The sequence below is a fragment of the Nerophis ophidion genome, linkage group LG26, assembly GCF_033978795.1.
Source record: "Nerophis ophidion isolate RoL-2023_Sa linkage group LG26, RoL_Noph_v1.0, whole genome shotgun sequence".
Taxonomy (NCBI): domain Eukaryota; kingdom Metazoa; phylum Chordata; class Actinopteri; order Syngnathiformes; family Syngnathidae; genus Nerophis; species Nerophis ophidion.
The window spans coordinates 8,881,680-9,010,101 of NC_084636.1; the positions used below are offsets into that span (position 1 = coordinate 8,881,680).

Sequence of the window (128,422 nt, forward strand, 5' to 3'; positions counted from 1 at the left end):
TATGAGAAACCTTGGAGAGGACCCCCCCACCCCCCCTCTAGGGGAGACCGGATGCAGTGGGTGTCGAGTGGGTCTAACATAATATTGTGAAAGTCCAGTCCATAGTGGATCTAACATAACAGTGAGAGTCCAGTCCATAATGAGGCCAGCAGGAGATCATCCCGAGCGGAGACGGGTCAGCAGCGCAGAGACGTCCCCAACCGCTCGGGATGGTCTCCTGCTGGCCCCAATGTGGACTGGACTCTCACTATTATGTTAGATCCACTATGGACTGGACTTTCACAATATTATGTTAGACCCACTCGACATCCATTGCATCCGGTCTCCCCTAGAGGGGGGGCGTCACCTACATCTGCGGTCCTCCCCAAGGTTTCTCATAGTCATTCACATTGACATCCCACTGGGTTGCGAGTTTTTCCTTGCCCCTATGTGAGCCCCGAACCGAGGATGTCGTTGTGGCTTGTGCAGCCCTTTGAGACACTTGTGATTTCGGGCTATATACATGAACATTGATTGATTGACCAGGAAGATACACTGCAGCTGATACCTGAAGAGTTGAGCTGGACAATGATCTGACAAGTCGGGCTTTTGGCTTGTTTCACATTTTATAGATCCTCCCTTTTGGCCTCACCCTTTTTTATTAAAAAAACCCCTTAATGTCCACTGTGAAGGACATTCTGAAGTCAATTGCGGCAAATCCTGGAGAACAGGCAGGATTACAAAGCAGCGACAGGAATACCTTTGTTTTGCCCGTCACATTTGACAGAACCGGACTGTGTCAAGCCTGCAAGTCCTCCCAGGAGGGCTCAAATGTTACAGAACACGAGCAGCGGGCTTGTTTTGTTGGCTGGCTGCTGCCCGGTTTATCAATCCTCAGGAAAACTGGAGCCAGGCTCTGTCTGGGGGAAATATCTTGTGTGAGATAAGGGGAGTTTGGTGGAGGAGACCCAGCCTGTTACTGCGTGCATACCATAACAATGTAAAAGGTTACTACATTGATTGATTGATTGAGACTTTTATTAGTAGATTGCACAGTTCAGTACATATTCCGTACAATTGACCACTAAATGGTAACACCCGGATAAGTTTTTCAACTTATTTAAGTCGGGGTCCACGTTCTTCAATTCATGGTACATACCTGGTGTGTAGCTGGTATTTGGCTTTGGGTGTTGTATTATATTACCCACACTAGTGTTGGAAAGTACATAGCCAGGAGGGTGAGGGACAAACATGAGAGGATGGTGGCTTATATGTTGTCTGACACCCAAAAGCACTTCTCAGACTATTGTTATGGTTGTGGTATTCGAGAAATGCATCTGAGCAGTGTTGTCTAATCACTTAATGCTGGACTGAAAATTGTTTGACACGTGCCAAGGATTTAACATTTTATTTCTAGAAACGTCTCTAATTTTAAGAGCGACTTATTTGTTTTTCATCACCGACTTTACATCATGATCTTAGATTTAACATGAATTATTATATTCTAGTAAACATCTTACGGCCCAAGCTGTTTGTTTACATGCTTTTTCCAGCCATCCATCTTCTTCCGCTTATCCGAGGTCGGGTCGCGGGGGTAGCAGCCTAAGCAGGGAAGCCCAGACTTCCCTCTTCCCGGGGGATCCCGAGGCGTTCCCAGGCCAGCCGGGAGACATAGTCTTCCCAACGTGTCCTGGGTCTTCCCCGTGGCCTCCTACCGGTTGGACGTGCCCTAAACACCTCCCTCAGGAGGCGTTTGGGTGGCATCCTGACCAGATGCCCGAACCACCTCAGCTGGCTCCTCTCGAGTTCCTCCTGAATGGCAGAGCTTCTCACCCTATCTCTAAGGGAGAGCCCCGTCACACGGCGGAGGAAACTCATTTCGGCCGCTTGTACCCGTGATCTTATCCTTTCGGTCATGACCCAAAGCTCATGACCATAGGTGAGGATGGGAACGTAGATCGACCGGTAAATTGAGAGCTTTGCCTTCCGGCTCAGCTCCTTCTTCACCACAACGGATCGATACAACGTCCGCATTACTGAAGACGCCGCACCGATCCGCCTGTCGATCTCACGATCCACTCTTCCCTCACTCGTGAACAAGACTCCTAGGTACTTGAACTCCTCCACTTGGGGCAGGGTCTCCTCCCCGACCCGGAGATGGAACTCCACCCTTTTCCGGGCGAGAACCATGGACTCGGACTTGGAGGTGCTGATTCTCATTCCGGTCGCTTCACACTCGGCTGCGAACCGATCCAGTGAGAGCTGAAGATCCCGGCCAGATGAAGCCATCAGGACCACATCATCTGCAAAAAGCAGAGACCCAATCCTGCGGTCACCAAACCGGAACCCCTCAACGCCTTGACTGCGCCTAGAAATTCTGTCCATAAAAGTTATGAACAGAATCGGTGACAAAGAACAGCCTTGGCGGAGTCCAACCCTCACTGGAAATGTGCATGCTTTTTTAAAATGTATTATTTCTCTTTGCTATTTGGGCTTATTGGACCCTAATTAGAAAAAAAACTAAGAAATATATTTTGATATGATGTAAATAGTCCATAAGTACACAAACGTGTACTTTATGTTTAGTGACATCCATCCATCCATTTTTTTTACCGCATATCCCTTTCGGGGTTGCCGGAGGCTATCTCAGCTACAATCGGCGGAAGGCGTCGTACACCCTGGACAAGACGCCACCTCATTGCAGGGCTGTTTAGTGACATGTTATTTCTTATTTTTACACTTTTTTTTCCCCAAATTCCATTGTATGTTGTACTCTTCTGACACCACCAGATGGCAGTATAAGTGTCCACATAAGTGGCCATTAGACCCCAATTCAGTAGTGTACACAGTTTTGGAAATAAGAGCTAAAAGGTGCTGTCCACGCATGTGGCCAACTAAGCCTTTTAAAAATGATAACATTTAAGAAATAAATATTGTGGTCTTCCCCTCATCGAAAATTGTGAAGTGAAGTGAATTATATTTATATAGCGCTTTTCTCCAGTGACTCAAAGCGCTTTACATAGTGACACCCAATATCTAAGTTACATTTAAACCAGTGTGGGTGGCACTGGGAGCAGGTGGGTAAAGTGTCTTGCCCAAAGACACAAAGGCAGTAACTAGGATGGCGCAAGCGGGAATCGAACCTGCAACCCTCAAGTTGCTGGCACGGCCACTCTACCAACCGAGCTATAAATTGTGTTTAAAGAGTCTGCAACATCCCGAGGATGCCTAATTGAAGGGGATACTGGGTGACACATGGCACACTGACAAAGCTTAACCTATTTTTACTATAACAATCTACAAGGTTAATACCGTTCGCTTCTCTTTCTTCTCCTCCATTTATCTGCTTTCTCTTGTATTTAAAGTTATGATTACATATAAGTATTGTTGCATTTCAAACAACAATATTGTTGATAATAGAGGTTAATATTGTTATTATTCATGATCAATAGTGCTATTTCTATTGCTCCATTTGTAGTGTAATAATGCTCATTATCATTTCTGTGTCATTAACTACTAACTACTTATTTGCTGATGTTGTTGTTGTTATTTTTATTGTTGTTGTCGTCTCTTTGTCTTCTCCCCCTCTTGTCCTTGCAATTTCCCCCTCTGTGTTCCTGTTTTCCTCTTTCTATCCCCCTCCTGCTCCGGCCCGGCTGCACCAAATAATAATATAAATACATTTAATAAAGTCAAAATAAGGCGACAAGAGAAGTGTCCCACACTTGTCTTTTGTAAAACAAATGTGTACAGCCTTGATAAGGGCATCTACATCAACTATATGATTTGCCTGAGAAGCTAGACAGGACAAAAAATAAATAAAAAATTGCAATTTGAATAATGCGCGTTTTTCAGAATAAAATTGAATTTCTATCTTAAAAGTCCTGCTTGTTTCTACATTTAAAAATTATAATTTAGGACAGTGGTCCCCAACCACCTGGCAGCGGCTCGATTGGTACCTGGCCGCAGAAGAATGTTTTATTAATTTTTTTATTATTTTTATTTATTTTTTTTATTTTTTATTAAATCAACATAAAAAACACAAGATACAATTACAATTAGAGCACTAACCCCAAAAAACTCCCTTTTTCATAACAAAAAATAAAATAATAAAAAAAAAAAAAATAAGCAAAATAAAATAAATAAAATCTTCCACCCCCCCGCTGGGCCGCGGGACAAATTATAAAGCGTTGACCGGTCCGCCACTAAAAAAAGGTTGTGGACCTCTGATTTAAGATGTCTTATCAAGTAAAATCAACTGCATGGCCAAGTCATTTCACTAGTTTTTAGAAAATGTTGTCCTAAAATCTTGTCTTTTTATATAAATGTTGTCAGCTCTTCTTTGCAGTGTGCATTCAAAACTATAACAATTCCTGTGGAAATTTTTCGATGAGCTTTTTATCTGTGTTGTGGTTCAAGAACGACTCGCTGCCTTTTAGGTCGTTATTTTTCAAGACAAATGGTCACCACGATAAATGCCAGCATGCAAACAGCTAATATGTGAACCAAAAGCACCAAACATCCAAGGGAAGTTCAATATTGTCTCTAAATTATGCGATTTTACTGTATATATTTGCACAGTGATTCTCAAACTGTACCAGTAGTACACAGGCTCCATCTAGTGGTACACCAAATAATCACTGTAGAGAGGCGGAGCCGGCGAACGAGCAGCGGTGCCCTGCCCAAGATGGCGGCAAGGAGGCGCAGAATGCGGCTGAGCAGAGAGGCGGGGCGTGCCGGGAGCGACGGTACGAACAAGATCAGGTGCGTGGCTCACACACCGGCACACAATTAACACATCTTCTCACACTGTATAAAAGGGGAGAAGGAGGAGAGATCAAGGAAGGAGGAGGAGAGCAAGAACGACAGATCACGAGAGACGGAGACGCGGCCGACTGAAGAGCGAGCAGCGGGAGCGGCGACGGCACAAAAGACATCCTGTATTGAAAAATAAACAAGAGTAAAACCTGCTCAAAAAGATGTCCTTCCTTGGTGGTCAGTGGAACCCGAGCGACGACGGCAAAAGTCGTTCACAATCACTTTATTAAAGTACAGTGTTTTATTTTCCTTTATTCAAACACATTGTTACTGTTCAAACTGTAATGTTACAGTGGCCAAAAATAATAAATATAATTGTTAAATAAAACCTCTGCCTTTTTTTTTTATGAATACTTAGGCTTACTGCGCTACTGCACTTTAATGTTTGTCATTATGGTGGCACTTCTAAAGCCAAGTTTTTTTTATGTTTTAGCATTTTATCAACCTAGTAACTCAAATAAAGTAGTTGTTGTAGAAATGGACTTAAATAACTTAGGTCTAAATACAGAATTTGGCTTGCTCAGATTGCTTAACAGGCTTAGAATGGTAATTTTAAATTGCCCCTTTCAACCAATCCTTCAATTTTTCTGTACAAAGTCCTTTGGTAAAAAAAAAAAATTGGACACCTCAGACATAAACAAAGAAAGTTGTGTAGTCTTTTTTGACCTCGGTGTGGTTCCTTTGTAACCTTTCCTTATTTACATTCCTCTCTCAGTATGCCATCCATCCATCCATTTTCTACTGCTTATTCCCTTTCATTTAAATGTATGTGAGCTACTTAAAACATAATACTTAAACTCAGCACTTACTTCAAGTTGGTCAAGCTGCTAGAATAATATTAGTAATTATAATATTAATAATCAGTATTATTAGTAACTATTAATGAATAAAATAATTTAATAACTATTATAAATGGCAACACCACCAACCTGTTTGTATGTGAAATAGTGACATCCAGTGGCGATAGCGTTGAACTGCAGCAAGAGCATTGTTGTTCAGTATGAGGTCATTTGGCGACATCTGGTGGCAAAACAGAAGTACGGCAGACAAAACAAGCGTTTCTGTGTTAAGTTTATTATGAGATGGTGTTACAAAAGGCACTATTTCATGATAACCCTGCATTATTGTTGGAGCTAGTAATAAATGTGCGGATTTACGGACTTCCAATCTATTTTGGGTCGTTCTATTTTCGACACATTTTCTACGTGTAGTCTTCAGATCTTAGTGTAGCGCAGGTATTTCTTCCCGGACGGGACTTCTTTAGTGGTCACGCCGTTAGGGAACAGTTTAGCCGCTTCAGCGTCCGAGACGTTCGGAAGGACCATGACTTTGTCACCGGGCTGGAAGACACAAGCAATCACACAGTAACAATAACAAACTTGATTATGGATTAATCACTTTTTTTTTTAAACAGCGCTGACTAGTGGTGACTGTAAGGATAGGCAAAGGGGAGTTTCAGACAAACAGTACAGACAACTTGTGTAAAAAGACAGCTAATGGAGGGTTCCCGCTTCACACACATCTAAATACACTAACAATTTTTATTTATTTTTTTTACACACACGCCCACTCATTCTTGGGTATGACTTGTGAAAATGTTTGGACTTTTAACTCCTTTTTTACTTTTCTTCCCCGCCTTCCTGTGCGTCTTTTCTGGGTGTTTTTTGGACATTTTGCGCATTATGGCTGTCCCGCGGGACTTATGGAACTCCAACCCGGGGAAATATTTGAAACAGTGTTGGGATTTTTTTTACGCCCATCACGATGTATAATATATATACTTTATTATTTTTTTTTTTTACACGGACAAATCATAATACGGACAAACAGATTTTTTACATACATGCCAATCAAAAATGGGACATATATATATATATATATATATATATATATATATATATATAATCTGTCTGTATTATGATTTGTCTGTAAAAATATGTCTGTCCGCAATATTTGTCCGTGTAAAATAAAATATGTATGTCCGTATTATTTCTGTGTAAAAAAAAAAAAAAAGTGTGTATATATATATATATATATATATATATATATATATAAATGATAAATGGGTTGTACTTGTATAGCGCTTTTCTACCTTCAAGGTACTCAAAGCGCTTTGACATTACTTCCACATTCACCCATTCACACACACATTCACACACTGATGGAGGGAGCTGCCATGCAAGGCGCTAACCAGCAAACATCAGGAGCAAAGGTGAAGTGTCTTGCTCAGGACACAATGGAACGTGACGAGGTTGGTACTAGGTGGGGATTGAACCAGGGACCCTCGGTTGCGCACGGCCACTCTATCACTGCGCCACACCGTCACTAATAAATATATATTAACAGACAAATCATAATACGGACACCAATAGATTTTTTTTAATTTCGACAGAAAAAATATATCTACTGCTTGAAATTGCATACCTTTTAAACATTACTAGTATCCTATATTGCAGGGGTCGGCAACCCGCGGCTCTTCGGCTCTAAAACCTGTTAATCACCGACCCCCCAGATTGTTGCGGGGAGATTCCGGAATTCAATGCCTCTCCCGGACATCACCCGGAGTCAACGTTCTCCAATTTTCACTCGGACTACAATATTAAGGGCGTGTCGTGATGATATTACTCTTAATGTCCTCTTGAACGTCATCGCGCCTGCCATTCACGGAATGCTATTTACCTGCCGACCGGACACATGCATTTCGCTGCTTCTATCGGCACATGTATGAGATTGCAAGGCATACTGGGTGACACAGAGTTCACTGACTGTTGTGATATAAACAACTTTAACACTCCTACTAATATGCGCCACATTGTGAACCCACACAGAAGAAGAATGACAAACACATTTAGGGAGAAAATCCTCACAGTAACACAACATAAACGCAACACAACAAATACCCAGAATCCTTTGCATCCATGACACATCCTGACTATGTTATACACCCCACAAACACCAAAAGAAAAGATAGATATAGATAGGTGGATAGATAGATTCGATCAATCGATCGATTGATCGATAGATAGATAGATTATTGATTCCTTCAGGAGAGTTCCTTCAAGAAAATTAAAATATCGACCAATACCGATATATACAGTCGTGGAATTAACACATTATTATGCATAATTTTGTTGTGATGCCCCGCTGGATGCATTAAACAATGTAACAAGTTTTTTCCAAAATAAATCAACTCAAGTTATGGAAAAAAAAAAGGGCCTGCATTGCACTGCCATATTTATTATTGAAGTCACAAACTGCATTATTTTTTTTTAACATGCCTCAAAACAGCAGCTTGGAATTTGGGACATGCTCTCCCTAGAGCATGAGGAGGTTGAGGTGGGCGGGGTAAGGGATAGCGGGGGGTGTATATTGTAGCGTCCCGGAAGAGTTAGTGCTGCAAGGGATTCTGGGTATTTGTTCTGTTGTGTTGCGGTGCGGATGTTCTCCCGAAATGTGTTTGTCATTCTTGTTTGGTGTGGGTTCACAGTGTGGTGCATATTTGTAACAGTGTTCAAGTTGTTTATACAGCCAACCTCAGTGTTACCTGTATGGCTGTTGACTAAGTATGCCCTGCATTCACTTGTGTGTGTGAAAAGCCGTAGATATTATGTGCCTTTAAAGTTTATTGGCGCTCTGTACTTCTCCCTACGTCCATGTACCACTCCGTACAGCGGCGTTTTAAAAAGTCACGCATTTTACTTTTTGAAACCAATACCGATAATCTCCGATATCACATTTTAAAGCATTTAACGGCCGATAATATCGGCACTCCGATATCATTGGACATCTCTATTGATTATGAATCGACAATCCATTTTGAATCCAATTTTGAACCCCAAGAATCGAATCGAGCCGTCCCAAACATTCACACCCCTCGTTCTAGAACAGGGGTCGGCAACCCAAAACGTTGAAAGAGCCATAGTGGACCAAAAATACAAAAACAAATCTGTCTGGAGCCGCAAAACAAATTTAAAAGCCATATTACATACAGATAGTGTGTCATTAGATATAAATTCAATTAAGAGGACTTAAAGGAAACTAGATAAGCTCCAATATAGCTACAAATGAGGCATAATGATGCAATGTGTACATATAGCTAGGCTAAATAGCATGTTAGCATCGATTAGCTTGCAGTCATGCAGTGACCAAATATGCCTGATTATCACTTAATAACGTTCACAAAACTCACCTTCGTGCATTCATGCGCAACTGTAAAAGTTTGGTGGACAAAATAAGACAGAAAAAAAAGTGGCATAAAACACGTCTTAAAAAGTCGGAGAAAGTTGTATATGTAAACAAACCATGGTGCGTTCAAGGACCGCCAAAATTAGTAGGACAAAACGGCGCTCGCCAAATACTCGAATCAGTGAAGCATGTTTAATGTAAACAGTGTGCTTTATAACAACTGGGGAGGTTTGTGTCGTGTTTGTTCTCCTACAGAAACCATATTAAAACCAAAAATGTTTTTTTCTTTCATTTTTTTCAGTATTTCATACCATCCATCCATCCATTTTCTACCGCTTATTCCCTTTCGGGGTCGCGGGGGGCGCTGGCGCCTATCTCAGCTACAATCGGGCGGAAGGCGGGGTACACCCTGGACAAGTCGCCACCTCATCGCAGGGCCAACACACATAGACAGACAACATTCACACTCACATTCACACACTATTTTTTTAAAAGCTCCAGAGAGCCACTAGGACGGCGTTAAAGAGCCGTGGGTTGCCGACGCCCGTTCTAGAAGGAAATGAACACCAGGTGCGTGTTTACCTTCCAGTCGGCAGGTGTGGCCACCTTCTTCTGCGCCGTCAGCTGCAGGGAGTCGATAACTCGCAGCAGCTCGTCAAAGTTCCTCCCGGTGGTGGCAGGATAGAGGATGGACAGCTTCAGTCGCTTATCCGGCCCCACCACAAACACCTGACCCAGACAGGAACATCAGCCCGTGTTTTACTGCATATTTCTCTGTGTGGGATTTCATTCTCACGCAGCGAGCGGTGAGCGGAATGCCGTCCTTGTCGATCTCGTCGGGGTCCAACATGCCCAGCTGGGTGGCCAGCTCCCTCTTGCCGTCGGCAATGATGGGGAAGGGGAGAGGAGTGGCGGCCTGGCTGTTGAACGCCATCACGTCCTGTGAACACACGGAGATAATAAATATAGATACTGTATACCAGGGGTCACCAACGCGGGGCCCGTAAGGACCAGATGAGTCGCCCGCTGGCCTGTTCTAAAAATAGCTCAAATAGCAGCACTTACCAGTGAGCTGCCTCTATTTTTTAAATTGTATTTATTTACTAGCAAGCTGGTCTCACTTTGCTCATCATTTTTAATTCTAAGAGAGACAAAACTCAAATAGAATTTGAAAATCCAAGAAAATATTTTAAAGACTTGGTCTTCACTCGTTTAAATAAATGTATTTATTGTTTTACTTTGCTTCTTGTAACTTTCTGAAAGACAATTTTAGAGAAAAAAATACAACCTTAAAAATTATTTTAGGATTTTTAAACATATACGTTTTTACCTTTTAAATTCCTTCCTCTTCTTTCCTGACAATTTAAATCAATGTTCAAGTACATTTTATTTCTTATTGTAAAGAATAATAAATACATTTTAATTTAATTCTTCATTTTAGCTTCTGTTTTTTCGACAAAGAATATGTGTGAAATATTTCTTCAAACGTATTATGATTAAAATTCAAAAAAATTATTCTGGCAAATCTAGAAAATCTGTAGAATCAAATTTGAATCTTATTTCAAAGTCTTTTGAATTTCTATTAAAATTTTTGTTCTGGAAAATCCAGAAGAAATAATGATTTGTCTTTGTTAGAAATATAGCTTGGTCCAATTTGTTATATATTCTAACAAAGTGCAGATTTGATTTTAACCTATTCAAAACATGTCATCAAAATTCTAAAATTAATCTTAATCAGGAAAAATTACTAATGATGTTCCATAAATAATTTTTTTAATTTTTTCCAAAAGATTCGAATTAGATAGTTTTTCTCTTCATTTTTTTCGGTTGAATTTTGAATTTTAAAGAGTCGAAATTGAAGATAAACTATGTTTCAAAATAAAATTTGCATTTTTTTTCGTGTTTATTTTTTTAAACCGTTCAATTAAGTGTTTTATTTTCTACAAAAAAACTTCCGTAAAAGGAAAAAAAATGTACGACAGAATGACAGACAGAAATACCCATTTTTTAAATATATATATATAGATTTATTTATTAAAAGTAAATTGAGCAAATTGGCTATTTCTAGCAATTTATTTGAGTTTGTATCAAACTGGTAGCACTTCGCAATAATCAGTACCCCAGAAGTAGCTCTTGGTTTCAAAAAGGTTGGTGACCCCTGCTGTATACAGTATGGACATAAAGATTACCGTATTTTCCGGACCATAGGGCAGACTGCCGATTCAGGTCTTTTTTCATACATAAAGGCACATTAAAGGGGTCATATTATGTTTTTTTTCTAAATGTAAAACACTTCCTTGTGGTCTACATAATATGTGATGGAGGTTGTGGAGGGGGGCGTGGTCTGCGGGCAGGGGAGTAGATTGCCCAGCTGGAACTTATATATCAACCACCTATCTTTAATGCTTCATGGTTGAATTAATGTATGTATGTATGTATATGTATGCTTGCTTTAATACTATTATCTTGTGTTTTTCATATAGCGTTGTTTTTGTTGTTGTTGTGCTTGCTACCATGTTTCATCATTCCATATATATATATACTGCCCTCTGGACCCCCTGTCAAAAACTTCTTCTAGCTTATTTGGGGGACCCTTTCACGTACCAACTTCTTTAATTGATGATATTCACTACTATTGAAATTGTTTTAAGAAATAGTGAATAAACTAAAGCTTGAAACGTACTTGACGGACTTACGTACTTGACGGACGGATGTACGGACGGACGAACGTACAACCCAGATGTAGAAGCTAACTCTTAATGGCCACTATAGTCTTAGTAGCGTAGTGTATTTGTTCATCCTATGGTCACATATGGGACGCGGGTTGTCTTACGTCAGCACCGGAAGTAGTAAAATCAGCTGTTCACCTGGCGGGTTTTTTCGCGGATGAATAGGGAAGTCCTTCTTTAGCTGCCGTCTTGTTTTATCACATATTGCTGCCTTTGCATCTGTCAGTGTTTAGTTTTGTATGCACAGTAAATCAACAAAACATCCTGACTTTGGAGCAATGTTCTCAGACTGTAGTATTTGGCTCTCTAGTACAGTGTTTTTCAACTTCTTATGAGCCAAGGTACATTTTTTTGCGTTGAAAAAATCCGGAGGCACAGCACCAGCAGAAATCATAAACTCAGTTGACAGTTAAAAGTCGTTGTCGCAATTGTTGGATATGACTTTAAAGCATAACCGAGCATGCATCAATATAGCTCTTGTCTCAAAGTAGGTGTACTGTCATGACCTGTCACATCACGCCATGACTTTTTTTGAGTTTTTTGCTGTTTTCCGGTGTGTAGTGTTTTAGTTCTTGTCTTACGCTCCTTTTTTTGGTGGCTTTTTCTCTTTTTTTGGTATTTTCCTGTAGCAGTTTCATGTCTTCCTTTGCATAGCCTTCCCTAAGCTTCAATGCTCTTAAGGGCACTCACCTTTTGTTTATTTTTGGTTCAAGCATAAGACTACCTTTTTACCTGCATTTACAAAGCAATGAACTACCAACTGCCACCTACTGCTATGGAAGAGTATTACACGGTTACTTTGCCGAGCTCTAGACAACAACAACACATAAATTGCTGACTATAATTAATGGTTTGCAAAAAATGTTTTTCACCCAAATATGTGAAATTAGATCATCTCCCCAGGCACACCAGACTGTATCTCACGACACAGTGGTTGAAAAACACTGCTCTATTAGATGCAATGTATTGGGACCCTGATTTATGTCTTAACATGGTCACACCTCCTCTAAATGGAAGCTACTTTTCCCTGTTTGTGTCTCAAGATTGGTAAAAATACAAGCACACACACACACACACACACCGAGGGTTATGTCTCTTGCTGGATAGAATAAACTTAGTCTTCTCCACGGTAGCTTTAAAAAGACACCAAAGTCCCATAACCTGCACAGCTATTAAACTGTGATCGTCTTCAATCTTTACGACCTGCACATAAAACGCATTTTTGTGCTTACTTTGAAAAAGATGACTGGGGGTTTTTGTCCTATTCATTGAACGGTAACACAAACACCCTGCATTAAGTAACCTATTCTTACATAGCTCTGTTGTTCATTGACCCACGGTAACGTTTTTACTGCTGCTTGCGTAATTTCAACACGCAAACGTGTGTTTTTTATGACAAAGGAGGAATTGATGTAATAAAAGATACATACACTCTGTACTGTTACTTGATTGTATTTCTAATTTAAATTGATGGCGTGGCGCGGTTTTGAGAGCGGCCGTGCCAGCAACCCGAGGGTTCCTGGTTCGATCCCCAGCTTCTGCCAACCTGTGTCCTTGAGCAAGAAACTTCACCCTTGCTCCTGGTGGGTCGTGGTCCCACCATCAGTGTGTGAATGTGTATGTGAATGGGTGAATGTTGTAATTCGTTGTGCAGATAACAACCTCAAAGTGCCAAAGTGTGAAAAAATAGTAATAATAATAATAAAAAGATAAAAAATAAATAAAATACAAACTAGGAACAACCCAATAGCTATAACCAGCATGTATGTCTACAAAAAGTTTTTTTTTTAAAAAAGATGGGTTTTTAAGCGTTTTTTAAAAGCATCTACGTCAAATATTGACGTTAAAGATTTCTTTTTTTGTGAAGAAATGTTTAGAATGAAGTTCATGAATCCAGATGGATCTCTATTACAATCCCCAAAGAGGGCACTTTAAGTTGATGATTACTTATGTGTAGGAATCTTTATTTATAATTGAATGACTTGTATATTTTTCAAAAAGTTTTTAGTTATTTTTATATATTTTTTTCCAACTAGTTCAAGAAAGGTTGATTGGCAACACTAAATTGGCCCTAGTGTGTGAATGTGAGTGTGAATGTTGTCTGTCTATCTGTGTTGGCCCTGCGATGAGGTGGCGACTTGTCCAGGGTGTACCCCGCCTTCCGCCCGATTGTAGCTGAGATAGGCGCCAGCGCCCCCCGCGACCCCGAAAGGGAATAAGCGGTAGAAAATGGATGGATGGATAGTTCAAGAAAGACCACTACAAATGAGCAAAATTTTGGACTGTTATACAATTTAATAAATCAGAAACTGATGACATAGTGCTGTATTTTACTTCTTTATCTCTTTTTTTCAACCCAAAATGCTTTGTTCTGATTAGGGGGTACTTGAATTAAAAAAATGTTCACAAGGGGTACATCACTGAAAAAATGTTGAGAACCACTGTTCTATTCTACATGGTAGTGTGATAGAGGGGCAGTACATCTAAGAAGGACAGCACCAGACTGGAGAAACTGACAGGTGGGCCGCTTCTACAATCGGAATAAAACTGGGCTCACTGGTGACGCTGGCAGAGAAGAGGACTGCGGAAAAAACTAATGAGCATCATGCCCAAAAAAAGTCTGCGGGCTATAGAGCGTTTTCCGTTCGGGCTCCAGTACTCTGGAATGCCCTTCCGGTAACAGTTTGAGATGCTACCTCAGTAGAAGCATTTAAGTCTCACCTTAAAACTCATTTGTATACTCTAGCCTTTAAATAGACCTCCTTTTTAGACCAGTTGATCTGCCGCTTCTTTTCTTTTTCTCCTCTGACCCCCCCTCCCTTGTGAAGGGGGTTTGGTCCGATGATTATGGATGAAGTACTGGCTGTCCAGAGTCGAGACCCAGGATGGACCGCTCGCCTGTGTATCGGTTGGGGGTATCTCTACGCTGCTGAGCCGACTCCGCTTGGGAGGGTTTCTTGTGGACGGGACTCTCGCTGCTGTCTTGGATCCGCTTTGAACTGAACTCTCGCGGCTGTGTTGGAGCCACAATGGATTGAACTTTCACAGTATCATGTTAGACCCGCTCGACATCCATTGCTTTCGGTGCCCTAGAAGGGGGGGGGGGGGGGGGTTGCCCACTTCTGAGGTCCTCTCCAAGGTTTCTCATAGTCAGCATTGTCACTGGTGTCCCACTGGATGTGAATTCTCCCTGCCCACTGGGTATGAGTTTTCCTTGCCCTTTTGTGGGTTCTTCCGAGCATGTCGTAGTCGTAATGGTTTGTACAGTCCTTTGAGACATTTGTGATTTAGGGCTATATAAATAAACATTGATTGATTGATGTAACCCTGCTAGAATTTTACTTTTCCTGAGGGAACTCTCCTGAAGGAATCAATAAATTTATTTCTATATATACAATTTATTAATTTCTATCTTGTCCGTCTGTCCGTTCGTCCGTGTGCTGAGTTTTGTTCCTAGGGGGCGCTAGAGCCCAATTTTAAGTTTTTTTTTTTTTTTTTTTTTTATTAGATCGCAATTTTCGCCAGTCCTGATGTGTGTGTCCAGTTTGGTGAGTTTTGAAGCATTTTAATGGGGTCAAATTACAAATGACATATTTTAGGAAACTTTTTTTGAAGGGGTGTTTGCCAACTTCCTGTTGATTTTTGCGGAAGGATGTCACTTTATGAAATGTAGGTCTAAGTCATAGAGGTTTTTGTTTCATGTATATGCTCAGGTTGAAATATTGAATCTTTGTTACCTACCTCTAGTGTTCAAAACACTATATGCTCAGATTGAAATATTGAATCTTTGTTACCTACCTCTAGTGTTCAAAACACTATATGCTCAGATTGAAATATTGAATCTTTGTTACCTACCTCTAGTGTTCAAAACACTATATGCTCAGGTTGAAATATTACATCTTTGTTACCTACCTCTAGTGTTCAAAACACTATATGCTCATGTTGAAATATTGAATCTTTGTTACCTACCTCTAGTGTTCAAAACACTATATGCTCAGGTTGAAATATTACATCTTTGTTACCTACCTCTAGTGTTCAAAACACTATATGCTCAGGTTGAAATATTGAATCTTTGTTGCCTACCTCTAGTGTCCAAAACACTATATGCTCAGGTTGAAATATTGAATCTTTGTTGCCTACCTCTAGTGTCCAAAACACTATATGCTCAGGCTGAAATATTGAATCTTTTTTACCTACCTCTAGTTTCAAAACACTATATGCTCAGGTTGAAATATTGAATCTTTGTTACCTACCTCTAGTGTTCAAAACACTATATGCTCAGGCTGAAATATTGAATCTTTGTTACCTACCTCTATTGTTCAAAACACTATAAGCTCAGGCTGAAATATTGAATCTTTGTTACCTACCTCTAGTGTTCAAAACACTATAAGCTCAGGCTGAAATATTGAGTCTTTGTTACCAACCTCTAGTGTTTAAAACACTATAAGCTCAGGCTGAAATATTGAATCTTTGTTACCTACCTCTAGTGCTCAAAACACTATATGCTCAGATTGAAATATTGAATCTTTGTTACCTACCTATAGGGTTCAAAACACTATATGCTCAGGCTGAAATATTGAATCTTTGTTACCTACCTCTAGTGTTCAAAACACTATATGCTCAGGCTGAAATATTGAATCTTTGTTACCTACCTCTATTGTTCAAAACACTATAAGCTCAGGCTGAAATATTGAATCTTTGTTACCTACCTCTAGTGTTCAAAACACTATAAGCTCAGGCTGAAATATTGAGTCTTTGTTACCAACCTCTAGTGTTTAAAACACTATAAGCTCAGGCTGAAATATTGAATCTTTGTTACCTACCTCTAGTGCTCAAAACACTATATGCTCAGATTGAAATATTGAATCTTTGTTACCTACCTATAGGGTTCAAAACACTATATGCTCAGGCTGAAATATTGAATCTTTGTTACCTACCTCTAGTGTTCAAAACACTATATGCTCAGATTGAAATATTCAATCTTTGTTACCTACCTCTGATGTCCAAAACACTGTATGCTCGGATTGAAATATTCAATCTTTGTTACCTACCTCTAGTGTTCAAAACACTATATGCTCATGTTGAAATATTGAATCTTTGTTACCTACCTCTAGTGTTCAAAACACTATATGCTCAGGCTGAAATATTGAATCTTTGTTACCTACCTCTAGTGTTCAAAACACTATATGCTCAGATTGAAATATTGAATCTTTGTTACCTACCTCTAGTGTTCAAAACACTATATGCTCAGGTTGAAATATTGAATCTTTGTTACCTACCTCTAGTGTTCAAAACACTATATGCTCATGTTCAAATATTTAATCTTTGTTACCTACCTCTAGTGTTCAAAACACAATATGCTCTGATTGAAATATTGAATCTTTGTTACCTACCTCTAGTGTTCAAAACACAATATGCTCTGATTGAAATATTACATCTTTGTTACCTACCTCTAGTGTTCAAAACACTATATGCTCAGGTTGAAATATTGAATCCTTGTTACTTACCTCTAGTGTTCAAAACACTATATGCTCAGGCTGAAATATCGAATCTTTGTTGCCTACCTTTAATGTTCAAAACACTATATGCTCAGGTTGAAATATTGAATCTTTGTTACCTACCTCTATTGTTCAAATTACTATATGCTCAGGCTGAAATATTGAGTCTTTGTTACCAACCTCTAGTGTTTAAAACACTATAAGCTCAGGCTGAAATATCGAATCTTTGTTGCCTACCTTTAGTGTTCAAAACACTATATGCTCAGGTTGAAATATTGAATCTTTGTTACCTACCTCTAGTGTTCAAAACACTATATGCTCAGGTTGAAATATTGAATCTTTGTTACCTACCTCTAGTGTTCAAAACACTATATGCTCAGGTTGAAATATTGAATCTTTGTTACCTACCTCTAGTGTTCAAAACACTATATGCTCTGGTTGAAATATTGAATCTTTGTTACCTACCTCTAGGGTTCAAAACACTACATGCTCAGATTGAAATATTGAATCTTTGTTACCTACCTCTAGTGTTCAAAACACTATATGCTCAGGTTGAAATATTGAATCTTTGTTACCTACCTCTAGTGTTCAAAACACTATATGCTCAGGTTGAAATATTGAATCTTTGTTACCTACCTCTAGGGTTCAAAACACTATATGCTCAGATTGAAATATTGAATCTTTGTTACCTACCTCTACTGTTCAAAACACTATATGCTCAGGCTGAAATATTGAATCTTTGTTACCTACCTCTAGGGTTCAAAACACTATATGCTCAGATTGAAATATTGAATCTTTGTTACCTACCTCTAGTGTTCAAAACACTATATGCTCTGGTTGAAATATTGAATCTTTGTTACCTACCTCTAGGGTTCAAAACACTACATGCTCAGATTGAAATATTGAATCTTTGTTACCTACCTCTAGTGTTCAAAACACTATATGCTCAGGTTGAAATATTGAATCTTTGTTACCTACCTCTAGTGTTCAAAACACTATATGCTCAGGTTGAAATATTGAATCTTTGTTGCCTACCTCTAGGGTTCAAAACACTATATGCTCAGATTGAAATATTGAATCTTTGTTACCTACCTCTACTGTTCAAAACACTATATGCTCAGGCTGAAATATTGAATCTTTGTTACCTACCTCTAGGGTTCAAAACACTATATGCTCAGATTGAAATATTGAATCTTTGTTACCTACCTCTAGGGTTCAAAACACTATATGCTCGGATTGAAATATTGAATCTTTGTTACCTACCTCTAGTGTTCAAAACACTATATGCTCAGGCTGAAATATTGAATCTTTGTTACCTACCTCTAGTGTTCAAAACACTATATGCTCAGGCTGAAATATTGAATCTTTGTTACCTACCTCTAGTGTTCAAAACACTATATGCTCAGGTTGAAATATTGAATCTTTGTTGCCTACCTCTAGGGTTCAAAACACTATATGCTCAGATTGAAATATTGAATCTTTGTTACCTACCTCTACTGTTCAAAACACTATATGCTCAGGCTGAAATATTGAATCTTTGTTACCTACCTCTAGGGTTCAAAACACTATATGCTCAGATTGAAATATTGAATCTTTGTTACCTACCTCTAGGGTTCAAAACACTATATGCTCGGATTGAAATATTGAATCTTTGTTACCTACCTCTAGTGTTCAAAACACTATATGCTCAGGCTGAAATATTGAATCTTTGTTACCTACCTCTAGGGTTCAAAACACTATATGCTCAGGTTGAAATATTGAATCTTTGTTACCTACTTCTAGGGTTCAAAACACTATATGCTCGGATTGAAATATTGAATCTTTGTTACCTACCTCTAGTGTCCAAAACACCATATGCTCAGGCTGAAATATTGAATCTTTGTTACCTACCTCTAGTGTTCAAAACTATGCTCAAGCTGAAATATTGCACTTTGTAGTTACTATTCTGTGCTACTTTTACCTCTGGAGTTCCCATCCTACAATTCAGCTAGACTTTTTTTTGGTCCATGTCTAAAAACAAATACATTGACATGAGATTTTGTTGTTCTGTTTTTTTTGCCAGTGCCATAAAGCCACAATGCTTGGGGATTTGGAGTCTTGAATATTAACCGTCAAATCGAATAAAAGGATATCGTTTTTGAATCGAATCTGAACCTGTGTATCTAGACGCATATCGAATCGTTTATCAGAGAGAGATGTGTGTGTTGTGTGTGTGTTTCACCTTGCTCCAGTTGCGGTGGTCCTCCACGTTGTCAACGGACAAGGCGATCATCTTCACGCCGCGCTTGGTGAACTTGTCGCTGATGTTGGCGGCGCAGGCCAGCTCGGTGGTGCAGACGGGCGTGAAGTCCTTCGGGTGGGAGAACAGCATGCCCCACCTGCCCGTTCAGAGAGGAGAGCCTGACGTCATCATCAGCAAGACCTTCTCTGAACACGGTTACGACGAAAAATCCCCACTTTTGAGCCGACCTGATAACTACAATAATTACATACAAAACTCAAAACCAGTGAAGTTGGCACGTTGTGTAAATGCTAAATAAAAACCAAATACAATGATTTGCTAATCCTTTTCAATTTATATTCAATTGAATAGACGGCAAAGACAAGATACTTCACATTCAAACTGGTAAACTTTGTTATTTTTTTGCAAATATTAGTTTATTTGGAATTTGATGCCTGCCACGTGTTGCAAAAAAGCTGGCACAAATGGAAAAAAAAGACTGAGAAAGTTGAGAAATGCTCATCAAACACTTATTTGGAACATACCACTGGTGAACGGGCTAATTGGGAACAGGTGGGTGCCATGATTGGGTATTAACACAGATGCCATTATATGCTCAGTCATTCACAAACAAGGATAGGGCAAGGGTAACCACTTTGTCAACATATGCCTGAGCAAATTGTCCAACAGTTTAAGAACAACATTTCTCAACTAGCTATTGTGAGGAATTTAGATTTTTCACCATCTACTGTCCGTAACATCATCGAAAGGTTCAGAGAATCTGGAGATATCACTGCACGTAAGCGACAAGGCCAAAAAAACAACTTTGAAAGCCTGTGACCTTCGATTTCTCAGGCGGCATCCAAAAGCGACATCAGTGTGCAAATGATATCATCCCATGGGCTCAGGAACACTTCAGAAAACCACTGTCAGTAACTACAGTTTGTCGCTACATCTGTAAGTGCAAGTTAAAACTCTACTATGCAAATATAAAACCATTCATCAACAACACCCAGAAACGCCGCCGGTTTCGCTGGCCCCCGAGCTCATCTAAGATGGATCGATGCAAAGTTTACTGAGTGTTGTTAAAAGGAAAGGCCATGTGACACAGTGGTAAAAATTAAAAGCCTTATATAACTGTTACAACGAAGGCAACACATGATGTAAGTGTCTATATTAGCTTACTATCAAAGGCTGACACAAATCTTTGTTGACAGAAATGTTGTATTTTAATTTTTATTCTACACATTTTTGCAACATTGGAAATCATTAGTAAAATGGAGGCTTCTCACAGGATGAGATAACTTCTGGAAATTACTGGCTCAGAATGGCCAAAGGTATAGATGTGTGTGTCCAAGTTAAAGGAAACAGCAGGTTTTCTTCTTCTAATGGATTTATGACAATCTTTGCAAGCTGGGTAACCTTTGATGTGGAGATAATGAGGAGATAATGTTTGAAAAAAGGTGACGGGTTTTTACAAAACATTTGCTTTGAAGGGGTAATTGCCAACTTCCTGTTGATTTTTGCTTAAGATGTAAATGAATGAAATGTAAGGTCTAAGTGAGACCTACATAGAGGTTTTTGTTTCATGTCTCTACGACATTCCTACCGGAAGTTACAAGCAGTTGTGTCTGTTTTTCTTCCTAGGAGCAGTTTTGTCTGTGTTTTATTCCTAGGGGGCGCTAGAGCGCAATTTTGAGGGGTTTTTTTTAAATTATTATTAAATCGCAATTTATGTCAGTCCTGATGTGTGTGTCCAGTTTGGTGAGTTTTGAAGCATTTTAAGGGGGTCAAATTACAGCTCAGGGCGGCAAAAATGACATTTTTTAGAAAACGTTTGTTTTGAAGGAGTTTTTGCCAACTTCCTGTTGAGTTTTGCTGAAGGAAGTCCATGTATGAAATCTAGGTCTAAGTCAGACCTACATAGTGGTTTTAGTTTTATATCTCTACGACATTCCTAACGGAAGTTACAAGCAGTTTTGTCTGTGTTTTCTTCCTAGGAGCAGGTTTGTCTGTGTTTTATTCCTAGGGGTCGCTAGAGCGCAATTTTGAGTTTTGGGGTTTGGTTTTTTATTAGATCGCAATTTTTGCCAGTCCTGATGTCTGTGTCCAGTTTGGTGAGTTTTGAAGCATTTTAAGGGGGTCAAATTACAGCTCAAAGCAGCAAAAATTACATTTTTTAGAAAACTTTTGTTTTGAAGGAGTTTTTGCCAACTTCTTGTTGATTTTTACTGAAGGAAGTCCGTGTATGATATCTAGGTCTAAGTCAGACCTACATAGAAGTTTTTGTTTCATGTCTCTACGACATTCCTAATGGAAATTACAATCAGTTTTGTCTTTGTTTTTTTATAGGGGGCGCTAGAGCGCAATTTTGAGTTTTTTTTTTTTTTATTAGATGGCAATTTTCGCCAGTCCTGATGTGGGTATTAGATTTGGTGAGTTTTGAAGCATGTTAAGGGGGTCAAATTACATCTCAAAGAGGCGGCGGTATAATAATAATAAAACCTTTGAAATACAATAGGGTCCTCTGTCCCAAAGGGACATTTGGTCCCTAAATAAAGCACGACAACCTGGTGGAATTTCATTTTTTAACCTTTTTAATAAAAATAAAAAAATGTGCCTTGGCTCAAAATTTTTTGAAAAACATTGCTCTAGAGCCAGGGGCTGGTGACCCCTGAACTGGTTGAAAACTAAACGCATTCCAATGACTAAAACTACTACAGAACTGCTGGCAAAATCACCACACCTTGAAAGCGCCACTAAATCCTCTGTCGGTACAGATCTGAGTTAGAATGACTAATCCTTTAGAAGATAATTGCTCCGTGGAGTCACAAGCGTGTGCAGCCTTGCAAATTTCACAAAAGTCACCCAACACATGATTCATCATGCTTGTTGTTCACATGACTAAGCAATTCAGTGGAATAATCTTCCTGTCTCTAAGCGCAGGTACAAATGAAAAAATAATTTTAAGTATTTTTTTCTATGAAAATCTAATAAATATGAAGAAAATGGTTTATCGGGATATAATGATTTAATGTCGGCCATTTACCATCTTGGAATGGCAACTGCATACTTGCAAATGAGACTCAGAAGGTTAAGAAATCAAGAATTAACTACACAACACAGTTATTATATATCATATAATATTATTATTATTATTATATATCAGGGGTCACCAACCTTTTTAAAACCAAGAGCTACTTCTTGGGTACTGATTAATGCGAAGGGCTACCAGTTTGATACACACTTAAACAAATTGCCAGAAATAGCCAATTTGCTCAATTTATCTTTAATAAGTAAATCTATATATATTTAAAAAAAGGTTATTTCTGTCTGTCATTCCGTCGTACATTTTTTTTCCTTTTACGGGAGGTTTTTTGTAGAGAATAAATGATGGAAAAAACACTTAATTGAACGGTTAAAAGAGGAGAAAACACGAAAAAAAAATTTAAACATAGTTTTTTTTTTAATTTCGACTCTTTAAAATTCAAAATTCAACCGAAAAGAAATGAAGAGAAAAACTAGCTAAATCGAATATTTTTGAAAAAATTTAAAAAATAATTGGTAATTTTTCCTGCTTAAGAATAATTTTATAATTTTGATGACATGTTTTAAATAGGTTAAAATCCAATCTGCACTTTGTTAGAATATATAACAAATTGGACCGAGCTATATTCCTAACAAAGACAAATCATTATTTCTTCTAGATTTTCCAGAACAAAAATTTTAAACGAAATTCAAAAGACTTTGAAATAAGATTTAAATTTGATTTTAAAGATTTTCTAGATTTTCCAGAATATTTTTTTTGAATTTTAATCACAATAAGTTTGAAGAAATATTTCACAAATATTTTCCGTCGAAAAAACAGAAGCTAAAATAAAGAATTAAATTAAAATGTATTTATTATTCTTCACAATAATACAAATTAAAAAAAAATCCTCAAACATTGATTTAAATTGTCAGGAAAGAAGAGGAAGGAATTTAAAAGGTAAAAAGGTATATGTGTTTAAAAATCCTAAACTAATTTTTAAGGTGTATTTTTTTCTCTAAAATTGTCTTTCTGAAAGTTATAAGAAGCAAAGTAAAAAAAATTTATGAATTTATTTAAACAAGTGAAGACCAAGTCTTTCAAATATTTTCTTGGATTTTCAAATTCTATTTGAGTTTTGTCTCTCTTAGAATTAAAATGTCGAGCAAAGCGAGACCAGCTTGCTAGTAAATAAATACAATTTAAAAAATAGAGGCAGTTCACTGGTAAGTGCTGCTATTTGAGCTATTTTTAGAACAGGACAGCGTGCTACTCATCTGGTCCTTACGGGCTACCTTGTGCCCACGGGCACCGCGTTGGTGACCCCTATTATATTTTATATGGGAGAGTGGCCGTGCCAGCAACCTGAGGCTTTGTGGTTCGATCCCCACCTACTACTAACCTCGTCATGTCCCTTGTGTCCTTGAGCGAGACACTTCACCCTTGCTCCTGATGAGGGCCTTGCACGGCAGCGCCCGCCATCAGTGTGTGAATGTGTGTGTGAATGGGTGAATGTGGAAATAAGTGTCAAAGCGCTTTAAGTACCTTGAAGTTAGAAAAGCGCGATACAAGTATAACCTATTTACCATTAATATCCATCCATCCATCCTTTTTCGACCGCTTGTCCCTTTTGGGGACGCTGGAGCCTATCTCAGCTGCATTCGGACGCAAGGTGTCGTACACCCTGGACAAGTCGCCACCTCATCGCAGGGCCAACACAGATAGACAGACAACATTCCCACACTAGGGACCATTTAGTGCAGGGGTGTCCAAAGTGTGGCCATTTGCAGCCCGCAGGTATTTTTTTAACGACCCCACGGTACATTTCAAAAATACGATTGTACGTTTTAAAATTTTTTCAAAGTGATATAAAGGAACAAACGGGTGAAATGTAATAGGAAAATGTTGCAATGTTTACTCTAATAACACAAAGCTGCCATGCAGGCTGTTTCTTTCTTTAAAAAAAAAATAATGAATCAAAATCAATGTCATTATGAATTATTGACCTATTCAAGGCTCCATACGTCACATAAAATTTTCCACTTTGAGATATTTTTGGGGGAAAATATTGTGTTTGCCATGTAAAAAACTGAACTGTTTTTTTAGGGCCTAAAATGAACAAACAAACAAAATAAACAACAATAAAATGTATAATTGACGGATAGATTTGAAGTTGATCTCGAGATTATTGTGTTAAAAGTAAACAGTAAAAAAAGATATATAATTTATTTAACACTTTAATGAGTAGGACCCTTTTGATCCCCAATAATTTTAGTGTGATTTGTTTTTAAGTGTCATTAATCAAAAAATAATAATGAATTAAATCAATTGTGTTATTAGTTATTGACTTTTTTAAGGCTCCAATTATTATATAATCTCAAATATTCCACTTAAAAAAATATTGGGTGATAATATTGCATATTTTGTGTTTTTTTCCATCAAAAAACAGGGTTTTCTTTGACAAAAAGAACATACAACTTAAATCTTTAAAATCATTATATCGACAGATGGACCTAATGTTGATCTGGAGATTTGAAACTTGAATAATAATAAAACAAAATAATACTCTTTAAAATACGCTGTAAATAAATGCATATCCTCTGAAAGTATGTCTTTAAATAGCCATGAACTGGAAGATGCACTTTTTAATCAAGATACATTTAAGAAATTAATTAAACTATTTTTTGGAATAATAAATGAACACCACACTAGAAATGCAAATGATGCATGTCTTCAGAAATGGATGATGGATTAAACATTTTTGATGGATGACGGATTAAACATTTTTGATGGATGGTGGATTAAGCATTTTTCCAAATGCTTATTAGCATTTGGAAAAATGCCAATAAGCCCTTTAGAAACATTAAAGATAAGCTGACTCAATTTAAGATATTGAATAGATTGTATTTTAAATCTTCTCAGCTGTTTAAAATTGGTGTAGTCAATAGCAAGTTATGTGCCAAGTGTCGGGCAGCTGAGGGAACTCTTGTTCATTTATTGTGGGAATATAAGAGAATAAAAGAGTTATGGTTGAAAACAACAAAAGAAGCAATCACATTCCTTAATATAATCATCCCCATGACATTGCAAACTTGTATTCTTGGGGATCTCCATCAATTTAGTAACGTGTCATCAAAGAGTAAAAATGCATTTCTTTCAATACGGATAATAACAAAACGCGTAATATTAAAAAAATGGATAGATGATAGTCCAACTCGTACTGACTGGTATACACAAGATATGGAGATGATATCAGTAGAAAAAAATGCATTTAGTTTAGTTTGGATAATAATGAGTCATATGTTGGAATATGGGATCCATTACTGAAATTTGTTTTAAGTATTAAATGAACCAAAATATGACTTATTATATCTGTGTGTAAAATATTGGACACACTTTGTCATCAAACTTATTAGATGCTATGCATTGTTCATTTTTTTTTTGTATTAACTTTAATGATATTTTTCAATGAGGGATTTTTTTAATCACTGCTATTTTGAAATTGTTACTAATATTGATAATATTCATTTTTGTTTAACTACTTTTAGATTATACCGTGTCATGTTTGTGTGTCCTCAATTGCTCTGTTTATTGCTATTCTGAATGTTGCTGGGTCGGGTTTGGTTTTTGGAATTTGATTGCATTATTATGTATAGTTTTGTTGGATGGATTAATAAATTCATTTAAAAAAAAAAAAATAATAATAATACTGAATAATGACACATTTTTAATATTATTTTTTTGACCAAAACCCTTTGGGGTCCCCGGGATCAAGCCTGAGTGGAGGCCAAAATGTTTATTGGTTATACATCAATCAATCAATCAATGTTTACTTATATAGCCCTAAATCACTAGTGTCTCAAAGGGCTGCACAAACCACCACGACATCCTCGGTAGGCCCACATAAGGGCAAGAAAAACTCACACCCAGTGGGACATTGGTGACAATAATGACCCAGTGGGACATCAGTGACAATGATGACTATGAGAACCTTAGAGAGGAGGAAAGCAATGGATGTCGAGCGGGTCTAACATGATACTGTGAAAGTTCAATCCACAATGGATACAACACAGTCGCGAGAGTCCAGTCCAAAGAGGATCCAAGACACAGCACATACATATATTTTATTGTTTTTTTTTAATTAAAAAAAATGTAAAAATGGCCCCCGCTTGATTTTTCAGTCTGGGGCCCTAAGTGGAAAAAGTTTGGACACCCCGGATTTAGTGTATTACAGCGCTAGAGCTGTCACGCCCCCCATTTACTTCCGGGGTCATGATTAATACAGACGTTTTGTTAACGCTATATTATAAAAATATAACGCTATATTATAAAAATACAGACGTTTTGTTAACGCTATATTATTAAAAAAATTGAAAAACCAATTTACAAACACAAGCTATGGGATGACGCATTTACTTCCGGGGTCACGTTTCCTCTTATGTCATCCCATAGCTCGTGTTTGTAAATTGTTTTTTTAAATTTTTATAATATAGCGTTAACAAATCGTCTGTATTTTTATAATATAGCGTTGTATTTTTATAATATAGCGTTAACAAAACGTCTGTATTAATCATGACCCCGGAAGTAAATGGGGGGGGGGTTGGCGTAACAGCGCCTATCTCAGCCGTATTGTTTAGAATTTTCCAGAAAGTCTATCATGACACAACAGTTTCTACCCTGATAGACAAATCATGCTTACACAAGGCAGCGTGGAAAACAGTGGGATTGAAGTCAAAGTGTGACAGAAACCGGTATAAAAAAATATATAATAATATTTGAAACAATTAAGAGTTTTTGTACCCAAAATGGAACTATGGCCTTTAAACAGTGGAGAGCTTGCGTCATCATAACTCACACACGCAGCGTGAACTTGGACTTACGAGCTGCCCAGGAAGTCGTGGAATTTAATCCTGCCGATGGTGGTGTCGGCCTCAAAGTTGGGGAATTCATCCCCGAGCAGAATTCCAGGCATGAACGGCGGTTGTGTGCGGGTCCGGGCGGGAGAAAGACGACCGATTTGCGGCTTCAGGAGGACCAACCTGCCCCGGTGTATTTTAGTAGCAAAGCGGCGTGCGCATACCCGGAGGTAGGCGCGATTTGGTGGGAACTTGTGTGGACCAATGAGAGGGCAGTGCCACGCCCCCTAGACCCCCCGCCCCCCCCCCCCGCCCCCATTTACTTCTGGGGTCATGATTAATACAGACGTTTTGTTAACGCTATATTATAAAAATATAACGCTATATTATTAAAAAAACAGACGTTTTGTTAACACTGTATTACAAAAAAAAATTAATTAAAAAAAAAAATTTACAAACACAAGCTATGGGATGACGTAAAAGGAAACGTGACCCCGGAAGTAAATGTGTCATCCCATAGCTTGTGTTTGTAATTTTTTTTTTTTAATAATTATTTTTCATAATATAGCGTTAACAAAACGTCTGCATTAATCTTGACCCCGGAAGTAAATGGGGGGGAAGGTTTTTGTAGGGGTGAAGAAATTTGGCGTGACAGCAGCTTTTTTTCATAACAAAACAGTCAAGTCAGGTCAGGGGGATGTTGAAACAGTAATGATTAATACATCACATATTCACCATGTGTTATTATTTCATAAACTAAAATAATAGTTTTGCTTGTCGCGAAAATTAAATAGGATAAATAAAATACACATATTAATGGAGGTAAATTTGGGTGTTTATTACAAAAGTGGTCAACATGGGGCCGAAGAAAGTGCTCTCTACGGATGAAAGTGAGGAGATAAGAAGATCTCTCGAATTTTTTACAACAGAAGTTTCAGCCATCAAACAATATCAGCAGACAATCATGCAACTGGTGGAGGAGGTAAAAACTAGGAGTTGAGAATGAAGCAAAAAAACTTACAGATAGAACAATTAACAGACAGAGTGGACGAACTAGAACAATACACTCGAATGAATGATGTTGTTCTGACCGGGTTTAATGTTAGGCCCCGTTCGTATGCTCGGGCGGTGGCCGCCGACGATGGAGAGGAGCATGGAAATTTGGACATGTCCACCAAAAGTCAGGTAGCAACATTTTTGGAGTCCAAGGGTATAACAGTGATTTAGTGATTCCTAGAGCCCAAAAAAAGTCTGCGGGCTATAGAGCGTTTTCCGTTCGAGCTCCAGCGCTCTGGAATGCCCTCCCGGTAACAGTTCGAGATGCTACCTCAGTAGACGCATTTAAGTCTCACCTTAAAACTCATCTGTATACTCTAGCCTTTAAATAGACCTCCTTTTTAGACCAGTTGATCTGCCGCTTCTTTTATTTCTCCTATGTCCCCCCCTCCCTTGTGGAGGGGGTCCGGTCCGATGACCATGGATGAAGTACTGGCTGTCCAGAGTCGCGACCCAGGATGGACCGCTCTTCGGGACCCAGTATGGACCGCTCGCCTGTATCGGTTGGGGACATCTCTACGCTGCTGATCCGCTTGAGATGGTTTCCTGTGGACGGGACTCTCGCTGCTGTCTTGGATCCGCTTGAACTGAACTCTCGCGGCTGTGTTGGAGCCACTATGGATTGAACTTTCACAGTATCATGTTAGACCAGCTCGACATCCATTGCTTTCGGTCCCCTAGAGAAGGGGGGTCGCCCATATCTGAGGTCCTCTCCAAGGTTTCTCATAGTCAGCATTGTCACTGGCGTCCCACTGGATGTGAATTATCTCTGCCCACTGGGTGTGAGTTTTCCTTGCCCTTTTGTGGGTTCTTCCGAGGATGTTGTAGTCGTAATGATTTGTGCAGTCCTTTGAGACATTTGTGATTTGGGGCTATATAAATAAACATTGATTGATTGATTGAACAGTGGATATTGCAAATGTAGAAGCTTGCCACCCACTCCATAGGAAGAAGGACAGAAAAGCATCAGCAATAATAATGAAGTTCGTCAATAGGAAACACAAAATTGCATTACTAAAACAAGGGAAGAAGTTAAGGGGAACAGATGTGTACATAAATGAACATTTAACAAAGAAAAACGCAGACATAGCCAGAAAAGCACGTAGTTTAAGGAAACAAGGCAAAATACAACAAACATGGACTGCAAACTGCAAGATATTTATTAAACTCAATGGAACACCAGAAGAAGCAAGAGTAATACTCATAAGGAAAATAGCGGAGCTCGATAAATATCAATAACGATAAATAAATTGATCACAATCATGACACAAACAAACAATAATCAATCAGAAAGAGAATTCATAACCTTTTCCAGCATTGATCATAACGAGACAGAATTGGACAGTGCTGTAGATCCAGACACTCATTTTTTTTCTCATGTGGACAATAATTGTTTATATTATACAGAAGTGCAATTCAACACCAACATTATTTCCAGAAACAAACTGTCAATTATTCATATTAACTGCAGAAGCTTGTACGCAAATTTTAACAATATGAAATCATTTTTGGAACAATTTGTAGAACCTTTCAAAATTATTGCTGTATCAGAAACATGGATGGACACAAAAAAAGGAATGGACTTTGAATTAGAAGGATATGAACTCAATTATATTAATAGATCAAATAAGAATGGAGGTGGAGTTGCTGTGTATGTGATGAAGGACTTCCATTACAGGCTGGTACAAAACATGTCACTCGCTATTGATAATGTTTTAGAGTGTATAACCATTGAGGTATGTCATGAAAGAAGGAGAAATATATTGATCAGTTGTATATATAGAACACCCAATTCAAGTATCGAAGGATTTGAAGACTGGATTAAGGGAACTTTTAGTGCAATCAGCCAAAAAGTACTTTTTCTATGTGGAGATTTCAATATAGATCTCTTGAACCCCAACAAGCAAAAGTCCATTAACGATTTTACAGACACAATGTACAGTATGAGTTTGTATCCCCAAATCACAAGGCCATCCAGAATTGCAAGTCACAGTGCTACACTTATTGATAATATTTTCACTAATGTCTTTGATAATAATACAATAAGTGGACTGTTAACAACCGACATCAGTGACCATCTGCCAGTTTTTACTGTTTATGATGGGAATTACAAGAAGAAAAACATCAACAAAAAGACATTTCAAAGACTACGCACAGAGGAAAGAATAAATTCCTTCAAAGAGGATTTGGGGAGACAAACTTGGGACAATGTATACTTTGAAGAAGATGTAGATGATGCAGATGGGAAAATGTTCAACACCTTTGTAACACTCTATGATAAACATTGTCCTTGGAAAGAACTCAGTAAGAAGCAAAAGAAAAACAACCAACCATGGATGACAAAAGGATTGAGAAATGCATGTCACAAAAAAAATACTTTATATCGAATATTTATAACACAGAGATCCATCGAGGCAGAAAATAAGTATAACAAATATAAGAACAAGCTAATTGGTATATTACGGGCATCTAAGAAAGAATACTACAGTCAATTATTAAACAGGAATAGAAACAATATGAGAGCGACATGGGGCATCCTAAATAGCATCATTAAAAATGGTGCTAAGAAAGATTACCCCCAGTACTTTCTAGATGGGAAAACAAAAAATGACAATATGAATCAAATAGTTGAACGTTTTAATGACTACTTTGTTAATGTCGGAAAAAATCTGGAACAAAGAATTCCAAAAGCAGATGATGGGTCAGTTGAGGACATGAGTGAGCTCATAGATAGAAATCCCAATTCCATGTTTTTAAAGAAGGTGACAAAAGAAGAAGTAATCAAAATTGTAAATAATTGTAAATCTAAGACCTCAACTGACTGTCATGGAATAGATATGGCAACAATAAAAAACGTTATACAAGATATTTCAGAACCTCTTACATATATTAGTAATGTATCATTTTTAACCGGCAAATTCCCTGACAAAATGAAAATTGCAAAAGTTGTACCAATTCATAAGAATGGAGACACACACCAGTTCACTAACTACAGACCAGTTTCATTACTTCCACAATTCTCCAAAATCATAGAAAAACTACTCAATAGTAGATTAGATACATTTATCAATAAAAGTGGGACGCTCGCGGAGAACCAATTTGGATTTAGAGCAAATATCTCAACTTCAATAGCATTAATCAAAATAACAGAGGAAATTACCAATGCAATAGACGGTAAGGAATGTGCAGCCGCAGTATTCATGGATTTAACAAAAGCATTTGACACAATTAATCATGATATTTTAATTCCAAAACTAGAACGTTATGGCATCAGAGGTTTGGTCTTGAGCCGGATAAGAAGTTATTTAACCAACAGGAAGCAATATGTGAAGATGGTTGAAAATAGTTCAACACGATTGGATATATCTTGTGGTGTACCCCAGGGATCAATACTGGGACCAAGATTGTTCAATCTTTATATAAACGATATTTGCAAAGTTGCAAAAGACTTGAAGTTAGTTTTATTTGCAGACGACACAACTGCTTTCTGTTCAGGAGAGAACACACAGAAGATAATACAATTAATAACAAAATAAATGAACAAAATTAAAAAATGGTTTGATAAAAACAGACTATCTTTGAATCTCAGTGAAACTAAAATAATGCTATTTGGTAACAGTAGAAAAGAGCATCAGACACGAATACAAATAGACAGAGTAAATATTGAAAGGGTAAAAGAAACCAGATTTTTGGGAGTATTAATAGATAATAAAATGAACTGGAAATCTCATATACAAAACATATAACATAAGGTGGCAAAAAATATTTCAATAATGAATAAAGCAAAATACGTCCTGGGCCAAAAATCACTTTATATTCTCTACTGCTCGCTAGTGTTACCATATCTGAGTTATTGTGCAGAAATATGGGGAAACAACTACAAATGTGCGCTACATTCGTTAACTGTGTTACAAAAAAGATCAATTAGAATAATACACAATGTTGGATATAGAGAACATACAAACCCTTTATTTATTGAGTCAAAAATATTAAAGCTCAATGATTTGATAAAATTAGAAACAGCTAAATTGATGTACAAAGTAAATTATAACCTGCTACCAAAGAATGTACAACAATTATTCCCAACTAAAGAGGAGAAATATAACCTTAGAGGAAAATCTAACTTAAAACATTTGTATGCACGTACAACACTTAAAACTTTTAGCATATCTGTATGTGGAATTAAATTATGGAATGGATTAAGTAAAGAAGTTAAACATTGTACTGATATGAGCCAGTTTAAGAGGATGTTTAAATTAATAGTGCTTACAAAGTACAAAGAAGAAGTATTATGAGAAACACTTTGAAACTTATTGAAAATAAGATATTCTTCATCTTAGTATGTTAATAATGACTGAAATAATTAAGTACATGTTAGAAAACTGCTGTGTTAATCACTCATAGATGTCATTTTGATATTTTGCTGTAAAGAAGGTCAGTGAATAATTGTATATATTGTGGGCGCTCTGAAGTGGAAAAGGGGTAGGATTAAATAAGCTTTGCTTCTTCCTACTCCTTTTCGGACATGATGTATTGTGTATTGCGAAATGATGAATTTAACTGATGTATAATGTTGTATGTATGTCATGTTTGAAATAAACTAAGAAAAGAAAGAAAAGAAAGAAAGTTTTTTTGGACACAGAATTTCCATCCATCCATCCATCCATATTCTACCGCTGGAGCCTATCTCAGCCGCATTTGGGCAGAAGGGAGTGTACACCCTGGAAAAGTCCACATTCACACACTAGAGCCAATTAAGTGCTGCCAATCAACCTATCCCCAGGTGCATGTCTTTGGAGGTGGGAGGAAGCCGGAGTACCCGGAGGGAACCAACGCCATACTTGCCAACCATCCCGGATTTTCCAGGAGACTCCCGAAATTCAGCGCCTCTCCCGAAAACCTCCTGGGACAAATTTTCTCACGAAAATCTCCTGAAATTCAGGCGGAGCTGGAGGCCACGTCCCCTCCAGCTCCATGCGGACCTGAGTGAAGACAGCCTGTTTTCGCGTCTGCTTTCCCAAAATATAAGCAGCGTGTCTGCCCAATGACGTTATAACTGTAGCATGATCGAGGGCGAGTCCTTGGTTTCTTATGTGGGTTTATTGTTAGGCATTTTCATTACCGTCCTCCCAGCGCGGTAGCAACACACAACAACAGCAGTCACGTTTTCGTCTACCGTAAAGCAGTTTGTCTGCCGTAAACAGCAATGTTGTGACACTCTTAAACAGGACAATACTGCAATCTACTGTACATGCATATGGTTAGAAAAATGGTGACAGAAAATAGAACAAGGTTGGACAATTCAACTCTTAACTCAACAATGAGTAGATGGGTGTTATGTGTGTGTATTTGTGTAAATAACTGAACACTGAAATTCAAGTATTTATTTTATTTTTATACATATATAAATAATAATAATTATATATATATATATATATATATATATATATATATATATATATATATATATATATATATATATAGCTAGAATTCACTGAAAGTCAAGTATTCCTTACATATATATATCCATATACAGTGTATATATATATATAAATATATATATATATATATATATATATATATATGAAATACCTGACTCTTAACCACGCCTCCTTGGGGAGAACATGCAAACTCCACACAGAAAGATCCTGCAGCACAGGGATCGAACCCAGGACCTTCGTATTGTGAGGCAGACGCACTGACCCCTCTACCACCGTGCTGCCCAACACAGAATTTATGAAACCTAATTTTTTGTGTTTGATTTTTGTGAAGGGCAGAACGGTGAACAGGGGTTAGTGCATGTGCGTCGCAATACAAAGGTCCTGGGTTCGATCCTGCACTCGGGATCTTTCTGTGTGGAGTTTGCATGTTCTCTCCGTGACTGCGTGGGTTCCCTCCGGGTACTCCAGCTTCCTCCCACCACCAAAGAAATGCACCTGGGGATAGGTTGATTGCAACACTAAAGTGGCCCCTAGTGTGTGAATGTTTATATATCAATGATGAAATATTAACATTGCAACACATGCCAATACGGCCTTTTCAGTTTACTAAATTGCAATTTTAAATTTCCCGGGAGTTTCTTCTTGAAAACGTCACATAATGATGACGTGTGCGCGTGACGTCACGGGCTGTTAGGAAATATGAGCGCTGCACACACACACAGCTAGTAGTCGTCGGCTTTAACCGCATAATTACACAGTATTTTGGACATCTGTGTTGCTGAATCTTTTGCAATTTGTTCAGTTAATTGGAGAAGTCAAAGTAGAAAGATGGAGTTGGGAAGCTGTAGCCTTTAGCCACACAAACACACAGTGATTCTTTGTTTAAAATTCCTGGAGGTGAAACTTTACTATGGATCAGAGCGCAGTCAAGCGAACATGGATCCCGACCGAATGTCAACCAGCAGGTTTCGGTGAGAAAATTGTGGTAAAAAGTCGCTTCTTACCGGAGATCAGCTGAGATTGCGCCGTCCATAAAGCTGCCGTCGACTTCCCTGAGACACTGGCGTCAAGACACCCGTGGACACACACCTCCGACTATCAGGTACTATTAAACTCACTAAAACACTAGCAACACAATAGAAAGATAAGGGATTTCCCAGAATTATCCTCGTAAATGTGTCTAAAAACATCTGAATCCGTCCCAATGCAATCGCGTTTTTTTTTTTTTTTTTTTTTTCTAGTCCGTCGCTATCAATATCCTCAAACACAAATCTTTCATCCTCGCTCAAATTAATGGGGAAATTGTCGTTTTCGCGGTCGGAATAGCTCTTTTTGTTAGAGGCTCCCATTAAAAACAATTTGAGGATGTGAGGAGCCATCAACGGGTGACGTCATCGTCTGCTACTTCCGTTAAAGGCTGGGCTTTTCTGTTAGCGACCAAAAGTTTTGAACTTTATCGTGGATGTTCTCTACTAAATCCTTTCAGCAAAAATATGGCAATATCGCGAAATGATCAAGTATGACACATAGAATGGACCTGCTATCCCCGTTTAAATAAGAAAATCTCATTTCAGTAGGCCTTTAATGATGCAAAGGCGATACTATCCCTAAAAGACTGCTTAATTTTTTGATGAATTGGCGGAATTCCAAAAATAGCCAATTCTGCAAAAAGTGTCAAATTAAAATGTAATGCATCTGCAAGATGTTTAAAAATATTAATCCAGTTTTTAAACATACTGATTTTTTTCAATTAATTTTAAAACACTGTATTTTAACACAAGGACTTTTTTTCTCACATTTTTTTTACAAATAATTTGTCAGCATAGTTTGACGTAAACAAAAAAGGTTACAAAATAAAGTACAAATTGACCTCCAGACATTTTTTGTTTAAAAATAGTCTGTTTTTTTTCTTAGTTTTTTTAATCCCAAATTTAATTAATTAAATTAATACAGCGGTTAAAAGCAAATATTGAATGGTTTTAAACATGTTTTAGTGCAGGGTCACCAACCTTTTTGAAACCAAGGGCTATTTCTTGGGTACTGATTAATGCAAAGGGCTACCAGTTTGATACACATTTAAATAAATTGCCAGAAATAGCCAATTTGCTCAACTTACCTTTAATAAATAAATCTATTTATATATTAAAAAAATGGGTATTTCTGTCTGTCATTTCGTCGTACATTTTTTTCCTTTTACGGAAGGTTTTTTGTAGAGAATAAATGATGAAAATAAACACTTAATTGAACGCTTTAAAAGTGGAGAAAACACGAAAAAAATGAAAATAAAATTTTGAAACATAGTTTATCTTCAATTTCGACTCTTTAAAATTCAAAATTCAACCGAAAAAAAGCAGAGAAAAACTAGCTAATACGAATCTTTTTGAAAAAATTTAAAAAAGAATTTATGGAACATCATTTGTAATGTTTCCTGATTAAGATTAATTTTAGAATTTTGATGACATGTTTTAAATAGGTTAAAATCCAATCTGCATTTTGTTAGAATATATAACAAATTGGAACAAGCTAGATTTCTAACAAAGACAAATCATTATTTCTTTTACATTTTCCAGAACAAACATTTTAAAAGAAATTCAAAAGACTTTGAAATAAGATTTAAATTTGTTTCTACAGATTTTCTAGATTTGCCAGAATAATTTTTGGGAATTTGAATCATAATAAATTTGAAGAAATAATTCACAAATATTCTTTGTCAAAAAAACAGAAGCTAAAATGAAGAATTAAATTAAAATGTATTTATTATTCTTAACACAAAAAAAAAGTACTTGAACATTGATTTCAATTGTCAGGAAAAAAGAGGAAGGAATTTAAAAGGTAAAAAGGTATATGTGTTTAAAAATCCTAAAATTATTTTCAAGGTTGTATTTTTTCTCTAAAATTGTCTTTCTGAAAGTTATAAGAAGCAAAGTAAAACAATAAATGAATATATTTAAACAAGTGAAGACCAAGTCTTTAAAATATTTTCTTAGATTTTCAAGTTCTATATGAGTTTTGTCTCTTTTTGAATTAAAAATGTCGAGCAAAGCGATGCCAGCTTGCTATTAAATAAATTGAATTTAAAAAATAAAGGCAGTTCACTGGTAAGTGCTGTTATTTGAGCACCGCTTTGGTGACCCCTGGGCTAGAGCATACAAATGAGTTTTTTATTTGTTTTTTTAATCCCTAATTTAATTCATTAAATTAATACATCGGTTAAAAGCAAATATCGAATGGTTTTAAACATGTTTTACTGCATTTATTGTCATTTTAGTCGTTGCTTCGCTCCTTGTTGGTTAAAACTCAATTTCCCATGATACTTTGCGATCCCAAGCAAAAACAAATATGGCGTCCTATGGGTAATCGTACGTGATTTGAATACTCCGCCGTCCAATTGACGACATAGAGCGGCGACAAGCACTGCGGAAACACCCCCATTGCGGTGCTGCCTCGCCGCACCTGTATTACAATACAAAATGTCTTCACCGAAGGCCAAACGCCCGAGTCGCGGCGGCGGCGGCGGCGGCGGAGGAGGAAGCCCGGTGCTCGGTGCCGCCAATGGCCGCTACGAGTTCAAGTCGCTGAGCTCCGACTCGGCCACCGCGCGCCTCCGGGCCTCGGAGAGCCCCACTCGCCGCCGGGGCTCCAGCTCCTCCACCGGCTCAGCCGGCGGACACGGGCCGTCGGAGGAGGACGGCATCCGGCTCAACCCGTCGCTTTTCCGCGTGGCCCTCAGCTCGCTGCTGGCCATCGACCTGTGGCTGTCCAAGCGGCTGGGGGTGTGCGCCTGGGAGGACTCGTCCTGGGGGAGTGTGCGGCCCCTCATGAAGCTCATCGAGGTGACCGGCCACGGCATCCCCTGGCTGGCTGGCGCCACCTACTGCCTCTACAAGAGCGACAGTGCCGCCGGACAGGAGGTCATGCTCAACCTCCTCCTGGGTAACAACCTTCCACCTCACTTACTCCATTCAAAACGGCAAACTATCCATCCATCCATTTTCTACCGCTTATTCCCTTTTTTAGGGGGGGCGCGCTGGCGCTTATCTCAGCTACAATCGGGCGGAAGGTGGGGTACACCCTGGACAAGTCGCCAACTGCAAACTATCTGCGACCTAATTGAATCATATCTTTGTTTACTCGACTCATTTACATTGATTGATACTTTTATGAGTAGATTGCACAGTTCAGTACATATTCCGTACAATTGACCACTAAATGGTAACACCCGAATACGTTTTTCAAGTTCTTTAAGTGGCTTCACGGTGGAAGAGGGGTTAGTGCGTCTGCCTCACAATACGAAGGTCCTGCAGTCCTGGGTTCAAATCCAGCCTCGGGATCTTCCTGTGTGGAGTTTGCATGTTCTCCCCGTGAATGCGTGGGTTCCCTCCGTGTACTCGGGCTTCCTCCCACTTCCAAAGACATGCACCTGGGGATAGGTTGATTGGCAACACTAAATTGGCCCTAGTGTGTGAATGTGAGTGTGAATGTAGTCTGTCTATCTGTGTTGGCCCTGCGATGAAGTGGCGACTTGTCCAGGGTGTACCCCGCCTTCTGCCCGATTGTAGCTGAGATAGGCGCCAGCGCCCCCCGCCACCCCAAAAGGGAATAAGCGGTAGGAAATGGATGGAAAAAATAAAAATTAAAAATAAGTCGGGGTCCACGTTAATCAATTCATGGTACAAATATATACTATCAACATAATACAGTCATCACACAAGTTAATCATCATAGTATGTACATTGAATTATTTACATTATTTACAATCCGGGGGGTGGGATGAGGAGCTTTGGTTGATATCAGAACTTCAGTCATCAACAATTGCATCAACAGAGAAATGTGGACATTGAAACAGTGTAGGTCTTATTTAGTAGGATATGTACAGCCAGCAGAGAACATAGTGAGTTCAGATAGCATAAGAACAAGTATATACATTAGAAGTACATTTGAGTTGTTTATAATCCGGGGAGATGGGATGTGAATGGAGGAGGGTATTAGTAAAGTGTTGAAGTTGCCTGGAGGTTTTGTTTTAGAGCGGTTTTGAAGGAATATAGAGATGCACTTACTTTTATACCTGTTGGGAGTGCATTCCACATTGATGTGGCATAGAAAGAGAATGAGTTAAGACCTTTGTTAGATCGGAATCTGGGTTTAACGTGGTTTGTGGAGCTCCCCCTGGTGTTGTGATTATGGCGGTCATTTACGTTAAGGAAGTAGTTTGACATGTACTTCGGTATCAAGGAGGTGTAGCGGATTTTATAGACCAGGCTCAGTGCAAGTTGTTTTACTCTGTCCTCCACCCTGAGCCAGCCCACTTTGGAGAAGTGGGTTGGATTGAGGTGTGATCTGGGGTGGAGGTCTAAAAGTAACCAGACTAGCTTATTCTGGGATGTTTGGAGTCTAGATTTGAGGGTTTTGGAGGTGCTGGGGTACCAGGAGGTGCAAGCGTAATCGAAGAAGGGTTGAATGAGAGTTCCCGCTAGAATCCTCAAGGTGCTTTTGTTGACCAGAGAGGAGATTCTGTAAAGGAATCTCGTTCTTTGGTTGACCTTTTTGATTACCTTGGTTGCCATTTTATCACAGGAAAGATTAGCCTCTAGAATGGAACCTAGGTAGGTGATCTCATCTTTCCTGGTGATAACAATGTCACCCACTTTTATAGTGAAGTCACTGACCTTCTTAAGTTTGATATGGGACCCAAATAGGATGGATTCCGTTTTACCTAAGTGTATGGATAGAATGCAACTTTGTGGAGGAAAGGGTGCTCAAGTTTATAAGTACGTACAAACTTTTGCCAAGACCACATTGTTTATATAATAAAAAAAAAATATTTATTTTATCCATCCATCCATTTTCTACCGCTTATTCCCTTTTAGTGTTGCGGGGGGCGCTGGCGCCTATCTCAGCTACAATTGGGCGGAAGGCATTACACCCTGGACAAGTGGCCACCTCATCGCAGGGCCAACACAGATAGACAGACAACATTCACACTCACATTCACACACTAAGGACCATTTAGTGTTGCCAATCAACCTAATCCTAGGTGCATGTCTTTGGAGGTGGGAGGAAGCCAGAGTACCCGGAGGGAACCCACGCATTCACGGGGAGAACATGCAAACACCACACAGAAAGATCCCGAGCCTGGGATTGAACCCAGGACTGCAGGACCTTCGTATTGTGAGGCAGACGCACTAACCCCTCTTCCACCGTGAATCCCTTAGTTCTTTTACGAGGGGCGGCATCGCTCAATTGGTAGAATGGCCATGCCAGCAACTTGAGGGTTGCAGGTTCAATTCCCGCTTCCGCCATCCTAGTCACTGCCGTTGTGTCCTTGGGCAAGACACTCTACCCACCAGCTCCCAGTGCCAACCACACTGGTTTAAATGTAACTTACATATCGGGTTTCACTACGTAAAGCGCTTTGAGTCACTTGAGAAAAGCGCTATATAAATATAATTCACTTCACTTTTACAACTACTACATAAAGGACTACTGAAACCCACTACTACCGACCACGCAGTCTGATAGTTTAAATATCAATGATGAAATCTTAACATTGCAACACTAAACACGGTTTAGTTTACTAAATTGCAATTTTAAATTTCGCTCAAAAATATCCTGCTAAAATGTCGCGTTATGATGTGTGCGCGTGACGTCACGCATTGTAGAGGACATTTTGTTTCCAGCACCGTTCACAGCTATAAGTCGTCTGTTTCCATCGCATAATTCCACAGTATTATGGACATCTGTGTTGCTGAATCTTTAGCAATTTGTTCAATGAATAATGGAGACGTCAAAGAAGAAAGCTGTAGGTGGGAAGCGGTGTATTGCGACCGCCTTTAGCAACACAAACACAGCCGGTGTTTCCTTGTTTGCATTCCCGAAAGATGACGGTGAAGTATGGCGTCACATTAGTGCCAAATATCCGAGCGCATAAAAACTGTTATCGAGCGCTGATTCTCCACTTCGCGCGCATCCTTTTGTGCGCGCGCTGCGCCTTTTTGCTTGCCGACTGGTTGTATGTGTATGAAAAGAGAGATATTGATCTTGACACTTCATTTCATGAACTATGTGATGTTCACTCAACAGATGAGACTTTTAGATAAAATTCAATTGGCATTTTCCACAACTCCACTAAATTTGGACTTTTTAGAATTTGTTTGTGTCAAGATCAATATCTTTTTTTTCATACACATACAACCAGTCGACAGATGTCAGTCAATGATGGAAATTATATTTTCAAATATGTTTTCTCTCCTCACGTGTCTTTTAAAAAAAATATTTGTATTTATTTAATATTTGTATATGTAAATATTGAATGTATGCCACAATAGGGGACTATTAATTTTCTTTCCTCTATCTACTTTAAGTTTACACCAGAGTCTACCCGAACCCACTTATCTATGCGTACTTCATATCAGGACCACATGATTAGCATATGGGCCTCATTATTGATGTTATGATTGCAATTACTATTTTAGTAGAATAATGAATTACAGGTTATCACTACAATTAATGAATATGGTTTTAATATTACTATGAAAAGTATTTCGGTTTCTGCAAACAACTCAAACTATGGAAAATTAGATATCAGCCCAGATCAGTATAGATGGCAGAGTTAAAAATATGTATTTAAAAAAAACAACAAAAAAAGCCAACTACATACATTAGGCAAATTAAATATGAGAGATAATAGTGTTAAACTTACTTATTCAGCCATGATAGCCCCATGAAAACCTGACATTTATAACAAATCGAACCGTTTGGAAATTAGTTGAAAATTGAGCAAGTTATGGTTATTTAAATAGTACATGTTCCTTGACAACTATGTACTGGGCGCGGCCAGCTGCCTGAGGTAAGATGGCCGCCAAGTTCCCATTGACTGACAGCGCTCAGAGCCAATCAGAAAGAAGGGGCCGTCTAACCATTCCCGGGCCCAAACTGCCAAAACAAACAGACAGCGCGCGATGAGAGTTTTTATGCGCTTGGATTTTTGGCACTAATATGACGCCATAGTGAAGCTTTACTATGGAACAGAGCGGTCAAGCAAACATGGTTCCCTGCCACATGTCAACCGGCAGGTTTCGATGAGAAAATGGTGGTAATAAGTCGGCTCTTACCGTGGACATGAGCGGAGATCTTGCGTCGTTCCTCCTGCACCTGTCAAAGAGGCAGCTGCTGACTCTCTAGCCTCCTCCCACCGGCCGCCCCCGACCGTCGGATGCTTCCACCGTGGAGGAAGCATCGGCTACCTTCGCCTCGTCGAGAAACGTGGCTTCCCTCAGAGACACTGGCGGTCACCACAACCGTGGCCACACCCCTCCGACTTTCAGGTTGTACAGCTACGACCATATAATCTCACTAAAACACTAGTAACACAATAAGCAGATAAGGGATTTTCCAGAATGATTTTAGTAAATGTGTCTAATCACATCTGAATCGCTCTGCCGTCTATTTTTTATTTATTTATTATTATTATTTTGTTGTAGTCCTTCAGTCTCACTTTTCGCATCCATGAAAAGTAGAAATATGTAGGTGGAAAGCGGTGGATTGCAGCTGCCTTTAGCAACACAAACACAGCCGGTGTTTTCTTGTTTAAAATTCCCGAAGGTGAAGCTTTACTATGGAACAGAGCGGTCAAGCGAACATGGTTCCCTACCACATGTCAACCGGCAGGTTTCGGTGAGAAAATTGTGCTAATAAGTCGGCTTTTACCGAGCGGAGGTTGCGTCCTCCTGCAGCTGTGGACTATTACCTCCTCCCACCGGAGACACTGGCGGTCACCACACCCCTCTGACTTTTAGGTACCATATAATCTCACTACAACACTAGTAACACAATAAGCAGATAAGGAATTTTCCAGAATTATCCTAGTAAATGTGATTAATAACATCTGAATCGCTCTCACTGCCCTCGCCTTTTTTTTCTTATCTAGTCCTTTACTCTCACTATCCTCATCCACGATTCTTTCATCGTCGCTCAAATCAAACTAGAAATCGTCGCTTTCTCGGTCAGAATCGCTCTAGATGCTGGTGGCCATGATTGTAAACAATAGTCAGGTGTGAGGAGCTCTACAACCCGTGACGTCACGCGCACATCTTCTGCTACTTCGGGTACAGGAAAGGCTTTTTTATTAACGACCAAAAGTTGCGAACTTTATCGTGGATGTTCTCTACTAAATCCTTTCAGCAAAAATATGGCAATATCGCGAAATGATCAAGTGTGACACATAGAATGGACCTGCTATCCCCTTTTAAATAAGAACATCTAATTTCAGTAGGCCTTTAAACTATTCCTGTATTTTAGTTTTTGTTAAATGCTGTGTTGCAGTTGTAATTTTTCGCACCTTACGTTCCCAGGTCTGCTCCTGGACCTGGTCCTAGTTGGCGTGGTCAAGGCGACGGTGCGGCGGCGGAGGCCCGCCCACAACCGCATGGACATGTTCGCCACCTTCTCCGTGGACCGCTACTCCTTCCCCTCGGGCCACGCCACGCGCGCCTCCATGTGCGGCCGCTTCCTGCTGGCGCACCTGGTGCTGGCCGCCCCGCTGAGGGTCCTGGTGCTGCTGTGGGTGGGCATGGTGGGGCTGAGCCGCGTCATGCTGGGCCGCCACAACGTGACCGACGTGGCCTTCGGCTTCTGGATGGGCTACTGCCAGTACAACCTGGTGGAGATGCTGTGGCTCTCGCCGCAGGCCCTGCAAGGGCTGCTGGGACAATTAGCGCAGCGAGCACACTGAAGGACTGCTATTCATTTTATTGTTGTCATATTTGAGGAACAGCTACACTGTTTTTATGTCCTCTCTGCATTCCTTCGTCTTACGGCGCTCTTTATATTGTGATTCATTCAGCAGCACTGTCACTTTCCACGCAAAGTCAGCAGCACGTACTGTAAACAATCTGTCAGCAAATAAACATCACAAGGAGACGAGCGTGCATGTCATCTTTTCACCTCGGCCTGCTCTTCAAAATCAACAGGAGTCTCGCTTATGCTTGTGATTTGCATGTTTTATATTGAAAAGCAACTCTTGTTTCAGATCACGGGCCCTTCCTCTTGTGTCACTAATCTGACGTCATCCCTGACCCCTGATTGTTTCCACCTCTTTCCCATTACCCTCGTGTTTCATATAAGCCCATGCTTCCCCTTTCACCTCCGCCTGCTTTTCAAAATCAACAGGAGTCTCGCTTATGCTTGTGATTTGCATGTTTTATATTGAAAAGCAACTCCTCTTGTTTCAGATCACGTGCCCTTCCTCTTGTGTCACTAATCTGACGTCATCCCTGACCCCTGATTGTTTCCACCTGTTTCCCATTACCCTCATGTTTCATATAAGCCCATGCCTCCCCTTTCACGTCCGCCTGCTCTTCAAAATCAACAGGAGTCTCGCTTATGCTTGTTATTTGCATGTTTCATATTGAAAAGCAACTCCTCTTGTTTCAGATCACGGGCCCTTCCTCTCGTGTCACTAGTCTGACATCATCCCTGACCCCATGATTGTTTCCACCTGTTTCCCATTACCCTCATGTTTCATATAAGCCCATGCCTCCCTCTCCTTTCACCTCTGCCTGCTTTTCAAAATCAACAGGAGTCTCGCTTAAGCCGCGAGAAGACGGTGCAAGTGTGTGTCGTCTTCAACTTGCTTAACTAAAATCCCAGCATGAAAAATATTCAGCAAATAAACATCACAAGGAGACGAGCGTGCATGTCATCTTTTCACCTCGGCCTGCTCGTCAAAATCAACAGGAGTCTCGCTTATGCTTGTGATTTGCATGTTTTATATTGAAAAGCAACTCTTGTTTCAGATCACGGGCCCTTCCTCTTGTCTCACTAATCTGACGTCATCCCTGACCCCTGATTGTTTCCAGCTCTTTCCCATTACCCTCGTGTTTCATATAAGCCCATGCCTCCCTCCCCTTTCACCTCGGCCTGCTCGTCAAAATCAACAGGAGTCTCGCTTATGCTTGTGATTTGCATGTTTTATATTGAAAAGCAACTCTTGTTTCAGATCACGGGCCCTTCCTCTTGTCTCACTAATCTGACGTCATCCCTGACCCCTGATTGTTTCCAGCTCTTTCCCATTACCCTCGTGTTTCATATAAGCCCATGCTTCCCCTTTCACCTCCGCCTGCTTTTCAAAATCAACAGGAGTCTCGCTTATGCTTGTTATTTGCATGTTTCATATTGAAAAGCAACTCCTCTTGTTTCAGATCACGGGCCCTTCCTCTCGTGTCACTAATCTGACATCATCCCTGACCCCATGATTGTTTCCACCTGTTTCCCATTACCCTCATGTTTCATATAAGCCCATGCCTCCCTCTCCTTTCACCTCTGCCTGCTTTTCAAAATCAACAGGAGTCTCGCTTAAGCCGCGAGAAGACGGTGCAAGTGTGTGTCGTCTTCAACTTGCTTAACTAAAATCCCATCATGAAAAATATTAACTTCATCCATCTATCCATCCATTTTCTACCGCTTGTCCATGACAGCATTTTTGTTGTAAATTTTGAGGTGTGTCTGTCTTTGTGTGATGATGTAAATGAGGTGTGGTGGTATTGTATATTAAGTAAGTGTCCATAAAAGGGCATTTTATGATTTTTCTCAATTTGATAAGATGCTATAGTACAGGCCGGGGCAATTATTTTAACTCAGGGGGGCCAAAATTAGACAAAAAAATGTGTCTGGGGGCCGGTTTATCTATTTTTAGGAAAACTAATACAAAACCTCACAATAAAGTCTGATTGAATGCTAAAAATGTGATGACAGACCGCCTTAAAAACGGAATAGAATCTTTTTTTTTCTATGAACGATAAAACTCTGAATATTGAGAACATATGAGTCCAGAGTCGGGACCCAGGATGGACCCCTCGCCTGTGTATCGGTTGGGGACATCTCCGCGCTGCTGATCCGCCTTCGCTTGGGATGGTTTCTTGCTGGTTCCACTTTGGATGGGACTCTCGCTACTATATTGTATCCACTTTGGACTGGACTTTCACAATATCATGTTAGACCCGCTCGACATCCATTGCTTTCGGTCCCCACATATTCAATCCTCTCCAAGGTTTCTCGTAGTCATCATTGTCACTGTCACCGACGTCCCACTGGGGTGAGTTTTTCCTTGCCCTTATGTGGGCTCTACCAAGTATGTCATTGTGGTTTGTGCAGCCCTTTGAGACACTTGTGATTTAGGGCTATATAAATAAACGATTGATGAACATCACCCCCCCATCGAAATATTTTACAATCAAGCCAAATGCAACAAACTCAGCGAAATATGAACGTGAAGGGTAAAAAAAAAAAACATTCACAATCTGATGTATGTGATACATCACTAAACTTTAGAACTTTCTTGTAAAAATCTCCTCCCACGTTGGTCCCTGACACCCGCTCTGGAAACACTCTGTGGAAACGCTCCCCACCCACACTGCTTGGTGCCTCGTCTGACCTGAAGTGACCTAGATTACCATAGTAACTAGTAGGGCATAGGGCAGGGGTGTCCAAATTTTTTCCACTGAGGGCCGCACACTGAAAAATCAAATATTTTTTCATTTTCAAAACCAATCCAATATACACTTCTTTTTTTTGTTTAATTGTTGGGGCTCAGAAGGGTTTCAGTCTTAAACAAGGTTCAAAATAAGTCATATATTATTTTTTTTCATGAAACCCCTGAATCGCTAATTCCGCTTCATTATTTTTTTTTACTTTTTACGAGCTTTTTGTTGAAACCCTATTTTTTGAGGCGAAATGCAAAATACACAATATTTTCCCCAAAAGGATTTTCAAAGAGAAATATTTAATGTGAAGTAATTGGAACCCTAAATAGGTCAATAATTCATAGCAAAATTTATTTAAATTTATTATTTAAAAAAACATTTTTTTTTTAGCAAAGACAGTTATTAAATTCCACTAAAATCTTTAGGGATCCAAAAGTGCCCCACTCATAAAAAGGTCATGCTTTTTTTTTTTTTTTTCCCTTCAACACTTAAATCTCAATATCAGCTTCAGATAATATATTGTAATTGGTTTAGTATATTTATAATAACAATAAATAGGATAATTAGTATAATTAGTATTAGTATATAATTAGTATGGATTTTTTTTTTCAAATTTACATATTTTTAAGTTTTTTGTATTTATGTCCTTTTTGTCCTTAAATCAATCAATAATTTATAGCACCACTGATTTTTATTCATTATTTTTTGAGAAATTATTTAAAAAATGGTGTTATTAGAGTCAACAATGCAACTTTTTCTCGTTGCATTTCACCGATTTGCTCTTTTATTCCACTTTTTAATGTTTAAAATATATACATATATTTTGGTATTTTTAGAATGATGTGCTGCGGTCCGCAAATGGCCCCCGGGCCAAACTTTGGACACCCCTGGTATAGGGGTATTAGTGTTAGGAAGGGATAGTAGTTCTGTTAGATTTGGGACACGATATCATCTTTATTGCTGAAAAGTAGATGTGAATTTGTGTGTATGTGTGTGTGGTCTAAACAAATAGAAAAAAGAGGAAACATTACAATCCAATTATATACACATTAATATGCAGCAATATACATGCATGTGCATACATTGTTCAGTTATTTCCGTATTGGCCCTTGGAATAGGGGTCGTCACTCAGCATGAAAGGAATTACTCACTGTGCACTTTTTTGCTTGTTTTATTTGGTTCTGCAACAGCAGCAGCAGCAGGTAATAACCTAAAAGTAAACATGAACACAACAAAACAATACATCTATTTTTGAATCATCATAATGTAAATAATAGACATGAATTAATCAACTGAACCATATTGTTGTCAACCATCATATGACATATTATCAATCACTGTGATTTTATCCTAACTTATTAATTTTAGCATCACATTTTATCATCATTAATTTATGTCATATAATGTTATAAATGTGATCAGAATCATTTATAATGTCGCCGTAATTCATGGACCAGCATACTAAAAAATAATATAAACAAAGGCGCTCTGTTTGAGCCACACATTACACATTTAAGCAGAACTACATTTGAGAACTACAAATCCCATCAGCTAAACCAGGAAGTAAAGTGCCGGTATTTTCGAACTCAAGCAAAGAATAAACCTACGATCACTCAAATTCAGCCGGACCCACACACAACGTGACAACATTCTAATACAACAGATTTCAATCCGCACATTATTGTGGTTGTACCCTTTAACTTAATCATTTTGCCGATGTCGTTCAAAAGCTAAAACAGTGGCTGTCAAACAGCCAGCCGGCCGCACAAAAAGCGCCGCGGACTTAGCAAACACACAACAAACAGAAAAGAAAGGAAGCGAGCAAACATGGATTTTAAACTATAGTTCAGTTGATCTAACCAAGAAAAGCGGACATAAAATGATCTAACCAGTGGGGTATGCCGGTGTCGAAGCTTGCTGTATTTTACCAAACGAACAATGACACCATTTTTAAAAGCTACCGATCACCTGACAGTGGTAGCCACGCCCATCTTAAAATTCCCAAGAAAGCCTGCCATAAAAACATATACACTACAGATGCGCGGATGGGCAATTATATCATCCGCAACCGCATCACTAGAGTCGTCATTCACCCGCCGTCCACCCGAACCAACATTTTATCAGGTCCGCAACCGCCCGCCAGTTGAAATACATCTGAGGTCGGCCATCTTTATCACATAAAGGGCTATATAAACCCGATTCACAGAGCAAAGAAGACAACAGGAGCCGCTAACGTTCTCGCGAATATCCAATGTTGTTCATTCTGATGACAAGAGTAAGGGCGTGCTGTGAAGCCATTGCCTTTGACACCTTCAACAGCATGTACAAACTGATTGTTAGTCCAGCAACATGTTGTGTGCAACTTCCGCTAGCACACGTACAAGATTGAAAGGCATACTGGGTGATACAGAGTACAGTGATGGTTGTGATATAAACAACTTTATCACTTTAATATGCGCCACGCTGTGAAGCCACACACAACAAAAAGGACAAAACACATTTCGGGAGAACATTCTCACAGTAACACAACATAAACGCAACACAACAAATACCCAGAATCCTTTGCATCCGTTAGAATTCCTGAATATATTTTACACCCCCCCCCACCCCCCCGCCCCCAACCCCGCCTACCTTACCGACGCATGGGGGGTTGGTGGGGGGAGTGTTGGGTGGCGGGGTTTGCTGCTAACGGGGTGTATAAAATTGTCATGAATTGTCATGGATGCAAAGGATTCTGGGTATTTGTTGTGTTGCGTTTATGTTGTGTTACTGGGAGGATGTTCTATCATGTCTCATGTTGGACCCGCTCGACATCCATTGCTTTCGTCCTCTCCAAGGTTCTCATAGTCATCATTGTCACCGACGTCCCACTGGGTCATCATTGTCACTGGCGTCCCACTGGGTGTGAGTTTTCCTTGCCCTTATGTGGGCCTACCGAGGATGTCGTAGTAGTTTGTGTTGTGGTTTGTGCAGCCCTTTGAGACACTAGTGATTTAGGGCTATATAAGTAAACATTGATTGATTGATTGATTGATGTTCTCCCGAAATGTGTTTGTCATTCTTGTTTGGTGTGGCGCATATTACTAAGAGTGTTAAAATTGTTTATATCACAACCATTAGTGTACTCTGTGTCACCCAGTATGCCTTGCAGTCGTGTGCGTGTTGTTACGGAAGCCACACACAACATGATGCTGGACTGACAAGCAGATCCTACATGCTGTAGAAGGCGACAAATTCAATGACTTCATAGCACGCCCTAATACTTGTTAACTGGGTGACTGTCGACAGTCATTTTAAAGAATGTTTGTGTCCCCTATTGTCTTCTTCGCTTTGTGACACGGGTCCGAAATGGCTTTTTGAATGGTAAAGGATACCGATCCCCGAACCATATATACCAAAAAACTTCCGAATGGTTCAACCGCCACCCGCCCGAATCTAATTAATATCAATTTTTTCGTCATGTCGCCCGCCCGACCCGTGGTTTATCCGCGGACTCAGCGGATGAGACCGCAAACCGCGCATCTGTAATATACACATAACAAATACACATAATAAATCCAACATACATACTATAATATAAAGGTGTGCATAATAACAAATATATACTGCACTTAACTATGCATGAACTTCAACAAGTTCCAAGCTTCAGAGCCATAAATGGCGATTACCGTATTTCCTTGAATTGCCGCCGGGTATATAGTATGCGCCTGCCTAGAATTACTGCCGGGTCAAACTCGTTTCGCAAAATAATTAGCGCATGCTTAGCATTACCGCCGGCTCAGGATTAACGCCGGGTCAAACTTGTTTCGCAAAATATAATTTTAATTAGCGTATGTCTAGAATTTCCACCGGGTCCCCTGTCATCATTTTTAAAATGGAGAGGCTGATTTCAATAATCAGAAATCGCATAAAGGCAAGAAGATTAAGAGCTATTCAGTAGGATTTAAGGTCCAAGCTATTGAATATGCTAAAAAGAACAGTAAGCGGCTATGTTTTATTAATATACCGTAGCTGCGTGTGTCAAATATGAGTCATTAAATGACTCCCGCCTCCCGGTGGTAGAGGGCGCTAGTGATCCTTCCTGCGACTACTCGGCTGCAGAAGAAGTGAAAACAAGCAGCAAGAGTGAGCAGCGTGTGTTTATTTTTTCCTCTCGCTTGCACTTATGTAAACAAGTGAAGACCAAGTCTTTAAAATATTTTTTTCGATTTTCACATTCGGATTGAGTTTTGTGAAGTGAAGTGAATTATATATAGCGCTTTTTCTCTAGTGACTCAAAGCGCTTTACATAGTGAACCCCAATATCTAAGTTTCATTCAAACCAGTGTGGGTGGCACTGGTAGCAGGTGGGTAAAGTGTCTTGCCAAGGACACAACGGCGGGAATCGAACCTGCAACCCTCAAGTTGCTGGTACGGCCACTCTACCAACCGAGCTAAACCGCCCCAGCGGTCTCCCTTAGAATTAAAAATGTCGAGCATAGCGAAACCAGCTTGCTAGTAAATAAATTAAATTTACAAAAAATAGAGGCAGCTCACTGGTAAGTGCTGCTATTTGAGCTATTTTTAGAACAGGTCAGCGGGCAACTCATCTGGTCCTTACGGGCTACCTGGTGCCCACGGGCACCGTGTTGGTGACCCCTCATGTAGAATATATTTATACTACTTCACGGTGGAAGAGGGGTTAGTGCGTCTGCCTCACAATACGAAGTTCCTGCAGTCCTGGGTTCAAATCCAGGCTCGGGATCTTTCTGTGTGGAGTTTGCATGTTCTCCCCGTGAATGCGTGGGTTCCCTCCGGGTACTCCGGCTTCCTCTCACTTCCAAAGACATGCACCTGGGGATAGGTTGATTGGCAACACTAAATTGGCCCTATTGTGTGAATGTTGTCTGTCTATCTGTGTTGGCCCTGTGATGAGGTGACGACTTGTCCAGGGTGTACCCCGCCTTCCGCCCGATTGTAGCTGAGATAGGCGCCAGCGCCCCCCGCCACCCCGAAAGGGAATATGCGGTAGAAAATGGATGGATGGATACATTATATATTATATGTATAATATATGTTATATCTTATCTATTATTATTATTGTCTATTGTGAGCGAACTGTGGTGCTGAATTTCCCCCAGGGATCAATAAAGTACTTTCTATTCTATTCTAAAAGTAAATTAATATGCAATTTGTTAGTCTCATCATGTACACTTTAATTTAGTTATTAGATGACTTCAAATAAATTATGTTAAATCTTGAAGTTTTTGATGAAGTTAGGAGAAAATGAGTGGAAAAGGGCAAACATTAGGGCTACCAAACCCCCCGACACTGATGATGAGTTTATAGGGTATCGTAGGACACCAATAACAGTAATTAAGAAGGCACATAGACATGATGAGACACAAGTGCTGATATTCACACCCACTGTGTGCTCATGGAAGGATGTTAAAAGAAAAAAACGAAAATGTTGTAAATCAGTAGTTTCTCCACTAGATGACACTGTTGCACTGTTGATTCATTCCGTCGCTGCAGACTGCTTGTAAAAAAGAGATGCACTTGCTACAGTGGGGCAAAAAAGTATTTAGTCAGCCACCGATTGTGCAAGTTCTCCCACTTCAAATGATGGCAGAGGTCTGTAATTTTCATCATAGGTACACTTCAACTGTGAGAGACAGAATGTGAACAAAAAATCCAGGAATTCAGATTGTAGGAATTTTAAATAATTTATTTGTAAATTATGGTGGAAAATAAGTATTTGGTCAACCATTCAAAGCTCTCACTGATGGAAGGAGGTTTTGGCTCAAAATCTCACGATACATGGCCCCATTAATTCTTTCCTTAAAACCGATCCATCGTCCTGTCCCCTTAGCAGAAAAACAGCCCCAAAGCATGATGTTTCCACTCCCATGCTTCACAGTAGGTGTGGTGTTCTTAGGATGCAACTCAGTATTCTTCCTCCAAACACAACAATTTGAGTTTATACCAAAATGGATACATGGATGATACAGCAGAGGATTGAGAGAATGTCATGTGGTCAGATGAAACCAAAATAGAACTTTTCGTCGTGTTTGGAGGAAGAAGAATCAGGATACCGAGGCGTTCCCAGGCCAGCTGGGAGATGTAGTCTTCCCAACGTGTCCTGGGTCTACCCCGTGGCCTCCTACCGGTTGGACGTGCCCTAAACACCTCCCTAGGGAGGCGTTCGGGTGGCATCCTGACCAGATGCCCGAACCACCTCATCTGGCTCCTCTCCATGTGGAGGAGCAGCAGGTTTACTTTGAGTTCCTCCCGGATGGCAGAGCTTCTCACCCTATCTCTAAGGGAGAGCCCCGCCACACGGCGGAGGAAACTCATTTCGGCCGCTTGTACCCGTGATCTTATCCTTTCGGTCATGACCCAAAGCACATGACCATAGGTGAGGATGGGAACGTAGATCGATCGGTAAATTGAGAGTTTTGCCTTCCGGCTCAGCTCCTTCTTCACCATAACGGATCGATACAACGTCCGCATTACTGAAGACGTCGCACCGATCCGCCTGTCGATCTCACGATCCACTCTTCCCTCACTCGTGAACAATACTCCTAGGTAATTGAACTCCTCCACTTGGGGCAGGGTCTCCTCCCCAACCCGGAGATGGTATTCCACACTTTTACGGGCGAGAACCATGGACACGGACTTGGAGGTGCTGATTCACATTCCGGTCGCTTCACACTCGGCTGCGAACCGATCCAGTGAGAGCTGAAGATCCCGGCCAGATCAAGCCATCAGGACCACATCATCTGCAAAAAGCAGAGACCTAATCCCGCGGCCACCAAACCAGAACCCCTCAACGCCTTGACTGCGCCTAGAAATTCTGTCCATAAAAGTTATGAACAGAATCGGTGACAAAGAACAGCCTTGGCGGAGTCCAACCCTCACTGGAAATGTGTTCGACTTACTGCGGGCAATGCGGACCAAGCTCTGGCACTGATTGTACAGGGAGCGGACCGCCACAATAAGACAGTCCGATACCCCATACTCTCTGAGCACTCCCCACAGGACTTCCCGAGGGACACGGTCAAATGCCTTCTCCAAGTCCACAAAGCACATGTAGATTGGTTGGGCAAACTCCCATGCACTCTCAAGAACCCTGCCGAAAGTATAGAGCTGGTCCACAGTTCCATGACCAGGACGAAAACCACACTGTTCCTCCTGAATCCAAGGTTTGACGATCGTTGGAACACACCCTCCGGTCCCCCTTCTTAAAGAGAGGAACCACAACCCCGGTCCGCCAAACCAGAGGTACCACCCCTGACGTCTACACGATGCTGCAGGGTTTTGTCAACCAAGTCAGCCCCACAGCATCCAGAGCCTTAAGGAACTCCGGCCGGTTCTCATCCACCCCTGGGGCCTTGCCACCGAGGAGCTTTTTAACTACCTCAGCAACCTCAGCCCCAGAAATACGACAGCCCACCACAGATTCCCAAGGCACTGCTTCTTCATAGGAAGACGTGTTGGTGGGATTGAGGAGGTCTTCGAAGTATTCCTTCCACCTATCCACAACATCCGCAGTTGAGGTCAGCAGAACACCATCCGCACCATACACGGTGTTGATAGTGCACTGCTTCCCCTTCCTGAGGCGGTGGATGGTGGTTCAGAATCGCTTCAAAGCCGCCCGAAAGTCGTTTTCCATGGCTTCCCCGAACTCCTCCCATGTCCGAGTTTTTGCCTCCGCGACCGCTGAAGCTGCACACCGCTTGGCCTGTTGGTACCCGTCCACTGCCTCTGGAGTCCTATGAGCCAAAAGAACCCGATAGGACTCCTTCTTCAGCTTGACGGCATCCCTCACCGCAGGTGTCCACCAACGGGCTCCAGGATTACCACCCCGACAGGCACCAACTACCTTGCGGCCACAGCTCCAATCAGCCGCCTCGACAATAGAGGTGCGGAACATGGTCCACTCGGAATCAATGTCCAGCACCTCCCTCCTGACATGTTCAAAGTTCTTCCGGAGGTGGGAATTGAAACTTTCTCTGACAGGAGACTCTGCCAGACGTTCCCAGCCGACTCTTACAATGCGTTTGGGCCTGCCAGGTCTGTCCGGTACCCTCCCCCACCATCGCACCCAACTCACCACCAGGTGGTGATCGGTAGAAAGCTCCACTCCTCTCTTCACCCGAGTGTCCAAAACATGAGGCCGCAAATCCGATGACACAACTACAAAGTCGATCATGGAACTGCGGCCGAGGGTGTCCTGGTGCCAAGTGCACATATGGACACCCTCATGTTTGATCATGGTGTTTGTTATGGACATACTGTGACGAGCACACAAGTCCAATAACAAAACACCATTCGGGTTCAGATCCGGGCGGCCATTCTTCCCAATCACGCCTCTCGAGGTTTCACTGTCGTTGCCAATATGAGCGTTGAAGTCCCTCAGTAGGACAAGGGAATCCCCGGGGGAGCACTTTCCAGTACTCCCTCGAGTGTACCCAAAAAGGGTGGGTACTCTGAACTGCTGTTTGATGCGTAAGCACAAACAACAGTCAGGACCCGTCCCCCCACCCGAAGGCAGAGGGAGGCTACCCTTTCGTCCACTGGGTTGAACTCCGGGGCCGGGGGGCCAACAAGAATTGCCACCCCAGCCCGTCGCCTCTCACTGCCGGCAACGCCAGAGTGGAAGAGCGTCCAGCCCCTCTCGAGAGAAGTGGTTCCAGAGCCCTTGCTGTGCGTCGAAGTGAGTCCGACTATATCCAGCCGGAACTTTTCGCCGAAACAGACTACATGCCTTCATAATTCGTTTTAAATGTCTATCAGACACAATATACCAATGACGACTTGCAAGCAAAGCAGCAATGTCCTTACAGTGAAGTCCGAGTTGGAAATACAGCCGAATTCGTGGGAGGCATAGCTCAGTTGGTAGAGCGGCCGTGCCAGCAACTTGAGGGTTGCAGGTTCGATTCCCGCTTCCGCCATCCTAGTCACTGCCGTTGTGTCCTTGGGCAAGACACTTTACCCACCTGCTCCCAGTGCCACCCACACTGGTTTAAATGTAACTTAGATATTGGGTTTCACTATGTAAAGCGCTTTGAGTCACTAGAGAAAAGCGCTATATAAATATAATTCACTTCACATTAACTCCTGAAATGCCATTTTAACACACACCTCAAACCACGCGCACGCATCCAATGCTTTCTCGTCCCCACTAGAAACTATCTCGTGGCCCAAGAAACTTTTTATAATAGAATATATATGTATAATGTTATTATTTTTTTTGTAAACAAAAAGTTTCTCGTGTGCACGAGATACATGTCTAAAAAAAAAAATTCCCCATGTCCCTTTAGGGGCTCCGTATTTGGGAATGTCTGGCGGGCCAGATTGAAAAACTTAACAAACCGCATGTAATTTAATTTGCCCAGGTCTGGTATAGCATGATTTTATTGTCATCATTTTATTGCATGATTTTTGTATCCCTTTAATTTAGGTAGCCAGGGACTGCAGATGGAAATGAGCCATTTAGCGATAATCTGGTGCAGAACATATCTGTCTTTGAGCTTGATGTTTCTGTGCATTGTCCCTTCAAATAAAGACTAAACTAAACTACAATATGGCGAAGAACACCCAGCCCCGAGAATGTGTTGTCTTGTGCCGTTTGACCGAGGCTGGTGTTTAAAATCAATAGGGAGTCCTGCTTCATTTTGGCAAAATCCTGAATAAGTGACCGGTTTTGTTTGACCTCCTGTGTTAATTAAGTCTGGTTAAAAATCTACAGGATTCTTGCTCTAACTGAGATAAATGATTTCCTCTGGCATTAAAAAAAGAGTGTGTTATGTCGACCTTTTGACTGTCGGGATCCGTCTCGCTTTGGCCGGTGTTCAAAATCAACAGTTCTCGGACTGAACGCTCAAAGTGGAGCAACTGTGATCAGTAGTGAGGTCAAGAACCCTGCAGTGTTTTTACCTTTGTTCAAAATCAATAGGATTTACTGATTTAATTTGGATAATAGTGTGAAAGGCGCACCGGATTATAAGGCGCATTAAAGGAGTCATATAATTTTCTTCTAAATGCGGCGAGGAAGCAGGACCTGACGCAAGTCCAGGCAACTTTTCTTTGAACTGTTTCATGACCAAAGGCGACGGATGTTTACGACCCCCTCCCTTTAAAAACAGCTGTTGCCATGTAATCAGGGAAAGTCCAAATAAAAGAGAAGGCGTGCAACCATTTTACCAGAGCGTGGTGGAAGACTGTACAAAGAGTACAGCCTAGACGTTTCTCCTCAATGAGCTAAATTAAATTCTGTCTTTTTAATTCCTTGCTTCTTGTCTGTTTAATAGATGTCATCGGTGTTTGAACCCGACAATTTATTTTCGATCTTTTATTATATTATTTTAGGATTATAGGGCGCATGAAATGATTCACATTTTTTTAAATGTAAAAGACTTCCTTGTGGTCTACATAACATGTAATGGTGGTTATTTTGTCAAGATGTTGCATAGATGATGTTTTACAGACCATCTTCAAGTCGGTTTCAGGATGCGCCGTTTTGTGGGCGGTCTTATTTACGTGGCTCCACTTCGACAGCGTCTTCTCCCTGTCATCTTTGTTGCAGCGGTGTAGCGTGCAAGGACGGAAGTGGAAGAAGTGTCAAAAGATGAAACTAACTGTTTAAATGACATTCAGACTTTAGTTCAATCAACAGAAGAATCTCCTCATCCGGAAACAACAACACGGCCGAAAATATGTCCCGTGAAAAACCGTCCGACCGGATCTCTAATAACTAAAGTTCCTTGGGTGAATTATGTTAACTTACTACACCGGTATGTTTTAGCATTTTCATGGCGAGCTTACTGACAGATATAAGTAAGAACTTTACACTACTTTATATTAGAAATGGCAACAACGAAGGATAAATGTCCCATAACAAGTAAAGGAAAAGAAGAAGCTTATCGAATAAGGTGTCAGCACGGACTACAAAAGCGGATGCGCACAATTTTTCAGGACTTATGCAGATACCAAATATAGATCAGCTGGTACCAGAAGGTAGGAAAAGTTGCTATTACATAATATTAAATGTGAATGGGTTATACTTGTATAGCGCTTTTCTACCTTCAAAGTACTCAAAGCGCTTTGACACCATTTCCACATTCACCCATTCACCCATACATTCACACACAGCTGTGCGAGGCCCTAACCATGACCCATCAGGAGCAAGGGTGAAGTGTCTCGTTCAAGGACACAACGGACGTGACTAGTTTGGTAGAAGGTGGGGATCGAACCAGGAACCCTCAGGTTGCTGGCACAACCACTCTCCCAACTTTGCCACGCCATGGCGTGTCTTACCTTATACACACACCATAATAATACTCGTATGTTGAAGCACTGTAAAATCCATAAAGCGGTGCGGCTTCATAGCTTACCAAAGTCGTACTAAAACATTTTGGTAGATTTTTGAGCGCCGTGTGTAACGTTTTCTATATTTTAAATGGAACATATAACATTTCGACTTGTCCAGGGTGTACACTGCCTTCTGCCCGAAACGCAGCTGAGAAAGGCTCCAGCAACCCCCAGCAACCCCAAAAGGGAAAAGCGGTAGAAAATGGATGGATGGCATATAAAATGTTGGTGTTGTTTACTTTAAGTCATATTGCAGACTACACATATCTCTTATGTTTGACTGCCATCTACTGGTCACACTTATCATTACACCATGTACAAAAATAAAATTGCTTGGAGGTTGGTAAGCACAACCAGTCGAGTTTTGAGAAAAAAATACATTTTTAAAGGCCTACTGAAATGAGATTTTCTTATTTAAACGGGGATAGCAGGTCCATTCTATGTGTCATACTTGATCATTTCGCGATATTGCCATATTTTTGCTGAAAGGATTTAGAGATCATCGACGATAAAGTTTGCAACTTTTGGTCGCTATTAAAAAAGCCTTGCCTGTACCGGAAGTAGCAGACGATGTGCGCGTGACGTCACGGGTTGTGGAGCTCTTCACATCCTCACATTGTTTACAATCATGGCCACCAACAGCGAGAGCGATTCGGACCGAGAAAGCGACAATTTCCCCATTAATTTGAGCGAGGATGAAAGATTTGTGGATGAGGATAGTGAGAGTGAAGGACTAGAAAAAGAAAAAAAAAGGCAGGGCTGTGGGAGCGATTCAGATGTTATTAGACACATTTACTAAGATAATTCTGGAAAATCTCTTAGCTGCTTATTGTGTTACTAGTGTTGTAGTGAGATTATACTGTCGTACTTGAAAGTCGGAGGGGTGTGGCCACGGGTATGGTGACCGCCAGTGTCTCTGAGGGAAGCCACGTTTCTCGACGAGGCGAAGCAAAGGCAGCCGGTTGGGCCAGGCTAAACTTTTTTTCCCCCTCCTCTATGGTGGAAGCATCCCACGTCCGGGGGCGGCCGGTCGGAGGAGGCAAGACAGTCTGCAGCTGCCCCTTTGACAGGTGCACGAGGAACGACGCAAGCTGCACTCATGTCTACGGTAAGAGCCAACTTATTACCCCAATTTTCTCACCGAAACCTGCCGGTTGACATGTGGTCGGGAACCATGTTCGCTTGACCGCTCTGTTCCATTGTAAAGCTTCACCTTCGGGAATGTAAACAAGGAAACACCGGCTGTGTTTGTGTTGCTAAAGGTAGCTGCAATACACCGCTTCCCACCTACATCGTTCTTCTTTGACGTCTCCATTATTAATTGAACAAACTGCAAAAGATTCAGCAACACAGATGTCCAGAATATTGTGTAATTATGCGATTAAAGCAGACTACTTATAGCTGGGATCGGGCTGGAAAAAAATGTCTGCTACAGTCCGAGACGTCACGCACACGCGTCATCATATCGACGTTTTCAACAGGATACTTCGCGCGAAATGTAAAAATTGCAATTTAGTAAACTAAAAAGACCGTATTGGCATGTGTTGCAATGTTAATATTTCATCATTGATGTATAAACTATCAGACTGCGTGGTGGGTAGTAGTGGGTTTCAATAGGTCTTTAAATGCATCTTATAGTCCCGAAAATACGGCGTATGTAGATCTGGGTCCTGATTGGCCAATCCAACACTTTGATTTTGACGTTCTTAAAAAAATTCTACACCAACTTTGATGTTTTAAGGTCTTTGTTTTGTTGATAATTTATACCAACATAGTTTTATAGATTAAAGGCCTCGCCCTAGGGCCAAAACAAAAAGGGCAGCATTTACGTGTCCAAACAGCACAAATTTAGTTTCATAAGCCCAAATATGTGACTTCCAAAACTCATGATCATGTTTTAAATTCTATCAGGCTAAAGGAAAGTTTTTTGTTGCATAACAGCCATGAAGTTCACCGCCAAGAAAATACTTCAAACATCAAGTCAACATGGTGAGAAATCACAGCTTTGTTCACATCTCAAACTATTTTGTTTAATCAATTCAACAAAACAATACACAACAATACCATATTAATGCAATTCCAATTCCAAAACCAAACCCCATCCAGCAACATTCATAATAGCAATAAACAGCAATTGAGAGCACACACAAACATGACACAAAAGAATTCAAAAGCAGTCAGACAAAAATGAATATTATCAACAACAGTATCAATATTAATAATCATTTCAACATAGCAGAGATTAAAAATCCCTCATTGACATTATCATTACAGGCATTTATAAAAAATAAAAACATTTTAAAATTAGAGTTAAATATTTTATGATTCAATGAATTATTTCCTGATTTAAATATTTATTTCATGATTTATTAAATGTCAAATGATTTCTTTTATTATTTCACAATTGAATTATTTCAATATGCATTTCATTATTTCATGATTCAATGATGCATTTCATTGTCTCATGATTTCATTTTCATTTATTATGTCCCAATTTATTTTAAATATCATGAATTGCAGAATTATGTCATTATTTTAGGATTTGATTAATTATGGGTAAACAATAAAAGATGGATAGATGGGCGATTTAATCATTTGATGAATAATTTTATGAGTTAATTATTTAATAGTTTAGTTAATTATTTCACAATGTAATTGATTATTTTTTTATTTATTTAGCTATTTTAAATAGATTTTCTAATTCTTGATTTAAATATATTTACAATGTAATAATGGTTTATAAAAAAAAGTCAATGATTTATTTCTTTCACAATTTAGTTAATTATTCTACAATTCAATTAATAATTTATGACTTAATTATGTATGTAATTGTTTGATTATTTAATTGATAATGTAATGATTTAAAAAGCTTTTTCACCATTTATCAAGTTATTTCATGATTCAGTTAATAAATTCACGAATGACTTAATTATATCCTGATTTAAATATTTATTTCATGATTTATTACAATTCTTATGATATATTTTATTATTTCATCATTTGATTAATTATTTAAATATTAAATTGTATTATTTCATGATTAAATTATGTATTTAACTGTCTCATGATTTCATTATTAATTTCATTTTTATTTATCATTTCCCAATTTAATTACAAATGTTATGAATTACAGATTTTAGTCATTATTTTAGGATTTGATTAATTATGGGACAAGTGATACAAGATGGATGGACGATTTCAATCAATTATTTAATGAGTTAATTATTTAATAGTTCAGTTAATTATTTCACGATTTAAGTGATTATTTTTTGTATTTATTTAGCTATTTTGAATTGATTTACTAATTTTTGATTTAAATATGTATTTCACAATTTAATTAACCATCTCAAAGATTTATAAAAAAATGCAATTATTTATTTGTTTCACAATTTAGTTATTTATTGTACAATTAAATAGTTTTGTTGATTATTTCATTATTGAATTTTTTTTTATTCATTTAGCTATTACTTATTTGTTTCACAATTTAGTTATTTATTCTACAATTAGATTAATAATTTTTATGATTCAATTATGTATCTATTTGTTTGATGATTTATTTGATAATGTAATGGTTTAAATAGTTAATTCATAATGAATCAATTAATTTTTTCATGATTTCATGAATTATTTCCTGATTTAAAAGTTCCTATAGGGCGCATCATTTTGACCCTAACTGAACTTAATGTAGTGCAGCAAGGTTTATGTCAGAGAGCTGAGTCAGCACCAGGAAAAAAAAAAAAAAAAAAATGCTTAATATATTCTGCTTTGTTTTTTTAGCTGTTTATTAATCCAAATGGTATTTGAGTTACACAACTCTGGTCGCTCAAAAGCCAGACAGTCTCCATTTTTGAATTAATCAGGCGCTCCTCCGGTGGTTCAGAGTTATAATAACATATAACAAAAAAAAGGGCGTTAAAATATAACTTTTTGGGTGGAGGAGCCCAGCAGGCGCAAGACATTGAAATATGGTTTAGAACTTGTTAAAATAGGTCCTGACGTTGAGCAACTCAAACCTGACGTTGAAACAACGTACTTTTTGACGTTTAATCAATATCGGTGTGGAGAGGCGGAGCCGACGGGCCGACGGCGGGGCGGGGCGGGGCGGGGCGCGCTGGAGCCCTGCCCAAGATGGCGGCGAGGAGGCGGAGAATGTGGCGGAGCGGAGAGGCGGGGCGTGCCGGGAGCGACACCGCCACAATCTAATTCAGGTCGCGCAACAGCTGACAATCAACATATCTCCTCGCAGTGTATAAAAGGGGAGAAGGAGGAGAGATCGGGGCTGAAGGCGTTGGAGAGCCGGCAAGAGCGATCAAAGAGGGGACCGTGAGCGAGCAGCTGAAAAGCGATCTGTCTTGAGACATAAAGAAGTCAAACCTGCTCAAAAGCCATGTCCTTCCTGGGTGGTCCATTGAACCCGCACGACGGCAAGCAACTGTCACAGTCGGGTTCTGACGTTGATTTGAACGTGGAAATGTGATCATTTCCCAACCAATATTTTACAATACAAGTACAACGTTTAAACAACAGGCTTTTTGACGACGTTGACGTCGATTTGAACATTGAATTTTGATCATTTTCTCAACCAATATTTTCCAACACAAATACAAATTTAAAACAACATACTTTTTGACGACTTTGACGTTGATTTGAACATTGAATTTTGGTCATTTTACCAACCAATATTTTACAATACAAATACAACGTTGAAACAACATGCTTTTCGACGACGTTGATGTCGATTTGAACATTGAATTTTGGTGTCACGCCCCTGTCCTCAGCTCTCACACCTGTTGTTAATTATCATAGCTATTATTTAAGCCACAGTTACCAGGTAGTCAGCCTTTTTGACAACGTTGATTTGAACAGTGAATTTTGGTCATTTTCCAACCAGTATTTTACAACACAAACACAACGTTGAAACAACATGCTTTTTGACGACGTTTATTTAATGTCAGGTTGTGACGTTGATTTGACCATTAAAATTTGGTCATTTCCCAACCGATATTCTGCAACACAAATACGTTTGTCACGCCCATGAGATCATGTTTCGTTTTTGTCATGTTTGGTTTTGTTTTTTGGTTAAACGGTTCCTATGTTTGCACTTCCTTGTTTGTTTTATCACCATAGCTACTCATTGATTTTCACCTTGCCCGCATGTCACGCCCCTGTCCTCAGCTCTCACACCTGTTGTTAATTATCATAGCTATTATTTAAGCCACAGTTACCAGGTAATCAGCCTGGCAACTTCCCGCATTCCTCAACCCCCTTCATGCCATACCATGCTGTTCATTTTGTCCACGCCATGTAAGTTTTTGTTTCATGTCTATAGTTTGTAGCCTTTGTGCTAGTCTTTTGTTTTTTCATTAGTCAAGTTTGTTCTCCGCCCTCGTGCGCGCCTTTTGTTTTGCTTCCTTTGTTTGTCTTTGTGTCAGTCAGTATATAAATAAACATGTACTCACATTCAAGTCTTTCTCGTGCCAACTATCCTTTGCGTCGAAACAATCCAAGTCACAGTCCAGTCGCGATAACGTTGAAACAACATGCTTTTGGACGACGTTGATGTTGATTTGAACGTTGAATTTTGGTAATTTTCCAGACCAATATTTTACAACACAAATACAACGTTGAAACAACATGCTTTTTGACAATGTTTATTCAATGTCAGGTTGAGACGTTGATTGATTATTGAATTTTGGTAATTTTCCAACCAATGTTCTACAACACAAAATACAACTTTGAAACTACATGCTTTTTGACGAAACTTAATCAATGTTGGGTTCTGACGTTGATTTGAACATTGCAATGAGGTCATTTCCCAACCAATATTTTATAACACAAATCCAACGTCGAAACAACATGCTTTTTGACGACGTCCAATCAATATCGGGTTGTGTCGTTGTTTTGACCATTGAAATTTGGTAATTTCCCAACCAATATTCTACAAAACAAATACAGCAGTCTTGCTTTGGGGCTTCAGATGACCTAGATCTGCCGGTGTGAAAAACATCACAGGACAGAACAAACTCCAGACGGATATGACGGAAGGCAAGATTGTTTTACACAAAATCTCCGTAAGGCCTCTACGGTTTGATTTCAAAATTTCCGGGGACTTCCGCCAATTCCAAAAACACAAAAACATGTATCAATTGTTAAAAAAACAAAAACGTTGGATTTGCATAATAGGTCCCCTTTGTGGGTGTGAAATTTCCTTTGTTTTTTCTCAGAATGTTCTACAAGCGTGTGTGTTGGAGGAATTGATACGGAAATATACCTTTTATCATAGTTATGTAATCTTACATAAGTATGACAAAAGGCCAATTATTCTCAAATTTCTCCAAGTGTGTGTGTCATTGTTCCCACCGTCTGGCCTTTGAAGTCAATCATGAACAATGAGGGTATGTGATTGGATCAAGTGTGTTTGAAGGAGGTGGAGATCGTCCTGGCAGATGATTTAATCAAACCTTCTAAGAGCTGGGAACGTCTTTGTGTGTTTTGAGCCTGCAGTTACACACTTCTCGTCGCAAGAGCGTGGAGGTAAGCAGCCCTGCGCACACAAACTACGGTTATTATTGCGTGCTTATTTTAGTAGAGATCAAAAAGCTGTGGGTGACTAATGCGGGTTGTAGATTCTAAACAAGGTGAAATGTGGCATGCACTGATATGACTGGCTTTTTCAGTCTGTTTATTTCAATTGTTAGTTTTTCCTTTATTACCTTTTGTGTTATTTATTTTACCTGATATGTGTTACCACAACACGACCAGCTCTATACTCACGGCAGGGTTCTTGAGGGTGCATGGGAGTTTGCCCAACCAGTCTACATGTGCTTTGTGGACTTGGAGAAGGCATTCGACCGTGTCCCTCGGGAAGTCCTGTGGGGAGTGCTCAGAGAGTATGGGGTATCGGACTGTCTTATTGTGGCGGTCCGCTCCCTGTACGATCAGTGCCAGAGCTTAGTCCGCATTGCCGGCAGTAAGTCGAACACATTTCCAGTGAGGGTTGGACTCCGCCAAGGCTGTCCTTTGTCACCGATTCTGTTCATAACTTTTATGGACAGAATTTTTAGGCGCAGTCAAGGCGTTGAGGGGTTCCGGTTTGGTGACCGCAGGATTAGGTCTCTGCTTTTTGCAGATAATGTGGTGCTGATGGCTTCATCTGACCGGGATCTTCAGCTCTCACTGGATCGGTTTGCAGCCGAGTGTGAAGCGACCGGAATGAGAATCAGCACCTCCAAGTCCCAGTCCATGGTTCTCGCCCGGAAGAGGGTGGAATGCCATCTCCGGGTTGGGGAGGAGACCCTTCCCCAAGTGGAGGAGTTCAAGTACCTAGGAGTCTTGTTCACAAGTGAGGGAAGAGTGGATCGTGAGATCGACAGGCGGATTGGTGCGGCGTCTTCAGTAATGCGGACGTTGTACCGATCCGTTGTGGTGAAGAAGGAGCTGAGCCGGAAGGCAAAGCTCTCAATTTACCGGTCGATCTACGTTCCCATCCTCACCTATGTTCATGAGCTTTGGGTCATGACCGAAAGGATAAGATCACGGGTACAAGCAGCCGAAATGAGTTTCCTCCACCGTGTGGCGGGTCTCTCCCTTAGAGATTGGGTGAGATGCTCTGCCATCCGGGAGGAGCTCAAAGTAAAGCCGCTGCTCCTTCACATCCAGAGGAGCCAGATGAGGTGGTTCGGGCATCTGGTCAGGATGCCACCCGAACGCCTCCCTAGGGAGGTGTTTAGGGCACGTCCAACCGGTAGGAGGCCACGGAGAAGACCCAGGACACGTTGGGAAGACTATGTCTCCCGGCTGGCCTGGGAACGCCTCGGGATCCCCGGGAAGAGCTAGACGAAGTGGCTGGGGAAAGGGAAGTCTGGGTTTCCCTGCTTAGGCTGTTGCCCCCGCGACCCGACCTCGGATAAGCGGAAGAAGATGGATGGATGGATGGTGTTCCCACAACCACACCTTAAGTTGGAGTCTTTAATCTCGTTGTATGCAAATATAATGACAATAAAGTCTATTCTATTCTATTCTTTTTTTAGTGAGCGACAGAAAGCGGTCCATAGTAATAAGAATGTAAAATACTTGCTGGGAATTGGTTCCGAACGTTGGTTATAAATAATGGTTCAAAAGACATGACTGGTTCACCAAGGTGACTCCTTTAAGCCACGATTGAACTTTCTGCATCAATGGAGATCCGGAGCCATCTTGACCTGGTGACGGATCAGTGACTATCTCTCAAGCGGAACGAGAATTCTGTTGATTTTAAACACCGGCAGAAACACGACGGCCCAAATTTAACGTGACATCAGATGATTCGTTTTGTTCAGGAATTTTTTTGTAGTATTGTTTTCTCAAAATAATACTTTTTTTTTGTCATTAAATTGCACTATTTCTGTCAGGCTTTCCCCTGACAGTTTGTCTATGTTTTAGTTTTTTCCTCTGCATTTGTCTGTTTCCTCTGTGTTTAGTATCTCCTGTCTTTGGTTCCTGTCTAGTGCTCTTATTTTGTCAGCTTCCTGTCTTGTTCCCTGAGTGCTGTGTTCCTCCTCAGCTGCGGACTTTAAAGCTTGAAGCTCATCGAGAGAATGCCAAGAGTGTGCAAAGCAGATTTCGTACAGCATGGCAACATAAGCAAGCTGAATTCTGATTGGATACAAACTAAAACTAAAAACAACAGCACTGGAAAGAGCATAATATGAATACTTTTAGATATTTAGGGAAAATACATTAAAAATGGCTTTAATCTTTAATTCTGGTTATGTTACGCCAGCAGGGAAGGCTTTGCTGGACCTGACCGCCCACCTCTAAAAAAAAGTATCATTTTTTATGGGTTGAGTGAACCAAAAAAAAAATCTACTTCGACGCAAATTTCGCCTGATTTTTGCATCTTTTTAAAATGAAAATGAGTTGCTATTGTTAGCTAATACAAGAAAATGACCGAGGATGACTTTGGCTGTTGCAGCTCCACCATGGTGCACAAGGTAGCAGTGATCGGCGCCGGCCCGTCGGGTCTGAGCTCCGTCAAGACGTGTTTGGATGACGGCATGCTGCCCACCTGCTTCGAGAGCAGCGACGACCTCGGCGGACTTTGGAAGTTCAAAGCAAGTTTGTTTCCAATTCAACTACACACAATGCGTGTCTTTTTATCACACTTAAAAGTCACGTGATTAACCACAAGACATCATCACAATCATCTATTAATGCAGAGGGGTCGGGTCATTTCCTTTGAGTGCGAATGTTCCTTTACTTCAGGGGTCAGCAAACTTTTTGAAACCAAGAGCTACTTCTTGGGTACTGATTAATGCGAAGGGCTACCAGTTTGATACACACTTAAATAGATTGCCAGAAATAGCCAATTTGCTCAATTTATCTTTAATAAATAAATCTATATTTAGAAAAAAATGGGTATTTCTTTCTGTCTTTCCGCCGTACATTTTTTTTCCTTTTACGGAAGGTTTTTTGTGCCCGCGGGCACCAGGTAGCCCGTAAAGACCAGATGAGTCGCCCGCTGGCCTGTTCTAAAAATAGCTCAAATAGCAGCACTTACCAGTGAGCTGCCTCTATTATTTAAATTTTATTTTTTTACTAGCAAGCTGGTCTCGCTTTGTTCGACATTTTTAATTCTAAGAGAGACAAAACTCAAATACAATTTGAAAATCCAAGAAAATATTTGAAAGACTTGGTCTTCACTTGTTTAAATACATTCATTTGTTTTTTTACTTTGCTTCTGATAACTTTCAGAAAGACAATTTTAGAGAAAAAAATACAACCTTAAAATGATTTTAGGATTTTTAAACACATATACCTTTTTACCTTTTAAATTCCTTCCTCTTCTTTCCTGACAATTTAAATCAATGTTCGAGTATTTTTTTTTTATTGTAAAGAATAATACATACATTTTAATTTAATTCTTCATTTTAGTTTCTGTTTTTTTGACAAAGAATATGTGTGAAATATTTCTTCAAACTTAATATGATTAAAATTCAAAAAAATTATTCTGGCAAATCGAGAAAATCTTTAGAATCAAATGAAAATCTTATTTCAAAGTCTTTTGAATTTCTTTTAAAATTTTTGTTCTGGAAAATCTAGAAGAAATAATGATTTGTCTTTGTTAGAAATATAGCTTGGTCCAATTTGTTATATATTTTAACAAAATGCAGATTGGATTTTAACCTATTTAAAACATGTCATCAAAATTCTAAAATTATTCTTAATCAGGAAAAATTACTAATGATGTTCCATAAATTCTATTTTAAAATGTTTTCCAAAAAATTCAAATTACCTAGTTTTTCTTTTTTTTTTCGGTTGAATTTTGAATTTTAAAGAGTTTCAAAATTTAATTTTCAGTTTTTTCCTGTTTTCTCCTCTTTTAAACCGTTCATTTAAGTGTTTTTTTCAATAATTTATTCTCTACAAAAAAACTTCCGTAAAAGGAAAAAAAATGTACGACGGAATGACGGACAGAAATACCCATTTTATATTTATATATATATATATATATAGATTTATTTATTAAAGGTAAATTGAGCAAATTGGCTATTTCTGGCAATTTATTTAAGTGTGTATCAAACGGGTAGCCCTTCGCATTAATCAGTACCCAAGAAGTAGCTCTTGGTTTCAAAAAGGTTGGTAACCCCAAATATACAGCAGGGGTCTCAAACTCACTTTACCTGTGGGTCACTGGATGTAGAGTCTGGGTGAGGCTGGGCCTTAGAATATTTCTCAAAGAATGTTTGCATACTCCTCAGCATGTCTAGTTGTATAAATGACGTTTCAAATTGTATTGCTTGTGCATCGCAACTTTCTTTGTGCAAATAAGACACGTCGGGGTGCCGATGTGCTCAACAAAGAAATATTGCATCTCCCACTTTTCCTGGAATTGTATTTGCTCATCACAAACGTTTCTCTTCACTGCAGGCTTTGAAAAAGACATGTTTGGGGTTGTGGAATATATTTGTATTCAGCCAACGCACAGAGAATAATGTCATGTAAATAACATTATGTCCGCAATGTGTGTCGTTCCGCTTTTCCTCCCTACAGCAACAAAGCGTTCGGCGGATAATAGCCGGGAAAGGAGCGGGATAGCGAGTGCAAAAAAGTGACTTCTCCCGGAGTGCTATCCAGCGTCATATAGAAATATATGTAGTGTTCATTGTGTGAGGCAATGCAAATTAAACAATAAAAAAAAACAAATAACGGTTTGAATTGGTCCAGGTTATCAGGGACTGTTATAACTGACGGACAGGTGTTGCAGTGTGACTGCAGCCAGGCAGGTAAGAAAACCGCCGTCTCCGTGTCAACGTCTCTGTCGTCTTCATTCATTTTCCGCTTTTCCACTAATGCAGGGGTAGGCAACCCAGAATGTTGAAAGAGCCATTTTGGATCCAAATAACACAACCCTGTCAAGCGCCATTCATATAAAACTTGCGTCTCGCGTGTCGGAGACCCCTGATCTACAGAAATTACTGAAGGTACTCGGAGCGGAATAAATAAATTGTATTTATTTACTAGCAAGCTGGTCTCGCTTTGCTCGACATTTTGAATTCTCAGAGAGACAAAACTCAAATAGAATTTGAAAATCCAAGAAAATGTTTTAAAGACTTGGTCTTCACTTGTCTGAATAAATTCATTTTTTTTTTTTTACTTTGCTTCTTATAACTTTCAGAAAGACAATTTTAGAAAAAGACAACCTTAAAAATGATTTTAGGATTTTTAAACACATATACCTTTTTACCTTTTAAATTCTTTCCTCTTCTTTCCTGACAATTTAAATCAATGTTCAAGTATATATTTTTTTATTGTAAAGAATAATACATACATTTTAATTTAATTCTTCATTTTAGCTTCTGTTTTTTCGACATAGAATATTTGTGAAATATTTCTTCAAACTTATTATGATTAAAATTTAAAAAAAAATATTTTGGCAAATCTAAAAAATCTTTAGAATCACATTTAAATTTTATTTCAAAGTCTTTTGAATTTCTTTTAAAATTTTTGTTCTGGAAAATCTAGAAGAAATAATATGTCTTTGTTAGAATTAGAGGTTGGTCCAATTTGTTATATATTCTAACAAAATGCAGATTGGATTTTAACCTATTTAAAACATGTCATCAACATTCTAAAATTAATCTTAATCAGGAAAAATTACTAATGATGTTCCATAAATTCTATTTTTTTTTTTTTTTCAAAAAGATTCAAATGCAGGGGTAGGCAACCCAGAATGTTGAAAGAGCCATTTTGGACCCAAATAACACAACTGTCAAGCGCCATTCATATAAAACTTGCGTCTCGCGTGTCGGAGACCCCTGATCTACAGAAATTACTGAAGGTATTCGGAGCGGAATATTTAAAGTGGCTGACTTGTGGCATTTTTTGAGGTTTTCGATGGTATTTTCACATACTTGGCGGATTGTCGATACAATTGGATATGGTTAATGGGTACAATGAAACACAAATAAGCATATAAAATCAACTTATTTTTCCACTCTACTGCTACTTTAAACAGTGTAAAATCGAGAAGCTAAGGTTGACTTGCAGAAATTCAATTCCATTCAGTTGTGTTGTGTATGTTGCTGTACAATGACAACGCACTATGATGAATGGGGATGAGAATTATTTTACTCCCCCACGATACGATGAATGGGGATGAAACCTGACTCACATCCTGTCTGTTTTCAAAATGATATGATGATGGAAACCCTTCCATTAATGGTTAATTAAGGTTGTATTTTAATGTGCTTTTTTTGTCAGTAATGGAGAAGGAATTTTCCAGAGGAATCGTGTCCTTCCCAGAACTCATGATCGCCATTGAATGATTGTGCCACTACGGAAAAGATGTGTTGCCGTCGTTTGACTAGTTTGACCAGTTTCAATCTGACAACTAGTTTTCTTTTTACTAGTTACCACGACTGCAACAAACCAGTGCTTTGATAGTTGACTCGTTGACTTAAAGATAACTATTTAGATTGGCTCTAATTAAGCCACTGGCTTTTAAATCCCTTCATAAATATTGATTTACACTGTTCCTATGCTGCTCAATTAGCTGTTACAAAATAATACCTATATTAAATGTTTGTCCATTTGAAAGCAAGGAAAGGAAAACTGCGGATATAAATAAATAATACATTCTTTGGGGTGAACTAAAGACAGTAAAAATAGTGTCAATAACAACGACCTTCCTCAGAAAGAAATGTGCTCGTATTATTTTTGCTCCGTTTTAATTCCACTGTCAGCCTTGCCCCTGACAGTTTGTTTGTGTTTCAGTTTTTCCTCTGTGTGTGTGTAGTATTTCCTGTCTTTAGTTCCTGTCAGCGCTCTTATTTTGTCTGTTTGCTGTTTTTTTCCCTGTGCGCTGTTTCCCCTCAGATGCGGCTGATTGGCACCTGGCCACACCTGGTGTCAATCAGCCCGCTCCTACTTGAATCTGTTTTGTCCTCCAGTCGAGTGCTGGAATATTGTCATGTATTGTCACTTCTGTGTCGTTGCTACCTGTCGTGTCGTATCATATCGTGTCAATGCAGCGTTGCGGTAAGCTATATTTGATAGTGGTTTGTAGCTTACTGTCTTTTGTTCCCTGCTTCCAGGTTTGTTTTCATATTATAAGTACGACTTCTGTTTCTTGCTCGATACCTGCTAGCTTCCACGCAAGGCTTTTTTGTTTGTTATCCGCCTCGTGCGTGCTTTTTGTTGTAGCCCTTTGGTTTCTTCTTCTTTTAGTATTTTTATTAAATCATGTTTTCTCACTCAATGCCTGCCTCCTTCTTTGCATCTTGGGGTTCGTCACAAACTAACTTTGACTTGCAAAAAGGTTTCAGTGTCAAAATCCGTTTTTTTATATAGACTTAGACTTCCTTCTATCATCATTTAAATTTGAACTTTACAGTACAGATAAAAGCAAAATGTCATTGCATTAGCTCGTTGTAGTTTAGGATTCAAGAGCAATAAGGTGCAGGTATAAATAAATAGATTACTGTACAGATAAATATATTGCACTTTTGCATATGCGTCCACGTTTATGGATGTATGTTACATTGTCTTTATGTTCCAGCGAGTTAATCCGTTTTGGGGGGGAAATGAGGTGATTATTATGATGCGTTCAAAAGTCTTAGGGCCTGAGGGAAGAAGCTGTTGCAGAAACCTGGAGGTTCTGCTACAGAACCTCTTTCTAGAGTCCAGCAGTGAACACAGTCCTTGGTGGGGTTGGGAGGAGTCTCTATAGATTTTCTGAGCCCCGGTCAGGCAGCGGCTTTTTGCGATCTCTGATGAGTCTGCAGAGATTTCCAGTCTGAGGCACTGCAGGCTCCAGTCCAGACAGAGATGCAGTTGGTCAGTAAGCTCTCTATAGTGCGTCTGTAGAATGTGGTTAGAACAGGGGGAGGCAGCTATGCTCTTTTCATCTGACGCAAAAAGTGCTTGCGCTGCTGAGCTCTTTCTACAAGAGCTCCGGTGTGTAGGGACCAGGTCATATTGTCAGTTATCTGCACCCCCAGGAACTTGGTGCTTCTTACCATATCCACTGCTGTGCCGTTGATGAAGAGTGAATTGTGGCTGGACTGGTGCCTCCTGAGGTCGACGATGATCGCCTTGGTCTTGTCGACGTTCAGGACCAGGTTGTAGGTTCTGCACCAGTCAACTAGATGATTCACCCCTGTAGTCCATGTCGTTGTCACAGATTAGGCCCACAACTGGAGCAGCAGTCATGGGTCATCAACGTGAACGGCAGCGGACTCAGGACACAGCCCTGGGGGGAGCCGGTGCTCAGGGAGATGACACTAGAGGTGTTGTCGCCCACTCTCACAGACTGGGGTCTGTCTGTGAGGAAGTCAAGCAGCCAGTTGCATGGAGGGGGTACTGAATCCAAGGGGGAGCCAGTTTGCTCACCAAGTGCTGCGGGATGATGGCGTTGAACGCCGAGCTGAAGTCCAGAAACAACATCCGCACGTGTGTGTAGGTTTCTCTCTACTAGGATGAGCCTGGGTCATGTCACGTATTTAAGCTGTCTTTTATAGAGAACATTCTGTCACTTATTGGACGGGTAGGTTTTTATTTTATCATCTACTTAAAAATATTGACTTTTTTCAGCTTGTATATCTTTATTTGTATGCTTGTTTGTGTGTATTAGGGCTCCTCAAATAAATTGAATGTATTAAATCTTTGCCACTGGAGTTAAAGTCACAGTCGGACATTACCGTATTTTTCCGAGAGTACCGCATTTCCTTGAATTGCCGCCGGGGCGCTAATTATTTTTAAAACCTCTTCTCACTCCGGCGCTTAACAAAGGCATGCGGTAAATTTAGGCCTGCGCTTATACATTTGAGTGTGATGTAAGGATACCATCATGAAAAGCAAATTTAATTAAAAAAAAATGTTATTATGGTCTTACCTTTACTCATAAATGAAGTCCATGCGCAGCTCCTTCTGATCAAAAGCATCGATAACTTGTTTATAGAAGTCTTCCTTATCTTTCTTCAGTTTTAAAAGTCTCTCTGGAGATCTTCCTTTATTACCTCCTGCTTCAATTGAAAATCCAGTTTAGAAAACGGTTTTATTTTAAAAATGTGATCCTCCATGTTAAAAGTGCAAGCGAGAGGAAAAAATAAACGATCGCTGCTCACTCTTGCTCCTTGTTGTCACTTCTTCTGCAGCCAGGTAGTCGCAAGAAGGATCACTAGCGCCCTCTACCACCAGGAGGCGAGAGTCATTTAATGACTCATATTTGACACACGCAGCTACGGTATATTAATAAAACATAGCTGCTTACTGTTCTTTTTAGCATATTCAATAGCTTGGACCTTAAATCCTACTGAATAGCTCTTAATCTTCTTCCCTTTATGCGATTTCAAATTATTGAAAACAGCCTCCTGCATTTTGAAAATGATGACAGGTGAAGTGTCACTCGTGACGTGACGAGTTTGACCCAGTGGAAATTCTAGGCATGTGCCAATTATTTGGCAAAACGATTTTGACCCGGCGGAAATTCTAGACATGCGCTAATAAAATAATATTTTGCGAAACGAGTTAGACCCGGCGTTAATCCTGAGCCGGCGGTAATGCTAAGCATGCGCTAATTATTTTGCGAAACGAGTTTGACCCGGCAGTAATTCTAGGCAGGCGCATACTATATACCCGGCGGCAATTCAAGGAAATACGGTAAGTCGCTCTGGAGTATAAGTCGCACCCGTCGAAAATGCATAAAAAAGAAGGAAAAAAAACATATATAAGTCGCACTGGAGTATAAATCGCATTTTTGGGGGAAATTTAGTTTGATAAAATCCAACACCAAGAATAGACATTTGAAAGGCAATTTAAAATAAATAAAGAATAGTGAACAACAGGCTGACTAAGTGTACGTTATATGAGGCATAAATAACCAACTGAGAAGGTGCCTGGTATGTTAACGTAACATATTATGGTAAGAGTCATTCAAATAACTATAACATATAGCACATGCTATACCTTTACCAAACAATCTGTCACTCCTAATCACTAAATCCCATAAAATCTTCTTCCTCGATGTCGCTTCTAAACAACTCTGCCAACTCCAAAGGTATGCGCCGCTTCCTCTTGTCCTTTTCTGCTGCATATTTCACTACGTCCAGCTTGTAATCTGCAGTACATGATTTCCTTTTCGGTGCCATTTTTGTTCAGCTCTTCTCAGTTTTTATAAGTTAACGCCAACGATGAAATGATGCATCTTAATAGCTACGGCAGTAGCATATAGCAGTTAGCATCCCATCACCCACAATACACTTCTGCCATGACACCCCCTCGCCAAATTCTTATTGGTTGACGTGTGTGTGACGATTGCTGACGTGTGTGTGTGACGATTGCTGATATTTTCCTTGTCTCTTCCGCGAATGAGATAAATAATCCATCCATCCATTTTCTACCGCTTATTCCCTTTTGGGGTTGCGGGGGGCGCTGGCGCGTACCCCGCCTTCCGCCCGATTGTAGCTGAGATAGGCGCCAGCGCCCCCCGCGAGATAAATAATATTATTTAATATTTTACGGTAATGTGTTAATAATTTCACACATGAGTCACTCCGGAGTATAAGTCACACCCCCGACCAAACTATGAAAATAACTGCGATTTATAATCCAAAAAATACGGTAAATCAATTGTCTTACCTGCACATTGCCTTTGGAGTTCGGTCTTCATCCTGGGATAACGATCCGCGCAATAACATGCGACTCCGCTGTGACAATCCCCGGTTGGCCGACGTGCTGTACAGACATAAGAAAGAATTTGGAACAAAAAAAAAAGGGCACATAGTGTCACATTTACATTGTAATACAGTAGGCTGAAAATAATACAATAGTAAAATATACCTTAAATGAAGTGCACAATGTATCACTTAAAAATACTAAAATGTAATAAATACTAAATGTATAAAACAAGAAATAAAAACAACCAAAATAGCCTGCCTAACTGAATTTGAACGCCAGGGAGTACATATGTTTTTTGTACTCCCTGTTTTTTATATATATATATAAATAATATATTATTATATATACAAAAATATTATATATAATATTACCAAACACTTCCTTGTGGTCTACATAACATTTGATGGTGGTTCTTTGGTCAAAGTGTTGCATAGCGGTATAGCTCGGTTGGTAGAGTGGCCGTGCCAGCAACTTGAGGGTTCCAGGTTCGATTCCCGCTTTCGCCATCCTAGTCACTGCCGTTGTGTCCTTGGGCAAGACACTTTACCCACCTGCTCCCAGTGCCACCCACACTGGTTTAAATGTAACTTAAATATTGGGTTTCACTATGTAAAGCGCTTTGAGTCACTAGAGAAAAGCGCTATATAAATATAATTCACAATTATGTTTGACAGATCATCTTCAAGCCGCTTTCTGACAGTCGCTTCACGATGCGCCGTTTTTTTGGGTGGTCTTATTCATGTGGCTCATCTTCGACAGCGTCTTCTCGCCGTCATCTTTGCTGTAGCGGTGTAGCGTGCAAGGACGTGTCAAAAGATGGAGCTTACTGTTTTAATGACATTCAGACTTCACTTCAATCAGTAACGGAGCAGCATCTCCTCATCCGTGACTCAATAATGCAACATCATCACCGGAAATGTGCCCCTTGAAAAACCGTCCGACCGGAACCCTCTAATAACTAAAGTTCTGTGGGTGTATTATGTAAACCTACTATAGTTTTTAGCACTTTGATAGCTAGTCTACTGACAGATATAAGTAAGGACTTTACACTAATTTATATTAGAAATGAAAACAGCAGAAGATGAATGTCACAGAAGATAAAAAGAAGCGTGCTTACTCCGCATGTCAACATCTCCATTCGGTGCCACATGCCCACAAAATCATGCACAAAAGAACAAATTATTTGTTTTAAACTATTGTAGTGGCATTCTGTACACTAAGTGCACTTTAATTTAGTGTTGTTTTGATATGTCATCTTAGTGACATCATGCACAAAAGTGCACTCATAGCTTGTGTTAGAAAAATGGTATGTAAATAATCAGAAAACTTTCCGTTCTCTGAGTTTCCAATGAACAGATGAGAGCTGTCTTTGTTGCACCAAGCAAAGTCTTGGAAGGTTCCCCTTTGTACGTTGGAATGACACGGGAGGGGTTATCTATTGTCCTCAAAGACCTGCCGAAGCTGAATCCAGGACGAGCCCAAGCCCGAGGCATCATCTTCTTTTGTCTTCAATGTGACCGAAAACAACGACTGTTTACATACACCCTATTTCTGTTGTGACATTTGTTGTTGCGTAAACATTGAATATCTAAATAAAAGAGGAGATGTAAACCTTTTTCATCAGAGTGTGGTGCGGGACTGTACAGAGAGTACAGTGGCCATGTCTCTCCTCAGATCTGAGTGTAACTGTTGCGACTAATAATTATAATTTGTTTTATTTCTCTAAAAACAGAATAAGTTAAGTTCATAAAAGGGAATTTAAATCAAAATGTATAAAATTTCATAAGAAGGCTTTATTTAAGTTACTATGGTTAAAAATGTAATTTCATGCCTTTTTGTTGGGTTTGTGGGCATGCGTTTGTTTCGAAGTGTCTCGATTGGTCTGTGAACAGATATAAGGAAGCTACTTCCGGGTATGAGTGAACATCTGTTTGATGCAATGAGAAGGGATAAAGAGAGCGACTGATCGTAACAAGGACTAAAAAGTGTCACAAGGACTTTCAGCGTTTGGGCTATAAGAGCCAGAAGATCACAATTTCCTCCTAAAAGAAGCATGCAGGCCAACGAGGTATTTGTCATTTCTGTTTGTATTTTACTTTGGTAAAATGTTTGAGCCAAGTGCTGTGCATGTTATTTTTACGTTTGTAACGTGCTTTATTTTATTAACAGTTTTCACGGTGAATTGAAGGGAAAGGAAGCCTTCAATAAATCAGTCAAAGAAAGCCATTGTGTCAGTGCTATGTGGAGGGAGTTACACTGAGTCTGAATTGAATTCTGTCTCTGTTTGATTTCTTGCCTTTTGTCTTGTTTAATAGATGTCATCAGTGTTTGAACCTGACGGCTTGTTTTAAAATGTCTCTGACAATCTTGCACTTGCCCTTCTATGAGGTCGCGACTTGTCAAGGGTGTGTACCGCCTTCCGCCCGATTGTAGCTGAGATAGTTGTTAAGTTGTTGAACATATTTATATAGCGCTTTTCTCTAGTGACTCAAAGCGCTTTACATAGTGAAACCCAATATCCAAGTTACATTTAAACCAGTGTGGGTGGCACTGGGAGCAGGTGGGTAAAGTGTCTTGCCCAAGGACACAACGGCAGTGACTAGGATGGCGGAAGCGGGAATCGAACCTGCAACCCTCAAGTTGCTGGCACGGCCGCTCTACCAACCGCACCCCCCGCGACCCCAAAGGGAATAAGCGGTAGAAAATGGATGGATGAATGGATTTGTGCCAATAAAAAATGTTTTGGTCAATTGACTTAGTTGTGATTTCCCTCTCTGCGTGAAAGTTTAAAAGTAGCATATATTAATGCAGTATGAAGAAAAATGTTTTAATGTAGACACATAGAATCATCATACTGCTGTGATTATATGTATCAAGTGTTCATTCAAGGCTAAGTCAAAATGCCGAGATATACATCGTGTATCGTGACATGGCCTAAAAATATTTCGATATTAAAAAAAGGCCGTATCGCCAGGCCCTAGTTCGATGCTCACAGAACTGAAGTCTGGTGGGATGTATTGACATGTAAGTCCACCATCTTCCCTGTAGGAGGTGTCGGAGCCCAACCGTGCCAGCATCTACCGCTCCCTGACCATCAACATCTCCAAGGAGATGATGTGCTACAGCGACTTCCCCATCCCGGCCGACTACCCTAATTACATGCACCACTCCAAAATACTCAATTACTTCCGTATGTACGCCGAGCACTTCAAGCTGCTGCCGCACATACACTTCCGGGTGAGACATGCACTTAAAAAAAAATAAGTATGTTTGATGGATGACACACAGTCCTTCCTTTCTTCTAGACCTCAGTGAAGAGCGTCAGACAGAAGGCCGATTATTCCCGCACGGGTCAATGGGAAGTGCTGACGGAGCGAAGGGACGGAAAGGAGGAGACGCACGTCTTTGATGCTGTTATCTGCTGCTCAGGACATTACACTTACCCCAACCTGCCCCTACAGGACTTCCCAGGTTCCACACGCTCTAGATCTATCTGGCTAATACTCATTTTTCTTCTAACATGACATAAGTTTATTGATTTATTAATTATATATTTCTATTGTAGTCTAATATTTTATTTCTAAATTACATACTTTTTCTTTGAATGAATGTTTTTGTTATTGTTTTGTCATATATATTATAATATATATGTTATATAATGTTCTTGTAAAATTCAACATTTCTTGTAACTGTCAGAGTTAGTTTGTGACGAACCCCAAGATGCAGAGAAGGAGGCAGGCATTGAATAAGGAAACATGGTTTTGATGTAAAATACTAGAACAAAACCAAACAAAGGGTACAAACATAAAGCACGCACGTGGGCGGATAACAAACAAAAAGAGCTAGCATGGAAACTAGAAAATAAACGGAGCTTAGCATGGAAGCTAGCAAAAACAAAAGGCTCAGCATGGAGGCTAGCATAAACAGAACAGGGAACAGAAGTTGTTACGTGTTGTACAAAGACAAATTAGGAAGCTGGGAACCCAAAAACAGTAAGCTACAAACATCTAACGAATTATAGCTTACCGCTACGCTACAACGACACGACACGACAGGAGCGACATGCAATACAAGACATCGACAAATCAATAATCCAGCACTGACTGGAACACAAATCAGGTACAAATAGGAGCGGGCTGATTGACACCAGGTGTGGCCAGGTGCCAATTAGCCGCAGCTTAGGGGAAACAAAGCACTTTTATAAGCGTTTTATAATCCGGTGCGCCTTATAGTGCGGAAAATACGCTATTCCTAATAGTACAACGGACAACATAGTCAGCCAGGATAGGCTCCAGCTTCCCTGATGTCGATATTGTGCTGCAGGAATCGAGAGCTTCACGGGACAATACCTGCACAGCTGGGACTACAAGGGTCCCGAGGACATGCACGCCAAGCGAGTGGTGGTGGTCGGCATCGGGAACTCAGGCAGCGACATCGCGGTGGAGAGCAGCAAGTTTGCAGAGCAAGTCAGGAGCTCATTCTTCTTCTTCTTCCTCTTCCCTCCCAGTGTGACGTCACGCTGACGTCTGCGTCTTCCCCCTTGTGGTCCATCAGGTGTACATGAGCACACGGCGTGGCGCCTGGGTCATCAGGCAGGTGTCGGACGACGGCATGCCAGTGGACATGAAGTACAACACGCGCTTTGTCCACATTTTGTTCCAGCTCTTCCCCATGAACTTCTTCAACTGGTTTGGCGAGAAGAAACTCAACGCCATGTACGACCACACCATGTACGCCCTCAAGCCCAGCCACAGGTAGCCTGTCTTTACGCCGCTGATGCCGCCACACAACAAAATCAATTAGTTCATGTCAAATTCTGTCTTTTTAAAAACAATATAAAGCCTGTAACATTTATTTTTTTCCTATTAAAATGAAACAAATCTGATACTAAACATTTTTTTCTTGTACTTTTACTTATTTTTCTGACAAATAAAATTACTATTAGTGATGTATAACATTCACCTAATTATATTTATTAATTTTCTCTCAATCAATTTTTTGTCACAAAGTTATGTTCTGTAATAAATTTATTACAAAAATTAGTTTTACCATTTTCCAAGTAAAATTATGACTTTATTTAGACTTTATTTTCTTGTTGTCAGGTTGTTCTCAATCCTGACTTTTTAAAAATTTTATTCAACCTTCTCAAAATACATTCTTAGTCATATTTTGTCGTGATATTACAGATTTATTTGCCTAAAATGTCTTGTTTTTTTGCTCAAAATATTAAAATTTTAATTTGGTAACACCAGCAGTTTTTTCAACTTTTTCTTTGACACACCCTCAAAATAATACATGTTCTTTTTTGGTCATTTTGCTTATTTTTCAGGTGTAAAACAAATTTTTGTAAGAATGTTTTAATATATCATTCGCACAACTACTGTATATTATAAATATATTTTTAATTTTTAACAAATTTCTGTGCATAAACATTTAATTTTTCCCTCAGATTACAAATTGTATCTTGTAAAATTAAAAATCATTTAAATTTAAAATAATGAGTATTTTAGAAATATTAGTATTTTTACTTGTTGGACCATATTATTTGCAAAATGTATTTATTTTTCCATGATATAACATTCATATTTAATTTTGTAAACATACATTTTGTTCAAATTTGTAAAAAAAAAAAAAAAAGAAGCTTTTTCTAGAAAATATGATGACTTTGTTAAACTATGAATACACAATATTGCCACTTTATGTAAAACAAATACATTTTTGCAATTATTATTTTATTATATTATTTTCATTATACAAATATGGTAATACATTGTTGTCCTATTTTTTGTTGTAGTTTTACCAATTTATTTTCATAAAATTGAATTAATACCTCATAACATTTACTAGTTCAATCTGGTACATTTGTTAAAACCTTTTCCTGGAAACACAATCACATTATTCTCAAAATAGTTATTGTTTTGTAATAATGCTACTTTTTTCTTGTAAAACAAGTTATCGTATTTCCTTGACTTGCCGCCGGGGCGCAAATTATTTAAAACCTCTTCTAACTCCTGCGCTTACCAAAGGCATACGGTAAAAGTAAGCATGGGCTAATTATTTTAAAACCTCTTCTCACCCGGGCACTTACCAAAGGTATGCAGTAAAAATTTGAGTGTGATGTAAGCTTGGACCTTAAATCCTACTGAATAGCTCTTAATCTTCTTCCCTTTATGCGATTTCAAATTACCGGTATTGAAATCAGCCTCCTCCATTTTGAAAATGATGACAGGAGAAGTGTCACTCGTGACGTCACGAGTTTGACCAGGTGGTAATACTAAGCATACGCAAATTATTTTGGGAAGCGAGTTTGACCCGGCGGTAATTCAAGGCAGGCGCATACTTAATGCCAAGGGTCACGAACGCGGTGCCCGCGGGCACCAGGTCGCCCGTAAGGACCAGATGAGTCGCCCGCTGGCCTGTTCTAAAAATAGCTCAAAAAGCAGCACTTACCAGTGAGCTGCCTCTATTTTTAAAATTGTATTTATTTACCAGCAAGCTGGTCTCCCTTTGCTCGACATTTTTAATTCTAAGAGTGACAAAACTCAAATAGAATTTGAAAATCCAAGAAAATATTTTAAAGACTTGATCTTCACTTGTTTGAATAAATTCCTTTATTTTTTTTACTTTGCTTCTTATAACTTTCAGAAAGACAATAGAAAAAATACAACCTTAAAAATTATTTTAGGATTTTTAAACACATATACCTTTTTACCTTTTAACTTCCATCCTCTTTTTTCCTGACAATTTAAATCAATGTTCAAGTGTGTTTTTTTTTTTGTAAAGAATAATACATACATTTTAATTTAATTCTTCATTTTAGCTTCTGTTTGTTCGACAAAGAATATTTGTGAAATATTTTTTCAAACTTATTATGATTAAAATTCAAAAAAATAATTCTGGCAAATCTGGAAAATCTTTAGAATCACATTTAAATCTTATTTCAAAGTCTTTTGAATTTCTTTTAACATTTTTGTTCTGAAAAATGTAGAAGAAATAATGATTTGTCTTTGTTAGAAATATAGCTTGGCCCAATTTGTTATATATTCTAACAAAATGCAGATTGAATTTTAACCTATTTAAAACATGTCATCAAAATTCTAAAATTAATCTTAATCAGGAAACATTACAAATGATGTTCCATAAATTCTTTTTAAAAATTTTTCAAAAAGATTCGTATTAGCTAGTTTTTCTCTGCTTTTTTTCGGTTGAATTTTGAATTTTAAAGAGTCGAAATTGAAGATAAACTATGCTTCAAAATTTTATTTTCATTTTTTTCCTGTTTTCTCCTCTTTTAAACCGTTCAATTAAGTGTTTTTTTCCATCATTTATTCTCTACAAAAAACCTTCCGTGAAAGGAAAAAAATGTATGATGGAATGACGGACATAAATACCCATTTTTTTTTTTTATATACATATATACATTTATTTATGAAAGGTAAATTGAGCAAATTGGCTATTTCTGGTCATTTATTTAAGTGTGTATCAAACTGGTAGCCCTTCGCATTAATCAGTACCCAAGAAGTAGCTCTTGGTTTCAAAAAGGTTGGTGACCCCTGCTATATGCTCTGCGGCAATTCAAGGAAATACGGTACTTTTTGTAAAATAAACAACGTATAATATTTAAAAAGAAAAACAATTTTAGCTTGCTAACTGAGCAGATAAGCCTATGTTTACTATAGGCGGAATTTATGGGGCACAATAAAAAGGCAGAAAGCTTCGCTGTTCCACAGGGCAGAGAAAGGACAGGGAGAAACGGCAGATCAAAGTATATGAAACAATGTAAAATGCCGACCGATCTTTCAGTTCAATTCCTCCTCAGGCTCTTCAGTCAGATCCCAGTGATCAACGACGACCTGCCTTTTAAGATTCTGTCCGGCTCCGTCATCATCAAGCCCAACATCAAGGAGATCCGTGGCTCCTCTGTGATCTTTGAGGATGGTAGCGTCGTCGAGAAGGTCGGAACTTTTCGAGGCACTCGGCCTTTGACGGCAAGTCTCTAACCTCGCCTTTATTTCAGGTGGACACCATCGTGTTCGCCACGGGGTATAATTACGACTTCCCGTACTTGCCCAGCGGCGCTCTGTACAAGTCGGGGCACCGCGTCGGTCTCTACAAGCACGTCTTTCCACCCAACCTGGAGCACCCCACCCTGGCCGTGGTGGGTTTTATCCACGCCCTCGGAGCCATCATGCCACAGGCTGAAATGCAAGGCCGCTGGGTCTCGCAAGTCTTCAAAGGTGAGCTTGTCAAAAAACTTTAAAGGCCTACTGAAACCCACTACTACCCACCACGCAGTCTGATAGTTTATATATCAATGATGAAATATTAACATCGCAACACATGCCAATACGGCCTTTTTAGTTTACTAAATTGCAATATTAAATTTCGCGCAGAAGTATCATGCTAAAACGTCACGGTATGATGACGCGTGACGTCACGCATTGTAGAGGACATTTTGATCCAGCGCCGTTCACAGCTATAAGTCGTCTCTTTTCGTCGCATCATTCCACAGTATTCTGGACATCTGTGTTGCTGAATCTTTTGCAATTTGTTCAATTAATAATGGAGACGTCAAAGAAGAAAGATGTAGGTGGGAAGCGGTGTATTGCGGCCGTCTTTAGCAACACAAACACAGCCGGTGTTTCCTTGTCTAGTGAAGTGAAGTGAATTATATTTATATAGCACTTTTCTCTAGTGACTCAAAGCGCTTTACATAGTGAAACCCAATATCTAAGTGACATTTAGACCAGTGTGGGTGGCACTAGGAGCAGGTGGGTAAAGTGTCTTGCCCAAGGACACAATGGCAGTGACTAGGATGGCGGAAGCGGGAATCGAACCTGCAACCCTCTAGTTGCTCTACCAACCGAGCTATACATTCCCAAAAGATGACGGTGAAGCTTTGCTATGGAACAGAGCGGTCAAGTGAACATGGTTCCCTACCACATGTCATGTCAAGATTTCGGTGAGAAAATGGTGGTAATAAGTCGGCTCTTACCGTAGACATAATAATAATAATAATAACTTAGATTTATATTGCGCCTTTCTAAACACTCAAAGCGCTCACAGAGAAGTGGGACTCAACAGTCCTTCACACCTGGTGGTGGTAAGCTACATCAGTAGCCACAGCTGCCCTGGGGTAGACTGACCGAAGCGTGGCTGCCAGTTTGCGCCTACGGCTTGGCTCCTCCGACCACCACCTATCATTCATTCAACATTCATTCACCAGTGTGAGCGGCACCGGAGGTAAAGGGTGAAGTGTCCTGCCCAAGGACACAACGGCAGCGATTTTTTTGGATGTAAATAGGTGGGAAGCGAACCTGCAACCCTCAGGTTTCTGGTCGGCCGCTCTACCCACTACGCCATGCCGCTTGCGTCGTTTCTCCTGCACCTGTCAAAGAGGCAGCTGCAGACTCTCTTGCCTCCTCCCACCGGCCGCCCCCGACCGTCAGATTCTTCCACCGTGGAGGAAGCATCGGCTGCCTTCGCCTCGTCGAGAAACGTGGCTTCCCTCGGAGACACTGGCGGTCACCACACCCGTGGCCACACCCCTCCGACCTTCAGGTTGTACAGGTACGACCAAATAATCTTACTAAAACACTAGTAACACAATAAGCAAATAAGGGATTTACCAGAATTATCCTAGTGAATTTGTCTAATATCTGAATCACTCTGCTGTCTATTTTTTTTCCTAGTCCTTCACTCTTACTTTCCTCATCCACAAATCTTTCATCGTCGCTGAAATTAATGGGGAAATCGTCGCTCTCTCGGTCCGAATCGCTCTCGCTGCTGGTGGCCATGATTGTAAACAATGTGAGGAGCCCCACAACCCGTGACGTCTCGCACACATCGTCTGCTACCTCCGGTAAAGGCAAGGCTTTTTTTTATTAGCGACCAAAAGTTGCAAACTTTATCGTGGATGTTCTCTACTAAATCCTTTCAGCAAAAATATGGCAATATCGCGAAATGATCAAGTATGACACATAGAATGGACCTGCTATCCCCGTTTAAATAAGACAATCTCATTTCAGTAGACCTTTAAAGGCCTACTGAAACCCACTACTACCGACCACGCTGTCTGATAGTTTATATATCAATGATGAAATATTAACATTGCAACACATGCCAATACAGCCGCTTTAGTTTACTAAATTGCAATTTTAAATTTCCCGCGAAGTGTCCTATTGAAAATGTCGCGGAATGATGACGTGTACACGTGACGTCACAAACCTTTTAAGAAATATTAGCGCTGCGCACACACACAGCTAAAAGTCGTCTGCTTTAACGGCATAATTACACAGTATTTTGTACATATATGTTGCTGAATCTTTTGCAATTTGTTCAATTAATATTGGAGAAGTCGAAGAAGAAAGATGGAGTTGGGAAGCTTTAGCCTTTAGCCACACAAACTTAGAACAAATTCCTTGTTTAAAATTCCCGGAGGTTAACTTTACCATGGATCAGAGCGGTCAAGCGAACATGGATCCCGACCACTTGTCAAATGTCAGTTTTCGTTGAGAAAATTGTGGTAAAAAGTTGACACTTACCGGAGATCAGCTGAGCTTGTGCTGTCCGTACAGCTGCCGTCGACTTCCATCAAACACTGGCGTCAACACACCCGTGGAGACACCCTTCCGACTATCAGGTACTATTAAACTCACTAAAACACTAGCAACACAATAGAAAGATAAGGGACTTCCCAGAATTATCCTAGTAAATGTGTCTAAAAACATCTGAATCTGTCCCAATGCAATCGCGTTTTTTTTTTCTTTTTTCAAGTCCGTCGCTATTAATATCCTCAAACACAAATCTTTCATCCTCGCTCAAATTAATGGGGAGTGCTCCGAATAGCACTTTTTGTTGGAGGCTCCCATTAAAAACAATGTGAGGATGTGAGGAGCCATCAACATGTGACGTCATCGTCTGCTACTTCCGGTACAGGCAGGGCTTATCTCTTAGTGACCAAAGTTGCAAACTTTATCGTCGATGTTCTCTACTAAATCCTTTCAGCAAAAATATGGCAATATCGTGAAATGATCAAGTATGACACATAGAATGGACCTGCTATCCCCATTTGAATAAGAAAATCTCATTTCAGTAGGCTTTTAACGGTAAACACCCATGTTGTGGCTGTCCGGGTACTTGTTTGAACGTCACATCAGCTGCATGAAATCACACTAAAGACGTTCAAGTGTCTTTTAGGAAACCTGAAGTTACCTTCAAACCAGGCCATGGTCAAAGCTGTAGAGCAGGACACCAAGGACATCAACAAAAGGTTCACTTGATTAAATTCTACAACAAAAGTTCCCGATTTAGACATTTAATGTCTACCTTTCTTGACGCAGTTACATCGTGTCCAAGCTGACGCCGCTCCAGGTGGACTTTGTGTCCTACATGGACGACCTGGCCGGAGAGATCGGAGCCCGACCCAGCCTGCTGTGGCTCCTCTTCACCGACTACCCGCTCTTCAAAAAGGTCCTGTGGGGGCCCGTCACCGCCTATCAATACCGCCTGACTGGGCCCGGCAAGTGGGAGGGCGCCCGGCGAGCCATCTTCACACAGTTTGACCGCTTGTTCGAACCCCTGAAGACCAGGAAGGTTGGCCATCAATCGCGTCACTCTTTGTGCTAAACCTCGATCTACAACAGGGGTCACCAACGCGGTGCCCGCGGGCACCAGGTAGCCCGTAAGGACCAGATGAGTCGCCCGCTGGCCTGTTCTAAAAATAGCTCAAATAGCAGCACTTACCAGTGAGCTGCCTCTATTTTTTAATTTATTTATTTATTTACTAGCAAGCTGGTCTCGCTTTGCTCGACATTGTGAATTCTAAGAGAGACAAAACTCAAATAGAATTTGAAAATGCAAGAAAATATTTTAAAGACTTGGTCTTCACTTGTTTAAATAAACTAATTATTTTTTCTTACTTTGCTTCTTATAACTTTCAGAAAGACAATTTTAGGGAAAAAATACAACCTTAAGAATGATTTTAGGATTTTTAAACACATATACCTTTTTACCTTTTAAATTCATTCTTCCTCGGGCTTCACGGTGGAAGAGGGGTTAGTGCGTCTGCCTCACATTACGAAGGTCCTGCAGTCTTGGGTTCGATCCTGCACTCGGGATCTTTCTGTGGGGAGTTTGCATGTTCTCCCCATGACTGCGTGGGTTCCTTCCGGGTACTCCAGGTTCCTTCCACTTCCAAAGACATGCACCTGGGGATAGGTTGATTGGCAACACTAAATTGGCCCTAGTGTGTGAATGTTGTCTGTCTATCTGTGTTGGCCCTGCGATGAGGTAGCAACTTGTCCAGGGTGTGCTCTGCCTTCCGCCCGAATGTAGCTGAGATGGGCGCCAAAAGGGAATAAGCGGTAGGAAATGGATGGATGGAAATTCATTCCTCTTCTTTCCTGACAATTTAAATCAATGCTCAAGTAAATTTGTTTTAATGTAAAGAATAATGAAACATTTTAATTAAATTCTTCATTTTAGCTTCTGTTTTTTTGACGAAGAATAATTGTGAAATATTTCTTTACACTTATTATGATTAAAATTCCCCAAAATTATTCTGGCAAATCTAGAAAATCTGTACAATCAAATTTAAATCTTATTTCAAAGTCTTTTGAATTTCTTTTAAAATTTTTGTTCTGGAAAATCTGGAAGAAATAATGATTTGTCTTTGTTAGAAATATATCTTGGTCCAATTTGTTATATATTCTAACAAAGTGCGATTGGATTTTAACCTATTTAAAACATGTCATCAAAAGTATATATTTAATGTGAAAAAATCATTAAGATGATCAGTGTTTCCACAAAGATAAATATCATTAATTATTAAAAATAACAGAGTTAAAGGTAAATTGAGCAAATTGGCTATTTCTGTCAATTTATTTAAGTGTGTATCAAACTGGTAGCCCTTCACATTAATCAGTACCCAAGAAGTAGCTCTTGGTTTCAAAAAGGTTGGTGACCCCTGGTCTGGATAATGACTTCCTGTTTGTTTCCAGGTGAAGGAACAGGAACAAAACGGCTCCGTCTCCGGTCGCCTGTTCAAGTTGAGCCTGGCCCTCATTGCCGGAGGAGCCGCGGGCTTCTACGTTCAAGTTCGAGACCCATCTGTCGTTCCCAACTTGATGGCCAAACTGAATCTCTAAAAAGTCTGAATGAACGTCAAACATCCTGACTTTTTAAGCCACTAATTTACTTGCTTTACATGCTGTCAATCATTTCAACAGTGCAAAGTTAACCATTATCATTTATGGACTTAGTTGGCAGAAACCACAGGTGCTAACCCATTTTCGCTGCTGTAGGACCGCTCATAGATCTTTGACTTAAAGGCCTACTGAAACCCACTACTACCGGCCACGCAGTCTGATAGTTTATATATCAATGACTAAATATTAACATTGCAACACATGCCAATACGGCCTTTTTAGTTTACTAAATTGCAATTTTAAATTTCCTGCGTTGTTTCCTGTTGAAAACGTCGCAAAATGATGACACGTGTTTGTGACGTTATTAGGACATTTTAGCCCAGCAGCACACACCTAAAAGTCGTCTCTTTTCATCGCATAATTACACAGTATTTTGGACATCTGTGTTGCTGAATCTTTTGCAATTTGTTCAATTAATAATGGAGAAGTCAAAGTAGAAAGATGGAGGTGGGAAGCTTTTAGCTTTTAGCCACACAAACACACTGTGTTTCCTTGTTTAAAATTCCCGGAGGTGAAGCTTTTTTATGGATCAGAGCGGTCAAGCAAACATGTCGACCGGCAGTTTTCGGTTAGAAAATTGTGGAAATAAGTCGCCTCTTACCGGAGATCAACAGAGCTTCTGTCGTGCTTCAGCTGATCGTGACTTCCCTCAGAGACTCTGGCGTCAACACACCCATGGACACACCCCTCCGACTATCAGGTACTATTTAATCTCACTAAAACACTAGCAACATAATATGATATATATTTTTTTCTTCTAGTCCATCACTCTAAATATCCTCATCCACGAATCTTTCATCCTCGCTCAAATTAATGGGGAAATTGTCGCTTTCTCAGTCCGAATCGCTCTTGCTGCCGGTGGCCATGATTATAAACAATGTGAGGATGTGAGGAGCCCTACAACCCGTGACGTCACGCGCACATCGTCTGCTACTTCCGGTACAGGCAAGGCTTTTTTATTAGCGACCAAAAGTTGCGAACTTTATCGTCGATGTTCTCTACTAAATCCTTTCAGCAAAAATATGGCAATATCGCAAAATGATCATGTATGACACATGGAATGGACCTGCTATCCTCGTTTAAATAAGAAAATCTCATTTCAGTAGGCCTTTAAAAACCTTAGACTTGTTTGGAGAACCTGGTTTGAAACAGCAGAAGCACACTTGATGGCTAATGAACACTAATGACATACCTAATGTAAGATAGGAAGCATAATGGCTCAAAACTAGCGTTATGATTACAATTTTTTTATCAATATTAAAATCTTAAATATTAATCATGATTATTCATTACATTAGGTAAAATATACCTACCGTATTTCCTTGAATTGCCGCCGGGGCGCTAATTAATTTAAAACCTCTTCTCACTCCTGCGCTTACCGAAGGCATGCAGTAGAAATATGAGTGTGATGTAAGGATACCATCATGAAAAACACATTTAATAAAAAAACGTTGTTATGGTCTTACCTTTACTTATAAATGAAGTCCATGCCAGCTCCTTCTGATCAAAAGCATCGATAACTTGTTTATAGAGGTCTTCCTTATCTTTCTTCAGTTTTAAAAGTCTCTCTGTCTCGATGGAGATCTTCCTTTATCACCTCCTGCTTTGATTGAAATTCCAGTTTAGAAAACGGTTTTATTTTAATAAACACACGCTGGTCACTCTTGCTGGTCCAGTTCATATCCGTCATATCCGTCCCAGCACATATCACGTCACTCATTTCACTTCTTCTGCAGCCGAGTAGTCGAAAGAAGGATCACCAGCGCCCTCTACCACCAGGAGGCGGGAGTCAATTAATGACTCATATTTGACACACGCAGCTACGGTATTGTGACGGTATACCGTCGTCTTGCGGGTTCCCAGGACCACCAAGGAAGGACATGGCTTGAGCAGTTTGACTTTGTTTATTTTTTAATAAAACCTCAGTCCATGTCACTCTTCCGCTCCTCCTCTCCGCTCGCTTGCCGTCTCCTCACCGCCATCTCCAACGTGCTCTGCCTGTCTGTCGGACCGTCGGATGCCACCTCTCCACAGGTACCGGTATATGAATAAAACATAGCTGCTTACTCTTCTTTTTAGCATACTGGTATTCAATAGCTTGGACCTTAAATCCTACTGAACAGCTCTTAATCTTCTTCCCTTTATGCAATTTCAAATTACTGCTATTGAAATCAGCCTCCTCCATTTTGAAAATGATGACAGGGGAAGTGTCACTTGTGACGTCACGAGTTTGACCAGGCGGTAATACTAAGCATGTGCTAATTATTTTGCGAGCGAGTTTGACCCGGCAGTAATTCAAGGCAGGTGCATACTATATGCGGCGGCAATTGAAGGAAATACGGTATATATGTTCTCTACTTGCATGGTGAGATCCCGAAGGTGGGGGCAGCGTATGAACATGACGTCATCATCAAATTTGTTATGAAATAGTCTAATAAAAAGACTGAATAAATTCTATTCATGTATTTGAAGACAGATCTTTGTGTTTTTGTTCATTATTAGTCTTAGCATTTGAGGTTTTTCTCATTACATAATGACTTCAGCTCTTTTCATCCAGTTTGGGTGGAGGGCTTTCGGGGTCACAAAATGAACAGGCAAGTAATGATTGTACTCACGTGAAAGGGTCCTTCAGTGCAGAATAACAATCCCATATTCCCTGTATTCATTGTCCACTGGGGAGTGCGTGGAATCTTTTAACGTTGATGAAAGGTCAGCTTCCGCTCAGTCTTTGGCATCAAACGGGCCAAGGTACTTTGGTATGGAGACCAAGATGATTGGTGACTGTGAACGACTCCAGCCGTCGTCGTGTGGGTTGCGTGGACCATTCAGGAAGGACATCGCGTCGAGCAGGTTTGACTCTTATTTTTTAAAACAGGAAAAGGTCATTGTCGATCGGGTGGCTTTCCAGCCCCTCCTCCTCCGCTGCTCATATCGGTCCACTTTTCAGCTGCCGGTGTTGTCGTCTTCCTCTGGGGCTCATTCTCGGATTGGTCTTGTTCGTCTGCTTCTGCTGTGCTGCGGACACTCCACCTCTTCTCCTCGATCTTTCCTACTTCCCCCCCTTTTATACGCTGAGAGGAGATAGGCAGTGTGAGCAACGCACCTGATCTCGATCGCCGCTGCGTCGCTCCCGGCACGCCCTGCCTCCTCACTCCACTGCATTCTCCGTCTCCTGGCCGCCATCTTGAGCAGGGCCAAAGCGTGTACTGCCCCGCCGTCGGCTCCGCCTCTCCACAGTGACTATCTTGGATGTAGCCTTGCTCCATCTTCCCAGCCATTGTGGTGCGTCTCACTGCTGACATATCCCGCCTGGGCCAGCGTTGAGGTCTTAACTATTTGCCCATAGCTCGGGCAGAGGTTGACGGACAGCATGGATATGGCCTCGACTCTCTGGGGCACCCTGCTGTTCTGAAATCTGGCACAATTTGAACTGCAACCACATGGAGCCAGTTACCGTGTGTGACCTGTGTAAAAGATACACTCAGTGAACCTGTAACCATGTGACAACAGTATGCCAAATTAGTCACAAAGAGGGTGAATTGGAACTCAACAGGGAGTTAAGTACCTGTCAATGGCAGGGAACACAACTAGAGTTGAAAGCTTTATAATAGGAAACAAACTTGTTTCTTGTGTAATGACATCAGGGAACAAAGTGTCCGCGAACTTAATAGGACCGCTATAAAAGTGCGGTCAACCGTTACCAAGGTCTCATCTACCCATTACAGACCTGAGAACAGTGGAGGGCATGGGGGATGCAAGCAGATTCAGCCTTTAACTGTCCAAGTTTGAGGACTATGCCTTACCAGCAGTTCTACACAGGTCCTCCAAGAGAGCACCAGGAGGCAGCATCCAAGATGTGGCCATGACGCATGTTGGGTTAGCAACCCCTCGGGACCAGAGAAGGCTACATATGCCTTCAGCGACCTCTCAAGACGGTGAGGTATTTTTAGAATGGTGTGGCAGTGGATAAAATAATCCCAGCGCTAGAGGCTGTTGTGTTGGACCAGGCGTTCCTCTGCTGGGAATTTAAACTGCCGGTCTCTCCCAAGTTCTTTCGATGACACATAAGCTGATTCTCAATGAATCCCAGACAATGAGTAGGATATGAGATATTTTATTCCAAAGCTTTGGGAGACCAATCTAGATACAACCTTTAAATCGCATTGCCCAAATTGATCTAACTTTCAAACGGGAAGACACTACTTCTTGAATACGCAACCAGCCCCCACCCTCCCCAGATGGGACATACAGGTTCTTTGTTCAACTAATGATAAGATATTTAGGGAGTACTCCAACTTCCTACATTCCAAAGCTTCAAGGCTAACACACAGTTTACTTGCGGGCAAACAGAAAGAGAACAAATAGAAGAACACTAGCTGTTTTAAAATATGACTATGAATATAAGAAATAACTCTAAAATATGGATATATGTAGCTATCTATCTCCGTCAAGGCTCAGCCACAAAGTTCCTAGATAATACTTGGATCACAGGTGCAGAGCTCGGAAGAAGGAACACTGTTTTGTCCTTGTCCCTAGATTGAATACATCAAGCCCAAACGGAAAGTAAATCTCTTGTTGATGCAATGGCAATCAGAGACATTGTTTCAAAATTAAGGATACGGCGGTCCAGACAAGTTAGGACTCAAACGGAGGCAGACACGGTGCCTTGAGGACTAGCATATAGATCCCAAGAATGGAGCTCAGCCAATGATGGAGCCCACTGTACCCATCCCTTACGTAGTGAATTTTATTGCAGTGAAATTTGGCAGTTCGTTGTGCCTTCATCCATGACCAAACACTATAACAACACTTCTGTACCCGCTACCATTGCACTTCAAGGCTAGCACATGTTAATTGTTATACATTTTTACTGTAGCATACTTTAACACAATACTTTTCTTTGTCCAATAGTAGCTATAGTTTACTGTCCCCTCGTGTCTGTGAGAGCCATATACTTTTTCTGTCTGTCAAGGTAAGGACGTCACTAACGGGTTGGCTCAAGGCCAAAGTGCAAGTTTACTTTGGGAGGAGCTTGGGTCTTGCACAGGTGTTGTTGAGTGGAGGCGCAACAGTTTATGACTGTGCCGGGCTATTCTTTGTTTGCTCCCGTTTATCTTTCGTTTTATTACAAAGTGAGTTTTTATTTCTAGTTACGAAATTTTGGTCTCATAATTGAGTCTTATTTCATAATTTGTATCTCATAATTATGACCTATCCCATAATGTTGACTTTTCATCTCCTAAATATAACTGTTTGTGTCATTATTTTTAACTTAATGAATTTTTATTTCAGAGTTACACATTTTTGGTCTCATAATTATGAGTCTTTTCTCATTATGTGGACTTTTTATCTCACAATTATAACTGTCTCATAAATATGATTTTCTTTATCTCATAAATATGATTTTTTTTAATCTCCTCATTTTAACTTAATGACTTTTTATTTCATAGTTATGAATTTTTGGTCTCATAATTATGACTTGTCATGATTCGGACTTTTTATCTCATAATTATGCCTTTTTTTTTATCTCAATTTCAACTTTATCTCATAAATTCTGTTTTTATTTCTTAATTTAATTAATGACTTTTTATTTCATAGTTACGAAATTTTGGTCTCATAATTGAGTCTTATTTCATTATTTTGATCTCATAATTATGACTTATCCCATAATTTTTACTTTTCATTTCTTAAATATAATAAATTATTTTTAACTTAATTACTTTTTATTTCAGAGTTACACATTTTTGGTGTCATAGTTATGACTCTTTTCTCATAATGTGGACTTTTTATATCATAATTATAACAGTTTGTCTCATAAGTATTACTTTATTTTATCTGAATTTCAACTTTATATAATTATTTCTGCATTTTATTTCTTAATTTATTATCTTAAAAACTTTTTATTTCATATTTACGAATTGTTGGTCTCATAATTGAGTCTTATTTCATCATTTTGATCTCATAATTATGACTTATCTCAAAATTTTGACTTTTCATCTGTTAACTATAATTATTTGATAATTATGACCTTTTTATCTCGTAATTTTAACTTAAATACTTTTTATTTCATAGTTACGCATTTTTGGTCGCAAAATTTTGTCATATTTCATAATGTTAATCCCATAATTTCGACTTTTTAGCTCATTATTATGACTAAACAGGCCGCCCCTCCCTGCATTCTCCACACACACGGTACCTTCCACTTGATATGCACTATATTACTTACCAAAAACACGCATTTACAAAACGAGACACCGACTAAGACCAATGCGGGACAACGTCTTAATTTGCGGGAAGTGTGAAAAGAAAAGAAAATGCGTGACTTCATTTGCTCACCCTCTTAATAACCTGAGGCTCCGACATTTCCATCTCAACGTAGGCCAACTCTGTGGGAGTGTCTCACCTGCATCCGGTTTTGTAAAACTTCAAATTAAAGGCCCCCTTTTGTTTCAAAGATCGACTTTTCTCATAATTAAAAGCAAACAGGGTTTTATTTTTCAGCAACTGCTTGACTGGCAGCATTCACAGCCAATGAAATTCGTGCACCAAGGGAAGCTCCGCCCCTGCAAAGTGGCTGAACGAGTTTGAATAGATTCCAACTATGCAAGGGTTCTTAAGGTTGACTATTAAAAAATGTTCAAGAGACAGGGCTCGTTTGCCAACATCGCACCACTAACCCACACATGAATTTACTGCAAAAATGGCGACATGGAGCCATCTGTCACGTCACAGCTGGCGTTGTCAGCATGTAAGTAGAGGTGTTACTTGGTGTAAAAGGCAAGAATGTACATGTCAACTTCATGCTATGTTGCTATGTTAAAACCTGCCAGTGTGTGTGTTTGTGTGTATGAGAATACTCCCAGCAGGCACAAGACATTCCAACGATGAGAAAACTTGCTGAATTCAGTGCGTTTCATAAGCAGCTACGCCTAATGTACGGAATAATTCTGGATGTGCTTACTGACCTCGAAGCAATTTGATTTGGTACATGCTGTAATGATAAGTGCATACATGCCAACCTTGAGACCTCCGATTTCGGGAGGTGGGGGCGTAGTCGAGGGCGTTGTTGGGCGCAGGGCGGGGGCGTGGTTAAGAGGGGATTAGTATATTTACAGCTAGATTCACCAAGTCAAGTATTTCATATATATATATATATATATATATATATATATATATATATATATATATATATATATATATATATATATATATATATATATATGGCTTGCCTCTGGTGGAGGCGGTAACGCCTTCACCACCACTTAATTCCTCTGGGGCTGTGGATGGCTGAGCAGCGTTATATAGCGGCAGCGGGTCTCCTCAAAGCCACCCCTCCCTTTGTTGCAAGTTGGTGTGATATATGTACCATGTTTAATGTGTATGTCATGTGAGTTTTTTTTCCTTGGACTCAGTCTGGACCCCTTCTGAGGGTTTAGCCTTAGACTGATTTTTTTTAACCCCCCCCCCCTCCCAATGTCACCCTTTTCTCACCTTTTAAAGGAGCGTCGTAAGTGGCTGATCCGTTGGCGGTCTCGTCTTGTCCCCCCCTGTCACGTATGTCTGCTCTTAGCGGGACTGTCCCGAAAATGAAATTTCGTTGTACTTGTGCAATGACAATAAAGATCTATCCTATCCTATCTTATATATACATATACCGTATTTCCTTGAATTGCGGCCGGGGCGCTAATTAATTTAAAACGTCTTCTCACTCCTGCGCTTACCAAAGGCATGCGGTAAAAGTAAGCATGCACTAATTATTTTAAAACCTCTTCTTACTGCGGCACTTACCAAAGGCATGCAGTAAAAATTTGAGTGTGATGTAAGCTTGGACCTTAAATCCTACTGAATAGTTCTTAATCGTCTTCCCTTTATGCAATTTCTAATTACCTGTATTAAAATCAGCTTCTTCCATTTTGAAAATGATGACAGGGGAAGTGTCACTCCTGACGTCATGAGTTTGACCAGGCGGTAATACTAAGCATGCGCTAATTATTTCGCGAAGCGAGTTTGACCCGGCAGTAATTCAAGGCAGGCGCATACTATATACCCTGCGGCAATTCAAGGAAATACGGTATATATATAAGTAAAATAAATACTTGAATTTCAGTGTTCATTTATTTACATATTTACACACACATAACACTCATCTACTCATTGTTGCGTTAAGGGTTGAATTGTCCATCCTTGTTTTTCTAACCATATGCATGTACGGTAGATGGCAGTATGGTCCTGTTTGAGATTTTTACAACAATGTTGTTTACGGCAGACGAACTGTTTTACGGTAGAAGAAAACGAGACTGCTGTTGTTGTGTGTTGTTACCGCACTGGGAGGATGTTAATAAAACTGCCTAACAATAAACCCACATAAGAAACCAAGAACTCGCCTTCGATCATTCTACAGTTATAACGTCATTGGGCAGACATGCTGTTTATATTGAAAGCGGACGGGAAAGCAGGCTGTCGACATGTCACTCAGGTCTGCATGGAGCTGGAGGGGGCGTGGCCTCCAGCTCCGCCTGAATTTCGGGAGAAAATTTGTCCCAGGAGGTTTTTGGGAGAGGCGCTGAATTTCGGGAGTCTCCCGGAAAATCCGGGAGGGCTGGCAAGTATGGATAAGTGTGACCAGTAAATGGTAGTCACATAGCGATCAGTGTAAACCAGTGTTTCTCAAACTTTTTTGAGGTAAGGCACATTTTTTTTACTAAAAATTCAGCAAAAAGCATTGAAAAATTCAACTCCACCAGTTGAGTTTGTTGGTGTTTTCTTGGATGGAGTGCTTTAGATCTTGTCTTGCGCTGTTATTTTGGTGGCCCTTCCTAATCTGTTGGTGTTTTCCTGAAGCAGGTTTATGTCTTCCTTTGAGCGCTATTCTGCGCAAATGTTTGGTATTAGCAAGCAAGGCTATTTACGTTGTTGCTATCCTTCTTTGTGTGGACATTGTTGATTGTCATGTCACGCCGTAAGTTTTTGCTGTCGTCCAGCATTCTGTTTTTGTTTACTTTGATAGCCAGTTCAGTTTTACTTTCGTTTCGTTTGGTAAACAAAAATTCTCATGATGTTGAACTAAATGTGACATTTGCTGATTTTTTTATTGTAATTTAAGGATTTTTTCCACAAGTACTTTATTTTCAATGTATTGTCTTTTTTTGGGAATATCGCAATGTATGCAATACTTAATATCAGGGGTCACCAACGCGGTGCCCCCGGGCATTAGGTCGCCCGTAAGGACCAGATGAGTCACACGCTGGCCTGTTCTAAAAATAGCTCAAATAGCAGCACTTACCAGTGAGCTGCTTCTATTTTTTAAATTGTATTTATTTACTAGCAAGCTGGTCTCGCTTTGCTCGACATTTTTAATTCTAAGAGAGACAAAACTCAAATAGAATTTGAAAATCCAAGAAAATATTTTAAAGACTTGGTCTTCACTTGTTTAAATAAATTCATTTATTGCTTTACTTTGCTTCTTATAACTTTCAGAAAAACAATTTTAGAGAAAAAATACAACCTTCAAAATGACTTTAGGATTTTTAAACACATATACCTTTTTACCTTTTGAATTCCTTCCTCTTCTTTCCTGACAATTTAAATCAATGTTCAAGTAAATTATTATTTTTTTATTGTAAAGAATAATAAATACAATTTAATTTAATTCTTCATTTTAGCTTCTGTTTTTTCAATGAAGAACATTTGTTAAATATTTATTTAAACTTATTATGATTAAAATTCAAAAATGTATTCTGGCAAATCTAGAAAATCTGTTGAATCAAATTTAAATCTTATTTCAAAGTCTTTTGAATTTCTTTAAAATTTTTGTTCTGGAAAATCTAGAAGAAATAATGATTTGTCTTTGTTAGAAATATATCTTGGTCCAATTTGTTATATATTCTAACAAAGTGCAGATTGGATTTTAACCTATTTAAAACATGTCATCAAAAATATATGTTTATTGTGAGAAATCATTAAGATGATCAGTGTTTCCACAAAGATAAATATCATTAATTAGTAATACTAACATAGAGTTAAAGGTAAATTGAGCAAATTCGCTATTTCTGGCAATTTATTTAAGTGTGTATCAAACTGGTAGCCCTTCGCATTAATCAGTACCCGAGAAGTAGCTCTTGGTTTCAAAAAGGTTGGTGATCCCTGCTTTATATACTGTATTAAAATAGCTATTTTTACTCAAAATAAAAACAATTCCATAACAATATATTTGATTTTTCCTTTTTGTAATATTGCGAGTAAAATCCTATAAAAAACGTTTAATTCTCATTAAATTCTTATTTTAATGTGATAACATCAACTGTGTTTTTGCTGTAACTGTAAGACATTTTCTCACAAAATTAATACTTTATTATTATATTTTTTTTCTCAGATTATAATACATTAAAAAAAACTCAGTTCTGAACCCGATTGTAGTAAATGCACTTCTGCTAAATGGGAATTTTTGATTAGAAATGAAATGTTTTCATAGTTAGACCATAAAAAAAAAAAAAAAAGTTTACAACCTTAAAGGATCTGTTTGAGACTAGCTTACAGTCCTAAAAGCCGTAAGAGAGAGAGGCGAGATGTACTGTGTACATTACTTTGAAAATTAAGCACCCCCTAGTCATATGTGTAAATATTACAAACAACCCTTAAAAAATTAAGGTAATTTTGTAAAACTAACAAAACAAGATGATTTCAAAATATTTATTTTTGGGTCTTTTGCCAGTATCGTGAGTATTTTTGTTTATGTTATGTCATGAAAAAATCATATTTCAATCAACCGTCAGTCATATGCCAGAGGTCGGCAGCCCAAAATTTTGAACCAAAAATACAACAACAAAAAATAAGGCTCCAAACTGTGGCGGGGCCCCCATTTTGCGTGAAGAACCACATGTAAAATGTCAATTAATAAACAGAGCGCTTCATATAAAATATTACCGCAAATATACTCCTACCCCCTTCCTTGTCTTTCACTTATAAGAATATAATTGCACATTTCCCCCAGATATTCTCTTTGTCCCCCATGGAGCACCATTTTTATGTTGGGCTGGTAAACTAATGTATTACTGTCAGAAATGTGCCTAGGTCAGGGGTGTCCAAACTTTATCCACTGAGGGTCGCATACTGAAAAATCAAAGCAAGCGGGGGCCATTTTGATATTTTTTATTTTAAAAAACAATACAATATACAGTATGTATAAAAAATATACATTTAGGCCTCCACCCAGGCTTGATTTTAGGGACCCCAAAGGGTTTTGGTCAAAAAAATATAAAAAATGTGTCATTATTCAGTATTATTTTTTTATTATTATTCAAGTTTTAAATCTCTAGATCAGGGGTCCCCAACACGGTTTCCCGCGGTCACCAGGTAGCCCGTAAGGACCAGATGAGTCGCCCGCTGGCCTGTTCTAAAAATAGCTCAAATAGCAGCACTTACCAGTGAGCTGCCTCTATTTTTTTAATTTTATTTATTTACTAGCAAGCTGGTCTCGCTTTGCTCGACGTTTTTAATTCTAAGAGACACAAAACTCAAATAGAATTTGAAAATCCAAGAAAATATTTTAAAGACTTGGTCTTCACTTGTTTGAATAAATTCATTTATTTTTTTACTTTGCTTCTTATAACTTTCAGAAAGACAATTTTAGAGAACAAATACAACCTTAAAATTATTTTAAGATTTTTAAACACAATTCCTTCCTCTTCTTTCCTGAGAATTTAAATCAATGTTCAAGTATTTTTTGTTTTTATTGTAAAGAATAATAAATACATTTTAATTTAATTCTTAATTTTAACTTCTGTTTTTTCGACAAAGAATATTTGTGGAATATTTCTTCAAACTTATTATGATTAAAATTCAGAAACATTTTCTGGCAAATCTAGAAAATCTTTAGAATCAAATTTAAATCTTATTTCAAAGTCTTTTGAATTTCTTTTAAAATTTTTGTTCTGTTAAATCTAGAAGAAATAATCATTTGTCTTTGTTAGAAATATAGCTTGGTCCAATTTGTTATATATTCTAACAAAGTGCAGAATGAATTTTAACCTATTTAAAACATGTCGTCAAAATTCTAAAATTAATCTTAATCAGGAAAAATCAATCAATCAATCAATGTTTACTTATATAGCCCTAAATCACTAGTGTCTCAAAGGGCTGCACAAACCACTACGACATCCTCGGTAGGCCCACATAAGGGCAAGGAAAACTCACACCCAGTGGGACGTCGGTGACAATGATGACTATGAGAACCTTGGAGAGGAGGAAAGCAATGGATGTCGAGCGGGTCTAACATGATACTGTGAAAGTTCAATCCATAATGGATCCAACACAGTCGCAAGAGTCCAGTCCAAAGCGGATCCATCACAGCAGCGAGAGTCCCGTTCACAGCGGAGCCAGCAGGAAAACATCCCAAGCGGAGGCGGATCAGCAGCGCAGAGATGTCCCCAGCCGATACACAGGCGAGCAGTACATGGCCACAAGGGAGAGTGGGACATAGGAGAAAAAGAAAAGAAACGGCAGATCAACTGGTCTAAAAAGGGAGTCTATTTAAAGGCTAGAGTATACAAATGAGTTGTAAGGTGAGACTTAAATGCTTCTACTGAGGTGGCATCTCGAACTTTTACCTGGAGGGCATTCCAGAGTACTGGAGGCCGAAATGAAAACGCTCTATAGCCCGCAGACTTTTTTTGGGCTTTGGGAATCACTAATAAGCCGGAGTCCTTTGAACGCAGATTTCTTGCCGGGACATATGGTACAATACAATCGGCAAGATAGGATGGAGCTAGACCGTGTAGTATTTTATACGTAAGTAGTAAAACCTTAAAGTCACATCTTAAGTGCACAGGAAGCCAGTGCAGGTGAGCCAGTACAGGCGTAATGTGATCAAACTTTCTTGTTCTTGTCAAAAGTCTAGCAGCCGCATTTTGTACCAACTGTAATCTTTTAATGCTAGACATGGGGAGACCCGAAAATAATACGTTACAGTAATCGAGACGAGACGTAACAAACGCATAGATAATGATCTCAGCGTCTTTAGTGGACAGAATGGAGCGAATTTTAGCGATATTACGGAGATGAAAGAAGGCCGTTTTAGTAACGCTTTTAATGTGTGCCTCAAAGGAGAGAGTTGGGTCGAAGATAACACCCAGATTCTTTACCGTGTCGCCTTGTTTAATTGTTTGGTTGTCAAATGTTAGAGTTGTATCATTAAATAGAGGTCGGTGTCTAGCAGGACCGATAATCAGCATTTCCGTTTTTTTGGCGTTGAGTTGCAAAAAGTTAGCGGACTTCCATTGTTTAATTTCATTAAGTCACGCCTCCAGCTGACTACAATCCGGTGTGTTGGTCAGCTTTAGGGGCATGTAGAGTTGGGTGTCATCAGCATAACAGTGAAAGCTAATACCGTATTTGCGTATGATGTCACCTAGCGGCAGCATGTAGATGCTGAAGAGTGCAGGGCCAAGGACCGAACCCTGGGGAACTCCACACGTTACCTTAACGTAGTCCGAGGACACATTGTTATGGGAGACGCACTGCATCCTATCAGTAAGATAAGAGTTAAACCAAGACAGGGCTAAGTCTGACATACCAATTCGTGTTTTGATACGTTCTAATAAAATATTATGATCGACGGTATCGAAAGCAGCGCTAAGATCGAGGAGCAGCAACATAGATGACGCATCAGAATCCATTGTTAGCCATAGATCATTAGTCATTTTTGCGAGGGCTGTCTCCGTGGAGTGATTTGCCCTGAAACCAGATTGAAAGGTTTCACATAGATTGTTAGACGCTAAGTGTTCATTTAACTGCTCCGCAACAATTTTTTCGGGGATTTTTGAAATAAAGGGAAGGTGAGACACCGGTCGGTAGTTTACCATGAGGTCAGGATCGAGGTTAGGTCTTTTAAGAAGAGGATGAATAACCGCTTTTTTGAATGCTAGGGGAACAGTGCCCGAGGAAAGTGATAAGTTTATAATATTTAGCACTAATGGACCTAATAATACAAAGAGCTCCTTGATCAGTTTCCCAGGAAGTGGGTCAAGTAAACATGTTGTTTGTTTTATTCCATTTACACGTTGTAACAATTCCTCTAATGTTATTTCCTCAAAACAAGAGAAACTATTTTGGAGGGCAGTATCCGCCGTATATACAATCGTGTCAGTGTTAATAAAACCCCGTTGTAGCTGGGACGCATTGTCTTTAATCTCCTTTCTAATGACTTCAATTTTCTTACTAAAGAATTGCATAAAGTCATCAGCTGAGTGGGTGGAGCTACTGGAAGGAGTCCCTTGTTGGGTTAGCGATGCTACCGTACTAAACAAAAATTTAGGATCGTTTTTATTACGGTGGATGAGATTTGAGTAATATTTAGCTTTAGCTAAGGTAAGCATGTGTTTATAAGTTATTAAACCATCACTCCATGCTTGATGGTGCACCTCAAGTTTAGTCGTGCGCCATTTGCGTTCCAGCTTTCTACATAATAATTTCTGAGCTCTAGTTTCTTCTGTAAACCACGGGGTACGCTTTTTTGGAGCCTTTTTTAACTTTAGCGGTGCTATGTTATCAATGGTTTTGCGCAGGGCGTGGTTAAAGTTGTTAGTGAGGTTATCAATAGAGCCCACATACTTTGGGAATGGTGCCATTACCGAGGGCAGTAGGTCAGCAAGAGTTGTCGTTGTGGCCGTATTAATGTTGCGGCTGCTATAGCAGTTATTATTATTATTAGTTTGCCGAACATGCGTCTGAACCTCGAATTTTATAAGGTAATGATCGGACAAAACTTTAGTATACGGGAGTATCGTAACTTTGGAAACTGTGATACCCCTGACAAGCACTAGGTCTATCGTATTACCGTTGCGATGCGTGGGTTCATTTATTATTTGTGTGAGACCACAGCTATCAATTATAGTCTGGAGCGCTATGCACGGTGGGTCCGATGGGGTATTCATATGAATATTAAAGTCCCCCATTATGATTATATTATCGGCGTGTGTCACTAGATCAGCAACGAACTCTGAGAATTCATTGATAAAGTCCGAATAGGGCCCTGGGAGGCGGTAGATAACAGCCAGGTGTAGAGGCAGCGGTGTGACAGACCTCATAGTAAGCACCTCAAACGATTTATATTTATCATTTATGTTAGGACTAAGGTTAAAGTTCTCGTTGTATATTAGTGCAACCCCCCCACCCCTTTTCAGAGGACGGGCAATATGCGCATGTGTAAAGTTAGGAGGACATGCCTCGTTTAGCGCAAAAAAGTCGTTTGGTTTAAGCCAGGTTTTGCTGAGACCGATGACGTTAAGATTGTTGTCTCTGAAGATATCATTAACTAACAACGTTTTGGGAGACAATGATCTAATGTTTAAAAAACCTATATTATAGGTAGTGGGCTGTTTTAGGTAAATGGTATGGTATGTTAAAATGACTAATGATGTTCCATAAATTCTTTTTTTAATTTTTTCCAAAAATTTCGAATTAGCTAGTTTTTCTCTTTTTATTTTCGGTTGAATTTGGAATTTTAAAGAGTCGAAATTGAAGATAAACTATGTTTTTCCTCTTTTAAACCGTTCATTTAAGTGTTTTTTTCATCATTCATTCTCTACAAAAAAAAACTTCCGTAAAGGAAAAAAAATGTGCGACGGAATGACAGACAGAAAACCCTTTTTTTTAATATATATATATATATATATATATATATATATATATATATATATATATATATATATATATATATATATATATATATATATATATATAGATTTATTTATTAAAGGTAAATTGAGCAAATTGGCTATTTCTGGCAATCTATTTAAGTGTGTATCAAACTGGTAGCCCTTCACAGTTATAGGTACCCGAGATGTAGCTCTTGGTTTCCAAAAGGTTGGTGACCCCTGCTCTAGATCAACATTAGGTCTATCCGTCAATATAATGATTTTAAAGGTTTAAGTTGTATGCTCTTTTTGTCACAAAAAAAAATGTTTTTAATGGAAAAATCACAAAATATGCAATATTTTCACCCGGTAATTTTTTCAAGTTGAATATTTGAGATTATATAATTGGAGCCTTGAAAAGGTAAATCACTCATAAAATCATTGATTTTAATTAATTATTACTTTTTGAGCAATGACATCTAAAAACACATCACACTAAAATTATTGGGGATCCAAAAGTGTCCTACTCAAAGTGTTAGAAAATAAATTATACATTTTTTTTACTGTTTACATTTAACACAATAATCTCGAGATCAACTTCAGATCTATGTTTACATTTAACACAATAATCTCGAGATCAACTTCAGATCTATGCGTCAATTATAAGTTTTATTGTTGTTTATGTTTTTTGTTTGTTTGTTTTAGGCCCTTCTTTAAAAAAAAGCCCAGTTTTTTTATATAGCAAACACAAAATATGCAACATTTTCCCCCAAAAATATCTCAAAGTGGAAAATTTAACGTGACGTAATTGGAGCCTTGAATAGGTCAATAATTCATAATGACATTGATTTTGATTCATTATTATTTTCTAAAGAAAGAGACAGCCTACATGGCAGCTTTGTGTTATTAGATTAAACATTGCAACATTTTCTTGTTACATTTCATCCGTTTGCTCCTTTATATCACTTTTTACGCTTAAAAATGTTTCAATCGTATTTTTAAAATGTGCCGTGGGGACGTTAAAAAATTACCTGGGGGCCGCAAAAGACCCCCGGGCCGCACTTTGGACACCCCTGGCCTAGGTCATATATTTAAATGTTGTTATCATTTTGCACACAAAAAATATTTCTAATGAATGTGCATATTCTAAGGATAAACATGCATCAAATTAAATTCAAGTATAGGCTCCACCACCCCCCGTGATCCCAAAAGGGACAAGCGGTAGGAAATGGATGGATAGATGGATCAAACAAGTATAAATAAATGCATTTTGTTCTTGAAAATGAAAAGTACCGTATTTTCTGGACTATAAGGCGCACCATACTTGCCAACCTTGAGGCCTCCGATTTCGGGAGGTGGGGGCGTGGTTGGGGGCGTGGTTAAGAGTCAAGTATTTCATATATACAGTACATATATATATATATATATATATATATATATTTATATATATAAGAAATATTTGACTCAGTGTATTCTAGCTATATATATATAAATATATGTATATATATATATATATATATATATATATATATATATATATATATAAAAGAAATACTTGAATTTCAGTGTTCATTTGTTTGCACATATACACACACATAACACTTGTTGAGTTATTAGAGAGATCCGGTCGGACAGGTTTTTTACGGGACACATTTACGGCGGATGAGGAGATGCTGCTCCGTTATCGATTGAAGTAAAGTCTGAATGTCATTAAAACAGTTAGGTCTATCTTTTAACACTTCTTCCACTCCCGTCTTTGCACGCTACACCGCTACAACAAAGATGACGGGCAGAAGACGCTGCCGAAGGTGAGCCATGTAAATAAGACTGCGCACTAAACGGCGCATCCTGAAGTTACTGTCAGAAAGCGACTTGAAGATGATCTGTAAAACATAATCTATGCAACATTTTGACCAAAGAACCACCATTACATGTTATGTAGACCACAAGGAAGTGTTTTACATTTAGAAAAAAAATAAAAAATAATATAAATATATATATATATATATATATATATATATATATATATATATATATATATATATATATATATATATATATGATTCCGTTAATGCGCCTTATAATCCGTTGCGCCTTATATATGAAACAAGATCCAAAATAGACCATTCATCGGCAGTGTGCCTTATAATCCGGAAAATACGGTAGCTATTGTTAGATAATACTTTACGACAAATGATTGATGATGACTTTGGATGTTTCAGCTCCACCATGGTGCACAAGGTAGCAGTGATTGGCGCCGGCCCGTCGGGTCTGAGCTGCATCAAGACGTGTTTGGACGACGGCTTGCTGCCCACCTGCTTCGAGAGCAGTGATGACCTTGGCGGACTTTGGAAGTTCAAAGCAAGTTTGTTTACATTTCAACCACACACATAAATATGACTGTTGTTATTGTTCGAGATGTCAAAGTTAACATACTCTCGATAAAACGGTTACCGAGTTTGGAACAAATAAATGACGCGCATTCAAGTAAAACATTGAAAAATATTCCTGTAAGACACTCTGACAACATTTAATGTGTGTGAAAATATTGGGATCTTTTTTAAAGTGAATTTGGATTATGTATTCTGCCTGCCCCAGATCAGCGACAGGTGCATAGATGGCCCACCTGTCGCTCTGTTAAAAGGTAGCAGCCGGAGAGGAGAGCGGAAGCGAGAGCGTGACAGACTACACACTGGAGAGAAACCATTCATGTGCTTAGTTTGTAGTAAACGATTGCTGAAAAGCACACGAAAGACAATTTATTGAAAAATAAAACATTATTGTCAACCTGGAGGAGCCTGGCATATCTGTGATTGGTGGTCCATAGAACCCGGAGGCCAGAGTCTTCCACAATGGCCTTCCAATGAAATTAGTCAAACTAAGCACATATAAGAATTGACATTATTATACCCATAAAATGCCAAAAAGATGTGTAAAAGTTTAAATACTGTATTTGTAGACAAGTCGTGTCTCAGAGTGATGGCGCAGGGATGACGTCAAATGGCGACGACTCTGACGTGATGAGTTGAATAAACCGAGTCTGCACACTTACCCTAGACCTTAGACGCTACACATGTATGAAGCATATTCAAGTCTGAAAACATCCTCCCGAGGACTACTCAATGATAGACGCTTTTGACCTCCCTCCCTCCTCAACGACACCTGGACGCTGTTGACCTCCCTCCCTTCTAAACGACACCTGGAGTTAAACGTTTGCTTACATACAGAACGGCTCCAGACCTACGGACACTACATCATCACACCAAAGACATTGGGCATATACACACCCCCACCCCACGCCTTTACCACCGCTTGATTCCCCTTTGGGGTGATGGACGACTGGCAGCGCTTTATAGCAGCAGGTCAACCTCCAGGGCCCCAACTCCTCCCCTCCCCCTCTGTTGCGAGTTGTGGTGATTATATTTAACATGTTTATGTGTGCATGGCATGGAAGTTTTTTTCCCACTCCAGACTGGGCCCCCTTAGGAGCCCAGTTTATCCAGCCATCCATGCATTTTCTACATCTTGTCCCTTTTGGAGTCGCTCGAGCCTATCTCAGCTACATTTGGGCGGAAGGCGGCGTACACCCTGGACAAGTCGCCACTGCATCGCAGGGCCAACACAGATGGACACACAACACTCACACTCACATTCACACACTAGGGCCAATTTAGTGTTGCCAATCAACCTATCCCCAGGTGCATGTTTTTGGAAGTAGGAGGAAGCCGGAGAACCCGGAGGGAACTCACGCAGTCACGGGGAGAACATGCAAACTCCCCACAGAAAGATCCCGAGTACAGGATCGAACCCAGGACTACCCAGGACCTTCATATTGTGAGGCACATGCACTAACCACTCTACCACCGTGCTGCCCGTGTGATTAATCAATCATCAAAAAACAAAATCGTGTGACAGATGTCACTATTTTTATGATTATGTGTGGAGTACACCCAGCAGGCACAAGACATTGAAACAACATTGAGAATTTGCCATGTCGAGCAACTCAAATCCTTTGACGACCTTTAATCAATGCATGGTTCTTACGGCTGTTTGACCGTTGAATTTCGGTCAATTCCTAACAAAAAACGTCGATCCAATGTAGACACCAAGGCTGTCTCAACTTACAATTACAGCTATTTTGCAACGTTGTTTCGAAGTCAGTTTCGAAGGACAACGTTCTATCAATGTCTCGTGCCTGCTGGGAATCTTGGGTGGTGTTCGATGCTCACAGCGCTGAAGCCTGGTGGGATGTATTGACATGTGATTAAATTATCTTCCCTGCAGGAAGTATCGGAGCCCAACCGTGCCAGCATCTACCGCTCCCTGACCATCAACATCTCCAAGGAGATGATCTGCTTCAGTGACTTCCCCACTCCGGCCGACTACCCTAACTACATGCACCACTCCAAAATACTCAATTACTTGCGCATGTACGCCGAGCACTTCAAGCTGCTGGCGCACATACACTTCCAGGTGAGACATGCAGTACCGTATTTTTCGGACTATAAGGCGCACTTAAAGGCCTACTGAAACCCACTACTACCGACCACGCAGTCTGATAGTTTATATATCAATAATGAAATATTAACATTGCAAAACATGCCAATACGGCCGGGGAAGTTTACTAAATTGCAATTTTAAATTTTGCGCCCAAATATCCTGCTTGTAACGTCGCGGTATGATGACACATGCCCGTGACGTCACGGATTGTAGAGGACATTTTGTTCGAGCACCGTTCCGAGCTATTAAGTTGTCTGTTTTCATCGCATAATTCCACAGTATTATGGACATCTGTGTTGCTGAATCTTTTGCAATTTGTTCAATGAATAATGGAAACATCAAAGAAGAAAGCTGTAGGTGGGAAGCGGTGTATTGCGGCCACCTTTAGCAACACAAACACAGCCGGGTTTTCATTGTTTACATTCCCGAAAAATGAGAGTCAAGCTTTACTATGGAACAGAGATGTCAAGCGATAGAGATGCGCGGTTTGCGGTCTCATCCGCGGAGTCCGCGGATAAACCGCGGGTCGGGCGGGTGACATGACGAAAAAATAAATGTTATAAAGATTCGGGCGGGTGGCGGTTTAACCATTTGTAAATATTTGATGTACATGGTTCAGGGATCAGTAACCTTTACCGTTCAAAGAGCCATTTTGGACCCGTGTCATAAAGCGAAGAGGACAATAAAAGACGTAAACATTCTCAAGAATGTCTGCCGGCAGTCACCCAGTTAATAAGTATTAGGGCGTGCTATGAAGCCTTTGCCTTTGACGCCTTCCACAACATGTACATTCTACTTGCCAGTCCAGCAATATGTTGTGTGTAGCTTGCGCAAACACACCTACACGACTGCAAGGCATACTGAGTGATACAAAGTACACTAATGGTTGCGATATAAACAATTTTAACACTCTTACTAATATGCGCCACGCTGTGAAGCCACACCACACAAGAATGACAAACACATTTCGGGAAAACATCCTCACAGTAACACAACATAAACGCAACACAACAAATACCCAGAATCCTTTGCATCCATGAAAATTCCTGACTATATTATACACCCCGCTAGCAGCAAACCCCGCCACCCTTCACCGCCCCGTGCTTCGGTAAGGTGGGCGGGGTCGGAGGCGCGGGGGTGTAAAATATATTCAGGAAGTGTCATGGATGCAAAGGATTCTGGGTATTTGTTGTGTTGCTTTTATGTTGTATTACTGTGAGGATGTTCTCCCGAAATGTGTTTGTCATTCTTGTTTGGTGTGGCTTCACAGTGTGGCGCATATTAGTAAGAATGTTAAAATTGTTTATATCACAACCATCAGTGTACTCTGTGTCACCCAGTATGCCTTTCAATCTTGTACGTGTGTTTGAAGAAGCCGCATACAACATGTTGCTGGACTGGCAAACGGTTTGTACATGATGTAGAAGGCGTCAAAGGCAATGGCTTCACAGCACACCCTTATTCTCATTACCTGGATGAGCACCATCGGATATTCGCGAGAACCTTAGCGGCTCCCAATGCCTTTACTTTGTGACACGGGTCAAACTAGCTCTTTTAGTGGTAAAGGTCGCCGACTCCAGATTTATAACGACGGGCGGGTGGCGGGCGGTTGCAGTTCGGATAAAATCTTGGTTCGGGTGGATGCCGGGTGGATGACGACTTTAGTGATGTGGTTGCGGATTATATAATTGCCTATCCGCGCATCTCTATCAAGCGAACATGGTTGGATTAGACCACACACACAAAGTACAGTGTATTATGCAGCGATCATTTCGAAAGATCGTGTTTCGAAGAGAGTCCCTTGCAAAGGGCAGAGATGGGTATCGCCACCACCCGCCGACTGGTGCTGAAGAAAGGTGTCGGACCGACTTTCAGGTTGTGCAGGTACGAACATATAATCTCACTAAAACACTATTAACACAATAAGCAGATAATGAATTTTCCAGAATTATCCTACTAAATGTGTCTAATATCATCTGAATCGCTCCCACTGTATAGTCTTTTTTTTTTCTTCTAGTCCTTCACTCTCACTTTCCTCATCCACAAATCTGTCATCCTTGCTCAATTTAATGGTGAAAGTGTCGCTTTCTCAGTCCGAATCTCTCTCGCTGCTGGTAGCCATCATTGTAAAGAATGTGAGGATCTGAGGAGCCCTACAACCCGTGACGTCACGCACACATCGTCTGCTACTTCCGATAAAGGCAAGGCTTTTTTATTAGCGACCAAAAGTTGCAAACTTTATCATCGATATTCTCTACTAAATCCTTTCAGCAAAAATATGGCAATATCGCGAAATGATCAAGTATGACACATAGAATGGACCTGCTATCCCCGTTTAAATAAGAAAATCTCATTTCAGTAGGACTTTAAAACCTTTTCATTGCCTCAAAAATCGACAGTGCACCTTATAACCCGGAGCGCCTGACGTACGAAATAATTCTGATTGTGCTTACCGACCTCAAAGCTATTTTATTTTGTACATGGTGAAGTGATAAGTGTGACCAGTAGATGGCAGTCACACATAAGAGATACATGTATGACGCCAGTAAAACACACCAAAACTAAATGTTCCATTGAAAATATGTCAACATGTTTTAGTATGACTTTGATAAGCTTATAGGCATACCGCTTGATGGATTGTCTCCACCAAAACAGCGCAGCCGGAAGCGACGGTCAGAAAGCGGCTTGAAGATGATCCGTAAAACATAATATATGCAATATTTTTTTACCAAATAACCACCATTACATTTAAAAAAAATAATACAAGTATGTTTGACGGAAGACACACAGTCCTTCCTTTCTTCTAGACCTCGGTGAAGAGCGTCAGACAGAAGGCCGATTATTCCCGCACGGGTCAATGGGAAGTGTTGACGGAGAGAAAGGACGGAAAGGAGGAGACGCACGTCTTTGATGCTGTTATCTGCTGCTCAGGACATTACACTTACCCCAACCTGCCCCTACAGGACTTCCCAGGTTCTATCTGGCAAATATTCTTCTAACATGACCACATTCTTAACTTTCTATCTATGTATTTGTATCAAATTGTAATATGTTATTTCTAAATTACATACTTTTAATGACTAATTTTGTCATTATTACGTTATATTGCAATCTTATACTTGTAACATTTATAATTTTTTGTAATATAATATTCCTCATTGACTCATTTTGAGTGTAGTTGTCATAAAATTTCAATTTAAATATATTGTACATACTGTATAAATATTTTATACTCTTAACTTGTAAATGCAACAAAATTAGTTTTTTGGTGATGCTACAAATTTGTGTTTTTCCTCAGAATATTTCCAAATTTAATGACAAAAATCTCAAATAATCTGATAAAATTACCTGTTTTTTATGACTTTTGTCTTACAAAATTAGTGCTTTAATTTGATTGTATTTTTATTTTGTGTAAAATATAAGGGTGGCGACTTGTCCAGGGTGTACGCCGCCTTCCGCCCCATTGTAGCTGAGATAGGCACCAGTGCCCCCAGCGACCCCAAAGGGAATAAGCGGTAGAAAATGGATGGATGGATGGAATTTTAAAAAAATTCAAAATCTTTTGAAAAGTATAACTATACCCATAGTATATTTTCCTTGTATTTTTCAAATAAAATTAATGTCAGCTTTTCTCCATGTAGCTGGGTTTGTGACCTAAAATAAGGCAAGATACAGCAGGTAGCCTGCGGATAAAAGTATTTCATTTTCAAAAGAACAAACGGAGTGCAGAAAGGATAGCACAGAAAAAGCCCAGGGAAAAACGGTGCCTAAAAATGTACGCTTGAGAGAAAGCTTCAAACAAAATACTATACAAGAAAAACAAAAGCAAGAATCTCCAATGTTTTACTAACGGTTTGTACCTCCGTCTTGCATAGACAGCGATTCCACAATCAACAACCAAGGGAGCTGTATATTGTAGCGTCCCGGAAGAGTTAGTGCTGCAAGGGGATCTGGGTATTTGTTCTGTTCTGTTTATGTTGTGTTACGGTGCGGATGTTCTCCTGAAATGTGTTTGTCATTCTTGTTTGGTGTGGGTTCACAGTGTGGCGCATATTTGTAACAGTGTTACAGTAGTTTATACGGCCACCCTCAGTGTGACCTGTATGGCTGTTAAACAAGTATGCCTTGCATTCACTTGTGTGTTTGAAAAGCCTTAGATATTATGTGATTGGGCCCGCATGCAAAGGCAGTGCCTTTAACGCATGCCCCCAATATTGTTGTCTGGGTGGAAATTGGGAGAAATTCGGGAGAATGGTTGCCCGGGGAGATTTTCGGGAGGGGCACTGAAATTTGTGAGTCTCCCGGGTAAAATCGAGATGGTTGGAAAATATGACTGGGAGGCGAAACTGTTCTGTACGTCTCCCTACGTCCGTGTACCACTCCATCCATCCATCCATCCATCTTCTTCCGCTTATCCGAGGTCGGGTCGCGGGGGCAGCAGTCTAAGAAGGGAGGCCCAGACTTCCCTCTCCCCAGCCACTTAGTCCAGCTCTTCCCAGGGGGATCCCGAGGCGTTCCCAGGCCAGTCGGGAGACATAGTCTTCCCAACGTGTCCTGGGTCTTCCCCGTGGCCTCCTACCGGTTGGACGTGCCCGAAACACCTCCCCAGGGAGGCGTTCGGGTGGCATCCTGACCAGAAGCCCGAACCACCTCAGCTGGCTCCTCTCCATGTGGAGAAGCAGCGGATGGCAGAGCTTCTCAACCTATCTCTAAGGGAGAGACCCGCCACCCGGCGGAGGAAACTCATTTCGGCCGCTTGTACCCGTGATCTTGTCCTTTCGATCATGACCCAAAGCTCATGACCATAGGTGAGGATGGGAACGTAGATCAACCGGTAAATTGAGAGCTTTGCCTTCCGGCTCAGCTCCTTCTTCACCACAACGGATCGATACAACGTCCGCATTACTGAAGACGCCGCATTGATCCGCCTGTCAATCTCACGATCCACTCTTCCCCGCTTGTGAACAAGACTCCAAGGTACTTGAACTCCTCCACTTGGGGCAGGGTCTCCTCTCCAACCCGGAGATGGCACTCCGTACAGCGGCGTTTCAAAAAGTCATAAATGTTACTTTTTGAAACCATCCATCCATCCTTTTTCTACTGCGTATTCCCTTCGGAGCCTATCTCAGCTACAATCTGTCGTAAGGATACCGATAATTTCTGATATTACATTTTAAAGCATTTATCGACATCTCCAGTTATAATAATAAAATAATATATTTGTCCCTCATGATTAACATTAATATTACAACGGACAATATAGTCAGCCAGGATAGGCTCCAGCTTCCCTGATGTCGATATTCTGCTGCAGGAATCGAGAGCTTCACGGGACAATACCTGCACAGCTGGGACTACAAGGGTCCCGAGGACATGCACGGCAAGCGAGTGGTGGTGGTCGGCATCGGGAACTCAGGCTGCGACATTGCGGTGGAGAGCAGCAAGTTTGCAGAGCAAGTCAGGAGCTCATTCTTCTTCTTCTTCCTCTTCCCTCCCAGTGTGACGTCACGCTGACGTCTGCGTCTTCCCCCTTGTGGTCCATCAGGTGTACATGAGCACACGGCGTGGCGCCTGGGTCATCAGGCAGGTGTCGGACGACGGCATGCCAGTGGACATGAAGTACAACACGCGCTTTGTCCACATTTTGTTCCAGCTCTTCCCCATGAACTTCTTCAACTGGTTTGGCGAGAAGAAACTCAACGCCATGTACGACCACACCATGTACGCCCTCAAGCCCAGCCACAGGTAGCCTGTCTTTACGCCGCTGATGCCGCCACACTACCATACTTACTTTTGTCTTCCAACCTTGTGACTTTCATTTAGTGGGACGCAACTGTATAGTTTCGTCCCCTTGTGGTAAAAAAATCCTTATACTGTACATCAGGGGTCTCAAACATGTGGACATGAGACGTTATTTTGCGGCCCTCACTTTGATATGACAATTTAATGTTGGTGCGGCTCGCGAGTTTAACATGAACGGCGCTTGACAGCGTCATACTTGCCGAGGTTCCCAATTTTCCCGGGAGACCCCTGAATTTCAGGAGTTGCATTCTCTCGAAATCCCTGTCGATGTATACCAATCAACAATATTCAGGGGGTGTCATGATGGTACTGTCTTTAGCGCCCTCTACATTCTGTACAGACAGCGTGCAAGCCCAGTTATATGTTGCATCTAGCTGTGTATTTCGTATGTGTGGTATTGCAAGACACATTTCATCAACAGCTACACGGGTCACACTGAGGGTGGCCGTAAAAAAACTTTAAAACTGTTACAAATATGTGCCAGACTGTGAACCCACACCAAACAAGTATGACAAACACATTTCGGGAGAATATCCGCACCGTAACACAACATAAACACAACAGAACAAATACCCAGAATCCCATGCAGCCCTAACTCTTCCGGGCTACCAAATACACCCCCCCAACCCCCACTACCACCAACCCCCCACACCCCCGCCCTGACTACTTGCGTCGGTTGAGGTGTACACATCAGTGAAAAAAGGTTGAGAACCACTGTTGTAGCAAACTTTAAAGGCAGTGCAGTCACGGCAGCCCTTAATAATGTCGGCCGGGTGAATATTGGGACAAATCGGGAGAATGGTTGCACCGGTAAATTGTCGGGAGGTGCACTGAAATTCAGGAGTCTCCTGGAAAAATCGTGAGGGTTGGCAAGTATGTTGCTAGGGCGGGAAAGCCATTCATAGAAGGTGAATTCATTAAAAAGTGCATGTTAGATTTTTTAAGAAATCTTTTCTTGCGGCCCAGCCTCACCCAGTTTCTGCATCCAGTGGCCCCCAGGTAAATTGAGTTTGAGACCCCTGCTGTACATGCTCCGATCTTCCAGAAATGTTTGATGGTGGCTCGGGGTCTTGGGTGGGATGCAACTGCGTCTCTGCATTGTGCCAATATCGCCCCCTTGTGGTGGAAAAGTATAACAGTCATAGCTTTCTTCCACGGGCTCCAATCTCGAATGTTTATTATTTTCTTTATTGTATATTTTGGTCATAATATTTCAATATATAATCTTCTCTAAAAAAAATGTTGTCACAATTTGTTGTGATTGTACAACAAAAAACGTTTTGCATTTGGTAACGTCTGCATTTTTATTTCAACTTTTTCCTTGAAACAGCATGACTTTACTCTCGAAATATTATGCATAATTTTTTTTTTATGTTGCAAATTTTTCTAGGGTATAACGAATGACTCTGTGTAGGAATGTATTATTGTATTAATTGTTTGAACACATACTCCATCCATCCATTTTCTACCGCTTATTCCCTTTGGGGTTGCGGGGGCCCTGGTGCCTATCTCAGCTACAATCGGGCGGAGGCAGGGTACACCCTGGACAAGTCGCCACATCATCGCAGGGCTTGAACACATACTATTAATCTTTTATTTTCTTGGTTTAAATGTTGTAATTTTACAAAATAATTTGCATTGTAAATAGTTTATCTGTATTACACATGAAATCTTGTAAAAATAGCTTTTTCAACCTTTTCCTAAAAAAAAAAAAGACTATTATAAAAATATTTTCATTACTTCTGATATTTCATGCCTACTTAATTTGTTGGAAAAAAAAGTAAATTTTTTACAAAACTGTTTTTCTGGAAATGTGATTACTTTATTCTCAAAACATCACAGGTTATTTTCTTGTAATAATGCTCATTTTTGACATAAAACAAATAACTTTTTCATTCATCTTTTTAAAATTGATTTTATTCTACAAATATAGTAATAATATTTTTTAAATAGTTTTTGTTGCAAAACTGGCAAATTATTTGCATCAAATTGAATGTTTAGTCTTCATAACATTACAAGTTTAATCTGATAACATGGCATTTTGTTTAAAAAAAAAAAAGTTTTCCTGTTACCAAGCTTGGGTTATTTTCTTTTAAAAATGCTACTTTTTTCTTGTAAATCCAATGACTTTTTGTAAATTATACATCTATATAATTTATTAAAAAAAAGGTGCATTTTAGCTTGCTAACTGTGCAAATAAGCCTTTTGTTATTGTATTGTATTGTTATTGTTATTGTAAAATTTCTGGGGTACAATAAATGGCAAAAGGCTTTGCTGTTCTCACATAGCAGATAAAGGACATGGAGAAGCGGCAGATCAATGAAAATTGGCCAATTCCTCCTCAGGCTCTACAGTCAAGTCCCAGTGATCAACTACGAATTGAACACATACTATTAATCTTTTATTTTTTTTCGTTTAAATGTTGTAATTTTACAACATTTGCATTAAATGTAAATAGTCTCTCTGTATTACACATGCAATCTTATAAAAATAGCTTTCCTAAAAAAAAATATGACTATTTTAAAAATATCTTTATTCCTCCTGATATAACATGCCTATTTAACTTGTTGAAAAAAAATTTACATTTTTATAAAACGTTTTTTCTGGAAATGTGATTACTTTATTCTCAAAATATAACTAGTTATTTTCTTGTAATAATGCTCCTTTTTGATATAAAACAAATAACTTTTTCATTCATCTTTTTAAAATTGATTTTATTCTACAAATATAGTAATAATTTTTTGCTGTTGTTGGAAAACCGGCAAATTATTTGCATCAAATCGAAGGTTTAGTCTTCATAACATTACAAGTTTAATCTGATAACATGGCATTTCGTCAAAAATTTAAAAAAAATGTTTTTCCTGTTACCGAGCTTGGGTTATTTTATTTTTTCTTGTAAATCAAATGCCTTTTTGTAAATTACACATATATAATTTATTTTAAAAAAAGGTGCATTTTAACTTGCTAACCGTACAGATAAGCCTTTTGTTATTATTGGCAAAATTTCTGGGGTACAATTGATGGCAGAGGGCTTTGCTGTTTTCACATAGCAGATAAAGGACAGGGAGAAGCGGCAGATCAATGAAAATTGGCCATTTCCTACTCAGGCTCTACAGTCAAGTCCCAGTGATCAACTACGAACTGCCTTTTAAGATTCTGTCCGGCTCCGTCATCATCAAGTCCAACGTCAAGGAGATCCGTGGTTCCTCTGTGATCTTTGAGGACGGAAGCGTCGTAGAGAAGGTCGGAACTTTTCGTGAAGCTTGACGGCAAGTCTCTAACCTCGCCTTCCGTCTTCGTTTCAGGTGGACACCATCGTGTTCGCCACGGGGTATAATTACGACTTCCCGTACTTGCCCAGCGGCGCTCTGTACAAGTCGGGGCACCGCGTCGGTCTCTACAAGCACGTCTTTCCACCCAACTTGGAGCACCCCACCCTGGCCGTGGTGGGTTTTATCCACGCCCTCGGAGCCATCATGCCACAGGCTGAACTGCAGGGGCGTTGGGTCTCACAGGTCTTAAAAGGTGAACTTGTCAAAAAACTATCAACTTCTTTGTCCGGTTGTGGTCGTCCGAATACACGTTTGAATGTCACATCAGATAAATTTGTCTTTTAGGAAACCTGAAGTTACCTTCAAACCAGGCCATGGTCAAAGCTGTAGAGCAGGACACCAAGGACATCAACAAAAGGTTCACTTGATTAAATTCTACAACAAAAGTTCCCGATTTAGACATTTAATGTCTACCTTTCTTGACGCAGTTACATCGTGTCCAAGCTGACGCCGCTCCAGGTGGACTTTGTGTCCTACATGGACGACCTGGCCGGAGAGATCGGAGCCCGACCCAGCCTGCTGTGGCTCCTCTTCACCGACTACCCGCTCTTCAAAAAGGTCCTGTGGGGGCCCGTCACCGCCTATCAATACCGCCTGACCGGGCCCGGCAAGTGGGAGGGCGCCCGGCGAGCCATCTTCACACAGTTTGACCGCATGTTCGAGCCCCTGAAGACCAGGAAGGTCGGCCATCAATCGCGTCACTCCTTGTGCTAACCCTCGGTTTAGATCAGGGGTCACCAACCTTTTTGAAACCAAGGGCTACTTCTTGGGTACTGATTAAAGCGAAGGGCTACTAGTTTGATACACACTTAAATAAATTGCCAGAAATAGCCAATTTGCTCAATTTACCTTTAACTCTATATTATTAATAATTAATGATATTTATCTTTGTGGAAACACTGATCATCTTAATGATTTCTCACAATAAATATATATTTTTGATGACATGTTTTAAATAGGTTAAAATCCATTCTGCACTTTGTTAGAATGTATAACAAATTGGACCAAGCTATATTTCTAACTAGGACAAATCATTATTTCTTCCGGATTTTCCAGAACAGAAATTTTAAAAGAAATTCAAAAGACTTTGAAATAAGATTTAAATTTGATTGTACAGATTTTCTAGATTTGCCAGAATAATTTTTTTTTAATTTTAATCATAAGTTTGAAGAAATATTACACAAATATTCTTCGTCGAAAAAACAGAAGCTAAAATGAGGAATGAAATTAAAAATTATTTATTTTTCTTTACAATAAAAAAAATAAATGTACCTCAACATTGATTTAAATTGTCAGGAAAGAAGAGGAAGGAATTTAAAAGGTAAAAAGGTATATGTGTTTAAAAATCCTAAAATCATTTTTAAGGTTGTATTTTTTCTCTAAAATTGTCTTTCTGAAAGTTATAAGAAGCAAAGTAAAAAAATTTATGAATTTATTTAAACAAGTGAAGACCAAGTCTTTAAAATATTTTCTTGGATTTTCAAATTCTATCTGAGTTTTGTCTCTCTTAGAATTAAAAATGTCGAGCAAAGCGAGACCAGCTTGCTAGTAAAATTAAAAAAAAAAATAAAAATAGAGGCAGCTCACTGGTAAGTGCTGCTATTTGAGCTATTTTTAGAACAGGCCAGCGGGCTACTCATCTGGTCCTTACACGTTTGTGACCCCTAATCTAGATAACGACTTCCTGTTTGTTTCCAGGTGAAGGAACAGGAACACAACGTCTCCAGTCGCCTGTTCAAGTTAGGCCTGGCCCTACTGACAGGAGGAACCGTAGTCGTCTACGTTCAAGTCCGAGACCCATCTGTCTTTCCCAACTTGACGGCCAAACTGAATCTCCCAAAAATCTAAATGAATGTCAAACATCCGGACTTTTAAAGCCTCAGACGCTGTTTTATATCTACGACTTTACTTGCTTTACATGCTGTCAATCATTTCAACAGGTCAAAGTTAACCATAATCATTTATAGACTTCAGCAGCAGAAACCACAGGTGCTAACCCATATTCAGTACTGTACTCCTGGACATAGAAACCATAGACTTTGGAGACTCTGTTTTGAAACAGCAGTGGGTAATAAATGATAACATAACTATGTGGTCCTCTCCAAGGTTTCTCATAGTCATCATGGTCGACGTCCCACTGGGGTGAGTTTTTCCTTGCCCTTATGTGGGCCCTACCGAGGATGTCATTATGGTTTGTGCAGCCCTTTGAGACACTTGTGATTTAGGGCTATATAAATAAACACTGATTGATTAATATATAAATATACTAGCAAGCTTGTTAGCTCAAGATTAGGGTTATGACCAAAATGATAACTACTATTGTTTTTATCAATATTGAAATCACGTTTTTTTTTTATCAATATTGAAATCACGTTTAATCACGTTTTATTTGGTAAAATATAGTGTTCCGTTCTTGCGTGGTGAGATCTTGGGGATGGGGGAGGGTAAGAACGTGACGGCATCATCTAATTCAGAGGTCCCCAAACTACACCAGCATCCCCAGTTCGGCCCGCGGAACGTCCCAAGTAAAAAGAAGAAAAAAAAACTTTTCCAGACTCTCAAGCAAATTATATTGTTGATAGATGCCCATTTCTGAGGTACAGATTTACTTTGGAAAGGAGGCGTGTGGCATATTTCTATTGTATTTAACATTTATATGTATTAGGGGTGTAACAGTACGTGTATATGTACTGAACCGTTTCGGTACGGGGGTTTCGGTTCGGTTAGGATGTTTATCGAACGAATCCACATGCTAGCAGCGACCTGGCTTAGGACAACATGTGAAAGCCCGAGCTAGAAGACCCTCCAACGGAACAGGTTTCCACACAGACATATTAAGTAGCGTGCAGCACGTTGTGTAAACAATGCACACCGAGGCACAACACACAGCATGCTAGCAGCGACCGGGCTACAATAGACTGACCATACCTCCTCTTTTCACCGGATATGTCCTCTTTTGCAGGGCTGTCCGGGTGGAGTTTCTTAAATGCCTTAAATGTCCGGCATTTTAAGTTAGGGTTGCGTGTATTTCCAATGTATGTTCAGGGTTAAGAAGGGGTTAAAAACAAGACAATTTGTGCACGCAGCAACATTCGTGAGGGAGGGGCAGAGACAGAGAGAGTTATGATAAATGCTCATGCGTCACCAAGCTCTGCTTATTACCCATAGATTTATCAGATTTTATTTTTTATTATCTATAGCAGGGGTGTCAAAAGTGTGCCCCGGAGGCCAATCGCGGCCCACATTATTATTATTATTATTTTAATAGTATTCTAAAAATACTATTAAAATAAACAAAAGCATTTAGCAAAGGCTAAATGTAATTTAGAAAAAGTTGCAACGTTTATTAATAAAACAAAGCTGTTTTTTTTCTTTCAAACTCTCATTGCTCAAAACATAATATTGAATTAAAATCAATGTTATGAAGAATTATTGACCTAGCCAAGGTTCCCATTACTTCACATTAATATTCCACTAAGAAAAATATTTTTGGTTGAAAATTTTGCAAATTTGGTAAATAAGTAACCAAATAATTTATATTTTGTTGTTTTCTTACTGTACCGAAAATGAACCGAACCGTGACCTCTGAACCGAGGTATGCACCTCCGTGTATATATATATATATATATATATATATATATATATATATATATATATATATATATATATATATATATTAGGGCTGTGAATCTTTGGGTGTCCCACGATTTGATTCAATATCGATTCTTGGGGTCACGATTCGATAATATAGTGATTTTTTTCGATTCGATTCTCGATTCAAAAACGATATTTTTCCGATTCAAAACGATTCTGTATTCATTCAATACATAGGATTTCAGCAGGATCTACCCCAGTCTGCTGACATACAAGCAGAGTAGTATATTTTTGTAAAACACTTTTATAATTGTAAAGGACTATGTTTTATCAACTGATTGCAATAATGTAAATGTGTTTTGACTATTAAACAAACCAAAAATATGACTTATTTTATCTCTGTGAAAACATTGGACACAGTGTGTTGTCAAGCTTATGAGATGCGATGCAACTGTAAGCCACTGTGACACTATTGTTCTCTTTTTATTATTTTTATAAATAATAAAAATGTCAGTGAGGGATTTTTAATCACTGCTATGCTGAAATTATAATTAATATTGATATTGTTGTTGATTATATTCATTTTAGTTTCATTACTTTTGAATTGTTCTGTGTCGTGTTTGTGTCTCCTCTCAATTGCTCTGTTTATTGCAGTTCTGAATGTTGCTGGGTCAGGTTTGGTTTTGGAATTGGATTGCATTGTTACTGTTCTGCCCTCACTGTATGTGTTGAGGTTATACAGCTTGGCAGACAGCTAACAACCAATCCAGGACGTTCTAATAAAGTTCCAAAGCAGATAAATCAATTGTTGTTGATCTTGCTTTGTCTTGCACTGGATTTTTATTTTTTATTATTATTATTGTAAAACTGAAATACACACAATGACAATGTATAGATTATATGATTCAATTAAAATACTGAAATGTAATACACAATATGTAAACATTACCTTTACACAAATATACATCATTATCACCAAACAAATACTGCTGAGTGTTGAAACTATTTCGATGGTGGAAATATGCAACCGGCAGCCATTTTAATCCTCAAACATTCATTAAAGTAGTGCACAAAAATAGTTTTTCAATTCACATCTTACTATCAAATTTAGCCACTTTCCACCTTAGTATTGAGTTACATAAACAAGTCAAACAATTTACTTACAGACTTATCTTTTCCAAGGCTTGTAAGAGTTAACACAACTCGTCTACTTTTCATTGTTTGCGAACTGAACTAACATCGTAAACCGGAAGTGCCTAAACTAAACCGGAAGTGCCAATCTAATGACGCGAATCATTTCTCATCGCCACAAGGTGTCAGTAATAGTCCACAAGCAAACGGGCATAACAGTTATGGTATTGCTGTGTAGTGGTTTGTTGGATTGATAAAAAAAAAATACAAAAAAATATATAAATTAAAAAATCGATTTTTTTAAAAATTGAGAATCGATTCTGAATCGCACAACGTAAACGATTCGATTCGTATTCGAATCGATTTTTTCCCACACCCCTAATATATATATATATATATATATATATATATATATATATATATATATATATATATATATATATGTAGGTGTGTGAAAAATCACAAGACTACTTCATCTCTACAGAACTGTTTCATGAGGGGTTCCCTCAATCATCAGGAGATTTTAATGGAAGCATTCACATACAATGTTTTATATAGGGCACAGAGTGGGTGGGTACAGGCAGGCGTAGGGGTGTGGTGATTGGCTCATGTGTTACCTAGGAGGTGTTTCCGTCTGTGGCGGCATGTTGAAATGATTTCATAGCGCTTGTTGAGGGATGACAGGTCTGGATGATACATAATAAACAGTTTCTCTTTTAAGCATAGGTTGCATCTTTTATTACCACTGTTGTAAGGTGTGCTGGATGCAAGAATTTGCCATGTTATTGAATATTCAACATTATTGTCTTTGAGGTTCCAAATGTGTTTGCTGAGTTCTGTAGAAATCTGCGAAGTCTGGTTTCTAAATGAGGCCATGTGATTATTCCATCTGGTTTTAAACGCTCCTTCGGTTAATCCTACGTACGTGTCAGATGTGATAATGTCCTTGCGTGTTACCTTTGCTTGGTAAACGACTGATGTTTGTAAGCACCCCCCGTTGAGAGGGCAATCAGGTTTCTTGCGACAGTTACATTCCTTATTGGTTTCAGAGTCGTTTAGTCTGGGGGTAGGCAGACTAAAGGTAACACGCAAGGACATTAGCACATCCGACACGTACGTAGGATGAAGTATGAGCTCTGGTGATCAAACTCCAGACCAAGGACTTCCAACTGGGTAGCCAGCATCGGATTCACTGGGAGACCAAGGCCATTCTTGAGCGTGCTAAACAGGACCTTCACAAGACTCCGCAGCAGATGTCCACCAAGGACCAGCAGGTGTGTGCTAACGTGTTTCTGTATATGTATATAAAAGAGTCGCCGCCTCCGCGCAGCTCTTGCCTGTGCGATTTCCCTACCAAACTTTCGTGCACTTATTCAATCAATCCAAGTTGACTTATTTATTAGCCCATTACCACTAATGCCTAAAGGGCTGCACAAGCCACTACGACATCCTCGGCTCTGATCCCATATCAAGACAACAAACTCAACCCAACGGGACAATGAGAAAACCTGGAAGGGACTGGAGATGTTGGGACCCCACACCTCCCTAGGTGACTATATCTCTGTTTTCAGAGCGCCATCACCTCACAAAGCAAAGCACAGACTTAAAGGCCTACAGAAATGAGATTTTCTTATTTAAACGGGGATAACAGGTCCATTCTATGTGTCATACTTGATCATTTTGCGATATTGCCATATTTTTGCTGAAAGGATTTAGTAGAGAACATCGACAATGAAGTTCGCAACTTTTGGTCGCTAATAAAAAAGCCTTGCCTGTACCAGAAGTAGCAGACGATGTACGCGTGACGTCACGGGTTGTGGAGCTCCTTACATCTGAACATTGTTTATCATCATGGCCACCAGCAGCGAGAGCGATTCGGACCAAGAAAGCGACAATTTCTCCATTAATTTGAGCAAGGATGAAAGATTTGTGGATGAGGAAAGTGACAGTGAAGGACTAGAAAAAAAAGGAAAAAAAAGACGAGGGCAGTGGGAGCGATTCAGATGTTATTAGACACATTTACTAGGATAATTCTGGAAAATCCATTATCTGCTTATTGTGTTACTGGTGTTTTAGTGAGATTATATAGTCGTACCTGAAAGTCGGAGGGGTGTGGCCACGGGTGTGGTGACCGCCAGTGTCTCCGAGGGAAGCCACATTTCTCAAGAAGGCAAGGTAGCCGGGCTGAGACTTTTATTTTTTTTTCCCTCCACGGAGTGAGCATCCGACGGTCGGTGGCGGCCGGTGGGAGGGGGCAAGAAAGTCCACAGCTGCAGGAGGAACGACGCAAACTCTCCGCTCATGTCTACAGTAAGAGCCGAATGTAAACAAGGAAACGCCAGCTGTGTTTGTGTTGATAAAGGCAGCCACAATACACCGCTTCCCACCTACATCTTTCTTCTTTGACGTCTCCATTATTAATTGAACAAATTGCAAAAGATTCAGCAACACAGATGTCCAGAATACTGTGTAATTATGCGACTAAAGCAGACTACTTATAGCTGGGATCGGGCTGGGAAAAAATTTCCGCTACAATCCAAGACGTCACGCGCACGCGTCATCATACCGACGTTTTCAACAGGATACTTCGCGCGAAATTAAAAATTGCAATTTGGTAAACTAAAAAGGCCGTGGCATGTGTTGCAATGTTAATATTTCATCATTGATATATAAACTATAATCAGACTGCGTTGTCGGTAGTAGTGGGTTTCAGTAGGCCTTTAAAGACACACACTCTCACCATTGTCTCTGCTTCTCTCAATTTGCATGTAGTTGAACTCACGTGACGTTTCATTTCAATTCTTGTTATCCTTTCTATGTTTTCTATGTAAGCTTTAATAAACAAATGACGAAATCTTCCTGTTGTAGTTCTCTAAAATCACAGTAACTAAATGACTACTGCCACGTTTCCAATGTTTGACCCTTTGATGCCAAACATTGCCCAGTGTGGTCATCCTCAACCTTTAACATGGTGGAAGGCAACAGTGGTGGACTGAGCAAATGTTTAGTCAAGGTTTTTGACTCGGACTGATAGTCCAGATGATAAACAGTGACCCTGCTTTAACGATCGGTGGCAGTAGAGCTGCGTAACAGATTGATTTTAAAGGGGGACCTATTATGCAAAACCAACTTGCCCTACCTATTGGTACCTGCGTTTGTGCCTTTGGGATCTGAATAACAATTTGAAATCGAACCATGAAGGTATGGCAGAGATATTTATAAAACAACCTTGGCTTCTTTCATATTTCTTCCAAACAAGCAGTGTGGAATTTGCGTAATTAGTAGGGGTGTAACGTTACGTGTATTTGTATTTAACCGTTTCGGTACGGGGGTGTATCGAACTAGTTTCTAAGCTAAAGTCTTAACAAGCTGCTTTGCTTCTTCTGCCTCTGTCTCAGCACCCAGCATTGTCCCATCCACACAACCATCTGATTGGTTTAAATACAAAGCGATAACAGCCAATCAGCAGTGCGTATTCAGAGCGCATGTAGTCAATGCTTCAGCTTCGAGCAGATATGTGTTTAGCAGGTGAGCATAAGATAGCGTACTCTCCCCAAATTATAATAAACACCTCCCAGTCAACGTTCTAGTTACATCACTATGATCCCGTTGACGTTTTAGAAACTTAAACTGCAGCTCAGCTCGCTCGCAGTCCTGGCTTGAGGTGAGGGCTAATTAGCTTTTAGCGTAACGTTAGCTCATTTTGCTGTGTGTGTGTGTGCGTGCGTGTGTGTGTTAGGGACAGCAAAGCCCTGTCTGTCTGTTATTTCACTTGAACTCCGTGGTGTTCAGGGATGAATAGTCTCTCCTTTTGCTATTGTACTGTTTTTTCAGCTATAGTTACACAAATCATTAGTAATGTAGCAGCCTAGTTTTGAATGGCAGGGTCCCTGCTATCACATGTGACAAAAATATAACATTTACATAATAAAAATCAACTACAGGCTTCCCAAATGCTGTAATAAATTAAGCATGATGAGTTGAATTGAAACTGTTTAATGTTGCACTTTTTATATGTGGAAGAAAAGTTTTGTCATTTTATTTAATCAAAGCAACAACTTGAGGCAGTTTAATGTGGATTAACGTGGGCAGAATTAGTATAGTGTTCCCAATGTTAAAAGGATAAAGCCATTGTTTACAAATTTGGTGAATAAATAACCAAAAAATGTATATTTTGTTGTTTCCTTACTGTCCCAAAAATTAACCGAACCGTGACCTCTAAACCGAGGTACGTACCGAACTGAAATGTTTGTGTACCGTTACACCCCTACTAATAGTTAGTGTTGTTTTTGTCCAAAGTGTGGTATCCATGTATAGTAAAAATGTACCCAAAGTGCTATGTGCGAGTCAGACTCTGTAGTCAATACGTTTTTTTTTCTCTATTCTCTTATTGTGGGGCAGACTGGCTCATACATGTACATGCATTCTACGCTGTCAGTAAACCCGGTATGGAAAAGTTATGGACCAAAGAACCATCATTGCACGTTCTGTAGACCATGGCCGTAACTACCATAGGACACCGAGTTCATGTCCTCTGTATATTTTAGTGACAAAATAAATATGATATGACTGACCGCAAATATACTTTGTGTAAGACATCGCGTGCACTGCACATCACCATACAAGAGATCATCCTTTCTTAATATATGATCTTTGGTCAAGCACAGCCCCAGCCAACGTAACGCAAAAAAAGTCCACTTTGACTTTAAAAATCATTCGCTCTAAAATATGCTGTCAATACAACATTAACACTGAATTATACTGATGTTACTAACGTTGGTTTCACCTGAAAGAAAATTCATGTGAAACGTTGTCCGTGTATTTTTTTCAATTTTTGATTTTATTTGAAATAGGGACAGTTACAGAAACATAGACGTCTGAAACAGTTTTTCAAAGTATGCATCATGGTGTTTGTAGCCAAAGCTAATTTACAACCGTTGTCCCCAACAACACAGATCTAACATTAATAAAATAGGAAAATAGAAAGAATGAGGCAAAGAGGAGTCGATAATAATGATAAAAGTAATACAAAAAAAGTCCAAATTAGATAAAAGCCAATAATAATAATAATAATAATAATAACACAGACAAAGTGCAAACTAAATAAGAACCAATTAGCAAAATTTAGTAAACACTAGGGGTGTAACGGTATACAAAAATTTCGGTTCGGTACGTAACTCGGGTTAGAGGTCACGGTTCAGTTACTTTTCGGTACAGTAAGAAAATAACAAAATATATATTTTTGGGTTATTTATTTACCAAATTTGTAAACATTGGCTTTATCCTTTTAACATTTGGAACACTATACTAATTCTGCCCACGGTAAATCCACATTAAACTGCCTCAAGTTGTTGCTTCGATTAAATAAAATGACAAAACTTTTCTTCCACATATAAAAAATGCAACATTAAACAGTTTCAAGTCAACTCATCATGCTTAATTAATTACAGCATTTGGGAAGCCTGTAGTTGATTTTTATTATGTAAATGTTATATTTTTGCCAACATGTGATAGCAGAGACCCTGCCATTCAAAACTAGGCTGCTACATTACTAATGATTCATGTAACTATAACTGAAAAAATAGTACAATAGCAAATGGAGAGAATATTCATCCCTGAACACCATGGAGTTCAAGTGAAATAACAGATAGACAGGGCTTTCCTGCCCCTAACGCACGCACGCACACGTACAAACACAATAGACAGACAGCAGTTGAGTTATGACGCTTATTTATAAAAGAAACATTTACTTACCTATGGGTTGTTCAAAGATCCAAACGACTGGCCTCTCTCAGCATTCATCTCCTGTGCGGTCAATATTTATACCAGCCAAAACATCAACTCATTATATAATCAATCCATCTATCCATTTTCTAGGAAAAGTTAATTTTGCCCAATCAGATCCCATTAAAGTCAATCTATCTTGCAGCTCTGTGGCCGCCGATCATTAACAAAGCAGGGTCACGGTTTATCGCCTGGACTATCGGTCCAAGTCAAAATCTTGACTAAACATTTGCTCAGTCCACCACTGTTGCCTTCCACCATGTTAAAGGTTGATGATGACCACACTGGACAATGTTTGGCATCAAAGGGTCAGACATTGGAAAAGTGGCAGTAGTTGTGGGTTAATGAAACACAATATTTCCTCACTGTATACATAAAAAATATATATATTTAGTAGATGCCTGACTTTTCAGACCATAATTGAAGACACAGGTGTCAAACACAAAGCCTGCCACGATGAATTTAAATGTGACACCGTCTCACTGTCTCACTGTTGACTATTTACATTTTTACTAAACGCCATTTCTCTATGTTGTGTTTTGATTGTGATGCCTTTTTTTTTAGGATCAGTTTGTTTATGTTTATGTCAACTTGTGATGAAGAGGAGGGCTGTGCATTGCGACCCACTGTGATTGATCAT

The 128,422-nt window shown here is 39.6% G+C and overlaps 4 protein-coding genes and 1 long non-coding RNA gene across 8 annotated transcripts; 3 read left to right on the top strand and 2 right to left on the bottom strand.

Moving 5' to 3' along the window:
• Positions 1-5,851: 5,851 nt before the first annotated feature.
• Positions 5,852-27,541, bottom strand: prdx6 (peroxiredoxin 6). Its single transcript, XM_061887812.1, has 5 exons — positions 27,339-27,541; positions 19,431-19,587; positions 9,779-9,922; positions 9,565-9,711; positions 5,852-6,137 (listed from the first exon to the last, which is right to left on the bottom strand). Exons 1-5 carry the CDS (start codon positions 27,428-27,430, stop codon positions 6,012-6,014), a joined length of 666 nt encoding a protein of 221 aa, XP_061743796.1. The 5' UTR covers positions 27,431-27,541; the 3' UTR covers positions 5,852-6,011.
• A 9,583-nt stretch (positions 27,542-37,124) lies between these two features.
• plpp6 (phospholipid phosphatase 6) lies at positions 37,125-43,729 on the top strand. Its single transcript, XM_061887999.1, has 2 exons — positions 37,125-37,744; positions 43,162-43,729. Exons 1-2 carry the CDS (start codon positions 37,282-37,284, stop codon positions 43,539-43,541), a joined length of 843 nt encoding a protein of 280 aa, XP_061743983.1. The 5' UTR covers positions 37,125-37,281; the 3' UTR covers positions 43,542-43,729.
• A 276-nt stretch (positions 43,730-44,005) lies between these two features.
• Positions 44,006-94,961, bottom strand: LOC133543436 (uncharacterized). Of its 4 annotated transcripts, XR_009804375.1 has the most exons (5): positions 94,347-94,961; positions 84,120-91,474; positions 83,897-83,999; positions 74,764-74,859; positions 44,006-47,500 (listed from the first exon to the last, which is right to left on the bottom strand). It is a non-coding gene; the product is annotated as an uncharacterized LOC133543436 (long non-coding RNA). The 4 variants fall into 4 exon arrangements; XR_009804374.1 differs by having other exon boundaries at positions 83,897-91,474; XR_009804377.1 differs by lacking the exon at positions 83,897-83,999 and having other exon boundaries at positions 86,817-91,474; positions 94,347-94,958.
• Positions 64,039-90,487, top strand: LOC133543434 (flavin-containing monooxygenase 5-like). Its single transcript, XM_061887998.1, has 11 exons — positions 64,039-64,179; positions 66,599-66,737; positions 77,851-78,039; positions 78,108-78,273; positions 79,126-79,268; positions 79,357-79,556; positions 82,622-82,757; positions 82,820-83,039; positions 86,002-86,074; positions 86,145-86,397; positions 87,804-90,487. The coding sequence occupies exons 2-11, from the start codon at positions 66,606-66,608 to the stop codon at positions 87,948-87,950; spliced, it is 1,659 nt and encodes a 552-aa protein (XP_061743982.1). The 5' UTR covers positions 64,039-64,179; positions 66,599-66,605; the 3' UTR covers positions 87,951-90,487.
• LOC133543433 (flavin-containing monooxygenase 5-like) lies at positions 94,592-121,672 on the top strand. Its single transcript, XM_061887997.1, has 11 exons — positions 94,592-94,758; positions 105,865-106,007; positions 107,931-108,115; positions 110,950-111,115; positions 113,454-113,596; positions 113,685-113,884; positions 117,049-117,184; positions 117,247-117,466; positions 117,559-117,631; positions 117,702-117,954; positions 118,972-121,672. The coding sequence occupies exons 1-11, from the start codon at positions 94,694-94,696 to the stop codon at positions 119,119-119,121; spliced, it is 1,734 nt and encodes a 577-aa protein (XP_061743981.1). The 5' UTR covers positions 94,592-94,693; the 3' UTR covers positions 119,122-121,672.
• Positions 121,673-128,422: the final 6,750 nt, after the last annotated feature.

Excerpts from the sequence above, each read along its gene's own strand:
- prdx6 (XM_061887812.1), bottom strand. The coding sequence starts at position 27,430 with ATGCCTGGAATTCTGCTCGGGGATGAATTCCCCAACTTTGAGGCCGAC. Across the intron at positions 9,923-19,430 it reads ACCACCGCAACTGGAGCAAG|GACGTGATGGCGTTCAACAG; the intron begins GTGAAACACACA and ends GTGTGTTCACAG. Across the intron at positions 9,712-9,778 it reads TTCCGCTCACCGCTCGCTGC|GTGTTTGTGGTGGGGCCGGA; the intron begins GTGAGAATGAAA and ends TGTCTGGGTCAG.
- plpp6 (XM_061887999.1), top strand. The coding sequence starts at position 37,282 with ATGTCTTCACCGAAGGCCAAACGCCCGAGTCGCGGCGGCGGCGGCGGC. Across the intron at positions 37,745-43,161 it reads CATGCTCAACCTCCTCCTGG|GTCTGCTCCTGGACCTGGTC; the intron begins GTAACAACCTTC and ends TTACGTTCCCAG.
- LOC133543434 (XM_061887998.1), top strand. The coding sequence starts at position 66,606 with ATGGTGCACAAGGTAGCAGTGATCGGCGCCGGCCCGTCGGGTCTGAGC. Across the intron at positions 86,075-86,144 it reads ACCAAGGACATCAACAAAAG|TTACATCGTGTCCAAGCTGA; the intron begins GTTCACTTGATT and ends TTCTTGACGCAG. Across the intron at positions 86,398-87,803 it reads AACCCCTGAAGACCAGGAAG|GTGAAGGAACAGGAACAAAA; the intron begins GTTGGCCATCAA and ends GTTTGTTTCCAG.
- LOC133543433 (XM_061887997.1), top strand. The coding sequence starts at position 94,694 with ATGAATTTACTGCAAAAATGGCGACATGGAGCCATCTGTCACGTCACA. Across the intron at positions 108,116-110,949 it reads TGGCGCACATACACTTCCAG|ACCTCGGTGAAGAGCGTCAG; the intron begins GTGAGACATGCA and ends CCTTTCTTCTAG. Across the intron at positions 117,185-117,246 it reads ACGGAAGCGTCGTAGAGAAG|GTGGACACCATCGTGTTCGC; the intron begins GTCGGAACTTTT and ends TCTTCGTTTCAG.